General features: G+C 42.3%; 1 pseudogene; it reads right to left on the bottom strand.

The window, feature by feature from the left end:
• Nucleotides 1-23,611: 23,611 nt before the first annotated feature.
• On the bottom strand, nucleotides 23,612-115,591 carry LOC124593949 (annotated as a pseudogene).
• Between the last annotated feature and the right edge of the window lie 26,751 nt (nucleotides 115,592-142,342).

The following is a 142,342-nucleotide window of genomic DNA, read 5'->3' as shown; positions in this document are numbered from 1 at the left end:
TTAAATCAGTAAGTGGCTCGAAACAGCATATCCAGACACTCCGGGATGATGATGGCATTGAAACAGAGGATGACACGCGTAAAGCTGAAATATTAAACACCTTTTTCCAAAGCTGTTTCACAGAGGAAGACCGCACTGCAGTTCCTTCTCTAAATCCTCGCACAAACGAAAAAATGGCTGACATCGAAATAAGTGTCCAAGGAATAGAAAAGCAACTGGAATCACTCAATAGAGGAAAGTCCACTGGACCTGACGGGATACCAATTCGATTGTACACAGAGTACGCGAAAGAACTTGCCCCCCTTCTAACAGCCGTGTACCGCAAGTCTCTAGAGGAACGGAGGGTTCCAAATGATTGGAAAAGAGCACAAGTAGTCCCAGTCTTCAAGAAGGGTCGTCGAGCAGATGCGCAAAACTATAGACCTATATCTCTGACGTCGATCTGTTGTAGAATTTTAGAACATGTTTTTTGCTCGAGTATCATGTCGTTTTTGGAAACCCTGAATCTACTATGTAGGAATCAACATGGATTCCGGAAACAGCGATCGTGTGAGACCCAACTCGCTTTATTTGTTCATGAGACCCAGAAAATATTAGATACAGGCTCCCAGGTAGATGCTATTTTTCTTGACTTCCGGAAGGCGTTCGATACAGTTCCGCACTGTCGCCTGATAAGCAAAGTAAGAGCCTACGGAATATCAGACCAGCTGTGTGGCTGGATTGAAGAGTATTTAGCAAACAGAACACAGCATGTTGTTATCAATGGAGAGACGTCTACAGACGTTAAAGTAACCTTTGGCGTGCCACAGGGGAGTGTTATGGGACCATTGCTTTTCACAATATATATAAATGACCTAGTAGATAGTGTCGGAAGTTCCATGCGGCTTTTCGCGGATGATGCTGTAGTATACAGAGAAGTTGCAGCATTAGAAAATTGTAGCGAAATGCAGGAAGATCTGCAGCGGATAGACACTTGGTGCAGGGAGTGGCAACTGTCCCTTAACATAGACAAATGTAATGTATTGCGAATACATAGAAAGAAGGATCCTTTATTATATGATTATATGATAGCGGAACAAACGGTGGTAGCAGTTACTTCCGTAAAATATCTGGGAGTATGCGTGCGGAACGATTTGAAGTGGAATGATCGTATAAAATTAATTGTTGGTAAGGCGGGTACCAGGTTGAGATTCATTGGGAGAGTGCTTAGAAAATGTAGTCGATCAACAAAGGAGGTGGCTTACAAAACATTCGTTCGACCTATACTTGAGTATTGCTCATCAGTGTGGGATCCGTACCAGATCGGTTTGACGGAGGAGATAGAGAAGATCCAAAGAAGAGCGGCGCGTTTCGTCACAGGGTTATTTGGTAACCGTGATAGCGTTACGGAGATGTTTAATAAACTCAAGTGGCAGACTCTGCAAGAGAGGCGCTCTGCATCGCGGTGTAGATTGCTCGCCAGGTTTCGAGAGGGTGCGTTTCTGGATGAGGTATCGAATATAGTGCTTCCCCCTACTTATACCTCCCGAGGAGATCACGAATGTAAAATTAGAGAGATTAGAGCGCGCACGGAGGCTTTCAGACAGTCGTTCTTCCCGCGAACCATACGCGACTGGAACAGGAAAGGGAGGTAGTGACAGTGGCACGTAAAGTGCCCTCCGCCACACACCGTTGGGTGGCTTGCGGAGTATAAATGTAGATGTAGATGTAGATGTAGTCTGTCACCAAGATCAGCCACCCATAAATTCGAGATATGTACGACCTTAACACAATGAGGTTCCTTAATTCGTTTACCAGCCTTTCTGTCAGTCTTTCTGTCTGAAACATTTCTGCAATATTATAACTGGTCAGTATTTACACTTTTGTCACACTACTTCACGGCCAGAAATACATCAGTGCACATAAACTGGATTTCTCCTCTTTTCCGTTTGTCTTACAGATTTTTCATGTTGCGTTTGTCCCTGTAAACAGTACCATAAACAGTACCACATGTGGTCTTTCCGATGTTATGAAGCCTGAGGAACAGGCCTTTTCCTGAGTGCCAGTTATCGACGTAAACAGTGTTTCTCTGTTTCAGATACGATCTGATGAATGTTGACACTAATTCGCCGCTTTCCCCAAATTTTGAAAACCAATTTTCGTGGTTACACCCGTAAACACAATACAACCCAGAACTTAACCAGTCCGACAGTAGCACGATACAAATGTCTTTTTTCTAACCTACTTGTCCATGATTTCTTCCTCTGTGCAACCACGACAGCTTGCGACTTTCTCAGTCAAAAGCGAAGATGAAAACAGCAGCATAAATAAAGTCACAGCAGCAAACGCTCACGGGCCGAACGTTGTAAAGTTTCTGAGCTCTCAGGGTGTACGTACGACTGCTTGGGCACTCTACCTGACGCTGAAGGTCTCACGCTTTAACGGGTCCCAAGCATACAGAGACGTGAGCAGCATCTTGCTTATATTAACACCTATGTAGAATAAAGGCGTTGGCAAGTGGGGGCACGCAAACTTATATACAGCATCCGACAGAAGGAACAAAGGCACATTTAAACGCGTCCAGAGCTCTTGGTGACTATAGCAGCAGCACACAAAAACATGCATAGAGCAGTTAGAGGGTTAATGAAGCACAAACAATGGCAAAAACAGTGTTCCACTATCTTTAATAACGCTACTTAATTTACCACTCGTAGGCTCTAATTGTCATAAATCCTGCATTCTGCTTTTTCCTACCCACAGTTCTGGTTTACATGACCTGACTCCCCAGGGTTTCCACAAGTTATTTTTGGATAGCTCTTTCTTAAACATTTCTGATGTAAATAGTCTTTCATTTCTTTCTTTGCTGGAAACCTGCCCTCTTATTCACCCATCTAAACTTTTATTATTAGAACAACCTTCCTTTATGGCCTGCCTATCCCATCACGAATCCACGAATTCAGTAGCCTGAATTTGGTAGACTGCCTCATGTAATGGTGCTAGAGTTACAACGGTATTACATAATACTGCTCTTCGTCTACTACACAAGTAAAATATGACATATCACTATTCTTCACTGTACCAGAGATCCGAAGTTTCCACACACTTTTTAGTTCATTCTAAGTTCTTCACCACTGATTTCTGAGTTCCCTGTTCGTGGCGATTCTGATTATATGCTGACTCCTGCAGGGCTCTGTCTGGAATTATATGGCAGATTCTAGCCAAAAAGGCTCTGAAATATGATTCTCTGGTACAGCGTGTAGTACCTCATCAAACAAACCACTTTTACTTCATCATTCTTAACACATCCAAATCTCTCATTTCCCTAGCCCGCTCTCTCTTCTCGAATTCAACAGCAAAATACAGAAACCTAGCTATCTGGCCTGTCGAATTCAAGGACAAATCCGTATATTCACACAAATAATCCTGCAATGGATTTTAATTTTCGAAAATAGAGTTTCAGGGATAGCTCTCCAACCAAAACAACTTCGATCTATCTGATTGGGTTCATTACAAGATTAACTTATCTTCCTATTGTAAGTCTGAAACAGTCCACTTTGCAATAACTTTCTAAACAATGTTCCTGGCCTCCATCCACACCCACCAGGTAACGCACTGTATCCGCATAGTGGTTAAATGGACCTGTAACCTCTGTTCTTGATTTGGAGTACAACCCCCTTCTAATTCAGTCACGTCTAAAATTTTCTCAAAGGTGACAAAAATGCGGCAGTAGCCAAACTTTACAATTCTTGTCTCCCTAATTTATGGTCTGTATATTCTGGCATACTTGCCTAAATATATCTCGAGAGGTTTCTTTTGGTCCAGTCATCCTTCTTTGTAACCCATAAATGAGATCACTTCTGTGAATAAAAGCTGAATCCTTCACATCAATAGGCATTCTGAAAAATAAAAAGGCAGTATAGCAGCCAGTACTTAATTCAAACATGAAACAACGCAATCAAACACCTCTGCTATCCCTTCTATGTGGTACTACTGGACGTAGGATGCAAGCCTGGAACTTAGTGGCTGACTTTTACGAACTGAAATATTTGATATACTTATGTAGATAAAAATAACAAGTCAAAATTTTAGTCTTGAAGATTTACCTGCTACCAAGTAGCTAATGATTTAAACATCTTACACTTATCTCACTAATCGTTTTACTCATTGCTGAGTGTAGTGATCTCATTTCCTCATTCATTCTCACGTAGTTGAAATTTCAGACAGATGTCTCCATCCACAGCGATCTTCGGCCTTTCTCAATATGATGGGAAGAGGCAGGCTGGTAAAATCTTCTTCGCTTGATACAATAATCTGTTTGCTGCTCTCCCACGTAATCTTCTGCCCTCAAGTTTTCTCTGCTCTATGGTCTTCTCTAAATTATCCCTTTTACTTCTCAAGATGTGCCCAAGGAACTGAAGGTGTCTCTGGTCGACACTAGAAGATAATCTTCTTGTTGTGGTACAGAGATACGTACAAAGACTACTAACAATTCAACTGTGGGACTTGAGAATAGCTGTAAAAGCGGCAAGCTTAAGACCAGAGCTTAAAAACAATATTTTGAACAAAACTGCAAACCTAGTAAAGGAGAAAGGGATTAAATTTATAGTCTTTCAACTAAAAATTTAAGAAAATGTTTTCTCTTTATGAAAGATCTTTGATTGATCCAGGTTTGGAACCCAGACAATCTTGCTCAAACGTAGCTGGTAGAAACATCCACATTCGCTCTATTACACGTGCAAACTGTTAATATAATTCTTTGGTTAAACACATCATCATAATTCATACATATAGTGTACAACAAACGCAACCACTGCCCAAAAGTTTACCTGAAACAGGTTATATTATACACAAGACACAGGGACATGTTAGCAACATCAGTTTACGTGCATTTAGACAATCCTATATTGCAACATGTAATCCAATTACTATCGGCTAGTTAACCAATTTATATCAGCTTTTAGCGAAATACACATTTCATTCACTGTGATTAAGGTGGGATGCAAATCTAGCTTCCACCCACAGTAAAATACTGTATGTCCACCCTGTGTAACGCAAAATGAGCTACTACGTCTCGGCAGCAAGACTTATTGAGCTTCCTGGTTACAAGCATTCAGACAATCTTAGGCAACCAAACGATTGTGATTAAGGTGGAGCAGAATTAGCAAGAGCATGCCTTACAGTACCTGACCGAAGAACTCTGTTACTAGGAACATTTTACTTGCTGGTCACACAGCAACTTTCGCGTCCAACATGTCAGAATTCACATCCACAACCGTACACTCGAAACCGGCGAGACACCGATTCCAAAAGCCAAGTGTGCTCTCTGTCCGACAGAATAGGGCGCTACGTCAGTTGCAGCAAACCGTCGCGTTGTTCAGTCCACAATCAACAACCAACACTCAGCTTGTAAGGGGTCCGTAGGCCCTTACTATAAGTTTTGCGACAGCACAGGTCGACAGGACAAACAATCGATAGTGTGCGTCGGGTGGCGAGAGCGAGAGCGAGTGTTGAGACAGTAGGTTGGTACGCGCTGCGGGCCGAGCCGGGTGGAGGTCTGTTGCTGGAATGCAAGACCGTACCGACAAAGGGAGTGGCCATCGCCGTGGTTTAACCCCTTTGTGTTAGAAATATACGGGAAAGTGGAAAAGTATAATTAATAGAGTGATCAGTGATATTTTTGTGCCGATATTTGTAATTACGCGTCTACCGCGCCGGCATCATTTGGATTGCAGTGTTGGATTGCAGTGTTGGATTGCAGTGTTGGATACAGTGATTAAAATTTGCGTGTGACGATAATGAATGACAAAGAGGCCTGTGCTAAGATTAGCCGTTATTAACTCTGTAAGACGAAGGCAGTGGCTGTCTCCTTATTTTGGTGTTTTTGTGATGAATATAGGTCGTTGATTGATGAAGCTGTATTGTTGTTCTTCTTGCCACCAGACATTTTATTATTACAGCATTTGAGAAGGACCGAATGGAATGTAACATCTCCGTAGCAGTCCAATCCGATTGCCGGCCCCATTAGGTACACGGTCACATTAATTAATATCTGTTTTGGGCTGCTATCAGATCTCGATCGAGCGGGATAAGTCAGTAAGATCAAACCGGAGTGTTACACCCTCACAGCTAACACCCACTACATCACTCAGAGCCGCGAGCTATCACTGTTTCTACCATCTGGAGTAAATACCGTCTCTGCCCAATGATGTATCGAACTAGAGTGGCGCCAACCTTCTTACCACTACCAATAAACGTGCGATCCTTGGCACAAGTACTACAGCACGACGATCACTTTTACCGATTAAGAATGTATCTCATTCTTTGTACCTGATGAACGAACTCCTAAAAAATATCGAAATCAGAAAACAACACTGGACTTGTATGTGGTAGGAAGGCAGATAAAATGCCCGTCCATTCATCCAGATTTAGGTTTCCTATTTATTCCTTGAAACGCAGAAAGCGAATTCTGGCTTAATTGCAACAGCTTCCAGCGAACTATACGATTCGTTCACTGTGATTAAGGTGGGATGTAAATCTAGGGGCATGGAAGACCTCTTTCTCCGTATTGGATATATTTATTTAGGTAACGACGAAAAATCACAGTTGTAGCCCTGGAGATTTGCTTGGTGCCAAATAACTTATGGTTTAAACATTTACGATTATACTACAGAGATAATTTCAAGTCCATCAAAAAGTGCAAAGGCAAAGATGCCGACACTATTTAACTTCAGATGTTAAGGACAAATGTAAAAACACCAAGCTTATAACCAGAGTATTTTTAAAATAACAAAACTGTAAAATCAGTAAGGGAAGAAGGGACTAATTACTAGCACATCGTCTATAATTATCGCGTGATCGACGTTATTTTCAACTATCAACCTTTACTTCAAAAAATATAATAATTAGCCTTTTTTACACAGTTTTGTTTATATCAAGACTTTCACCCACTGCCAAATAGTGTAATGTATTCTTCCTCACTATGCCATTTTTCTTGACTGAATTTTCAACGGTGCAGCTTACTTCTGGTCTATAATTTGTGATTCTTTTATATCCATAGCACAAATAGTTTTAATTTAATTAGTGATCTACCGCAACTATCAGATTAGCAGTCACTTAAACGGAGATTAGATAAATATTATCTGAGATTGTGGTGTTTCGGACGTTGATTGTCCTAGAACGAGCAATACTGTTGTACCCACAGTGCCAGAACGTAGCCATACAGAACAGTCTTGAACAATTTTCCCTGAGATAGCCACGTCACTTCCTTTTAGTGTTTGTCCTGAAAAATGTTTCAATCTACACGTTCTTTGAGATATGTACCTACATCTAGTTGTGCATTTGACGGACTACTATAAGTACGTGGTCGAGAAAAGTTCTGTAGTTGTCTGTATTACTGTAGATGCTGTTTCATCGTCTCAGAACACTATTCTCTTGCACGGCTTGGAAGTTCCTGTTGATGTTTCGTCCGTGCTTCCGATTTAAATTTGGGTTTTTCGAATCGAGTCTTAAGCAAAAACGCAATGAATTTCTTTTTGTTTGCTCACACATATTTCGAGCACTCTGTGTGATTCTCTATGCGTCTCGATTTATTGCTGGGAAACATCATACAAGATCATGCTTGCTTTTCTATTTTAGGCCTACAGACTATAAAACTTGCATTTAATTTAATTTCTTTCTATTGATCACCTCAAATTACATTACTTCTGAAAATAGATTTTTACAGGTCGGCTAACTTTTAAACCTTTTTAATGTTTTGAATCACGTCACCTGCAAACTAGTCGTGAAGAAACTTGCTTACACTTGAAACAGTACCCCCCAGCAGTCCCCTCCGAACCCCCCCCCCTCCATTTTTCATAAATCTCTCTCTCTCTCTCTTTCTCTCTCTCTCTCTCTCTCTCTCTCTCTCTCTCTCTCTCTCACACACACACACACACACACACATTACACCACATAAATCCTCCATCAGCAGATATTTTAAATTAGCGTCGCCGGCCGCGGTGGCCGAGCAGTTCTAGACGCTGCAGTCCGGAACCGCGCGACTGCGTCGGTCGCGGGCTCGAATCCTGCCTCGGGCATGGATGTGTGTGATGTCCTTAGGTTACTTAGGTTTAAGTAGTTCTAAGTTCTAGGGGACTGATGACCTCAGATGTTAAGTCCCATTGTGCTCAGAGCCATTTTAACCATTTAAATTAGCGCCACAATGAACATAAACAAAATGACGAACAAGTGAATATTGAGATCAATATAGCGCCTCTCTGCGCATATACCGACACAACTGTTTGCTTAAATCCCGTTTTGCACAAAACAGTTGTAAAATGAAACGTGAAAGCGAAACATAAGAAAAATGTGTGTGAAACGGTGTATACAACCGCAATACAGGAAAAAAATCCACTAGAGATGCTTAACTGGATGGGTAAATGTATGTACAGTCATATACGCGATCATTGGTTTTGTTATTGTTGTGGTCTTCAGTCCAGAGACTGGTTTAACGCAGCTCTCCATGCTACTTTATCCTGTGCAAGCTTCATCACCTCCGAGTAACTACCCCAACCTAAATCCTTCTGAATCTGTTTAGTGCATTCATCTATTGACCTCCCTCAACGATTTTTACACTCCATGCTTCCCTCTAGTACTACATTGGTGATCCCTTGATGCCTCAGAATGTGTACTACCAACCGATCCCTTCGTTTAGTCAGGTTGTGCCACAGATTCCCCTTCTCCCCAAATCTATTCAGTACTTCCTCATTACTTACGTGATCTAACCATCTAATTTTCAGCATCCTTCTGTAGCACCATTGCTCGTCTATATTTTATATCTTCTCAACTTAGAAAATCATCAGTTATTTTGCTCCCCAAATAGCAGAACTCATGTACTATTTTAAGTGTCTCATTTCCTAATCTAAATCCCTTAGCATCACCAGATTCAATTAGCCTTCATTCCATTATCCTCGTTTTGCTTTTGTTGGTGTTCATCTTATATCCTCCATACTAAACATCATAAAATAGGAGACTACTTCTGATTCAACAAAGAGAACTATTTACAAAAAGAAGATGTACTAATGGGTCCATCCATCAGTGGCCTACTTGCAAACATATTTCTGAAGCACACTGAAAACAAAATACTGAATAAATGTATACATCCAAAACATACATGGTTACTTACTGATAGAATTATGTGGACAACATTTGTTTGGTAGATGAAACGAACGCCTGAATAAAATAACTATACAGTGACATAAACTAAGTTCGCACTAAAATACACTACTGGCCATTAAAATTGCTACACCACGAAGATGACGTGCTACAGACGCGAAATTTAACCGACAGGAAGAAGATGCTATGATATTCAAATGATTAGCTTTTAATAGCATTCACACAAGGTTGGCGCCGGTGGCGACACGTACAACGTGCTGACATGAGGAAAGTTTCCAACCGATTTCTCATACACAAACAGCAGTTGGCCGGCGCTGCCTGGTGAAACGTTGTTGTGATGCCTCGTGTAAGGAGGAGAAATGCGTACCATCACGTTTCCGACACTGATAAAAGTCTAATTGTAGCCTATCGCGATTGCGGTTTATCGTATCGCGACATTGCTGCTCGCGTTGGTCGAGATCCAATGACTGTTAGCAGAATAGGGAATCTGTGGGTTCAGGAGGGTAATACGGAACTCCGTGCTGGATCCCAACGGCCTCGTATCCCTAGCAGTGGAGATGACAGGCATCTTATCCGCATGGCTGTAACGGATTGTGCAGCCACATCACGATCCCTGAGTCAACAAATGTGGACGTTTGCAAGACAACAACCATCTACACGAACGGTTCGACGACGTTTGCAGCAGCATGGACTATCAGCTCGGAGAAAATGGCTGCGGTTACCCTTGGCGCAGCATCAGAGACAGGAGCGCCTGCGATGGTGTACTCAACGACGAACCTGGGTGCACGAATGGCAAAACGTCATTTTTTCAGATGAATCCAAGTTAGATTTACAGCATCATGATGGTCAGATACGTGTTTGGAGACATCACGGTGAACGCAAGTTGGAAGCGTGTATTCGTCGTCACCATACTGGCGTATCACCCGGCGTGATGGTATGGGGTGCCATTGCTTACACGTCTCGGTCACCTCTTGTTCGCAATGACGGCACTTTGAACCGTGGACGTTACATTTGAGATGTGTTACGACCCGTGGCTCTACCCTTCATTCGTTCCCTGCGAAACCCTACATTTCAGCAGGATAATGCACGACCGCATGTTGCAGGTCCTGTATGGGGCTTTCTGGATACATAAAATGTTCGGCTGCTGCCCTGGCCAGCACATTCTCCAGATCTCTCACCAACTGAAAACGTCTGGCCAGTGGTGGGCGAGCAACTGGTTCGTCACAATACGCCAGTCACTACTCTTGATGAACTGTGGTATCGTGTTGAAGCTGCATGGGCAGCTGTACCTGTACACGCCATCCAAGCTCTGTTTGACTCAATGCCCAGGCGTATCAAGGCCGTTATTACGGCCAGAGGTGGTTGTTCTGGGTACTGATTTCTCAGTATCTATGCACCCAAACTGCGTGCCAATATAATCACATGTCAGTTCTAGTATAATATATTTGTCCAATGAATACCCGTTTATCATCTGCATTTCTTCTGGGTGTAGCAATTAATGGCCAGTAGTGTAAAATTCACTATTAAGACAGAAACAGACACGAAATTTAATTTCCTAGGCGTCACCATACACAAAATCAACAAAAAACATAATTTTTGAATATTCAGGAAACCTACAGCCAGATGTACAACCATTACAGTCATGCAGTGACGTACAAACTTTCAAGTTTCAGACACATGTACGTCAGGCTTAACAGAACTGCACTGGACAAACTCAGTTATACATAGATACTATACACAATATACCAAACAGCCTGAAGGAATGTTTCCAATATATCTATAACAACCAAACTGAACAACAAAATAAATAATCAAATTAAAAAGAAGGAACCTTGAATAAATTATCAGCCACAACAAAGAGCCACGAACACCAATACATGGTAAACACAGAGAACACCGGGAACCAGCAACACGTTACAAATAACAGAGCGTGGCGCATACTAACGTACAGAACAGAAAACGTCCACAGGGTGAGGAATGTGCTGAAGAAAGAAGGACTAAATGTTTCATTCTGCACAAACAACAGAGTACAGAATAATCTAAACACTAAGAACGCCTCTGCAGACACATTTTGCGAAGTTGGAATTTGTCATTTAACCTTTAGTTCGTGCCAATCTGTCTACATAGGCCAAATTTTTAGTCATTTTAAAACTAGATCCAAAACCTCAGAGTCCTGAAAAGTGACTGTAGACGCTCCACTCTTGCAGATCATGTCATGCAAGAAACTCATGAGCCAAACAGCATTGAGGCTGACGTCAAGATCTTCAGAGAGAGCAATAGACTCTATAAGAAACTCACAATAGAAAATAACTGTCAATTACAAAAAGCAGTCGTACAAGGAAAGAACAGTCCTGAACGAAAATACAACACTGTGCAACAAAATACAATTTGTAGCTCTCAAAAAATTATGCAAAGACCCTTATCCAAATGGCACATAGTATTCGAACATCCTCAAACTTCCAAGAACATCTGATTCTCATTCTCCTCCCCCCTCCTTTCTTCTTAGTTTTCTTTCTCTCTGTTTGTCTGTCTCTCTCTCTCTCTCTCTCTCTCTCTCTCTCTCTCTCTCGCACACACACACACACACACGTGCACAAACACGCACACAAACACACACCGTGTGAGCATGTGTGCGGACACACGCAGGCACACAGAAACACACAAGTGGATTATCCACGCACATGCACATCGCATCAAGTAAGCTCTTCCCCAGCAGCCACACCACAACAGTTTTCACTTAACGTTCGGAACTATCGCTGCACCGAACATAAACAAAACGATGAACAAATGAGAACCGACAATAATACAGTGACTGTGAGTATGAAGTCTTCAGTTTTTGCTCAAGTCCCGTTTTGTGTAAAATACTTGTGAAACAAAAGATGGAAGGGATGGAAGGGAAATATAAAAAATTGTTTTGGAAAACATTGTTTACCATCGCAATATAAGAAAAGAACCACCAGAGATGAGCAACGGATTGGAAAATCTAAGTACAGAAAATGTAGGTACTGTGACATACGCGATCAGTTCTCACGAAGTACATCACATTTCAACACGATTACTTTGTACATGACAAACTTTGAAAAAGATAAAAAGTCATAAAATAAATGAAAGCCGACTTATAAAAAACCATTATCCCTATTAATGTAATTACAGGTGAGTAATCCAAACAAATTAAAAATTGTGTACGTATTATAGTTTTTGGAAACCAAAATTCTGATTCCACATGATACTTCTTATAGTATGTCTTCCGCCAAAGGTTGCAGTTATTATTTAATGTTAGACGGTTTGGAATTCTGGAATGCTGTTCTAATTTCCATACCTTTTTAGTGAGTTACCTTATACCTCGCAATGATTTCTATTGACAAGAAATTTCTCAAAGGATCTGATGTCATTTAATACTCGTAAAAATGTATATTTCCTTTGAAATTACTTCATTTTGTAGTTACATACATTAGCAATATAATAATAAACGGAAAGTTAGAAGAAAATAAATGTAATCAAAGTGCAGCGTGATGTATAAATATTTCTTTCACACGTTTGTAGACATTACATAGGTTTCATACCAATATATAAGCCACAGATCAAAAAAGTCACATGGTTTGATATGCTACATGCAAGTATCACATCTTACAGCATCTGAAGATATACATGAAACATGAAGTAATCAAGTAACATTTGCTTTGTCAGTCGGTGAAGACGATTCTTATGTACCCAACAGGTGGAAAGTTATGGTGGAAGTGATCGTAGTGATTGTTAGGATCGTGATGATCAACATGACAGTGATCATTATGGTCATGGTTATCATCATGACGGTGACTGTGGCGATCATCATGGTGATGATCATGGTGATCGTCATGATGGTGATCGTATTGATCATAGTGATGGTAGATGTGGACATCGTGGTGGTAGCCTTGGTGATCGTCGACCACCACAGGAGGGTCTTGAGGGGTCGGCCATGAAGTGGGGACTCCAGTTGTCATCATGACCTGCACTGCCAGCACAAAGGGGACACCAGCAACTTGTCAAATGAAAGGCACTTGTTGTAGTTTACACTGTGTGCTCTGAGAATATGGCAAATACTTGCAATATAACAAAGGATTTTCATCAGCTATCTAATTTCATGACTCCGCAATTTCCCTATTAATTATACTTCGTATGTCAAACAAGAACAACGAAATTCATTATTTGTTATTTGATATGGAGTAGACTAAAAATACTGGGCACATACATTGGTCAGTTTCTTCAAGAAGCTTGAGCTGTTTAATTTTTCAAGCAATGAACAGATAATTTTATGGATGGTTAGGTGCGGCTAACTTCACAAAATACTGGACAAAGAATATTCTTCATCAATTACATCCCAAGACAACGTTTCACACTTTATACTAACAAAGAGTAATTCTTAACGTGTACCATTATTTGAGCTGGCTTCATTCATATCTCCACCTTTTCTTATCCTGTGCTTTTCATCTCTTTCACTACGACGCTTATCGTCTTCTGTAGCGCAGTCTGACAATTTGCTCTTTGTCTGCGTGTACCATTTCCTCCCTTTACTGTCCTTTCCACTACCAACTTCACTGTTCCTGGAAGCCGCTGCAGATGCGCCACTAACCTGTCGCTTCAGGCAACTGTCTTCGATAGTATGTAAATTTAAGGAGGAGGGGGGAGGAAGGAAAGGAAATTGAAGGGACCAATGATATTAGCTGCATCAGGACTTTGCGCAGCATCAGCGGCGAAGAGTCAAAATGTGTACCGGATCAGTGTTTGAAGCCGGGATCTCTTGCTCACTAGGCAGTTACGTTAAACACTGCACCATGCACACACAGTGTTTATAGCAAATCCGCAGACTATTTCGGCACGCCTCTCACGGCGGACTCACATTCCCACCTAGCACTACCTACACCATGCCCCTGTGGATGTGCTCCATGCTCACTACTTCGAGATTCCTACAGGAGATCGCACGTAATCGTGCATCTGCACTGAATATGGTGGATTCATTACCTTCCTCCTTCAATTGACGTAATATGTACCACAGCTGCGTGGTGTCTGTTCTTTCGGATATGTCTTCCACGCATTCATATATGTCTTCCATAGATTTCCTTCGATATGTACACCTACGCTTATTACAATACGTCGTATCTGTGGTACTCTTATATTGAATATTTCTTTCTTCGCCTTTCGAATTCCGATTTTTTTCACTTCGACTATTCATTGTTTGCAGCCAGAGTGTATTATGCTCAAATTCATAGTTGTCAAGGAACATACGGAGCGCAGATGCAAAAGATTTCCGATAGTTCGACATTTTTGGTTTTGCGAAATGAACGCTGATGCGTTTAACTTTAAAACAGCTGATAACGTCATACGCACTGTCAGTCTGATTAAAATTATCTTGGATGTTAGAAATTTTGTTAATGAAACAATAAACAAACTATAGCACAGACTTTTCGACCATCTCTGCAGCGGTGCTCTGCAACACATCAGCAAGTAGTCACCTGAAGAGGCCGGCCGTGTGGCCGTGCGGTTAAAGGCGCTTCAGTCTGGAACCGCGTGACCGCTGCGGTCGCAGGTTCGAATCCTGCCTCGGACATGGATGTGTGTGATGTCCTTAGGTTAGGTAGGTTTAATTAGTTCTAAGTTCTAGGCGACTGATGACCTCAGAAGTTGAGTCGCATAGTGCTCAGAGCCATTTGAACCATTCACCTGAAGAGGACAGCAGGAAAGACAAACGAATTGTCACTAGTGTAGTTGCTTAGCGTTTCATGATGACTCGGCGTAGCACTCAAGTTATTTTATTCAAATGAAAACAGTCACTCGATGATAGAGCAAAGCCTCTGACACGTATCATAACAAACAAATTAAATTTTAGCTACCGATGTGTTGATCCACTTATCATTTAAGCAAATTTGCATGGAAGCAGCTTTTTAAAACATTATCATGAGTAATATCAAATATTTTACTTAACATAGGACGACCAATAGAATTGGTGCAGTGGTTATCACACTGGACTCAGATTCGCGAGGACGGCGGTTCAAATTCGCTTCGGGCCGTCAAGATTAGGTTTCCCGTGATTTCCCTAAATCGCTTAAGGAAAAGATTCCTCCCCCCCCCCCCTGGCCCCAGCGACCCCCCCCCCCCCCCATATTTCCGAAATCTGACCTTGTGCTCCGTCCCTAATGATTTCGTTGTCGACGGGACTTTAAGCCATAATCTCTCCTCCCTCCTCCTCAGGATAGTACGAAAAGCTATATTCTGAATGCACTCACCAGAAGCTTGTCCAAGTTGGTACCCTCAGCGTCTCTCAGGTGGCAGGAATGTGGAGATGAGGCCCTACGCTCTCTTATAGTCCGACCAGCTAAGTCGTGGGCAATCTGCGAACACTATCAGAGGGGCGGACGTGCGTCAGTCGGGTAATTGCTGCAAAGGACCGCCAGGCACCGGCTGCTCCAAGGCCACTCCCTCCTTCCCTCTGCCACGTTCAGCAATGTACTACGTCACTGGCCCTGCTCTGTTCGCACCATCCGACTTTTCCTCCAGTCAGCAATTACAGGTCACGGCAGCTCATGAAATTTCGGTATCTCGCATTTCTTCCAGGTAAACGATTTTACGCATCCACACTCACTCAGAGGCTCAAACGTATCCGACGTGCAGTCAATCACTCATTTACTATAGTAAAAAGTCACCTTTGTAGGGTTCAGTTCTATTTCCACAAGAAAATAAATTAGGTAAAACGTTTGCAGCTTTACTAATAACATCGTGGTCCATCATAAGACCATTGGGTTGGGTTTGGTGGTCTAGCAGTGAAGATCGTGCATGAAAACTGAAGGGTCGCAGAGGTACAACAGTGGTCATACTGCAGAGTTTGCATTGTGCTTTACGGCCCATTGTTAACCTTTCAGCTATGTGGACATCGCCGGAAACGACACGTGGTTCGGATTCCACATTGCACTGTAGACCCCCTTTCGCCTGTTGGATACTGGGGTGGGTGAGGGACACGCAAGCCGACCACAAGACTGAAAGATCTGCACCAGGCCAGTGACCCACACGAACTTATTGTTATTAGCAGACAATGGTGCTCGCCTATCGGTCTCGGTGAACTATACTTTGGAGCCCGCAGAGTAAAATATATCTTGTACTGACATGATTACGATAGTGATATACCAATTACGCTGTTCTTTATATGAGTTTTATTGCGTACATCACAAAGAGCTCACTTCGGCATATTCTCTAAACACATCAGTAGGTGATAGTCTTGGTGGGATAAGCTGTAACATATAACAGACTGGCTGAAACTTAAATGCAAAGGGCACACTAGAGCCAATGAAAACAACCCATCCACGTCACTCCAACATCTGCTGTCATAAAATCCATAAACGAAGCGCTGGAAATCCAAAAGTGAGCAATCATGAACATTCTTGAAGAAATAGTATCCACATACGCATAATAACCCTAAAAAAATGAACAAAAAAACCGACCTCAAGAATAAAAATATATTGAAAACTTTATTGATGTTATAAAGCAGGAAAACGAATAAAACAAAAAACGAGACACCAATAATAACACACATCTGTAGTAAGACCATGAACACCTTACAACAAGGGTATAACACCAAGAAAACATCACAACTCATAAACCATAACAAAACTAATACGTGAGAGATAAAAATTAAAAATAAAGCGCAATAATCTCCCCAAATGTCTAATGTAAACTGGTTCTTCCTCGGTGCCAGTGATGGCTGTGTGATGGTTAGGCCAGTTAATGATCTGCAACGAACCTGTGTGCTTACTCTAGGCCTGTACCTGGAGTTATGGTCAAGGATGCGATTTCGTATGACTGTGGGAACACTCTCGTGGTTATCCTACACACCTTCAAGTTTGTACGTCAGTCTGGTGATTCGAGCTGTTGTGCTAACATTCAAGAACAGCATCCTGTTTTCCAATAGGATAACGCTCTTCCATCTGTCGCTGTTGTAACCCAACATACTCTACAGGCCAATCTTGGGCCTCTCGATCACCAGATCTGTCTCCAATCCAGCACATATTGGACATCATCGGATGACAAGTTTCAGCTACAAATAGCATTAACTGTCTCTGTACTGACCAAACAAGTGCAACAGGCATGGAACACCATCCCACAATCAGACATCCTGCTCCTGTACAATACAATGCGTGCACGTTTGCATGTTTGCATTCAAAATTCTGGCGGCTGCACAGGTACAACGGTTATTAATGTACCAGCGTTTCACATTTGCAATGACCTGCCTTGCACTTACATTAACCTGTGATCTTCCAGTGTTTGATCACTTGAATATGTTACCTACAAAAATGTATTTCCGAAATTTCATTGATTTTTTACGGTATCGTTATTTCATTACAGCAGTAAAATATTTACCCGTTGTAGAGGCTAGAACATTATCAACAAAATCATGATTATTTGGGGAAATTAGAGCAAATTAAAATATTCGGCAGAACCCAGTCCTTTCGCTGCTTGCATAACTAAGGTACTTTGAGGCTAGCTCCAACAAAAGTGTGGTTGTTGTTGTTGTTACGTCATCACCATAGTCTTAATTATCTCCATCATCATAAACAACAACTGCTGTTTAACAATTCTGTAAGAAGAGCTCCCATTGATTTTACCCACACTCATCCTTATTACTCCAGCTCTTGCGTGTTTTCTACTTTAAGTGCCTAAGTGGGCACCTATTAGATATTTTCTTCCTCTTGGGTTCCAACGAAGAACGTCATTCGTCTATCTGGCAATCTGTAGCCCGCTTACATGCCCTACCAACCTCCATAATGTAATAATTATGTGTGCTGCATCTGCAAACATATTCTGAAAAATAGTAAACAATCTCTGTTGCAGGTACGTTAATACAACTAGAGCAATTTCCTCTGAAAACCAAAATTTTTCATGAGGCTCTTGTCAAGCAGCTCGAAAAATATATACAACAACATTTTGTGCTTTTCGTTTCTAACCTGGTCACACTACATACTGTTACATTCTCACGTTTTCAATAAGGTGTTTTAAACCCTTCTGAGTTGGTCTTTAAATCCAGTTCACATCACACAACATAGGAAAACCTGCATTTTTTAAGTTGGTGACTGTGCCGAATTGTTAATTACTGTAATATATGTGTCTAATTTCGCCTGAGGAGGAAATTAGCAAGTGAACATGTTTCCAAAAGTTCCCATTTTTTATGGTTTTTTTTATTCCAAAAAAGCTATGAGGGATAGCTATCTGCATTATATTTTTTCTAACGTCATTGGAGGTAAAACTACACTAAATTCCTAGGAATTACAATTACGAACAACTTAAATTGAATGAACACATAGAAAACTTAGTGGGGAAGTTGAACCAAAGACTGCGTTTTATTGACAGAACACTTATGAGATGCAACACATCTGCTAAACAGACTGCCTGCACTACCCTTCTCCATCCTCTTTTAGAATACTGCTGCGCGGTGTGGGATCCTGACCAGATAGGACTGACAGAGTACATCGAGAAAGTTCAAAAAAGGACAGCACGTGTTGTACTATCGAGAAATAAGGGAGAGAGTGTCACTGACATTATACAGGATTTTGTGTGGACGCCATTAAAACAAAGGCATTTTTTGTTGCGGCGGAATCTTCAGACGAAATTTCAATCACCAAGTTTCTCTTCCAAGCGTGAAAACGTTTTGTTGACGCCGACCTACACAGGGAGAAACAATCATCATAATAAAATAAGTAAAATCAGGGCTCGGACCGAAAGATAAAGGTGTTCGTTTTTCCGCAAGCTGTTTGAAAATGGAATAATAGAAAATTTTTGTGAAGGTGGTTCGATGAACCCTCTGCCATGGACTTAAGTGTAATTTGCGGAGTATCCAAGTAGATGTAGATGTAAATGAAAAGTAACACAAAACAGTTAGGGTGGGTGATAAATGGAATACTCACCCTAGATCCATTGTACATTTAAAAAATGTAAATATAGTGTGGCATTGTCGGCTGCGATATCCCACGGGGTGGGTGTAGCTTCCTTTAGGAGACGACGAACTACCTCCGTGCACATTGGCGCATCACCCAATAGCATGTGCACCCGGACATCGCATGTTGACGGTGACCGACATTGCGGTGTGGGAGTATGGACCACCAGTGCTGGTAACACGCTTATGTGAGGACTGCAGGTAGCTGCCATCCTTGCCCATCCCGGACAACAATATCGTTTCAATGCCGACGGTCCCATCACGACGCAGCAAATACAGGGTGGAGTAAAACTGTGTCACGAAATTTTAACCCTGGATAGCTGATGCCAGTAGGAACCAAAATTCATAATGTTGTGTAGGTCGACAACACACAATTTTTAAACTACGGAAACTTGGTGCCACGCTCTCCGAGTAGCCGCGACAACCATAGCGCTGTCCGTCAGCTGACGTACACCAACCAGATACCACATATAATCCAGTACGCTAAAATATTTTTGTTAGAAGGAAGTTGTAACCTCGGCAGTTATCATATCAGACTCAAATGCATATCAAAACCCACGCTGTACTTACACCTCAAGAAGCCTCTGTGTCTCTTGGCTGAATAACTGATACTCTTCACAATAATGAGACCGGTAGGTTGGCACTAGCCTGGCGCTTTTCAAAACGTTCCAACCCAGGGAAAATTTGTGCTGATGATGTACCTCAATTATACAATCATCAAGTAAATTTTAAAATCCCTGTCTCCAAGGTATAGTCACCAGTAACAAGGACTAATCTGAAAAGTGCGTAGTGTGATATTATGCCGATATGGTTTATACATTTTCATTAAATTAAAGAACAAGTTTACTGTTACCAGTCACTGTTTGTTTATCTACACGAAGTGTTTCAAAGGCTTAAACCTCCATCATCTGGTAGATCTACATTTGCTAGTATAACATTTGTGTGTGTGTGTGTGTGTGTGTGTGTGTGTTGCGCTACTATGTTTGGGAGGAACTTGTGGCACTGTCTAGTGTAGAAGCAAAACAGTTTTTCAGAACATGGTTTCGGGTTTCTTTTGACAAAAGTCTAAAGGTATATCTAACGGTAAAAATAAAATAAGTAAAATAGAGTGGCCACTGTAGATGACCGTTTTGTCGGAACACTGTCTTCAAATGCTTTATTTGACCCGACAGGCTTTCAGGATCAGATACCACATATGCTCTATCAACTAACGTACATAATGCATTACCGCATTTTGCAGGATAATAGCAGCTTGTGGCCTGCAGATATAGATCTGTATGCGTTAGCTTATGTGTCCCAAGGTTCTATCTGCTTTCCTTCGTACCAAAACATCAAGAAAAGGTAAAGTACCATCTTTTTCCGCTTCCATTGTGAAGTTTATATTCGGATGGAGCGAATTCAGATGCTGAAGAAGCGTAGGTAGAGTATGAAGTCCAAGTGGCCACACCAAAAATGTATCATCCACATACCGCAGAAAACAAGAGAGTCTGAGAGTGGCTGACTGTAGTGATATTTCTTAAGAGTCCTCTATAAAATAATTGGCCACCACGGAAGACATACGGCTTCGCATGACGACACCGTCCACTTGATTTAAAATATTGCTCATGAAATAAGAAGTATGTTGATGTAAGCACTTGTTTAAATAATGCTACTATGCCCTCCTCGAACTTGTTGCTAATGAGCTCCAGAGAGTCCTGCAATAAAGACACAACATCGAAACTTACTAAGAGATTCGACGATTGCAGTCTAAGAGTTTTCGGGGGACTCATGAAATCTTCAGAGTTTCGAGTATGATGGTAGAATTTGTGATGTCTGCTTTGTAGCTCACACTAACCAGCAAAAAAAACTCTATTGAATACACATCAAACTAAGTATATGAGGTACTACTACATGTTAAAAGACTATCGATAACCCTAACTTCTGACAAATACGATTAAAAATCAATACCCGCTAACTATAGGTCAAGAAGGGACATGGGAAAATTTAGCACTTAAAAATGTTTAACTGAAAAGTGGTTAAAGGTTCCCTGCTGGGTAGTCACTCAAAACATTTGTAGATTTAAAAACCATGAGCATATCCTGAAAATAAACACATAAAACTTACACGGTTAAGACAGATTCACGTTGATCAATAAATTATTGTGGAACTAGAACCTTCACATGTAAGTCAGACGGCTCAGATACAAGACAAGGCTCGAAGATGGAAAGTTCTTAACGTGGAGGTAGCGGTTTCCTCCGATCTTTGAAGTTGGTCTTCATTGCCTCCGGGCGTAACAAAGTCCATTGATGTACTCTGATGCTTCTACCATCTCGCTTGGTGATGGGCAACGACTCGTTGCTGCCAAACAGGATTGTGGCAGGGGCAAAATCCGCTAAAATGGCGCGAGACGTGTATCACTATCTTGCGGCACCCTTGTCCAGGCACTAGGGAGTACAGTGGTCCCTCCGCGGGGGTAGCGGATTACACTTAGTGACACTACTCAATGCTAGAAGAACACGTGGTGACAAGGGTAGGTGACAGCTCGCTACTCGGCTGCCCAAAGACAGCGAGTTGCAGTTATTTCTCTGTCAGAAGGAAGGAAAGAAAATAATAATATGTTTGACATAGTGTCAACTGTTGGGGTTGATTTAAATTGTTACATTATTCTTACAAACCAGTTTCTCCAAGATCGTTAGTAAATCTTTTTTGATTACCGGTTTCGACAGATATGTGATGCCACGTCAGATCTGAAACTTTAATAAACAGACATTCCAAGTCGAGGTGACTAATACATGTATGATTTCATTTAAATATATTACTAAAGCAATAGTATGTATCTTCTAACATAAAAAGCAGTTCATGATCTTAAATACTTGCAAGGTTCATAGTGATACTGCATCACATTACACTAAAAGGTAGGAAGGAATATCAGCATGTCAAACACAAAGTACCACAAATATTAAACACAAATCATGTTGTGCTAATGTCCTAGCGCACTCGTTCAGTTAACACCACAGTGGCTACTGAGCTAGAACGATATTTGCACAGATGAGTGTATATACAAAGGTTTACATTGCGGTATTCCACAATCGATATGCACTAACATAAAGTCCACACTATATGTGCCACAATAAAAATTCTTGCTCCATTACAGTCACATTAAAAATACTTTTGACGGATTTAGGTAATATTTTCAGATTACAAAATTTAGGAGAAATTATATGTTGGATATTCACAATGTCATCTTTCAAAATGTAAATTTACGGTAAAGAAATGAAATGATTTATGGCATTTCTGGCCGGGAGGCCCCATCTAGGGAATTTCAGCCACCGAGTGCAACACCCAGTCCACGAGGGGAGAAAATCTAGAACCCGGCTGGGAATCTAACCCGGACGCTGTGCATGGTGGTCAAGCAGGTAAACACTTTTTTTGTTGTTGCATTCTTTAATTAATTTTTTGGAATACATTTGCAAGATTATTTGATGTCATTGTCCAACAAAAACAAGTGGGTTACCGTCTAATATATGTAAATGTTCTCCAATATTGTGGTAGATAATCTCCAGAATGTATCACACTTACAAAAGCATATGTCAGAGGTTATATCATGTTGAAGAAGGGCAGGAATCCTTAAGCAATATATTCAAAAACTGATCTGATAGAAAAGCAATATAATGACATTTGCAAGTTGTTTATATAATTTCTCTCGTTTCGAACTTTTCCTTTGGTGGGAGACCTTAATGACAAGTTTTCTTGTAGAGCCCTTACAGTAGTGGCTAAAAGCTGAAGATAGTGTTTTCTGCAATCACAGTAAAACGATTTTGACGTGCTGGTTTGACATAAGAAAGCAATGATAGTATCACAGACACAATAAAATTATCTTTGTCACATGAGTGATAGTATTTTACACTGGAATATATGCTTAAAAACAAATAAACTGCTTCATAAGTACAGTATCAAATAACTACAAGTATGGTGGTGGTCTTAACCACATCACAGTTTAAGATTTTTAAGTCTTTATAATTTATGTGTGGTAAATTGTAATACTGACATAAGTTATCAGGTAAGGACAATAGATTCTTAGAAACCTATTTTAGCACAATCGTTCTTTGTGCAGAAAATGAATCACAACTAAACAGCATTTAAGGTATTGTTAAACTTTCGATTTTGAACAGTCCTCAGATCATGTTATTTACAAAGTTCACTGCTGGGCATAGAAAATGTATTGTCGTATATTCCAGCACACAGATGTGAGAGTGAAAATATCATACTGATTCTTAAAAAAAATGTATTTTCTATAGAACGTGTACACACAAGAGCCTTTCAGTGTATACCCCGATGAATACAGACACGACGGCAATGCTTTGCCTGTGAAAGTCCTGTAAATGACATTTCTGTCTTATGAAAGTTACTCAGGAGCAGTCATGGAAAAAGTTTGTCCTGAAGACTGAAAACAATTATATGAAAATAAATACATTAATAATAAAAAGCTTTGAGGTAAAAGGTGATGCTGCCAGCGGTGTTCTTGGCTAGATCCATTTTCAATTTTTATTGTAGTTCAACAATTCGATTTCTTTGTTTTTGTTCGAATGTTGGTAACTCTGCTGTATAATCACTTGTAGCCCACAAAAACAAATCTCACGTGTGTTCTGTACATTCTGCAATGAAGCTCCCAAATGGACGAACATCTCCATCGTTTGCTAGTTCTAAATATTCATTGTATTTCTGCCTGTCTTGATTTGGAATAATAACAGGTGGACAGCCAGCCTGCATTAGAATTGCATTCATTAACAACATAAATGTCCTCCCATTACCAGCAGAAAAAGGATGGATGTGAACAAGTTTGTAATGTGCTAATGCGGTAAAACGGATAGGATGCATATTAGCAGCTTGTTCTGAATTCAACCACTGTGCAAATTCTTCCATCAAAACTTGAATTTCATGCGGTTCTGGAGGTACGTGGCCACCAGCATATACTTGCGTCCGACAGAATGTCCCTGCTTCAACGGGATCCACAAAACCCATTACTGTGTGATGAATTTCCAATATATCGTTTACAGTTACTGTTCCAAGCCTATTAACAAGTGTGGCATTCATATATTTTAACGCAGCATCAAGTCCCCGAATTTAATTGTGTTCCATAATACTCTTTCCACCGATGGCCATTCTTGCTTCCACAATGGATCGAATTTATGGCAATGTCATTGTGTTCCCTTCAATGGCAACAGTGTGATATACATGCTGGAAATATGCTTCCTTTTAGCGCGGCGAAAAGTTGAATTAGAATCTGGAATTGTCGACAGTCGATCACGTTTTTCATCAATTCTTGCTAAAGTAAGTCGATCCATTTCTTCAACAATTCGAGCTGTTCGTTGTCTATTAACCAGTGCTCCTGGGTGGCTAGGTGATACAGTTAGTGCTCTGAAGTACAACTGATCAACCATTACATCATTTTGAGATTGTTCTAAAAATTCACCATAATGGTTTAAAATATCAGTATGCTTTGGAGTAAGAGCAACGGCACTATTTCTCACCTCTAAGGCAGGGTGTAAAGAACAGACAGCTTCTGAATCCAATCTTACTGCTTTGCATTTACTCTTAACGTCTTCAGATACATTAGATACTCTAAGAACTAATCCCAGAATTGTGCCATCAAAACGTGAATGAGGGCGTCGTCTGGAAAAGGCAAAAACGTTTTTTGCGGGGATTTAAATCCATGTTGACTGCAATGTTCTTTAAAGTATTCTGACAGCAAAGCAAAAAGCAACGTAAAAGCAAATTCTGACATGAATATGAAATACATGCAAAATTTATTCATGTCAGCGGAAAACAAACAAGATGACTCCTTAAAAAGAGATTTGTAAACTGTAACGCGCTGAATATAGGAATTCATTTTGCACTCTAAGCACTGAGAGCATTTGCTGAACGACAGTATATTAAAACATTGCAGTATTATCACTTGAAAACAGTTGGGACTGTTGGTCATGTGGCAGGCATCCCTCGTTTCTTTTCATAGCGAGCAACAGCTGTCAAAATCGATGCGAAATTACTCATCCTGCCACAACAACAACCACCTCTGGTACGTCGTGCTCTAAGAATATGCGGTGCAATGTTACCACTCAGTTAAGCAGGCGGGCAACGATAAAAATATTGTTCACACTATTCATCTACGCCCAGTATAGGGATCGACAGCAACTAACAAAAATAGAACACCATGGTTACTGTCTGCAAAACAATGCAGACCACAATTACTGGATCAAACATTTCTGAATACAAGATTTTGTGGAGCTCGTGGTATAATTCGATATGGCACGTGATGCCCACTCAAAATTATATTCATAATCCAAATCATTGACGTAGGATATGGCAATGAACACGACCCTTCTTACATAATCAATCTATAACAGAATGTTAGATCACATAAAAATAAACGTCACACCAAAGAAAATAAATACAGGAAATTATACAAGTAAATGATGTGGTGCTCGATGTCTACATACTAGAATGTCCATATCGTACAAGCTCAGTCACCATTATGGTGTGCGCTAAGACATCAGCACAACATTATTTGCTTTTTATATAAATGGTATTTTATGTCATACATGCTGATATTCCTTGCTATCTTTTACTGTGATATGCTGCAACATCACTCTGTGGCTTGCAATTTTTTTTGACTGGTTTGATGCGGCCCGCCACGAATTCCTTTCCTGTGCTAACCTCTTCATCTCAGAGTAGCACTTGCAACCTACGTCCTCAGTTATTTGCTTGACGTATTCCAATCTCTGTCTTCCTCTACAGTTTTTGCCCTCTACAGCTCTCTCTAGTACCATGGAAGTCATTCCCTCATGTCTTAGCAGATGTCCTATCATCCTGTCCCTTCTCCTTATGTGTTTTTCACATATTCCTTTCCTCTTCGATTCTGTGTAGAACCTCCTCATTCCTTACCTTATCAGTCCACCTAATTTTTAACATTCGTCTACAGCACCATATCTGAAATGCTTCGATTCTCTTCTGTTCCGGTTTTCCCACAGTCCATGTTTCACTACCATACAATGCTGTACTCCAGACGTACATCCTCAGAAATTTCTTCCTCAAATTAAGGCCGGTATTTGATATTAGTAGACTTCTCTTGGCCAGAAATGCCTTTTTTTGCCATAGCGAGTCTGCTTTTGATGTCCTCCTTGCTCCGTCCGTCATTGGTTATTTTACTGCCTAGGTAGCAGAATTCCTTAACTTCATTGACTTCGTGACCATCTATCCTGATGTTAAGTTTCTCGCTGTTCTCATTTCTACTTCTTCTCATTACATTCGTCTTTCTCCGATTTATTCTCAAACCATACTGTGTACTCATTAGACTGTTCATTCCATTCAGCAAATCATTTAATTCTTCTTCACTTTCACTCAGGATAGCAACGTCATCAGCGAATCGTATCATTGATATCCTTTCATCTTGTATTTTAATTCCACTCCTGAACCTTTCTTTTATTTCCATCATTGCTTCCTCGATGTACAGATTGAACAGTAGGGGCGAAAGGCTACAGCCTTGTCTTACACCCTTCTTAACACGAGCACTTCGTTCTTGATCGTCCACTCTTATTATTCCCTCTTGGTTGTTGTACATATTGTATATGACCCGTCTCTCCCTATAACTTACCTCTACTTTTTTCAGAATCTCGAACAGCTTGCACCATTTTATATTGTCGAACGCTTTTTCCAGGTCGACAAATCCTATGAAAGTGTCTTGATTTTACTTTAGCCTTGCTTCCATTATTAGCCGTAACGTCAGAATTGCCTCTCTCGTCCCTTTGCTTTTCCTGAAGCCAAACTGATCTTCACCTAGCGCATTCTCAATTTTCTTTTCCATTCTTCTGTATATTATTCTTGTAAGCAGCTTAGATGCATGAGCTGTTAAGCTGATTGTGCGATAATTCTCGCACTTGTCAGCTCTTGCCGTCTTCGGAATTGTGTGGATGATGCTTTTCCGAAAGTCAGATGGTATATCGCCAGACTCATATATTCTACACACCAACGTGAATAGTCGTTTTGTTGCCACTTCCCCCAATGATTTTAGAAATTCTGATGAAATGTTATCTATCCCTTCTGCCTTATTTGACCGTAAGTCCTCCAAAGCTCTTTTAAATTCCTATTCTAATACTGTATCCCCTATCTCTTCTAAATCGACCCCTGTTTCTTCTTCTATCACATCAGACAAATCTTCACCCTCATAGAGGCTTTCAATGTATTCTTTCCACCTATCTGCTCTCTCCTCTGCATTTAACAGTGGAATTCCCGTTGCACTCTTAATGTTCCCACCGTTGCTTTTAATGTCACCAAAGGTTGTTTTGACTCTCCTGTATGCTGAGTCTGTCCTTCCGACAATCATACCTTTTTCGATGTCTTCACATTTTTCCTGCAGCCATTTCGTCTTAGCTCCCCTGCACTTCCTATTCATTTCATTCCTCAGCGACTTGTATTTCTGTATTCCTGATTTTCCCGGAACATGTTTGTACTTCCTCCTTTCATCAATCAACTGAAGCACTTCTTCTGTTACCCATGGTTTCTTCGCAGCTGCCTTCTTTGTACCTATGTTTTCCTTCCCAACTTCTGTGATGGCCCTTTTTAGAGATGTCCATTCCTCCTCAACTGTACTGCCTACTGCGCTATTCCTTATTGCTGTATCTATAGCGTTAGAGAACTTCAAACGTATCTCGTCATTCCTTAGTACTTCCGTATCCCACTTCTTTGCGTATTGATTCTTCCTGACTAATGTCTTGAACTTCAGCCTACTCTTCATCACTACTATATTGTGATCTGAGTCTATATCTGCTCCTGGGTACGCCTTACAATCCAGTATCTGATTTCGGAGTCTTTGTCTGACCATGATGTAATCTAAATGAAATCTTCCCGTATCTCCCGGCCTTCTCCAAGTATACCTCCTCCTTTTGTGATTCTTGAACAAGGTATTCGCTATTACTAGCTGAAACTTGTTACAGAACTCAGTTAGTCTTTCTCCTCTTTCATTCCTTGTCCCAAGCCCATATTCTCCTGTAACCTTTTCTTCTACTCCTTCCCCTACAACTGCATTCCAGTCGCCCATGACTATTAGATTTTCGCCCCCCTTTACATACTGCATTACCCTTTCAATATCCTAATACACTTTCTCTATCTGTTCATCTTCAGCTTGCGACGTCGGCATGTATACCTGAACTATCGTTGTCGGTGTTGGTCTGCTGTCGATTCTGATTAGAACAACCCGGTCACTGAACTGTTCACAGTAACACACCCTCTGCCCTACCTTCCTATTCATAACGAACCCTACACCTGTTATACCATTTTCTGCTGCTGTTGATATTACCCGATACTCATCTGACCAGAAATCCTTGTCTTCCTTCCACTTTATATGTTACAAGGTACATACCAATGCTGCAGTAATATGTACGGTGTTTGAATGAGGTCGTATATGTATTAGCCACCTCGACTTGGAATGTTTGTTTATTAAACTTCCAGATCTGATGATCACAGCACAGCTCTGTCGAAGCAGGTGATCAAGAGAGAGATTTACAAGTGAACTTAGGGAACATGTTTTTTTAAGAACAATGTGAAATAATAATAATGGCTTCTTATCCAAGGGTTACATCAGAAAAAGGAGTGCTCGGACAGAAAAGTCTTGGTGCGTCCCCTTCGGAGAGGAAACGTGTGGTTGTGGTTCGCGGAAGATCATACACGTTACTGGAGGCACAGGCCCCAGAAATTTTCATTGTTACTAGCAGATCATGTGACCATCGCTCAGCTCCGCATTCACATAACATTTCGACAGATGCTGTTAGTGATGCTACCCACTCAGTCGGCGACTTGACGCTTGCCCGGTAGGACTGGGTGCGGGCTGTGCCCCACGCCGTGAGACATCCCTCCCATCCTCAGAGTACTGCTGCCGCCAGACCAAGCCTCTACACGCTGCTCGAGCCTCGTTGAAATAGACAGCGGCAGCTGCCAGCCACTTGGGCTAGCCTATGGGGACGTCGATTAATTACATGAGCTCAAAATGGAGAGTGGGGGAATGTCTCAAAATCTCACCAATTCTCAGTTTCATGGGATGTCTACGTCATACTCCGCAGGCTAGCTATTGGTGCGTGGCGGAGGGTACTTTCGGTACCACTATCTGATCCCTCCAACCCCGTTCCACTCGCAAATAGTGCGCGGGAAGAATGATTGTCGCCAATCGTCTGTATTGGCTCTAATTTCTCGAATTTTCTCCTCGTTGTCAACATGCGAGATGTATGTGGCGAGAAGTAATACGTTGTGTGACTCCTCCTGAAAAGTGCTGTCCCGAAATTTCAATAGTAAATCTCTCCGTGATGCACAACGCCCCTCTTGTAACGTCTGCCAGTGTAGTTCCTTCAGCTGCTCAGTACTCTCGCCAGCTAAACGATCCCGTGACGAAACGCGCCGCTCTTCATTGGACCTATCTCCTCTATCAGTCCTATTGGGGCAATGAAAATATAAAGTTAATTACAAACAAATTTAATGATTTAAAAATTAAATGGTAAAACTCACTTTAGGCGGAGGTGGAATCCCACCACATATCACCGAATATCACCAGTGGGAAAGGGGAGTCCATAACAAAATAAAATAGCATGTAATTAATGGACGTCCGCTAATTTAGCTCCACTATCATCCAGACTGCTGGCCCTACCGCTCGCCAGGGACGCGCTGCTGTGCGAGGTTAACCGCTCCGTTCCGTTGACCAGCCGCATCTGCAGTTGTGCCGGCCATCTTGGAGTGAGACATCAGCACATTGCTTGTGACAAAGAAAGTATTAACTACATTAACTTGATAACAGTGCATAAAGACATCAAGAATAAAAGCTATTACAAACATGTTAAATGATCCCCCAATTATTGATATAACAGGAGGTTACAAATTTACTCATCACATCAGAGACTCCATGTCGAACCCAATGTGAATAATTATTTGTAACTTTTAACCTTACGTACGCTTGCCCATGTCACGGCGCAGAGGGTGTAAAAGGAGAAACTTTGGGCATAGTTCTTAGACACATAACTCAGAGATTGCAGCTTTAGTTGGTTGTACGTCGTTAGAACCGGCCCCTCCAGGTACTGACACTTAATAATTCTGCTATAAAGTCATGGATATACCTTTATGCCCACATACTAACATGTTTGCACAAACCGAACTTATTTAGACCTACCGATACAGAAACCTCACGCTAACCGGCTTGCTTAAGGTACAAAAGGAAACCCAATTAGACTCCTGCAGGTGGCATCCTCATCACCTCCCAAGTCTGCTCGTAGCTCTAGACAAACAATTTTGTAACTGCACTAACTTGATAATAATACATAAAAAATCATGATCAAAAGTTTTACAATCTCATCACGTCATTTCCTGCTACAGATCTCGTAGCACGTCACGCACATCTAACAACAACCAGCGTTATACCAAATACATGGATCACATTCGACTGTGCTAATTGTTAATAACCCTTCAGTGGGGAAACGGTTACAAATACTTTATTTTGGGAACAAGCACGAAAAGTTAATAACGTTTTGACACACCTTCATTATACACCTTACCGTCCACCTACTTCTTTTTATTCTTATTCAATTATTGCATCATCAGTCGAATGAAATTTTGGAACATTAGTTATACCTTCTATTGACTCTACCTTTCCGTTCCTTGGAAATAGTACCAGACTTACATCCATCCTCTTTCCTCAGCAAGGTGGTCATCACATAACTATTTCAGAACAAAAGAAAAGAGCATATTACGTTAGTCAGATAGCTATATACCGCTCACTTGCGCTTCGTGTATGATTGCTGGATGCAACACGTGTCGATATGGTCTGTTCTGACACCTTGCTGGGAGTCCCCCATTACTCATCTCGCTTCTTACTGGTATCACTACAATAAAATTAAAAATGAAAAAGACATCGTGGTCCATTACATTGTGTCCTCATGTGTTGTCGACGTTGGCCGATAAATCCTTACAGTGGTCCCAAGGGCTCACTTAGCGGAGACAAAACTTCATCAAGCTCCTCTCCAACTCAACACATAAATTCTGCTACGCTGTGGACATCACGAGACAAAATCAAAGCAGCCACAATTCCGACGAGCCAACGAAGTCTATAATCTGGCCTTCAGCGGATAACAAACGCTCAGCTCTTACTCACTTTACCTAACGTATGCACAGGCTCGTCGCCTCCTCCAATGAATCCTTAATAATGCAATGAGAATCACATATAAAACAGTCCGCATCTTGTGCGCTTGTTAAGTATCTCAACTCAACTGTTTAATTAACACTGCATGAAAAAGACGACACCATCAACATACGTCTTATATCACTGGAGAATCGATCTCCGGGAAGACACTCCTCCCACACTTTTGGCAGACAACTCAAGCTGAAAACGACCATACACGACACTCATAATTCATCATTCTAGATGACCCACAGAATATACAGAATTTCTACCACATGGAACATCCAGACTTTACCAATAACTACGAACTTACTGTCAGGACGTTTCCCATACAGCAATAAATTTGACCAAAGTGACGTAATTAAGCTACAAAACCACACTTCCCATGCTAGTTGTCTCATTTGCTACACTTTTATTCAATGAACGGTTTAATATAGCTGATGTGATGTATACCACATGATGCCCATGACTTCAGCGATTCCACATCTGGCTCCTTATCGTGCACGACTCTCTGTACGCAGAGAGCTTCAAAATAGAGATAAAAAAACCTTGTTGCGCAATATGTTTTGCACAATATGAAACTTAAGAAGTACCTTCTCAGCAATTTCATAGCTTGGAACTTTTGCTTTCTTATCCACTCGTTGCTTTCCTTTATAGCCGGGCTCTGGATGGATATGAGAATTACTTCCTTGTGTCAAGAATGCTGATTGGATGGGAATTTTATCAAACCCGAGCTCTATCCTCTTACTCATTATTTTCTGGAAGTGGAGTAGGAAGGCATCCCACAACAAATAACGTTTGCCACAGGACAGAAGGCAAAAGGTATCCAGGTCATGCATAATTTTTTTTGCAGGGTTTTGAACTAGGAGGTTAGGGGTGGGTGGGAGGAAACTGGGAATCGAAATGAAACATTTTCATACTTTTTTATCATTGTCTTCTGCGTCAACAGGCGAAACTGCGCGCCGTTATATGAGATCAGTTTGTCAACTCACCCCACCTGTTGCAGAAATCCGTTCTGGAACATATTCGATGCCTTCTTCGCCGTACCCCTATGCTTCGGAAATAAGGTTAAGAATTTTGAAGTCAGCTCCGTGTGGAGTAGAACGTAACGGAAACCGATCCTCGACCTCGGTAACGGGCTAGGAGATCGATGCCCTCCTAGCTGACACATTCTCTTTAGCGGAATTGGAAACCGGGGCCTGATGCGAAGTCTCGGTTTCTTTTGTCTTCTGGCATAGTTTGCATTTCTAAAATACTTTCTGGGTAGTGCAGTCCATGTGATTAAAGTAACATGTGGATTGCAAGTTCGAAAATACTTACAAGGTGCGGAATGGACATGGACCAAATGAGCACACTAAATTAATCAACGAAATATTTCGGTACGTTTAGTAACCAGATTGAGTCTTCTACCATTTTCTGACGAAACAGAACTTCATCATGCAAGAGATGAAACAGTCTAACTACTGGCTGTTCACAGTTCCGTACTTTTAATTCACGAAGGGCCGGTTGCTTTTCCTGTTGTCTTGCTATGCCATCCAGTGATGCTGAAATATAGTTTTGGAAAGCTAGCCGTTTCATATAGAGCAGGCTTTAGCGCTTTTCCTCTAATTCTTCTTCTATCGTTTCATACAATCCAAGAGAAGAGCGAGACAACACGTCTGCTAAGATGTTAACTGAGCCCCTTGCATGCTAGGCTGTGAATATGAATTTTTGCAGTTTGCAACACTTTTCGCATAGTATCAATCCGATCAGTCGCAGAGCAACAAAACTCGTAAGAAATGCTATCAATAAGTGCGGTTCGTATTTTTTCACTATGTGTTAAAGATTTACACTCATAATTGACATAATAAATTTCCATATGTTTTTCAAGCTCCTGACACTTGCTCACTAATGTAATAGGAGAATTAATCTTTTCAAAAATTAGCGACGTTTGTTGATAATCCAACATTTTCACCATGACTGAAACTACATAATAAGAAAATACTAATAAACAGCAAAGCAGTCCAAAGTGCAATGATTGTCAATATAGTCTGTTACAAACCATAACTCATCAATAACCATCAAGGTTACCAAAACATGGAAGCAACATTGAAACTCAAGAAACATATAACTTATGAAATTTTATATTACAAAGGCGACTTACTTATTTGAAATTTATATTTCAATAGAATGCGCAGGTGACGGAGGATTCAGAAGAACTCTCAGTTTCCGTCAAACTTGCCGGATTCAAGATTATTCGAAACGAGTAAAAATCTATTACGTCGTAAAAAACATACTCAAAACATAAACGATTCATTTCAATGTCAAAAACAAAACTCTGTAATTTTGTATTTTCCAAATAATTAAACAGGACCAGAAAATCTTCATTGATAAGAAACATATAATAAAAATATAATTAGTCAAATTAATGTACTGTTTAGCAAACGAAATTGTACAGTCATATTCCTATAATTGAGCACCAATATTTAAATATTTAATTTATGTAAAAGACCCTTTAATATCTGTCCTGATTTTAACACCAATATGGGTATTGCTAAACACCTATGTATGAAATTAACATTGTAAGAGATCGTCTGATACTGGAAGTTTCAGGAGGACCTCAATTTTTCTGAGGCAGAACAACTTGTAAATGTGTATGTGCTAGAGGCTGGACATACATGAAAGCTACTCTGTAATTTTAAGTATTGTAGAACACTGGTGGAAATGATGCACTGTACACACCTGTCAGTCTGACTCCTCACAAAAACTGTAGTACTTTATGGACAGTAAAGCCAAGTGCTCTTCTCCCACACAAAAAGAAACGGAACCTCTGGAAACCCCACGTGATGGTAAGTGCTTTATACCCGGTAACTGAGTAGTTCTTTTCACATTTAGACAGAAAACAGGTTCCAAATGCAATTGATTTTCTCCCCATCTCTCCTTCCTCTTCAAATTCTTGATACATGATTATGCCCAGTCCACTTCGGGCTACCAGTAATCATTCAGAAGTCCCATGATAAATCGTAGCGTGCAAGGATGGAAACCCCCACAAGTGCTCTCATCAAAGCATCTTCATCCCTCACATGTTGCATTGTACTAGTGTCGACAACGTTTGCATATTAATAGATCTTCTTTAGAAATTCATGAGCCCGAGATAGCCATATAAGTGCTTTCCTGTTCGTGGTGTTTGGTACAGTCCTGTCGCCACTATTTTCAGTGGGTGGGCCGGCCGCTGTGGCCTAGCGGTTCTGGGCGCTTCAGTCCGGAACCGAGCTGCTGCTACAGTCGCTGGTTCGAATCCTGCCTCGGGCATGTATGTTTGTGATGTCCTTAGGTTAGTTAAGTTTAAGTAGTTCTAAGTCTAGGGTACTGATGATCTCAGATATTAAGTCCCATAGCGCTTAGAGCCATTTGAACCATTTCAATAGGTAAGGTGAAAATGCAAACCAAGTAATTAGGCGTCCCAAAAATAGGATTCAGTCATACCAAAATCAGAGTTTTTAAGAATACAGGGTAGTTTTCCGGCTCAATATTATGTAAATATCACTACCTATTTCTTTCAGGCACTGTTTATATTGTATGTGTTTTACAGACTTTTTGTTGATATCAGGTAGCGCAGCACAGTTTCTAAACAAATCAGAGGTATTTTGAATGTTTCTGAATCTGCTTAGAGTTATTAAAAAATTACAAAGAAATTGAAGCAATTTTACGGAGATCAAATTGTTACCAGATATGCATGACGTGATGGCTGGGGTTCTAGACCTATTATGTATATTACAAGGATAAAAAATATCAGATCTTACATTTTAATTTTTATAATTTTTTTCCTAATAAAAATGTTATTTTTTCTATAATTTAGTTGATTCTGCAATAAAGCTTAGGTCTACTACGTAAATATTGACTATTGCAAGTTACAGAAAAAAATTAGAGCAATGCTTTATAAACTTTAGGAAATATTTGTATCTGAATTCTGAAAAATACAACTTGCGAGAAATTGCGAATCAAGATATGAGTCCAATTAAACTGTGTCTCAGAACATTACTGGAGCACAGTCTTCATCCTTCAGCACTTCTTCATCTTCAAGCTTCCTCTTGGCATTCCTTTTAGTATTAATTTCTTCTCTGGCAAGTTGAAGAGCGTATCTCTCAGCTTAATGCACCCGTTGTCTGTCACACACAAGCAATTGATCGTTCATATTAGAGCCACATTGTATGCCTAAATTTCTCAGGACTTCTAACCTTCCTATCACTACATCACTGAAACATATCACTGCATCTATTACACCAACGTTTAATGTATTCGTGGGTATTCTTCCCCATATGTAATGGTTGAAACTTTAATTTGTATTCTGAGTGCCCCCATGGAGACATTTACTAAGCAAAACAGGGTCACATAGGTCTCTAAAAATTGGTTTTATTTCATTCATAACAGGCTCGGGAAGAGAATGCTTACGATGGTATATTTGACCACTTTCTTTAGCTTTTTGGTAACCACACCAAGAATCTGCTCCTTTAGGGCAAAGTGCGTGAACAGGGTGGTCACCTGTGGACAACTTATGAAAGTAGGTGGCCCATACAGCTTCTCTCACTGCCGTAACATCATTCAGAGGAGCAGATCGTCTAATGACCAGTCCATAATAACTCTGAAGAAGGTCTATTTCAGTTTCTGTCAATCTGCCTCGCCAGATGAGATTTTCCGTCAGACAGCAATTTTCCTTTCACTTCACTTCGTATCTTCCTCAACCTAGCACCCATCCTCTTTTGCAAATGTCCACAATACTCCAGTTTTGTTATCAAGGTATCACCATAAACATTCAACTCATTAATTTTATTGAAAGCTGTAGAGCCCCATCTCCTAGGTACTTCGCATGTCTAACGTTATAAATGGGCACCGACCTCTGGAACACCCACTCACCACAGAGACCACGCAGGCGCCCAGAACCGCCACTCAAACAGCTGACACACAAGCCAGTCCTCACCAGACGCCCACACACCAGCGGCCGTCAACACAACCAACAACTCACAGGCCGACACGTCCAACATATCCCAACATTCCGAATAATAATGGACACAATATTCCCCGGACTCACGACCACCGAAAGAGTCTTGAAGATTAAGGGGTGTGTCGCACAACTCTTCACGCAGTTCATGTCGGGCTCGGTGAACTGGACTAGCATCCAAGCCACTATCACGCCACTATTTACACCAATACATGAATAATACCCAACACCAGCCTCAAAACGGAGACACCAACACAAACTCACAGATCCTGTTTTGGAATGCCAACGGGATCGCAAACAAAAGAGCCGAAATGGTTGCGTTCATGGAGCGAAAGGGTATCCGAATCGCCTTAGTGGACAAAACCTGCTTACAACTCCCGAACAGCTAATCATTACAGACTACTGCTTTTATCGTACCGACCGATCGGATGGCAGGAGGTGAGGCCTTTCGCAAAGGTCCCAAGTTCCAATCTCGGTCCAGTACACAGTTTTAATCTGCCAGGAAGTTTCAAATTAGCGCACACTACGCTGCAGAGTGAAAATCTCATTCCGGTACATTGAGGAGTGAACCGTGATTTTACTTTCAAAACGTTTTCTTAAGAATTTACTTTATTTACTAGCGATTCATCAAGAACATTAACACATTTAATCAGACTATGTGAGCGTGGAAGTTGTTGCCAGTGGGTGGGTAACTGATGAAACAAATTAAATTTATTTCAAAAACTGAAATTTTATTCCTAAAAGCCCTTTTTTTAGAAACAGATTTAAAATTATAATGAGAAAGCACCCTTAAAATATCAGGTTACAATTTACTCAGAGGCAGAATAAGTTTTTTTTTTCAGTATGAGCTTTCGGGCTGAGAACCTTGCCGCTACTTTTTAACACGGCCATAGTCACGACCGCTCACAACAATCTCTGAAAGACTACACTGGTGCCAATCTGCAACACACCAAATTACTTTAAACTAAAAATTTTAACAACTCACACAAACACATAAACTATGCACCACGTAGGAGGGATGGAAATGGTACAAAGCACTCACATTAAAATTATTTGCCACTGAAAGTGCAACTGGTTTTTAAAAGAATTCTTACGGTGGAAGGGTGGCAACTTTCTATACTAAAATGACCATTTAAATAAAAACCCATGAAATGCAGTCTTACATACAATGTACAAACATGCTCTACATTACACATACACCGCCTCTCAAGATGATAGGCAAGATAAAAACATATTTCAGGAATTCGGCCTTTACACCTCAAGCAATAAATTCGTTAACACCGAATCCGACAAACATGACAGAGGCAGCTATTAACGTATGGCAGAGAGGCAGACAGGCAAACAAATGCGGACGAGAGACAGAGGAGCAAGGTGGGGACGAGAGACTGACCAAGAACACAAGTAGAATTTAAAAAGTAAATGAAACAACATATCACGAATCACTTAACTTTTAATAAACGGCGATGTCTGGTGAAGACCTGGCGCAGCACCCCCAAAACGCTCTCCCGAACCGTCCGCTGCCAGCTGCTTCAACAGACGCACGAAGGCGCGCCGATCTCCCGTTTCACGGCGTCGCAGCTCGCGCCGGCCAGGCCGATGTCGTGGGTTGACTCCTGTTGCTCTCGTGTCGGCCGGGAAGCCGCTACTCCTCGCTATACGGCGCGGGCCACTGGACTGACGTGGCGACCTCACATGCGCCGACGCTCAAGACGGACAAGTCATATTGTGTCCCAGTGCGCGACCGACCAACCGATCGATCCAACCGCCAATCCCCATTACCTGAACAAACTAGAGCAGACTGGCGAGCTAGCACATACTAGCACTCCGGACGACAGACAGACGCTGACTGCCCACACTGACCTGGCTGACCAACTGACCAGACTCGCCCCGACTGCACCGACTCAGACTGACAGACTGACCGATTAGGGAGCTCATAGCGCCCCTTAAATGCACGTGAACAGGCAACTTTTCCCCTTTCCCACCAGATGGAGACACCAAAGCTGCGATTGCCACAGCGGCGCCACCGCCAGAAACGGAAGGCGACTCCTTTACACTACTACAGCAAATTTTACCACGGCTCAAGGAGTTCTCCAGATTTCCTGGCTTCTCAGCGTCTGGTACTATAACGGTGTTTATGGAAATCGGGTCGAGCACTAAAATGATTGTACCATCTCACTTCTCCGTCAATCACAAAGGTTATTGTACAAAGAAGCAGCTGGTACAATGACACCTTGATGCAGCACTACTCGAATTTTGACACAAACTTTCCCTTTATAAGTCAGCGAAATGGGATATGGGCACTCAAAAAATTTCGTGCGCTCCCTCACAGCGAATTTATACTATTTCTCCATGTCTATCATACCATCGTCATGAATTGCGACCAGTTTCTCCTGATTTTTCCTTCTTATTTCACCTTCCGTTGAGGCCTGCCCATCTGATAGGTGTTCATCTCTTTTTTCATAATGTTTACGTGGTTCCACTTTCAGTTCTTCTCATTCGATAAACAGTTTTCAACAGTTTGTAGGAAGTTGTTCCTGAGGCACTATTTCCTCAAAAAGAATGTTGGTTCAAATGGCTCTGAGCACTATGCGACTTAACTGCTGAGGTCATCAGTCGCCTAGAACTTAGAACTAATTAAACCTAACTAACCTAAGGACATCACACACATCCATGCCCGAGGCAGGATTCGAACCTGCGACCGTAGCAGTCCCGCGGTTCCGGACTGCGCGCCTAGAACCACTAGACCACCGCGGCCGGCAAAAAGAATGTGTATTGGGACAAGTTTCCATAACACAAACTGTCTGCATCGTAAGTCCATAACTGGATCCAAGATCGGCGTTGCCTCCAGTTTTGATGCAACTAAAAGGTTCCAGTCCAGTCTGTTTTCCTGCCACAAAAACACAAGACAAACGTGTTGTTACAAATTCATGCCCACTCCTGCCAGTGCTTCACGAATTTTGGTCTCATGAAGGTTTAATGTCAGCCAATTACAGTCCTGCAAACTTTGAGGAAAACCAGATTGTGATATTGCTGAGAGCTGACTCTCACTGTCTAATATAGATTCCGGTCGTACACTTCCTACTATTACAGACATGATTGAATGAAAATTTTGCGTTATCATGTTCTCCTTTTCCTTAAATCTTCATACTAAATGACGTTAAGTGCGCTTCATCCATGGTTGGCATGGATTCCTCATCGATTCGCCATATTTCTGTGATGAGGGGCCAGCAACTGAGTTTGATTATGCTTCAGATTAGTCTCTTCCAGCCTGAACATATGGTTGTTGTTAGAGTGATACTGGTTCCAGCGCCATCTGTTCGGCTGGCACAGCCAATAATATCCCCTAGCGATAGTTTGAAAACGATTGTTTCTGCACTCATTATGAGATTGATGCAGTCCTGAAAAATTGCACGCTGGTTCGTATTGTCGATAACAACTGTAATCTCCTCTCTGCACGAATTCTGTCTATTGCAGGAAGTTCTTGAAAACTTCATTTTCTTCACCACATTGTCCAACAAAAATCTGTTTATAATTTGGAGGGCTTTCCTGATAACATAACCGAATAAAGCCTATATCGACTGGAGGGCACGTCCAGGTTCTGATTCTGTTGTAGCATAGATCATAAAAACTTCGCTGGGCTGAGTTCCAGATCCCTCGAAATTTTGACCTATGATAATCTCCACTTTCACTCTTTCTTGTACATTCCTCGACCAGTAGTTTCCGAGGAACGCATCCCAAAAATCCTTTATGATATCCACTGCAGTGTGATTGGAAACATTTACCCTCGTGTTTCTTATCACACAAGACTGCAGACAAACACTAACCGGTGCATTGACGACCAGGAAGGTGGAAAACACCGATCGTGGTGTTCGAACCAAGCCTTGGGATGCAAACTGTTTCCAATGTCCTTGAAGGGCTAACACTTTTGTACTGACAAGTAATGTTTTTTTAGTCAAATTGATGCAATTCAGATGTCATTGCTTGTACGGCTGTGCCCATGAATTGGCCACTATCAATCGTGACTGGAGGAACCTGATTTGTCATCTCTAGACTCCTGCACATTGTTTCTGATTTCAAATATGATGCTTCTGCTTAGTGTGAGCAATTATTAGTGCCTGTGGCATCACCACAACAAACTGACACTTCTCCTACCTTGGTCTCGAAACCACCATATGCCTCATCCAAACACTGTGCTTTCTTTCACAGTTGTTTGTCTAAATTTTCTTGTTGTTCTTTGAATGTGACAAGTGATTGACCTTCCAGTGCTTCTCATACTGGTACCAGACAAATTACTTCCAATACTTCATGCATAGTTCTTACCTGTTCCCTTATAATGATATGAATGACAAAGTAAAGATGTTCTATATGATCTATATCTTTCCAATTTCTGCTGACATTCATTGAATTTTATTCTCAAGTGTAGTTTCCAGTATTTCTATCTACTCGTACTTAATGTGACTTTCATGTGCATCTTGCCAACATTCCGTGTTTTTAATCTCTTGTTTGATCATCGGAATCTGCTGTAAAGTCTTAACCATTTTATTGACCTCAGTTGATAAGTACGACAGATCTGTGTGAATTTTTTTATCTCCCCCTCTTGTTTCCTTGGCCTAAATTCCTGCTTCATCCATTCTTCTCTTTAGCTGCTGAACTAACTTCTTAAGTAAATCAAGGATTCCAGTCTGTACATGATTTTGTTCTGCGGGTTCAGGTGAGGTTGGTATGAACGAAATTAAGTGAGCATTTCGTAAGGCTATAATGAACATTTCTGCAATGTTGCCCTCCTCGTAGTTCCTAACAGTTACTATCGCATCTATTAGATAAGGAATTACCACATTCTTACCTTCGTCAGCATTCCCCCTTCCTCCAGCTAATTCTAAACTGTTTACTGATTTTATTTAAATCACTCTGTTGCTTGGAAATTCCAGTTCGATGGGTAACTGCACCTGCACTCTGGCAACTGGCATCTCCTCTCTAACATGATCTGTTCTACTATGTTTTATCTAACCAATTATTTCGCTCAAGAGCCTTCTCCAATCCAGACTGACTTCATTCATCCATTGAACTGTGGATAACTGAAAGAAGAAGATTCTTGCCTCAGACAATATATTCTCACATGTCTACGTAACACAATATATATCAAGATACAATATACATAAAAATGATTCCCACCAAAAATTTTGCAACGTATGAACGCCGTACAGAGCACCAAAACAAACTGGCGCAACAAACCTGAATAACGAAAGGAAAAACATGGAATTAAATAAAGTACACAGTCCGCTAAAAATAGCTCCCCTCTTCGAAACGAAAGCCTTAATTCACAATCCAAAACCTCTCCATAATATTTTGAACAAAACCACGTAAGACTTTCGCCCAGATTCGGTTGTTCACTCATTCTCTAACAAATTCGAGACCAACTCCTCTTTAATTTGCGTATGGAGTGCTAAAGCAACCGCATAACCAAAATTATCACACATTCATCAAGACGACTGAATAAAAAGCACACAAAGTAAAATCGTAAGCTTGGCAAATTTAATACGGTAGTGCAAGAACTTGTCAAATGCGATCAGATGTAACTTGATGGTTGAATTGTAACAGAGTCCATCAGATCAATGCGTGATTGGATTTTACTGACTAAAGACCAACGTATTTATCGCAAGTTGAAACTTTTCTTACTAAGTTAGAAAAATACTTACTTGAAAGAAACTATATCTGTACCACTGCCAGTTTAGGCGTCAGAAAGTTACCTATTGGCAAGATCCTAGACAGGGTGGCCAATTTAATGCACGATGTGACTTTGTTATGGCTAAATACAAACAGCGTCATTGATTTGTATATAATGATCCGATTTGATACGCAGATATATTTAGTAAACTCATACATATTTAGTAAACTGCGCGGAGGAAATGGAAAGAAGAGTCCTGAGAAGTGAATCTGCCAGAAGCCAGGTGTGATGTGAACGCAACTACTAGCTCAACAGGTGCTCCTAGGTTACGCAAATTAGATTTAATGCCATTTCTATCACTCTGGATCACGTAAAAAGGCATATTAACCCCATGAGGTAAGTAATCTACTTGACAAACCAACTGCCGTGCATACTGGAACCACGTAAAATAGCTTTCTCATGTTAACAGGGGTTTCAGTCTATTGCGTACAGTTATAGCATCTTGCACAGGATTATGTATGTTACTTTATAAGTTACCGAATCAAAGAGTTTGATGTAGTAATCATAAGATTTATACATGAAACAACAATTTATATAGCTGTGATCTGAGCAAATGCATGTAGGAGGGTTTTTCGTATGCTTTGATCTTAAATTGGTGGACAGGTTAGCAAAGCCAGCTGAAAATTTGGTTATTATGACCCCATTGAGTCTGTAACTATTATTGCAACTGAAAGAGTTTATTTTAGGTGGAACGAGACTGAGAAAGATTTGCTTGACGAATTTTGTAAGGCACCTGTAGAAAGTAGAGTAAATGACTCTATTATAGCAATAAAAATTTTGGGTGCAGTACTGCACTGTCTTCTGGGCAATGACAGTCAAGCAAATGCGTTGTCCCAAGCTTTCTTTGAGTATATTCCTAACAAGAAGAAGTCAACTGTAACGATACGATCTGCTTTAAGAAACTGAAAAAATATCCAGGCTAGTAAAGCACAATGCTTTGATACCAATAGAAATGAGTGATGTAAATATCCATCATCCTTGTTTAAATAAGTTGGATTTAAGTGTGGCTATGTTACTTGGAAATCATTTCTTATCAAAGAATCAAGAAAATTTGATTTAAATGAGAGCCAAGTAATATGAGGGGTATATAATAAGCACTACAACACATTTTGTTTTATCGACCAATTTCTGTTGAAAAAATGCAGAATTTGTTGTGGAAGATCGAGCAATATTCCTGCGTCTGCCTCTATAGTTTCATGAAGTTCTGGTAGGTGGTGGCACTATATGCAGTCTTCAAAATGGCGTCTGTAACAGAGGTATGTTCCAAGCATGGAAATGTCATTGAATTTCTTTTGCCGGAAAACCAGAGCATCACACATATTCAGAAGCGCTTGCAGAATGTCTGCGTTCACCTGGCAGTGATCAAAAGTATGGTGAATCACTGTGCGAGACATCTGTCATCACAGCAACGAGGTCACTGAAACCTGTCTGGTCTCCCGTGTGCCGGCTGCCCCACAAAACTGTGACTCTTACTGTCTTGGAATATGTAGACACTTTCATTTGTTGTCAGTGACAGATCACAGTCAAACTGCTCATCTGGTCGTCTCTGGTGGTAGTGCTGACAGACTTGTCCAACAGTTTCATTTCCTCCTTCAAGGTGCAACGCTCAACTCTGAAATCAAACTGTTGGACTAGTCTGTTAGCAAGGTTAAGGAGCACCGTTTGGTGGCACAAAGAGTGCGGAATAATGTGACATATTGGAATCCTGAATAAAACCAACTAGCTTTCATTAAAAAAAGAAAAAAGTTGCATTACCTCTTGAACGCACCTCATGTGTAGTTAGCCAAACTTTGAAATAAATACTGTGTCTTTAGTTGAAAAGCATGTTGTTAATGATAATGAAATATGTAACTATCATTTAGTATAATAAAGCCTGCATGGAGTGGGCAGGTGGGTGATAATTGCTGGAAGACACTGAGTTCATGCATATACAGCAAGGACTGTCTAAATAAATTATAATTAACTGCCGCATGGCAGATCATCACCTGAGAATGGTCCGATCGATTTGGCTAACATTTTATTGTGTTCGTAATTGTCAGCAAAAGGTTTCTATGAAAGAAACTTTCTGAAAATTCCAGCGGGAAAGTACGAAATTTGGATTGTATTTTTGTATTAAAATCTCACGGAAAGAAATGTAACGGTCGGTTTGAATGTTCTGCTGTCCGATGTTCTCATAATATGGCGTTCAGTTTCACAGCTCTACTGTAGCATGTGCTCATAACAACAAATTGCGAGAAAGAATACAATTGAAAGTGATATTTCAGTGTGTTACCGTTGGTGATCATATCTTTGGTGCGCTGCAAAGATCTAATTGACGTCAGTTCGCGGTAATTTTGTGTGTTGCAGATATTCAATTGATATCACATTTCGTTTTAACAGTTTCCAGCAGTGAGGCGTTGAAATATCGATCGGCGTGCACCCAATGCTGACCAATCACATGATCGTCGAATCAATTTGACTGACGAAGAAGTTAGACAGCGTTTGGATGCAAATCCATTTAGAACTTATAAGCGCGATCAGTTATGTCTGCGGAACAATGAATTTCGATTCATTTCATTTTAGTAACTCAATCATCTTACTGAAATTGTTTCGTTTCAGTTCACACAAATTCAAGGAAAGATTCGTTTAGATGAGTGCCTTCTCGATCAACTGACTGAGTGACCGACTGACATAAAACACACCGTCTAAGCCATTGACGAGATGCACATGTTATACAGTAAAGACTTTCTGTTAAACCAGCTGCGAAACAGGAAATGCTAACGTATGCTATGAAAATGCGCAGTTTTTCTTTTCGCAGTCGTTTTTAACAGAAAACGGAAGAATTTTGTTTATGGCTAATTACTGTCCGTGGATTAAAACAATGTGAAATATTGTCATTGAAGCTACTGTCTTCATAGATCCAACACCTGGGAAGTTCTCTCTCATACCCTGTGCACTAATGATTCCAACCGATTTATCCATTCATTTGGACTTCTGTGCCCAACTAAGGTTCGCTTTGCAATAATATCAAATAATTTGAGAGAGAAGGGAGAGTACGAGATGGAAAGAGAAGTTGAAGAAAAGAAGAGGAAGGAGGATATGGACAGAAAGATGAGGGAAGAGGAGATGGATAGAGATAATGTGGGACACAGGGAGTGAGGGAAGGTGATGGACGAGATAGGTGGGATAATAGGGACAACGGGATGGGGGAGTAGGGAAGGGATGGAGAGAACGGGGCAGAAGGAGATTAGAATGTACATCCAATTCCCATACATACTCGTACTGAGCAATTGCGAAGTATTGCTGGGTTCGCTAGTTTACAATAATAGGTGTTAATGCGTCAGGATTGGCCAGAAGGGAAAAGTGGTAGGCACTCGTTGAGGTGAAGAATAAAAAACAGTTTAACCTGTGAAGTTTTAATGCCGTAAAGAAAGGCAGGCCTGGAGAAGCCACGGGGACTGAATGGGCAGCCGCCGAAGACAGCAGGAGAGGAGGGAGTCTGATCGGCCTGGAAGCTGCCAGCAGCAGAGAGCGAACGGCGTGTCCGCTCCCGGCAGCTGGCCGCGGTTCCGCCCCCACTTTACCTCCAAGCCTCCCTATTGGTCGGTAAGATCGTAAGACGTGTAGTTCGGTAGCGTTACCTCGTCACCAACACGTGAGTTTAGCTGCTGATGATTCAACACGCGTGTTTCAGGGTGGTTCTACCCGGATCTGGGCAACGTGACCGAGACGCTGCAGCTTACTGCCAGGCAGAAGGCTCTGACGAACATAAAGTGAAAAAATAAAAATCAAACGTTATATTAATAAACTCATTCAGTAACGTCCCCCCTACTTTACATAGGTAAGCCACATGAAAATGCTTACAGGCGGGAGTATGCAAAAAGTAAGAAGGAATTCTGACTCAGAAACACTACGGATTTGAAGAAAGTTGTAGACAGTGGTAATTAGTGTAAAGAATCGGCCACTCTTTGTCGAATACACAGTCTAGTGAACTGTGCAGTTCCGGCTGGATGAAATGTTATTACTTTCAAACAACATTCCTTCTTCTTCCGTTTCATATCAACACAATAATTTCCGGTCCTTAATAAGGAAAAATTTTATGTCTTCATGGTAGTAAATGAGACATTAGTAAGAGTCTTCTTAGCGTAATACTTATTCATCGATTAGGACGTACCTGATTTGTGGCATAACAACCACGAGAGAGAAGTTTACAATAGTACAATTAAGCTTTTCATAAAATACTGTAATTTCAAATAAGAGCAGAGATGATAGTAGGAAATATATGCTGTAATGCCTGAAAGTAATAGCAGATAGGGAAATATTTAAATATTTTGCATGTAACGTAGTGAAAGCTGAAGTTTCCTAAAATCTATTATAAAGGAATCTGCGCAAAGTTGTATTTTGAGCCCTGAGCACTATGGCTGATGTGGTCATCAGTCCCCTAGAACTTATAACTACTTAAACCTAACTAACCTAAGGACATCACACTCATCCATGACCGAGGCAGGATTCGAACCTGCGACCGTAGTGGTCACGCGGTTCCAGAGCGTAGCGCCTAGAACCGCACGGCCACTCCGGCCGGCATTTGTATTTTAAATTGCTTAATATGTTGTGTGTAGTGGGAAAACTCAGTAAGCATGTGTCATGTACAGGCAACCAAAGCGTTTTGCTATTACTTGAAATAGTTCTGAGGAAGTGGTACGATGCTCACGCCACAAATTTGTGTACACAGGTCAGCGGGATGACGCCGGGAAAAAGGAAAAGAGGACATTAGGTCGAGTCATTCACTGAAGAAAATGAGGTGTAGTGGGTTACGTAGGCTGTCGTAATCAGTGTAGGAGACGAAATGGAGAGCAGTTTTATTTTTGTTTCTCTCGTGTCTCAACAACTATTTTAAAAATATGCATACTTTGTGTAAGGAAAAGAGTGAAATTAAGCTGTAGGAACTGACAAAAACGGATAATAATAGGGGCAGATAAAATGGTTAAGAAACGCAGATTCTTAGGAAATGTAATTGTAGCCAAATAGTCACGACTTTTTAATGAACGTAACGAAAATGCAAAGTACACTGTCGCGCACGGAAAACCGGCCCCGAGGACAGACTGTTCCCCCGTTACTCAGGAATTGTTGCCCACCACGAGCAGATACAACAATAAATAGACAGTCATGTAGTAATTATATAATAAAGAAATAACAAATAAGCTAATGGAGGCGTGTGTATTTACTGAATTGATCTTTCACATTCAACTACTCTAGGTGCTGAAAATGACCTCCCTGTGCTACAACGCACATTTTCTCGAATATGACAGATCAAAATTTCATTGAGGATATAGTCCTTCAAGTCTTCTAACGTCATTGTCCCACAGATAAAAGTCATAACAGGTTAGGTCCGGCGAACCCGATGGCGATAATCCTCTGCTGACCGTCCTTTCTTCTTTGAAACCTACATTTTGGATGTTCACAAATTTTTAGACTTAGATCAATGTGAATGGGTGAAACAGTATCTGCTGCATTATATTTACGATTATGAACAAATTTATAGAACAGCAGCCACTGCCAATAATAACAATTATAATAATAGCTGTTATCATTATGTATAACAATTATATAATAATAATAAAAAAATAATAATAATTATTATTATTATTATAATTGCTATTATTTACACAAATTGTCTGACAAAAGGAAGACTATCTCTTGTAAAATTTTGTTATTTACTGCATAATTAGGTAGACTTTCGGGCATGAACGAAATAATGTGTAATGTTTCACTACTTTCGTCTCGTCAGCCAAATATTAATATCACTAAAGATTTATCAGAAGAGGTTGAAAATTGAGCCAACCAGCTGCAAATTTCCAACTGGTTGGTTGATTTTTCAGCCTCTTAGGATTTACACAGTTGCTCTTTCGCAGGCATGTTTAACATTTTGAAAGTTTTATTAACGAGTCTCATTTTCTGCAGCAGATAAACGGCATAATCTCTTATTATGAAATGTCCTAGTCTTCTGTATAGTCTGCACGAAAGTTAATACAGGGTGTTTCAAAATTAATATACCTGCTTCAATACGTTGTAGCATTTACAAGCTCCAAAGCCTACAGACTACTGTCTACTTACCAACTTTGGAAACAAAATTTTGGTGCATGACCATGAAGCTTTTCTGAATGCTGTCATATTTAGTGATAACCCGACATCTCATGTAAGTGCAAATGTGAACACACATAGTGTGTACGTCTAGGGGTCACCAAATCCCAACGAGATGGCACGGTTGAAAAGAGACTTCGCTAAATTAAATGTTCCTTGTGTCATACACCAGCGGAAAGTTTAAGAGCCTTTCTTTTTCTGCGCAGCAACTGTAACTGATGCTTCGTATCTCGATGCGTTAGAACCATGGTTCTTTCTTTATAATGGAAGAAGCTGAACAACAGAACTTTATTTGGCAGCAGGATAGTGTACCGTCTCTGGCATTACACACTACGCTTTTGGTTAAACGACGTTGGTTGCAAGGGGCGGGGTGACAGGGCTTGTTACGCATCGCCTCACCTGATCTGATGCCAAGCGATTTTTTACCTTTGTGATTCATAAAGGTTCATGTGTATCTACCTGCGCTGAAAGCTGGAGCACCTGACTTCAGAAACAGGACTGAAACAGTTTTTGCAACAATGGCCTCAGACACACCGATCAAGGTATGGGAAGAACTCGCTTATCAGCTCGATGTGTGCTGTGTGAAGAATAATGCTCACATTGAATAGTTGTAAGAAAAACTGTTTGAGTTGTTCTTTCATTTAATGTATTTTTGTAATAACGAACCTGAATGCAATAAATGCTACAAAGCCTTAAAACCAGTATGTTAATTTTGAAACACTCTGTATTAATACACGTTTCACTGCACTGTAGATACACATTAAACAGAGAAAACTATACTGCAACTTGACTGACATTGCCTATCTATAAAGAAAATCCATGTGTCAATTTTCCAGTCACGCAAATGTCTTGATGACTCTATGATTGAATTCTTTAGTGTCATTCACAAGGCTTTTCTCAACTGCAATCATTGCCAATGCCGGAAGACTGTTTTCTGTCGTTGTGTTTCTAAGAAGGATTTTATCCTTTTCACTGTTGGGAAACAACGTTCGGGTTCAACTGTTGTAAGAGCTCTTCTTCTAAGTATCTTCATTAGTTCACGTACCTGCGAAAATGCCTCTAGATCCAAGTTGTTGTCTAGTAGATGCTGCAGCACTGCAACAGCGCCATGTGCACATTGAAAGTCTTTTCTGCTGTAGAGTACTTCTAGCTCCGTTGTCATTTGCACCTTCCATAACCATGGGTAGTTTCAGTAGTAACGTCAAGTTCTCTCTCTCAGGAAAATTTATAGAAAATATAGAAAATGAGCTCACATCTAACAATTTAGATGCCACAAGGTGATTCGTGAGTGAAAATCTTTCATTCATGTGACTTATTATGGCGTCACAAACTTCCTTCGCATCTGCTACTTTATTTACTGATTTCCTTTCCTTCTCAGTTTGTTCTTTACAAGATGACGAAACTTCTTCAATGGCAGTATTTCTTACATGTAATTACATCTTCAAACTCCAAAAAATATTAACTAGTGGTTATTGCTTCAAGTTTCCGATGTTGTAGTTTCCTGAAGAGTATGTCTGCATGTGGCATGATTCTATGAAAAAATTCTAGCCAAAATAAGAACTCAGGGTCTTTCATACTGCAGAGGAGGCCTAAACTTCCTCGTCTGCTATCTTCTTCTGCAATATCGGAGAGGATAATGTCTTCTAAACACTCGATCATACTTTTCTTGTTCACTTTAACTGTGTTGACTGTCCGAATGTGAAACACCCATCTTTTAGCTGCTATCTGTGGTAGCCTAGGTTTCACAACTCTGTCTAGCGCACTTATTCTGTGTGACGACCGGGAGGAAAAAAAGTGGGAAGCCAGAGAGATGAGAAAAAGTATTCCAGCAGCTTTGTTTATAGGTGCAGCATTTTGTAGGACCAGATTAAATTGATAAGCATATCAGTGAACATAATAAGTCCTAGGATATACCTGCTTAACCCTTACCTGAACACTGTTAATGCCACTGCTCGTAACAGCAGCACCAGCATAGCATTGTGCGATAACCTTTTCCTTCTTTTCATGTTCATGCTTTTGCAATTCAGTATTTATCACCTTAAATAACGTTTCAGTATCCTGTGCGTCAGGGTTAAAAAAGCCCCAAAACTCTCCCCAACAGAGCCACGAAGTTCGTATCTATACACAATAACCAGTTGTCGCGTGGTAGACACACGTATTGTTTCGTCCGCCATTATAGCCAGTCAACGATCTTTTAAAATTTCTTGCATTATTATTTCTCTACATACACGTTGCATACAATCCGGCCTCGTGGGGTAGCCGCGTGGTGTGAGGTGCCTTGTCACGGTCCACGCCACTCCCCCCATTGGAGGTTCGAGTCCTCCCCCGGGCATGGGTGTATGTGTTGTCCTTAGCGTAAGTTAGTTGAAGTTAGGTTAAGTAGTGAGTAAGCCTAGGGATCGATGTCCTCAGCAGATTGTTCCCACAGGAGCTTAGAACAAATTTCCAAATGTTTACAAACAATCTGGAAGTTAACTTTGAACTGATTTGTATGCACCTTTAAACACAGTTGGTGTGTCTGAGTGTTTCTTCAATGAGCTATCAATCGCCCTTTTAAGTGTACAAGACGAGGAAACACTCCTGGGTTTTCTGAATCTTCCCTTTCATTGTGACCACTTAAAGCTAACTTGAATGCCCTGCAAAATTTAATGCAGTCTGGTAACCTGTGGATATGTCTATTCCTGTCGACCTGCTCGTTATGTTTACTCACAGACTTTCTGTATATGCTGAGTACTGATATTCACTTTACCAAACATTGAGAGTTCAATGTTAGCAGTTTTGTATAAGTAGTAGTTTTCTATTAGTCCACGAATTAACTTCTGGGCGGAAAATCAGACGTGGGAAAGAATACAGTCTCTGTCTTACGTTGCACCCACAGTACCACTTATGCTTATTGTACACTTCTTTGCTAAATGTTCGCTTGTAGTCACGTTTTTTTTTTTTATTTAGTCTCACTCTCAGTCAACAGATTTGGTTTGGGGGGGGGGCAAGTTCTTTTGCGGCTAACTTGCCCTGGTAATTTATTTTTCTGTTCGCTCTTAATATGGATTCAACGGAGTTCATCTTCACACTGCACACGAAAGCCGAATCACGTCACCCACACAGTACCCAATCAACTTCAAACACAAACTGTCATTTGTAAAAATTAAAAAATTATTACATTGACATAGTAACACCTTAATGTCTACCAGCACGGTCACTTTTTTTTCTTTATTGTATTTCGATTCCCCCCCCCCCCCCCCGAGGGATGCTGGGCTGGCAGCAGCGTAATACGTCGCTCTGTTGTCTACAGATAAAGTTAAAAAAACAGAATGAGGAGATTTAACAATAAAAAGAGGAGATAAAATGGTTACTGTTTAAAACTGGTACATGGCGAAAAAGACAGGCACAATTAAAAAACATGGTGACAGTCTGGTTTCTGTTAGCAACACTTTAAAAAGGGGGTCCACAACACTGATCACTCACAGAAAATGCTGCACTATACAGTACAAAAGCGTAGGGATAGGGGCCGGGAGGACCTGGACAGACGAAGGGGATAAAAAAGGGGGAGCTGATGGAGGGAGAGGGCACAGGAAAAAGATAGAGCAGGGCGGAAAGAAAAAAGGAGTGGGGAAGACAGTGGGGATAGAAAAATGAGAGAATGGAGTCAAGAAGTGGATAGGTGGACAAATTCAAGAAGGAAGGGGGAGAGGGAGCCCGGCAAAAGGACAGAGGGAGGGAGGGGGAGGTGAGGATCATAGTTGATAGGAGGGATAAATGGGAGGAGAGAGGGCATCATCTGGCAGGGGGACTTGATGGAAGCCACCTCAGGAAAGAAGATGAAGGGTGTAGAGGTGAAGTATAGGGTGGACACAAGAGTGAAGGCTCAGCAGTGGGCGGGGGTTGGAGAGAAGCAATCACGGGATGACGGGAATCAAGTCGGCGGGAGGTGTAGAGGATGTGGACATGTTGGAGGAAAAGGAGCAGGTTGGGGGGGAAAGGAATCAGGTCATAGAGGATCCGTGTGGGGGATGGGAGACGTATACGGAAGGCGAGGCAGAGTGCATGGCACTCAAGGATCTGGAGGGCTCATAGAATATGGGAGAGGGGGGAGGGTGGATATCCAGGTGACAGATTAAGGATTTGTAGGTGTGGAGGATGGTAGATGGGTTCAACCCCCATGTCTGGCCAGAGAGGAGTTTAAGGAACAGAGGCAGTTGTGAGCTTTGGATTGGATAGAGTGGAAATGAGGGATCTAGGTGAGGTGAAGGTCAATGGTGTGTGAGGGTGGGGGAGAGACGCACAGGACGAGTGCAGATGGTAAAGAAAATATCAAGGAGCCAGAAGGAGCGAGTGGTACGACCTACGATGTTTGCCTAGGTCTTCTAAGGACTGATTTTGAGCCACTGGTTACACCATGTGGCAAAAAGGTCAAGGTGATTCTAGAGAAGGCGTTGGGACCTTCGATGGGTAGGATCGAGGGCAGGAAGGCGGTGTGATTGGCATAAACAAGGTCACCTGACTACAGGTAAATGAAACTAACTAATCTCTCCTGTTAGGAATATAAAAGGATTACTGTATGATACAATCCAAAACTTAATACACTGTAACTCATTAACCAACCCACAAAATAGGTTCTTCTGTTAGTGTAAGACATACTGACGTCCGATTTAATTGTACTATATATTGAATGAATTAGCACATGTGACGAGTGTACTATCATCTAACGGGATATACGTCAGTTACTAAGTGAATGGAAATAAATGTTTGTCGCAGTGTGCCATCATCTAGTGGCATTGACATAATCTTGTAGTTGAGTGGTAATGCCTAGCCGTGGGCGCCAAGAACTGTGCGCGTTGTTTATCTACTCCATATGTAGTTGATCCATAAGGCAATTACATCATGCCAATCGCGCATGCACGGAAGCTCCTTAAAATGTACACAACTGAAGCTATGCTTGCGCCACCTGATCCCAAGTTACACGGAGTGAACAGGTGTAGGAATTTGGCATAGCGCAGTAGACGTAAGTGCCGTATGTTTCAGATTACTGCATCTGTATTGCGTTTAACGGCATTCGAAGAAAAATAGCCAATATATCTACGAGGTATCAAAAGTTTGGACGGCTGCTGTGCTCATACACAGCAGCCGTTGCTGGGTACTGCAATTAACCATCATCATAAAAGATGTTTAGTTTGAAAGAAATATTCTCTCTGTTGATTTCTATTACATTAAACTAACAATCGAGAAAAAGAATTTGGATTTCGAGTGTACTGTGTTTACCCTTAGCATTGTAAGAGAACGGAAACTAAGGCTACGAAATCTATGTCTCACGGATTATGGAGAAAGAGGCGAGTTAGGACACCAATCGAAGTGACTCCTCCCATATCCCTTGTATAGAAATACAATGGCGAGAAGAAAGCACATCCTAGTGACTTCCACCCTCTACCCAAAGTAATTGGTGATGACGGCGTTATTCACGCCATAGTGCCTACGATCTATAAAACTGACGAATGAGTACCAAGTTTTATGTGCGCAGTATGTATTGTTTCTTTTTTTTTTCAAGTACCTTAAATAATAAAGTGAAACTTTTTTGCAAAACCTGAGTGCAAAACATGATTAAATGAACAAGAAATCTAAAATTTTATCTCTTATTGATGTATATGTATGTACTAATAAGCTGATTTTTGTTTTGAAAGTGTTTATATTTGTAACTGTTTTGTATTTTTACTAATCATCGTCATCACCATAATCATCACCAGCCAATTCGATCACTTGCTGATAAACCTCTTTGAGTCGGCGTCCAATACAGAATCATTGCAGGTTCTACCACTTCTGCCGATCTTGAGCTACCTGTTGCCATTTTAATCCGGCTGTCTTTGTCAACTCCCTGTCCCATCTGTCTGGTGATCTGCCCTTTGGTCTTTTTTGGTAGACTAGGCTTGCTTTGACCAGCCGCCATCATTTCTTCGAGCGACAAGATCAGCTCGTTGCTGTTTCACGGTCTTCACTCTTTCCATAATGTCATTGACCTTTGTTGCCTGTCTGGTATCAACTGCTATATTTCTTTTTTTGTGCAGCCCAACATTGACCTTTCAGTTCCTATTTGGGCTAGTATTACTTTCCTGACAATGAACTCATTTAATGTCCACGTCTCACAGCCATAAATTATTACTGGAAGCATACATTGGTTAACAACTGTTTTCTTCAGCTCGGCCGACATCTTGGACTTCAAAACTGAAGAGTATCTTTCATAAACATCCCAGTGTAATTTAAAACGTCGAAATATTTCTGGTTTTAGGTTTCCTTTCATATTTAGTAGTTGACCCTTATAGACATATTCTGTGATTCTTTGCAGTTGCGCACTTCCAACAGATATATTTACCTCCAGTGTCCATCATGCTCTTGGTTTTATCATAGTTCATTTTCAGAGCAGACTCATGCAAGTTCACAGACCAGTATTTGGAGTTCTCCTACACTATTTGCCGATAGTACAATATCGTTAACGAATGGTAGGTTACTTAACCTCTTTCCCAGAATTTGGATTCCCTTCGTTCCCCAATCTAATTTAGACATTGCTTTCTCGAGAACTACTGAAAACAGTTTTCGAGACATACAGTGAGTTTGTTTTACACCTTTTCAATTGGAAATTCATGGTGTCTTCCACTACGTTCACAGACGCTGTGGATGTTTCTTAAATTTTCACAAGCTACGACATGGTCGCGAATTGAAAATGACCCGAAAGTAGAATTAATTTCCTTTATTTCACGTCCATGATCACAAATTTTTATGTCATCAGACTACAAATTTTGATATATAATAACCATCTTCAGATCTGTGTCATAAAAACATGTCCTAATATACTGGAGCCATAGTGGCATCGTCAAATGCTAAACAGAAAATCAACGCCAGCATCGTCAAACATATATAAATAAAAGTGTACACAAGGGTCATCTCGTCAGCAGCACTACTGTTCAACATGTTTTTATGAAACAGATCTGAAGACGCTGATTGTAGAACGAAACCGGTAGTCTGATGACATAAAAAGTTGTGACCTTAGAGGTGAAGTAATGGAATTTTTTTCGTGTTTGTTATATAAGACTTATGCAGGTATGTTCTATCCGTGAGTCTCAAACATCTTTGAATGACTGACAGTCGAACGCCTTTTGAAAATCTATGAAGGCAATGCAAAGAGGTAAAGATAGATGATATCCGTTTGTTCCACTAACTGTTTCACTTAGAGTGGAGATATTGTACTAAACCCTGAGTGGAATCCAGCTTGCTCAATGGACTGGGCCAGATCAATTGTAGCGCACAACCTGGTAGTGAAAATTCTAGTAAAATCTTTTTACAGTATGGACAGGAGGCTGATAGAGCGGAAGTTCTTTATAGCTTTATTTTTACCTTCCTTATTCAATAGGATTATTTCGGCTTTATTTCAATATATTGGTAATTTTCCACTATGCAAGCAGCTTGAAAACATTTTAGCTAAATGCTTTATAGAATCGTCATTCACCATCCTTAAACTATTGACTAAGAGTTCATCACTACCTGGAGTGGCTCCTTTTTACATCCTGTCTATAGCATGTTTGAGTTCTGAGGGAAGTATTTCTGGGATTTGGGAAGTAGAGATATACAATTCGTCTAGGATTAAGATATTATCATTGAATTTACTGTACAGGTTGCTATAAAAACTGTCAATATATTCGAGCATTTCTTTGTTGTTTGCAATTCGGCCTTAGTCTGTGTCTAAAAGTATTACCAGATTCTTCCCAGTCGTAAGTTTCCACATGTCCCTCTTAAAATTGACTATTTTCAAGAGCAGTTTTTAGCGTATCTTCTTAATAGTTTTTGATGTCATATTTCATGCCATTTCTCAGAGCCTTGCACATTCTGTGTATTCTGTCATATCTTTATTTCTACTTCGATTCTTCTACTCTGTTCAACCAATTTTATCGTTTTATTTGCAAGCCTCTTCGCTTGATTTTGAGATCTGCCCAAATCACCCATTCTTTAACTGTTATGATTAGTATCTTTGCTACTGCTTCTGCTTCATGTTCTTTTTTTTCTTTACTTCTTTCTTGAAGTTCCTCTTTCCTCTTACATCTTTTGTATTCAATTCAAATTTTGCTCTTATTAATCGATGATCACTGTTTGTATTGAACCTGTTCAGCCCAGAGACATCCTTAGCAGTTTGAGGCCTCTTCTTAAGAATGAAGTCTATTTCGTTTTACACATTGAAGTTATAAATCTTGAGACTAGGATGCTTCTTGAACATCGTTTTGATAAGAAGTGTTTCCATACATTCTACAGACCGAAACCCTTTCATGTCTGTCTTTTCTTTCATATATTCCACATTTGTCAATTACTGAATCTTCTTCCTGGTACGTTCCAACTCTGGCATTAAACTTACCACTCATACATCTACAAAAGCCGTCTTTATGTTTTTCATAGGTTTCTTTCAGGCACTCAAAGATGGATTCCATCTCCTCATCTGAGTGACTAGGAGTAGCTACATATGTTGGAAGTACATAGATTTTATGCGTTTATGATATTCTGAAGACCACACATGTAATTTTGCTTTACTAGTAAGTAGCAAAATTTTGTTAGTTGCAGATGTTCAGCGAGACACGAGGTTTGAGTAAGTACTTGCTTCAGATGTTCGATTTTGTTCTACAAATTTTGTCAGAAAATAAAATAGGGAAGTAATGTGGGGAAGCAAGCACTTATTGAAACGTTTAGTGGAGTATGAGTTATTGATTGTTTTTTCATCACTCGGCCAAGGTCAAGATGGCAGCGCCTAATACATGCCATGATAGAGCGAGCAAAGCGATTTCGCGACAGTCTTATGTGAGATTAAATATTGAAATATTGTTACAAAACTTCGCCAGATTATTTAGAACGAGCCCATTGTCAAAGGTTTCGAGTCTCAGCATGATATGACTATTAGTCTGTTCAAAATTCCCCATTTTAAGAAATTTTAAAAGTGAGTATTATAAGACACAGAAAATTGTACTTTTGGAATTAGATTCAGCTGGTTACAAATACCTTCTGTAGGAATGTTCATGAAACAAACTCTTTCACCTTTTCAATTATTCCACAGTTTCGAAATTTTAAATGCCTGTAATTTTAACATTAGAGAGTTCTACCTTTGAAATTAGTTTCAGTTTGTCATAAAAAGGTAAGATAGAAGTTTTCATGAAGCTACTCCCTTTGCTTTTGAAATATTAAGTGAAAATCAAGTTTCACACAAGAACTATTAAATCGAATTGGACTGACTTACCTCACTTAATAAGATACAGAGCTAAAGTGACAGCTCTACATTTGATCTAAGTAATAATGAAATTGTACCAATTTTGTACAGTATACACAGGTTATAGATTCACCTGGAAAAAGTTGAGATGGTTGTAGGTTTTCAACTAACAACAATATCGATAATTTTGTAGTAAAAAGTGGTGCTGGATTGGCGTGGCTGCCGACACTAGAAGCATGTTTAAGGCGAGTATTTCCTTTATTCGTCCGCGTCGCTGGTATATAAAGACAGTCGAGTCTGTACTTGGAAGGTATGCTATCGGCGTCAGTTAGAAGAACGTGCCGTCATTGTGTACGGGTCCTTTTATGCATACTACAAACATTTTAAGTTCTCCGGTGATCTACCTCAACTATAACATTAAGAAGCGCTTAACCGGAAAATTCAACAGGAACTTAAATTCGTTCTATGAGACTTCAGGCATCAGGCATTCTAGAACACCAAATATTATTGAACTCACATAGCATGATCTTTGCAACCAACACAACCTCGATGAATTTTCTCCGAGAAAGTCTTGTAACCGTCCCGTCAGTTTTTAACCTGAGAAATATGTATGTCATTTAACGTACGTTATACAGGACATCTTCCCATGTCGTTCGTAGGTCTATTTATACACCAGACAAACTACTTTAGGGTGTGCGATCGACCAGACTTGGTACACATATCCCTTACTGTCAGGTAACAATCGCTGTGACGGCAAGAACCAGCTGCGTACCACGATTCAGAAGATATGACGTCATAAACATATAAGAAGCTTGTAAAACTGTCACGTCATACATGACGTTTAAATGTATTAGTTCTGTGCTACTAACGATATTCACAATATATTTGACAGGCAGTATCTATATATGGCGCTAAATGTACCTACAAAAATATATCACGGCACCACACACAGTCAGGAGATATGACGTCATAAACAATAACTCCTTGAAAAACTGCTGCATCGACCATGACGTTTACATTCATTACCTCTTTTTTACTAATTCTGTTCTCAAAATATTTTGCAGAGAGTATTCAAATGTGCCGCTTTATGTACCCATAAAACGATATCATTGTGTGACATAAATATCAGGAGATATGACATCATGAACACTGAGATGTGTGGAAAATAGCTACAACATTCATGACACTTAAATTCATTATTTCTTTGCTACTGACTCTATTCGCAACATATTTCGCTGACAGTATCCTTATATGCCAGTGAATACACCAAGAAAACTATATATCGTTGTAAGACACATAGTTCAGCAGATATGCTGTCATAAGTACTGGGATACGTGAAAAAATTGCACAGTATGTGTGAAGTTGTATTATGTTTATTCTTCACTACAAAAACACTGCTACAGTGGAGTCAGCTTAAGGAAACCCGTAACAACTGGCAGCGCTTTAGACAGCTTTTAACTGCAAAACACAAACGACTGTAGGCGAAAATAATTGCAGTCTGTAGAGTTATGAAGAGCCGTCGACATAGAGAGGTTTACAACATCACGTTATAGACACGCGACGCAGCTGCGCGCGGCATACAGGAAATGTCTCGGAACATGATTCTTAATTTGGATACTGTGCTTCTACATTTTTATATTATGCGTATTTCTTTGTACGACTCTTTCGAGATTTCGGAGGTGTTTTCACGAGTACTTGGATTTGAAATTTTTTCGAGTCTTCACTGCAACCACAGTTCACTCTTTTGTTTTCATTTCTAATACAAAATTGGCAGAATGAAGACACGGACAATGCTGAGTTTGTCAGCTAGAGGAATAGGAAGGTAGGAGGAAAGGTAGAAGAAAACAAAAGTAATCGAAATGCAGTAAAAGATATAAAAATGTATTTCTAATGTCTGTAAATATCAAATGGGTTTCGTTACTACATGAAGCGCTTAGCAAGTGACACTTGTCATGGCAGCCGACGATATACACGAAACGTGAAGTAGATCGCAGCTAGCAACATTTACTGGGTCGGCCAGTGAAGACCATTCTTACAACCGATAATCATATGTAACCAACAGGTGGAATGCTGTGCTGGAAGTGATCGTCGTGATGGTTACGATCCTAATGATCGTCGTGATGGCTACGATCCTGATGATCGTCATGATGGTGATCGTGGTCATCAAAGTGTATGAGGACGCTTTGGCGATGGTCATGGTCGTCGTGGTCGGCAGTCAACACGGAGGGTCTTTAGGGGTTGGCCATGAAGTGGGGACTCCAGCTGTCATCATGAACTGCACTGCCAGCACAAAGGCGACACCAGCAGCCTGTCAAACAAAAGGCACGTGCTTTAGCTTACACCTAATATTCAGATTTGTTGCCTGCAGCATGCTGGATATTGGGGACGTACAAACACGGGAGAACACAATAACCTTCACATCATTTCCAACGTTATGGCTACACAGTTTTCTCATAGCGTACTATGCATATAGCAACACAGGGCAATAAAATGCATTACTTCTTGTATTATTCTGCGATTTCCACGTATGGCTCCAGGCAAAGCATTTTGCCTGGATGGTTCCTCTGAAAGGGTACGGCCGATTTCATTCCCCATCCTTGACACCATGCGAGACTGTGCTCCCTCTTTTATGGTCTTCCTTCCTTACATTTATCAAACAGTTTCCTCAGGGAGAGCGAGTGGTTTAATTTTCGAAGCAAAGAACAGTGGATATTCTGTACGAACTGAGAGAAGAGGCTATCCCCAGAAAAAAAGGGACACAGAATTCTTTTAATCATGATCTGTGAATTCATTTGCACCCCAGGGTAACACTTCGCGCTTCTCACCGAAAAGGAGTGTTTCCTAACATATACATTTTGTTTTTCAAGTCACTACCATTTCAACTGGTTTGATTTAATCCAACATCTTCGATAACCTGTATTAATATTCTGGCCTTTGCCTTCTTGCACTATTTTCTTCCTTTATTGTCTTTTGTTCTATTTATTCCACTACTTCTGTATGCCCCTGTAGATGTACCTCTAATCTGCCTTTTCAGGTAACTGTCCTATCCATCTCACTTCAAAAGAGTCGTTTAAGTTCGTAGGCATCCATGGTCAGCGTCAATTTGAGAAAATTATCTTGGGTTTTAGGACGCATCATTGTAAATCACTAGAAGAACTATGACTCCGACGTTTCGACCGTTTTCCCCGCGGTCCCATGCAGTACCTCAGCAGTTAGCCGCGCTGAAAAGCACTGCTGCAAAGACAACCAAAACGTCCGTGTTTCATGACGACGCGACCTAATACCCATTTTCTCTGTATGTCCATCTTCTCAGGGATGGTTGCGGGACTCGGCTGTTCGATAAAGGATGTCAAATTAAACAAGTTTCAGCCGTCTAGCTTCCAAACTTATTTTGTTTGGCTACCAGTTTCTGCGATTTACTACGCCTTCTTCAGACCCCTGACCGACGTGTAGGAAGATTCCACCTCTGTTCTGATCAAAACAGGGGCCAGCAATACTGCTATTAGTAGATTTCTGCTTGCTGTAGTGATACCTTCAATCATTACCTGCTTTGTTGAGTCGGCAGATGATGGTTGAAGGTATCGCTATAGCAAGCAGAAATCTACTAATACTAGTATTGCAGGCCCCTGTTTTGATCAGAACCGAGGTGGAATCTTCCTACACGTCGGTCAGGGGTCTGAAGAAGGCGTAGTAAATCGCAGAAACTGGTAGCCAAATAAAATAAGTTTGGGAAGTAGATGCCTGAAAGGTGTTTAATTTGACATCTTGTAGCACCTACATTATTTTATGAAAATAAATACGTCACTTGACGATGGAGCAAAACCTCTTAAACGGATCATAGATGAAAACCTTGGACCTACGCAAGTATGATTCGCGCCCTGAGAGTTCCGTACAAATTTAATTACGTGGATATATACCCGCAAGATATTGGTCCCGGGAATTCAAAGACCGTGTCATAATTCTACAGTAGTTCATCAGATTATCCCCAGCATACAAAAAGAACCGAGCAGTGGATTTCGCTTTATATATAAATCATGAGAGGATATCTCATAAAACATTTTTTACCTTACCAAAATATGATTACAACTTACATTTTACGTTTGATTGCAGTAATCTTTGTATATTATGGTTTTGATGGATGATGAATGCAATGTAAGTTCAAATGGCAAATATATTTTTTTGTGATATGTTTACAGTTTAACAAGCTTCAGATTTTTTACTTCTCTTTTCTCTTGTACCGTGAAACTTTGCTTCTTGCCATATTTCATGATTCTATGTCAGCCTGAAGTACCCTATAGGTAATGAGTGAAATTGCGAGTGTCAAAATACATGATAGAAATAGCCGTATCTTTCGACTACACTGACTTATAAGCTTACAATTTTATGCTGGCAAGGGACCATACAAGTCAATATGCGACATAAATCTGAATATGACACGTAAACTGTTCCAGAGAAAAAGGTCTTCAACGACAGACAGACGGATAAAAAATTACAAAAATATGTTTTTGTGTGATATAATTATGAATTAGCGATTTTCGGATGTTTTCCTTCAACTGTTTCGTGGAACCTTCTGTCTTGCCAAATTTCATGATTCTAAGTCAATGGGGAGTACCCTATTGGTTTTAATGAGTTTACGAGTCACAAAATGCGTGACATAAATGGCCCTATCCTTGAATTGCAATGACTTAGGAGATTGCAACTTTTACAACGCCAAGGGACCATAGGCCTTAACATCAGACATAAATTTGAAATTGATACGTTTACCCGTTCCCGAGGAAAAGAGTTCTAAACAGTCGGACAGAAAGACAGACAGACAGACAGACAGATAACAAAGCTATGCACGAAACCCTGCAAATAATCATTAATTTATGTTAATTCCTTTATAATTTAAGCATACTTGCGCGGAAGAACGTTATTAAAACATTATTTTCTTTAAAATCTATTATTTTATTTACGGTAACAGGAAAAGCTACATTGCGAATGCACTCACCAGAACCCTGTTCATGTTGGTACCCTCAGCGACTCTCAGGAGGCAGGATTGTTGACATGAGACCCTACGCCGCTCTTTTATAGTCCCATCAGCAAGATCGTGGCCAGTCCGAGGATATTTCCTGAGTAGCGGACGTGCGTCAATCAGGTAACTGCCGCCCGGGACCGCCAGGGACCGGGGGCTCCAAGGCCACTCCCTCCCTCCAACAAGTTCAGCCGTGCACTACGTCACTGGACGTGCTATTTTAGTGCCATCCTCCTCTTCCTCCAGTCTGCAATTATAGGTCGTGGCAGCTCGCAGAAATTAGTGGCTCACGTTTCTTCCTGGTAACAGCCTCCCCTTATCTATACTTACAAGTGAATTCGAACAACGAATCTCACGTGTGTTTAACTAACGATACACTACAGTAAAACATCAACACCCTAAGGTGCAGTTCTGTTTCCACAAGATAAAAAATTAGATGAATAATACACAACATATTACTCTTCACGACACAGTGACGACTGATTTGGTTGTCAGTCAAGGAATTGGTTGATGTGTAAGCTGTGTCGTCCGAACAAGACACAACCAGTGCAAAAGCACTACAGACGCAAAGATCCGAGCTGGTGCCACTGCCATACAGACTCGCCACTTGATCGAGTTCCACCAGCGCTAAGGACGTCGCGGAGGCTGAAGATATCGACTTCGCCTCGGCCAATTGCCGGCCGAGTACAGTCCGTCAATGGCCGGACGACAACGGACGGACAGAAGCCTACTCGGAAGATAGAAGAATAGCTCTCGACCACGTGGTTATAGACCATCGTCCAGTGCTGACGTAGACAAGGAACGTGGTTTAATGAACTCTTAAAAGTGAACAGACAGTTGTCGTAAATTGCATTTGCTATGTACTGTGAAGTTTATTTACCAGTATTTGCACTTAGCCATTGAGGACTCTTTTTGTGTCATACTACAAGCAGTGTTGCAGGCTTCATAATTCGACATGTCACAAAGATAAGTAAACCTTTTTAAGTCTTTTGTATGACTTTGTCACTAATTTGTTGGAGTGATATAGAGCCTTCGTTCTCCTATAGTGTTACCTGACCCTGGGGCATAGCTGTGCAATAGTAGCAGGGAGAAAGCCGTTTCACGAACTCACGAACTCGGCCTACCGTAACAACAGTGGCAACTCGGCCTCCACATCAATAGCGACCAGGCCTTTATTAACCTGGCGACGAGGGTTCACAAAAGCGTACATGTGTAGAATCCCTTTTCTGTTCGACGTCTGATCCCTGCTACCTTATTTTCGATATAAAAAAATTACCGGTTTTCATGGTATTTTCGTCATGGTCCCTTTTCAGGTGTTTTATTACACAATTTATTTCATTTTTATAGCTCTGTTCGTCTTGTCTGTTTTACTTAACATAAGAGAAATTGGTGCAACCAACGGCTGGAAATGAATTTTTTTCTTCCATTTTCATCGCTTGAAGCTGTGTAGGATTGACTCCGATTTTGTTTCTTTCTTTTTTGAGAATCCCGTTTCAGGTTCCAAAGAAGAAAAATAAATGTAAAGAAGTACAGAATAAAATAGACCAGTACATGTGAGAGCCAGCACAGTGTCAGACAGGGGGAGGTGGAGGTAGGGAGGAGGGGGCATAGATGCCAGGCCTCGGGTTTCAACTCTCCCCCACCTTGTCTCCATCCAGCTTGAAGCTGTGTGTCTGTTCTTTCCTGGCATTGCAAGAAAAAATGGAAAAAAAATACAGACGTTCGTGTCTAGAAACAGAATGTTCGCGGTATCGAATCAAAAAAAAGTAAGCAGGAGATCCCGGGATCGAATCCAGGTCCGGTATACACATTAACACACTAACACACACACACACACACACACACACACACACACACACACTTCCATTGTTGCAGGTGCGCTTTCACTCTTGCCTTAACTGAATGAGGTAGACTTACTATTCACATGTTCACCACATACTGAGGAGACATTAAGTGAAAGATAAATGCTGGTGTTTTATATTTATTCGAAACTATATAAAAACGGAATTAGACTCACAAGTCATTTCTCCTATAAATAATAAAATGCGCTCAAGAAGATAGCTGAAAAGCCACAGTAAAAGAAAAAAGAGAAACAAGGAGATTGTGGATAAAAGAATAAAGGCAAAAAGGGGCACGAAGAAATGTGTCTTTTCCAAACCAGAGCAAAAATTTCGCAGTGTGGTATATTTCCAAAGAGCCGTAATTCACCCGAAGAAAAAATATGCTCACCTAAAATCCTAACCCTGGTAATAAGGTATCTTGAACACAATAACCTCCTCCTTGCCAACCGGCACGAATTCCGAAAACATAGACCATGTGAAACCCAATTCGCACTTTAGTTACAGGACATAATTGATCAACACAGCTAGGTACTTTTTTTGTGTAGTAGACGCAGTAAGTTACCTTATATGGAATGGTGTAGAAGTGTTGTTGGGTGCGCCCCGTTGAAGTGACCCTTTCTGTTCATGTTGTATATTCATGATCTTGCAGACAGTACTAATTGTAACTTCATACATTTAGCAGACGATGCAGTTATCTACAATACTATACCGTCTCGAAAAGAAGGCCGTGCAAATATACAGATAGATCATGATAAGATTTCAAAGCAATGCCAAGACCGACAACTCTTTTTATATGTCGTGAAATTAAAAACTGTGCCCTACGCACAACGGAAAAACGTAGTACCCTACGACTATAAATATCACTGAGTCCCAGTTGCACTCGACAGCTCATAGAAATATCTGCGTGTAACAGTTTTTAGGAATGTGAAATGTAATGGCAGGCTCAGTCGTGGGTAAGGCAGATTTTAGACTTCGGTTAATTAGTAGAATGCTACAAAGGAGATTGGCTACAAGTCACTTGTGTGACCAATTCTAGAATATTACTCCAGTGTGTGGGACCCATACCAAATAGGACTAACAGAGGACATTAAACGTAAACAGAGAAGGGCAGCACGAATAGTCACAGGTTTGTCTGAAGCATGGGAGTGTGTCGTGAAGATGTTGAAAGAACTGAACTGATGGACTATTGAAGATGGAAGCAAAATATTGCTTGAAAACCTACTTAAAAAGCTTTTAGAACCAACTTTAACTGATGAGTCTAGGAATATATTACAATTTCTTATATTTCGCCCCCAATGGGAGTGTGAAAGCAAGATTAGACTAATTAATAAATCATTCTTCCTATAACCTACATGTGAATGGGATTGGATAAAGCCCTAATGGTTGGTACAATCGGATGTAAGCTCTGCCATGCACTCTGTGGTAATGGCAATGTCGTGTGGCTAGGGCCTCCCGTCGGGTAGACCGTTCGCCTGGTGCAGGTCTTCCGATTTGACGCCACTTCGGCGACCTGCGCGTCGATGGGGATGAAATGATGATGATTAGGACAACACAACACCCAGTCCCTGAGCGGAGAAAATTTCCGACCCAGCCGGGAATCGAACCCGGGCCCTTAGGATTGACAGTCTGTCACGCTGACCACTCAGCTACCAGGGCGGACACTCTGTGGTGATTTCCATAGCAGAGGTGTAATTTAAAAGATTTACCCCTACCCCTCTGATGCCCCAGCTTCCAAGATTGTTATTGTTATTTTGGAACCTAAGGGTTCACTTGCTCTAAGTTTGAAGGATATCATGAGAACAACTGCATCCGTATTTTATAACTCTGCTTACCAGAAAATCTGTACAACATTGTCTACCAGTTGGGCCTCTGAGGATCGTGTTATTTAAATTGTGATAAAGTAACAAAATCTGGCTACTTATGATGTAAATGACTTTGAGGTATAAATTCTTTTAAAATAATTTTAGTTATTTAAAGTTTGCATTTTAAAAACACAATTTTTATACTTTTACTGGTGACTTTTATTCTTATTGCAACTCTGCACAGGTCTACAGACAATAGCAGAATGTTCTGAGCGTTGAGGTATCTTCCTTCTGTACACAAAATGCACACACATCCTTTTCTTAGCTTTCGTTTTCATTGCCTTTCCTAGATCCGATGCTATTACGGAATTCATTGACTTCTTTACCTCTGCTAGTTGCTTTCCCAAACTGATGATGAAAGTCCGATGTATAATTTTTATTGGTATCCAGCATCACCGAAATTATGTACGCATTCGTTACATTTACATTGATCATGTTGAATAACGTCAAAATGACCGGTGCTTTGTTTTTCTCTTCACCCTGTAACATCACGTCTTCTGGTCCAAGGTGTCAATGCCGCCCATTGTTGTATATCGTTATAACTTCAGGCTTCTTTACCTAAGAGGCCATCATCACATCTGGTTGAAAACCAAATGGTATAGCTTATATTTCACGTCAATTAGATGAATAAAATCGGCGGGCAGTTTACCTTTGTTTTTCAGATAGTACCGACTACTGTCAGATTTTTTGGCAACAAATAATGAGCTAAATCAACGGATGTAAAAAAATAATCATTGGTGATATTACGTCCTCACTAAAAAAATAATCAAAGGCTTTTCAAGTTCAATCACCAGGGTTTTCACAACATTCTCTCCGAGTCACACGGCTCCGATTTCTTCCTCCTTCCCCAGATAAACTTCCATATTCCAGTAGTAGATTATCACACTGTCACAAACTGCCTACAGCTTTACTTTGTATCTACTAGGTTTTGATTGTATATATTGTCGAAATAGAGAGTAACCTGGGAATGTGACCAATGCATCCCTAAGGGCAACGTCCCACATCTCAAAAATTTCTTAGACTGGCTCCAATTTCTCACTTTACCTATGTTCAGGTCGGGCTGCTGCGTTGTCAAAGCACAATAACTGCAGAATAGCATGGAAGCTGTTGCAAGACATAATTTCTGTGAACGATGGTGAGCCATTTTCAAAACTCAAAAACTGACTGACGTCTTCATTTCTTGACTTGTAAACTCCAGTCAGGATTAGAACACTAACATTTTTTTTCATTTCATGCATGTCTTTAACCACCCTGTCCTCACATACGATTCGACCTTCCATGTTGATCCACATAAACACTTTGTCAGTGAGGGGTATACGAAAGATCAACATAAAGAAAGATTCTTCATTACCACAGTTTCTCGTCGAATAACTTGTAGGTGCCTGGTCTTCTTTCAATACATCCTTTTTACTCTGCCTACCATCAATTCCAGCTTGAGGAGCTATAGCCCATATTTTTTCAATTCCCATTAGGAGAAAATAATAAGTCATACTCAACAGAATTTGCATTAAATTGTTCTTCTTAAAGTTCGTAAAGGGATTCTTCATGATCATCATCTTTGTGTAGTTTTGAGTTTTCAGCAACATCTACTTCATTACCATCCTCACTGAAAGATTCACATTCAGTAGGTTGGTTTTCAGAGTCAGGAGACTGCTCCATGAATTCCCTTATCTGCTCATCTCATAGTCCTCTTCTCTGTAACATTTACAGTTTGTAGAAATGAAATAATGCACCAAAATAAACATGTGCTTATCGCAAGGAGAAAGAATAACAGTGCAGGACGACAATGGCAAATGACGTAACATGCGCAGCACAGACAGACATCTGGTTGTTGAAAAATTGCTTCTAACCGCACAGGTCTGCGAGGCCTGTACGGAAGGAAACATGCATCAACTAACACAAAGTCATAGGTACATTTTTGTAATTTTTCTAAAATGATTATTAACTTGACAAATTAGGAAAACTCATAAAATTTCGTTAAAATGACACAGATAGTTACTAAGAAAGAAGATATTAAACACCACAGACGAGCCTCTGAGGCCTGATGGTAGGTAAGTGATTAAGAAAAATGTGGGGAGAGCCCGTTCCATGAGCATCGCAAAGTTGATGAGCACTGCGCTGGCCATTGTGCCAGTCTTTGGTGGGATGGCTGAGAGCCGCTGCTAGGGCAACACATGTGGACAACGCCTCGACCGCCTGTGTGGTCTGGGGACTGCATCCACACAGTATATCACACCAAGTCCTGCTGCTCGAGTGTCTGAAATGAAGTGCAGACGGCCATCTCCCTCACCAACACACACACACACACACACACACACACACACACACACACACACAGACACACACACTAAATTAAAATTGTGGGAAATTAATAAATCCTAGATGGTGGTTCAGTTTTCCGCCACTAGTATGTTATCACAAAATTTTACGAAACTGAAAATCGTGTGAAGCTTAAAATGAACAGTGGCCCACAGATATGTCAGAATTTCAAAACCTGAAGATGCACACTACACCTCTGGATAGCACTTCTGCAATAGAAGGTTGCACAGCTACATTTTTACAATTCATTTCGAGAAACTTATGTGTAAGGTGGGTGGAATATATTAAACAGACCAACATCATTCATAACCAAGCACCAGTTTAGACAAAACATGTGAATTTATAGGTACAAGAAGTGTATACTCTAAAGCTGAGAAACAAATCCATTGCTAATTACACAGGGTGAAACTAAATTCCATATACAGACTCTGAGGGCAGGTGCTTCACGCCAAAACAAGATAAAAATGCTGGGTTCTAAAATAAATGCCTGAAGAACTATGAGAATTTTTTTTTTTTTTACTACAAGAGATGCTGTTTACAGTAGCGAAGATGAATAGGTTCTCATAGCTCTTAAGGCACGCATTTTAGTGCCCATGATTTCCAGACAGTTTTTTTTTGTTTTTTTTTTTTTTGTTTCGATGTAGAAACCTGTCCTCGAAGCCTTTAAGGGGGATTTAGTTACACCCTTCATACTTACAAGTTCAATCACAATCGCCAAAAACATTGAAAACTCAAACGACGGAAGGAAAACGGTATTTTACGAGAATAGTCCTTCGTAGTCCTCCTGCGCACAGTCTTTCGTGATGAGCAACTCTGCCATCATAGGAAAATGGCCAGAAGCACCCTGATGGATGCACGCTCAGCACAACAGCCCAGAGAGCCACCAACAGCGCAGTGACTAACGACTGCACACTGACAGCTCGTAAACACGTGCCAGATGTGTGCGTCGCACCGGGTGACAGGCGCCAACCGTGACTACACCTTGCAGCCGGCCACACACACACACACACACACACACACACACAGATCACTGTCCCACCAACAGGTGAAGGCATGACTCGCTTCTAGCAGCCCACTTAGCTTTGCAATTACACAAACTTCTGCCATAAGAAACTTTTACGACAATACATCATTGTTTGCAAGCAACGAAAATCCTTGGTAGGTTTTTTTGAAGTATGTGGCATCAATTTCTTAGGAGAAAAGAGATGTAGAATTACAAGACGTAACGACCAACAGAGCAGTTTCTGCATTCACTGCCGTATAAATATAATGTCCCAGGATTACAATCAAGACACTTGAACTAAGGAGAATGTCAAAGCAATTCAGGGGCTTGAGACATTCCACTCATGAAATATTGTTAAGAAAGGATAGAGAACATACATTTGTGACAGATAAGCAGGAAGATTTCCAGACGTGAACGACCATATCACGTAAGAAAGCCGTAGAAAGAAGACATCAGGATGCATACAGAATAACACAATCGTTTTCCACTCGCTAAAGTAGCCGTATTTGATGGTTTAATGTACTTTAGGCAAATTCTAACGGCACAGCGGTGTCAAACAAAGGTTGCGCTTTCAGGACGAGAGCTAAGACCACAGGCCAGAGCAAATTAATTTTTTTTACTGAAATACGAAAACATATGAAATTTTCTGCCACGAACGTGCAACTTACGTAAGCACACCGAAGCTAATAGAAATGAGTGTTCCAACAGAAGCACAAAGCTGTTCACCCATCACTCCATAAGAAAGGGAATAACTATCACTGATACATGCTACCCTCCACTATCAGACATATGATGTATTGAATGTATGTAGCTGCGATTTGGAGTGAGATGAAATAGATGCTTGAAGTGACACTTAGACGAACGCACCTAAGACCACCCTGACGCTTACTATGACCACACAGAGTTCAGAAAATGTATAGTTAGCACATCGAAAACCAAGGGAGAAAGTTTCGAGAGAAGTGCATGGAAACATCAGGATTAAGAAAGGCAGTACCCAAAACAACAGAAGAGAAAATGAATGTACACGCTATGGCGCATACAGACAGCAAATAAGACAAGTTTGCATCAAAATCTGTGAAATTCGTGCCAATATGGGCTTATATAAAAGATTCCTAGAAAAAAATGCTTGGGCTGAATAAGGAATAGTTGCACTGCTCTGCAGGATACCTACCTATAAGTGCATTGTAGACATAGGATCATCCCACAGGGTATCTAAATAATTTGTGACGATTTCACAGGTGTGTTTCCTTCAATAATAATGTTTATGTGGGAAGTCGTTTTGCAAACCCAAATTTGCGGCCATTCATAATACTGAGATTCTGCTGTTGTGACTTACACTGCATTCCACATGCCGGCGTAAGACTGTCAGCAGATCGAACATGAGGGGAGCAGTGCTATGAAGTATCCTTCAAGGTTTCCAGAGATTTCTGGTAACACATTCCTCTAAACTCCGGGTGAGGAGCTACCGTCCAACTATGTTCAAGAAGCGTTCCGGTCAGACGAATTTCGTGGCGAAGACGTCAATCTGACTGCTCCTCAGACCGCCACAGTTCTTGCCCATAAAGGCTGTCACTAGTCAGAGTCAGACTGATACCCTCGTAGTTTCTGAGCTCTTTGCAGTGCCCATCACCCGTCTCTCGCCTCAGATGGGTGGCATACAGCCGCCCAACCAGCAGCACAGCAATAACGTGCAGCCGTAATATTCCAAAGCACTAGCAATGTATACCAAACATGCGAAGCCTTGGTATTACTGGGGTAGCAGCTATCCTCGTGCTTGTGACATCATTTCTCACCCCCAAAGGCCACGCGACCGATGCCTATTGGTGACTGTGGAACATGGATGCAGTGGGTTGACCATGGGTTGCGCACTGGACGAGGGTGTAAACAGTTGCCGCTTTAGCTTGTTGGAATAATAAAATGTTTACATGCGCACCTTCTGTCCGACCACGCATGTCTTGTATTGTCGTACAGCTGACGGTGCAGCTGTGCCTCATCTGCCTCAGGTGAAAGAGGGCTACTTGCAGGCACCTGCGACTCAGGGTCTAGGAGGGCATTGGTTCACACCTCTAGGGCAGCACACTGCAGCAGAGAAAATATTGACGGACTTCTGGCAGTAGCCAACGCACAGTGGAATCTAGTTCGATGCGTGCTGACATCTCAGCCTGGCCGGGCGACCAGATTTTATACACGACAAAACAAGTCTTGTTGCAGTTGAGGTCACGTACTCAGTCTGTGTAGCGCCGTTGAAGAGTGTCAGAACGCTAGTTATTGTCCCCCTCCCTGAGTCATGAGTGTGGGGATGCTGGATCAGTAAATTAAAGCTTGCAGATATCACTAAGCGCTTGGATTTCTGCATCAGGCCCTGGCTGGTGTCTACACACGTACAAATTGAAACAGTTGGTCCTGTGCCACACTTGGTAAGGTGGTAGCAGTTGTCTCATATGTTGTTGTTGTGGTCTTCAGTCCTGAGACTGGTTTGATGCAGCTCTCCATGCTACTCTATCCTGTGCAAACTTCTTCATCTCCCAGTTCCTACTGCAACCTACATCCTTCTGAATCTGCTTAGTGTATTCATCTCTTGGTCTCCCTCTACGATTTTTACCCACCACGCTGCCCTCCAATGCTAAATTTGTGATCCCTTGATGCCTCAAAACATGTCCTACCAACCGATCCCTTCTTCTAGTCAAGTTGTGCCGCAAACTTCTCTTCTCCCCAATCCTATTCAATACCTCCTCATTAGTTACGTGATCTACCCACCTTATCTTCAGCATTCTTCTGTAGCACCACATTTCGAAAGCTTCTATTCTCTTCTTGTCCATACTAGTTATCGTCCATGTTTCACTTCCATACATGGCTACACTCCATAATAATACTTTCAAAAACGACTTCCTGACACTTAAATCTATACTCGATGTTAACAAATTTCTCTTCTTCAGAAACGATTTCCTTGCCATTGCCAGTCTACATTTTATATCCTCTCTACTTCGACCATCATCAGTTATTTTACTCCCTAAATAGCAAAACGCCTTTACTACTTTAAGTGTCTCATTTCGTAATCGAATTCCCTCAGCATCACCCGATTTCATTTGACTACATTCCATTATCCTCGTTTTGCTTTTGTTGATGTTCACCTTATATCCTCTTTTCAAGACACTGTCCATTCCGTTCAACTGCTCTTCCAAGTCCTTTGCTGTCTCTGACAGAATTACAATGTCATCGGCGAACCTCAAAGTTTTTACTTCTTCTCCATGAATTTTAATAGCTACTCCGAATTTTTCTTTTGTTTCCTTTACTGCTTGCTCAATATACAGATTGAATAACATCGGGGAGAGGCTACAACCCTGTCTCACTCCTTTCCCAACCACTGCTTCCCTTTCATGCCCCTCGACTCTTATAACTGCCATCTGGTTTCTGTACAAATTGTAAATAGCCTTTCGCTCCCTGTATTTTACCCCTGCCACCTTTAGAATGTGAAAGAGAGTATTCCAGTCAACATAGTCAAAAGCTTTCTCTAAGTCTACAAATGATAGAAACGTAGGTTTGCCTTTTCTTAATCTTTCTTCTAAGATAAGTCGTAAGGTTAGTATTGCCTCACGTGTTCCAACATTTCTACGGAATCCAAACTGATCTTCCCCGAGGTCCACTTCTACCAGTTTTTCCATTCGTCTGTAAAGAATTCGCGTTAGTATTTTGCAGCTGTGACTTATTAAACTGATAGTTAGGTAATTTTCACATCTGTCAACACCTGCTTCCTTTGGAATTGGAATTATTATATTCTTCTTGAAGTCTGTGGGTTTTTCGCCTGTCTCATACATCTTGCTCACTAGATGGTAGAGTTTTGTCAGGACTGGCTCTCCCAAGGCCGTCAGTAGTTCTAATGGAATGTTGTCTACTCCCGGGGCCTTGTTTCGACTCAGGTCTTTCAGTGCTCTGTCAAACTCTTCACGCGGTATCATATCTCCCATTTCATCTTCATCTACATCCTCTTCCATTTCCATAATATTGTCCTCAAGTACATCGCCCTTGTATAAACCCTCTATATACTCCTTCCACCTTTCTGCCTTCCCTTCTTTGCTTAGAACTGGGTTGTCATCTGAGCTCTTGATATTCATATAAGTGGTTCTCTTCTCTCCAAAGGTCTCTTTAATTTTCCTGTAGGCAGTATCTATCTTACCTCTAGTGAGACAAGCCTCTACATCCTTACATTTGTCCTCTAGCCATCCCTACTTAGCCATTTTGCACTTCCTGTCGATCTCATTTTTGAGACGTTTGTATTCCTTTTTGCCTGCTTCATTTACTGCATTTTTATATTTTCTCCTTTCATCAGTTAAATTCAATATTTCTTCTGTTACCCAAGGATTTCTATTAGCCCTCGTCTTTTTACCTACTTGATCGTCTGCTGCTTTCACTACTTCATCCCTCAGAGCTACCCATTCTTCTTCTACTGTATTTCTTTCCCCCATTCCTGCCAATTGTTCCCTTATGCTCTCCCTGAAACTCTGTACAACCTCTGGTTCTTTCAGTTTATCCAGGTCCCATCTCCATAAATTTCCACCTTTTTGCAGTTTCTTCAGTTTCAATCTGCAGTTCATAACCAAGAGATTGTGGTCAGAGTAGACAGAGTCATAACACATTCCCAACTAAGTGTAGTAATTGTATTAGTAGTGGTAGTAAAAATTCATTCCATGGATTCAAACATTGCATGACTGCATCTCTGTTTTGATAGATGGCACTATTGGTCTTTAACTATCACTGATGTTTTCTGTACATAGGCTCTGGTGTGTCTGGTAGTCGTATATGAGGAGAGATCTATTGAACAGTAGTAGCACAAGTGGAATGTGTAATGTAGCATTCTTTGACAGTAATCATAGCGCAGACTTCAAGAGTATCAGTACTTTCCCATTTGGAATTTGTCTAATATTAATACATGCAGTGCCAGAGCTTCTGGTAAGTCGAGTGCCACACAGTGCACTTAAATCTAAAGATTCATGCTTTACTGTGTGATTTTCATAGTACATAGAACTTATCCACCGGATTTGTGACGAACGCAACTTGGTTTGGAAAGGGAATAGTGAATTTTGTCTGCTGTAGACACATCTATAAGTGCAGAGCAGACACCGGATGTTTCTGTAGGATTTCTAAAGAATTTCTGATGAACATTGCTGTGGTCCCTTCAACAAGGTCACTATAGATTTATGTCCACATCAGTATGAATTTTGTCTCCTTTCATCTCTATGTAGATTCATCATACAACATATTACAACAAAATTGTTACAAATCACCCCACACATCGTTATGTTATAGTAAACTGTAGCAAATTACCCAGTGTTACAGTTCAGCTGAAACATATGGCTCAAAATTACTCATGTTACAGCAAAAACTGTAACACATTGCCCCATATTACAAAACAAAGTAACAAATAATTGCATCTCACACTGTCATTGTAACGAATGTCACATGTTATAATAGCAAAACTATAACAAATTACCAAATCAGTGATTACTGAGCAGACTCAACGAATTTTGTGTCAAAATTGGTTTGTATGGTACATATGTTGGAGTCTGAGTTATCGACTTCCATACAGCGTAGCACTTTAGAAAAGAAATGGAACTAAGTCGTTGAAAGCATCACAACCCTCATTTATTCCCTATTCGAAGGTCTACTCTTGCATGTTACTGGATTCTTTTCCATTAAAAAGTTCAACTGTTCGTGGGAAATTGTCTATGCTGCTCTTGTAACAACCTTGGTCTTCCAGTATTCTGAGCAAACATGGCCATAATTGCAATTAAATTGTGACGCAGCTCGCAACATTTTCTGTGGAGGGTAATTTCATTTTACTATCACAATAACATATGGTTTCAAAAACATCTGGTTTGACTTCACAAGCACACATCATTTCACTGCTGATGTGTTTACTGTGGCTTTAATTTAAGATGAACGACGCTCTGAAAGTTTATATGTACTCCTGTGGCACACACACACACACACACACACACAAACTTCCACAAGCACAGTGAAAACAATTCCTTGATGGTAGCGTTGCAGCTTGTCACTTCATAATGTCAATGTTAACTCCAAGATCACACATTCCCAACTGACATAATTCTTTTTTTTTTTATTTTCGCGTTGCAGTGTGGTTACCCTTCTAAAAAAAATGTGTGGTCGGCGTGGTACAGCTGGTTGTAGAAACTATTACTTCAGCTTTTGGCGCTATAGAAGACTGTGGGACCTGTGGTTTGAATCTATGCAATGAACCGACTACTACAATTCCTACAACTATGACTACACAGTCTGTGTTACGCTGGCAACCACATATACGTATCTATTAACTTCTTGGGTTTGTGTGTATATTATCATCTCCAGATTCCTCCGGTTCCGTTAGCACACCAGGAATTTCCAATTTGCAAGGCACAGTGACTCATTTAGTATTATTTCGTTAATTGCCTTACCCTGTGTGAGAAACCTCTATGCTAGAAAATTTGTCTCCACATCCCTGATGAGTGAACTTTGGTAGGTATTGTTGGTCTCCTTTAAATAGTGCTGCACCTTTAGACTGCTTACTACTTTTAAGGAATGAGACCAGAAGTAGCATGTCAAAGTGGTTTACTGCATCAGGTCCCTGGTGAGTGAATAACATGTTTAGACAAGTTCATCCCTGCAGAGGAAAATATATTTGTGTTGGAATAGCATCATAGATCACATTTTCATACTGTAGGAAGTGGGTCAGCTGTGAACAAAAAACAGAAAATCACAAAATAGTGTGCATGTTCCCACACATCGGAAACTGCTTTCTTGTACATGAATACTTGAGCAATGCACTACACACCATCAGCTAGTGTGGTATCAATGGTTGCACTTGGTAATGGGGTGGGTGACCATGGTGCGGCAGTCTATGAGGCAGCCTGGAGTCATCATGAATTCGGTCAGCAATGGGAAGGGGAAGACTGAGTGGCTGCAGTAGAGAGACTCACGTGACATTCTGCAGCTGACTTGGGAGACAATCTAATCTCTGTTGGTCCATTATGGACAGGGGACATCGGCTGGTTATTAACTGTCAATGTCAATGAAATGCACCAACAGCCGAGTAACATAAGAAGTTATTTTATTTTATTTTGAAGTTTACCAGTTTCAGCATTTCATTATGCCATCATTGTGTCAACTCCATCAAGTTTCCGAATGAAGCACTATTAGTGACTGAATTCACGACATCCAGTGATATATGGTTGTATATGACATTTTCGTTTATTTGGAGAGATGCATAAGGGGCATTAAGATGGCATAATGAAATGTTGAAACTGGTAGCCTTCAAAATAAGATAAAATACATCTTAAGTTACTTAGCTGTTGTTGAATTTCAGTGATATTGACAATCTAGAGTAAGGGTGAATGTAGTAATAAGGAAAAGAAAAAGCAAACTTTGGTGGAAACAGCATGGTAAGTTTCCTCATTGGAGATTGGAAAAGTGTGTGCTGCCGCTACGGTTCCAGCACTGAGGCTCAGTATACATCCATAAGCAAAACTTATGTAACTACTGTTTGTTAACAGCTGGAGGGATATTCCACCTTATGTAAGACACCATTTGATTTTTTCTCTTTACCCAAATGTTTTGGAATTTTTCTGATACCTTCAATGGGATTTTTTATTGTTCAGTCCGAAAATTACTGATATTTGACGCCTTGATATCACCCATGTGTACAGAGGCGATATCAAGGTGTCAAACGTTTTGCGTTATTTTTTCCTACACATGATTGATGACACATGTTACATAACAGAGACAAGAAATATTGCATTTTAATGCTATGACGAAAGTGATGCTTAGAGTTTAGAAAAAAATAGTGATATAGTTTTACAGATACTACAAATGACACCAACGAGTTAATTTGTGGTTGTAGATTTATAACTAGCATACACTTTTACAACCAGTCATTTGCAAACAATCGAACTGATTTCCTTCATCTGAAACCGAAAATCACTTTATTTACCGTGGCGTAAAAATACAGTATTTCGTGTCTCTATAGTGCAACACTTGTCATTAACTGTATACTGTACGTAAACCAACGCAAAAATGTCACCCCTAATTATAACTTCTTTAATGGTGCAAAAAACTTTAGGCTGAATTACAAATGTTACCATGGCATAATAATTTTCAGACTGAAGAAAAAGATATCATAAAAAGTGCTGAAGTATGGTAGGGTAAAGAAAAACCAAACAGATGGTGTCTTCTCTAAGATGGAGTATCTCTCTAGTCTTTTTCTTTTTTCTTGGCGAGCAAAATACGATTACATATTTGGTTAACTGAGCATCGAATACATTTTACTGCAATAGAACAAATGTTATTTTAGAGTTGTTTTACTTATAATATATGTTCTGAGTAGTTAACACTTTTGACTGCTTTGTATTCTTTGTTCTCCTGTTTTTTCATACATTTCACTTGTCTCGTTCTCAGCAGTTCGTTCAGCGTTGCAGGGGCTTTGTATATGTTGTGTTGTGGCCGAATTCTTCAATTAAAAATCTCTCTTCTTTTAATTTATACAACCAACGAACGACGGAACTTCTAGAATGAAAGTAGGCCGAGTGTCTTGGATTTGTGTATTGCTTCTCTCAAGTTGTTTCCAATGTAAAGTAAGGTGACTGACCGGTATTTGGAAGCAGTGTAGTGAGCCAAACACTAGTGATTCATGCCTCAAGGTGAAGGCTTGTTCGAAAAGAAACGGCCGAGGCTGCGAAGGAACGGCCAGTCCTGGGGGTCAGAGCCTTGTGGTCTGACAAGGTCAGTGAGTGCTGTGGTACAGGTTCGGAGAACCGCCGACGTCTCTGCCAGTGTTAACGTCTGCGTCATCGGGTGGCCGTTGGCCGTCAGAGCCCTGCCAGAAATAGCAGCGCTCGGCATGCAGCAGGTGCCTCGTGTGCCTCAACCTAGCTAGCTGTACGTCACAACACGGGGGTTCCCCTGTCTAGCGGCAGCGCTTTGCCCCGCTGTGACGTAACAGGGGCTGTAACAGAACGCCGCCACCTGTTCTGTGTCCGTGAGGCGACACACCGGCCTTCCTCCCACCTTGCTCGCTGTGGTGAATGTCAATGCCGCTGCGGGCGTCATTCAAGTAGCATTTCTTCGAAGGTGCGACACTGATTACTGTACAAAACCAAGTTCAGATTCGTTCTAAGACGCTGGTAAGAACGGCAGGAATGGAATGAGTATGCACATAGTATGAAAGAACCCATCGTCATGGTATGTGTGTGCATGGCTATTGTCGACCCGAACTCTTACGTTATGCTGCCACAAGATATGTCAATACTATCCAACTCAGGACCAGTGAAACAGCAATTCACTTTACATGTTCTCGTTTCAAAGGACACACGCAGACCAATGTAATAAATTGCTCCTATCTGATACTAATTCACATCCGAAGTTTTTTTTACATGCCCAGATACATGCACTACTTCCACGACTGAAACAGTTACACTTTTTAGACACACAGGGTGACTCCATGATTATGTCACAAACTCATAGATGGTGGAGAAGGTTAAATGTATTTCGAAACGACTGAGTCGAAATTTATAAGCGACAATAGTTCTGATATCTCTAACAGTAGATCTATTCTACTGCAAGCTCATTTCCTTCCATATTTCGGGAGGAGGTAGTAAGAAACAAGTACAGAAAAAAACTGTTAAACGGGGGATCCAAAATGCATACCTTATCAGCTACGAGCATTTGTTTAGTAGAAGGTTTTGTTTACAGCAGCAAAGATGAAGAAGTGCTCATAGCTCTCAAGGCTTGCACTTTGACGCCCATGTTTACTGGACACTTTCCTGTTATTTTGGCCCGTGTTACCACCTCCCAGAATATGAAGAGTAAAGAGTAACTGAGGTGTTTGACTTTTAATCGTTTTTCAATTTGCGGTTCCTATGACTGTATGTCATCGTCATCACCATAATCTTCATGAGGGTTTAGGCAGGTGGGTCTATCGGCTTCTTCAAACAAAATCGTTCTCCCACACGATCCTCCAAAATGTTCGGCATATCTTGTATTTTTTTTTCTTCTCTTTACCGAGTAACATGTAACCTGGCACAGATCTAAAAAATCTTCTGATGTCTGCCTCTATTTGTCGTATGTTTACACAGGAATGTCATCACATTGCAAAACTCGATTTTCATTGATTTTTGCATTGTTTCCCGCTATATCCTTTTAATTCCGCCACAAATGATATGAATTTCTTTTTTATTTCTCATTAATGTCCACTTCATTGCCGTAAAATACATTATGTCCTAAGAATTAGCTGTTTGTACGTACGTATGATTAAATGATTTGTAATTATTTTTGTCATTAATCCCACTGCTTTCCTTTCATGCGTAATTAGTATATCAATATCTTACGTACATACTCCGCAAGCCATCGTACGGCATGTGGCGGAGAGTACCCTACACCACTTCTAGTCATTTCGTTCTGCAGTCAGCTTCAGATGCCGGTTCTCTAAATTTTCTCAGTATAGTTCCTAAAAAAGAAACTTCAGTGAGTCAAATCTGATTTCCCAAAGCATCTCCGTAACACTTGCATCTTGTTCCAATCTACCGGTAATACGTCTAGCAGCCCGCGTCTGAACTGCTTCGATGTCTTTCTTTAATCCTATCTAATACGGATTCCAGACACTCGAGCTCTACTCACGAATAGGTCGCATTAGCGTCCTATTTGCGGTCTCCTTTACAGATGAACCACACTCTCCAAAAATTCTCGCAATAATCCGATGTCGACCATTCGCCTTCCCTCCCGCAGTTCTTATAGGCTCGTTCTATACGACGTGACTGTGTCAAGCACGACTGTACTAACAGTGTACCCGAACACAGACGATACGTTTTTTCTACTCACCCGCATTAACTTACATTTCTCTACGTTTAGAGCTGGCTGCCATTCATCACACCAGCTAGAAATTTTGCTGACGCAATGCGTCGTGTTAAACTAAATACTAGAATTGATCTGTTAATGATTCACGAAAGTGTGATGTTTACAGTTTCTTTTCTTTAGTCGATGCAACCCGCCACAAATTTCTCTGCTATGCCAAACTCTTCATCTCAGAGTATCACCTGCAACCTATGCCCTTAATTACACTCCTGGAAATTGAAATAAGAACACCGTGAATTCATTGTCCCAGGAAGGGGAAACTTTATTGACACATTCCTGGGGTCAGATACATCACATGATCACACTGACAGAACCACAGGCACATAGACACAGGCAACAGAGCATGCACAATGTCGGCACTAGTACAGTGTATACCCACCTTTCGCAACAATGCAGGCTGCTATTCTCCCATGGAGACGATCGTAGAGATGCTGGATGTAGTCCTGTGGAACGGCTTGCCATGCCATTTCCACCTGGCGCCTCAGTTGGACCAGCGTTCGTGCTGGACGTGCAGACCGCGTGAGACGACGCTTCATCCAGTCCCAAACATGCTCAATGGGGGACAGATCCGGAGATCTTGCTGGCCAGGGTAGTTGACTTACACCTTCTAGAGCACGTTGGGTGGCACAGGATACATGCGGACGTGCATTGTCCTGTTGGAACAGCAAGTTCCCTTGCCGGTCTAGGAATGGTAGAACGATGGGTTCGATGACGGTTTGGATGTACCGTGCACTATTCAGTGTCCCCTCGACGATCACCAGTGGTGTACGGCCAGTGTAGGAGATCGCTCCCCACACCATGATGCCGGGTGTTGGCCCTGTGTGCCTCGGTCGTATGCAGTCCTGATAGTGGTGCTCACCTGCACGGCGCCAAACACGCATACGACCATCATTGGCACCAAGGCAGAAGCGACTCTCATCGCTGAAGACGACACGTCTCCATTCGTCCCTCCATTCACGCCTGTCGCGACACCACTGGAGGCGGGCTGCACGATGTTGGGGCGTGAGCGGAAGACGGCCTAACGGTGTGCGGGACCGTAGCCCAGCTTCATGGAGACGGTTGCGAATGGTCCTCGCCGATATCCCAGGAGCAACAGTGTCCCTAATTTGCTGGGAAGTGGCGGTGCGGTCCCCTACGGCACTGCGTAGGATCCTACGGTCTTGGCGTGCATCCGTGCGTCGCTGCGGTCCGGTCCCAGGTCGACGGGCACGTGCACCTTCCGCCGACCACTGGCGACAACATCGATGTACTGTGGAGACCTCACGCCCCACGTGTTGAGCAATTCGGCGGTACGTCCACCCGGCCTCCCGCATGCCCACTATACGCCCTCGCTCAAAGTCCGTCAACTGCACATACGGTTCACGTCCACGCTGTCGTGGCATGCTACCAGTGTTAAAGACTGCGATGGAGCTCCGTATGCCACGGCAAACTGGCTGACACTGACGGCGGCGGTGCACAAATGCTGCGCAGCTAGCGCCATTCGACGGCCAACACCGCGGTTCCTGGTGTGTCCGCTGTGCCGTGCGTATGGTCATTGCTTGTACAGCCCTCTCGCAGTGTCCGGAGCAAGTATGGTGGGTCTGACACACCGGTGTCAATGTGTTCTTTTTTCCATTTCCAGGAGTGTATTTGCTGGGTGTGTTCCAATCTCTGTCTTCCTCTAGAGTTTGTGCCCTCTACAGCTCCCTCTAGCACCATGGAAGTGATTCCCTGACGTTTCTGACGTCTTAACAATTGTCCTATCATACTGTCCCTTCTCCTTGTCAGTTTTTTCCACATATTCCTTTCCTCTTCGATTGTGCGCAGAAGTTCCTCTTTCCTTACCTTACGAGTCCATCTAATTTTCAGCATTCATCTGTAGCATCAAATGCTTTGATCCTCTTCTGTTCCAGTTTTCCCACAGTCAATATTTCGCTACCATACAATGCTACTGCTCCAAACGTACATTCTCCAAAACTTCTTCCATAAATTAATGCCTATGCTAGTAGACTTATCTTCTCCAGGAATGCCCTTTATGCCATTGCTACTCTGTTTTTGATGTCCTCCTTGCTCCATCCGTCATTGGTTATTTTGCTGCTTGGATAGCAGTATTCCTTAACTTCATCGTCTTCATGGCCATTAATCCTGATGTTGTTTCTCGCTGTTCACATTTCTGCTACTTCTCATTACTTTCGTCTCTCTTCGATTTAGTCCCAATCCATACTCAGTAGTCACTAAATTTTCATTCCATTCAGCACATCTTGTAACTCATCTTCACTTTCACTCAGGATAGCAATGTCTCAACGAATCGTATCGTTGATATCCTTTACCTTGAATTTTAATGTCAGTCCTCAAGGTTTCTTTTATTCCCATCGTTGCTTCTTCGATCTCCAGATTGAAAAATAGGAACAAAAGACTACAGCCCTATCTTATCTCCTTTTTAATCCGAGAACTTCGTTCTTCGTCGTCCACTCGTATTACTCGTTCTTGGCTCCATTACTTATTGTATATTTCCCGTCTCTCCCTCTAGCTTGCCCCCATTTTTCTCAGAATTTCGAACATCTTGCATCATTGTATAATGTCGATTGCTTTTTTCAGGTCGACAAATCCTATGAACATGTCTTGATTTTTCTCTAGACTTGCTTCCATTATCAATCGCGCAGTCAGAATTTCCCCTCTGGTGCCTTAAACTTTTCTAACACGTCCTCAGTTTTCTTTTTCATTCTTCTGTATATTATTCCAGTAAGTAACTTTGAGCCGGCCGGTGTGGCCGAGCGGTTCTAGGCGCTTCAGTCTGGAACCGCGCGACCGCTACGGTCGCAGGTTAAAATCCTGCCTCGGGCATGGATGTGTGTGATGTCCTTAGGTTAGTTAGGTTTGAGTAGTTCTAAGTTCTAGGGGACTGATGACCTCAGATGTTAAGTCCCATAGTGCTCAGAGCCATTTGAACCAAGTAATTTTGATGCATGAGCTGTTAATCTGATAGTGCTATAATTCCCGCACTTGTCAGCTCCTGCAGTCTTCGGAATTTTTCCGAAAGTCGGATGATATGTCGTCAGACTCATGCATTCTACATATCAGTGTGAATAGTCGTTTTGTTACCACCTCTCCCATGATTTTAGAAATTCTGATGGAATGTTATCTACCCCTTCTGCCTTATTTGATCTTAAGTCTCCTGTTTCTTCTTCTATCATATCAGACAAATCTTCCCCCTCATAGAGGCCTTCAATGTACTTTTCCACCTACCGCTCTCTCCTCTGCATTTAACGGTGGAATTCCCGTTGCATTCTTAATGTTACCACCCTTACTTTTAATTTCACAGAAGGTCGTTTTCAGTTTCCTGTATGCTGAGTCTGTCTTTCCAACAGTCATTTCTTTTTCGATTCCTTCGCATTTTTCATGCATCCATTTCGTCTTAGGTTCCCTGTACTTCCTATTTCTTTCATTCCTCAGCGACTTGTACTTCTGTATTCTTGAATTTTCCTGGACATTTTTGTACTTCCTTCTTTCGTCGATCAACTGAAGTGTTTCTTCTGTTATCCATGGTTTTTTTCTTCACAGTTACCTTTTTTGTACCGATGATTTTCTTTCCAACTTCTGTGATTTGCCCTGTTTAGAATTGTCCATTCCTCTTCAGCTGTACTGCCTACTGTGTGTTCCTTATTGCTGTATCTATAGCCTTAGAGAACTTTTAAGAGTATCTGGTCATTTATTAATACTTCCGTATCCCACTTTTTTGTGCATTGATTCTCCCTGGCTAATCTCTTAAACTTCAACCTACTCTTCGTCACTACTAAATTGTTATCTGAGACCATATCTGCTTCTCGATTTTAAATCCAGTGTCTGATTTCGGAATCTTTGTCTTACCAGGTAATTTACCTGAAACCTTCTCGTATCACCCTGTCTTTTTCAAGTATACCTCCTCCTCTTCTGATTCTTGTACAGAGTATTCGCTATTACTACCTGAAATTTATTGCAGAACTCAATTAATATTTCGCCTCCCCCATTGTTTGTCCAAATCCCATATTCTCCTGCAAACGTTTCTTCTACTGCTTCCTCTACAACTGCATTCCAATCCCCCATGACTATTAGATTTTCATCTCACTTTACGTGCTGTACTATTCATCTGATATCCCCGTACACTTTCTCTGCCTCTTCATCTTCAGCTGAACCATCGTTGTCAGTGTTTTGCTGTCGATTCTGATAAGAAGAATCCTATCGGCAAACTGTTTACAGTAACACACTCTCTACCCTACCTTCCCATTCACGTCGAAGCCTACACCCGTTATACCATTTTCTGCTGGTGTTGATATTTCCTGATACTCATCTGATCAGAAATCCTTGTCTTCTTTCCATTTCACTTCACCGACCACTACTACGTCTAAATTGATCCTTTGCGTTTCCCTTTTCAGATTTTCTAGCTTTCCTACCTTTTTCAAGTTTCTGTCATTCCACGCTCCAACTCGTAGAACGTTATCCTTTTGTTGGTTTTTCAGTCTTTATCACATAGTCACCTCCGCCTTGGCAGTCCCCTCTCGGAGATCCGAATGGGGGACTATTCTGGAATCTTTCTCCAGTGGAGAGATAATCATGACACTTTCTCAGTTACAGGCCACAGGTCTTGCGGATACACGTTACGTGTCTTTAATGCAGTGGTGTTCTTTGCCTTCTGCATCCTTATACCGTTAATCATTGCTGATTCTTCCGCCTTTAGGGGCAGTGTTGTATCCCAAGGACAAGAGAGTGCCCTGAACCTCTGTCCGCTCCCCCGCCCTCTTTGACAAGGCCGTTGACAGAATGAGGGTCACTTCTTATGCCGGAAGTCTTCGGAGGCCAACGCTGATTATCAGAATTTAGGCGGTTGCTTCCGAACCCGGGATCTAGGACGTTTTGATTACTAGTCAAAGACGCTACGACTAGTCCACAGGTACCCTCTCTGTACAAATATTCAGCTCATGCAGCTTTTGCCCAGTGCCACAGCACAATAAATTTCTCCATTCTCAGATAGTTTTACTGTATAAATGCCGCTGCCGTTGAGCAGACTCATTGCTTGCTAATTTGCATGGGCGCTAGCGTAGCACGAGTATTATTATCAGTGTCAGCGCTCAACTTCTCTTAAAAAGAGGGTGGAAAGTTATTTCTTTACTCATGACACTCTGGAGTAGTGGTTAGGCAAAGTACTCTGCCACATGTCGAGCAAGTCGGCGACTTTACCCAGTCATGGATTAAAATGATACTTCAGTAAATAAATTTGACCTGCTGCTTCAATTAGAAACTGATGAGCCTCAAGCAGAGGTAGGTGTAGACAGGACACAACAAACTTTCAATAGGAAATTGAAAAAGAATGTAGGAAAGGCATCGAAAAGGAAGAAAGTTTTGTTGATAGGCAGATCTCATGCCAGAGGTGTAGGCCAACTTCTGCAGGAGGAATTAGGACCAGAATACCAGGTCACAAATTTTTTCATACCAAGTGCTAGTTTGGATCAGGTGACAGAGGATTTAGGTTCACTATGTAAAGGATTTACCAGGGAGGACACCGTGGTTATCGTGGGAGGGCCAGGGAACAGTATCGACAGAGAACCTGGGTACAGCATAGAGTGTGATCTGCTAAAGATTGCGTCGGCATCGAGACACACCAATGTTGAATTTGTATCTGTCCTGAGACGCCATGACCGGCCTCATTTAAACTCTTCTGTTGGGAGAGTTAATTTGGAGTTGGTACGGCTGCTTATGTTGGGTGTGGGGGCTCATATTGGTGTGGTTCCTATTGATTCTCTCAGTAGGTGGGACTATACCAGGCACGGCCTACATCTCAACAGGAAAGGGAAAGGTAAGCTGGCTGGGATAATAGTAGGAAATTTAAGGGGGGGGGGGGGGGGGGGGGAGCACTGCCATGAATGGCAAAATACCAGTGGTTATAGGTGTTGGAGCAGCACCTTTTTTAGGATAGGTAAGACAGAAAGATGTCAAGTTCTACGAGAGGTCAGGATTGAAACAAATCTTCAGTTTAGGAAAGAAATTAAACAGCACAATTCTAGCACATTGGATCACCAATCACAGCTGCCAATTATAAATTTTCACCAAACACCAGAAATTTTATCTCCACCAAGTTGTATCTCAGTCCTAGGTAATTGCATTGATGAATTAGTCACCCAACCCAGTTGACAAAATCTACCTCTCTGAACACCATGTGACCACTGCTTAGGAACTAGGTCTAAGCACAATGAGAAACTCAGACAGGAGAGTACTGCAAATGTTAGAATAAGGAAAGGTTCTCGAAAAAGTATAATTAAAAATAATGTAAGTAAATTTCATCAAAATATTGGGAGTTTAAAGAATAAAATAGATGAGCTTTTGGTTTCTTTAGAAGATTTAGAAGTTGAGGATGAAATAGATATACTATGCCTGTCTGAGCATCACATTGCTACTGATAAGGATAAGGTAAATGTAAGTGGGTATAAACTCTCTGCACATGTAATTAGAGAAAATATAGAGAAAGGAGGAGTGGCCATATATGTCAAAAGTTATCATTGTGCAAAAAGTATAGAAACAAAAAAGTTTTGTGTAGAGAAACATATAGAAGCATGTGCCTGTGAGCTTAAATTAAATATAGGCACATTTATAATTGTAACTGTATATACGTCCCCATCAGGAAATTTTCATGTATTTCTGAAAAATTTGGACACCTTGTTGTGCTATCTGTCAGCCAGGGGGAAGCAAATTATTATTTGTGGGGACATCAATGTAGATTCTCTGAAAGAGGGTAATAGGAAAAATGACCTTGAAGTATTACTCGATTCTTACAATTTGACACCCATTATTGATTTTCCTACTTCTGTGGTAAAGGATAGCAGCTCACTGATAGATAACTTCTTATAGACCAAGGTAAGTTTAACCAGATAAATGCTGAGCCTGTTGAGATTGGTCTTTCTGATCATGGTGCAGAGCTAGTTACAATATATGACATAGCTCCATTCAGCAGTACTAAACAGTCCTCCAAAGTAGTACGTTCAATCAACGATTTAACAATTGCAAATTTCAGGGAAAGCTTACAGCAGTTAGACTGGGATGAGGCGTACCGTGAACCTGATGCCAATTTAAAATATAATTTATTTCATGACACTTTTGTAAATGCATTTGAAAACTGCTTCCCCATGAAAATAGTTAAATATACTCATAAGAAACCATGTAATAAACCATGGCTTACTAAGGGTATAAAAATACCTTGTAACCAGAAAAGGAAAATGTACCTGACAGCAAGAAAGAGTAGTAACCCAGAAACTATCAAACATTATAAAAACTACTGTGCTATATTAAGAAAAGTTATTAAAAAATCCACAAGTATGTGTATCATGTCTGAAATCAGCAACTCTGATAATAAAATTAAAACAATTTGGAATATTATTAAAAGAGGAGCAGGTCAATCAAGAGCACAGGAAGACAGTATTACCATCAAATTGAATGAAAACTTTACGAACAAAAAGTCAGAAGTTGAAAATATTTTGAATAATAATTTTCTAAATGTTGTGGATATAGTAGCATCCAGGTGTTCATTAGAAGATGCTAGGTTGTTAATGGAAGAGGCCATACCTATGCAATTTGATACAATTGAAATCTCACCCACTTCTCCCTCTGAAATTAGGAAAATAATAAACTTGCTTAAAAGCAAAAACTCACATGGAAGTGATGGCATCTCCAGCAAAATGCTAAAAGCTTGTTCTTAACAAGTAATATTCTCAGCCACCTGTGTAATAGCTCTCTGGAACACGGCATTTTCCCTGATAGACTGAAATATTCTATTGTTATACCTTTGCATAAAAAAGGGGATAGATCTGATGTGAACAATTACAGTCCAATCCCCCTTCTAACAGCTTTATCCAAAAATTTTGAGAAAGTAATGTATTCAAGAGTAGCTTCACATATCTGTAAAAATGAAGTACTAACAAAATATCAGTTTGGTTTCCATGAAGGTTTTTCAACAGAAAATGCCATATATGCTTTCACCAATCAAATTTTGAATGATCTGAATAACCGAACACCACGCCTTGGGATTTTTTGTGATCTCTCAAAGGCTTTTGATTGTGTAAATCATGAAATTCTGCTAGACAAGCTCAAGTATTGTGGCATGAGTGGGACAGTGCACAAATGGTTTAATTTGTACCTAACTGGAAGAGTGCAGAAAGTTGAAATAAGCAGTTCTCATAATATGCAAAGATCAGCACATTCCTCAAACTGGGGAACTATCAAGATTGGGGTTCCATAAGGGTCGGTCTTGGGTCCTTTGTTGTTCTTAATATATATTAATGACTTGCCATTCTATATTCATGAAGAGGCAAAGTTAGTTCTCTTTGCTGATGATACAAGATAGTAATCACACCTGACAAAAAAGAATTAACTGATGAAATTGTCAATAATGTCTTTCAGAAAATTACTAAGTGGTTCCTTGTAAACGGACTCTCACTAAATTTTGATAAGACACAGTACATACAGTTCTGTACAGTAAATGGTATGACGCCATTAATAAATACAGACCTTAATCAGAAGCATATAGCTAAGGTAGAATGTTCAAAATTTTTAGGTGTGTCCATCGATGAGAGATTAAATTGGAAGAAACACATTGATGATCTGCTGAAATGTTTGAGTTCAGCTACTTATGCAATAATGGTCACTGCAAATTTTGGTGATAAACATCTTAATAAATTTGCTTACTACGCCTATTTTCACTCATTGCTTGCATATGGCATCATATTTTGGGGTAATTCATCACTGAGGAATAAAGTATTTATTGCACAAAAGTGTGTAATCAGAATAATAGCTGGAGTCCACCCAAGATCATCCTGCAGACATTTATTTAAGGATCTAGGGATATTCGCAGTAGCTTCTCAGTATATATACTCTATTATGAAATTTGTTATTAACAACCAAACCTAATTCAAAAGTAATAGCAGTGTGCATAACTACAATACTAGGAGAAAGGATGATCTTCACTATTCAAGGTTAAATCTAACTTTGCCACAGAAAGGGGTGAATTATACTGCCACTAAAGTCTTTGGTCAGTTACCAAATTGTATCAAAAGTCTGACAGATAAACAACAAGTATTTAAGAAGAAATTAAAAGAATTTCTGAATGACAACTCCTTCTACTCCATAGAGGAATTATTAGATATAAATTAGGAAAAAAAGAAAAAAACCAAACAAAAAAATTAAAAAGAAACAAAAAATAAAAAAGTTGTTATATTAACTTAATTATGTTGTTAAATTAACTTAATTATGTCATGTATTGGAAAATTTGACTCGTTCCACATCATTACGAAATATCGTATTCATGTTCCATGGAACTAGTATTAATCTAATCTAATCTTAGGGCTTCATACTTTTGGTCTTACACCTGAAATAAAGCTAGCTCGTGTCGCACAATCCTTACTAAGGTTTTTGGGAGGTGTGCATTGAGTGGGCTGTAAATGTTGCACCCAGAATTCTCCTCTCCCCCTTCCCGTCCAACATTCCCATCAGGGATCCTCTCGTTCCCACTCCCGTCTTCTGTGACTTGACTGATACGCAATAGGCTTCTACAGTGGGTCGCATCTCAAACATCTCTCCCTGCTCCTGAAGGTTGTGGATGAAAAGTATGAAAAATTAAAGATAAGTACGGGTTTTGACTTACTACTGGGGACAAGACCATTACAGATAAACGTACGTCAGGTGACATGTGGACTTCTCTCTGATATCTGTGTGTGTGTATCTCGAAGCAGTAACTGACCAAACCAAGTCGAGATAAGTGACAAGACATAGTGCACAATCACCTCAAACTCACACGCATAAGAGTCAAATTGTGAATCAAATATTTTGGATTGATTGACAAATTGTGATCCCCTGTATGAGGTGTATCACTGCTCAAACATTCAGTACCGAGGTGCTCTGTGTGCTAAGGATGTGTTTTCTTCATATGCAGCTTAATTTTTTATTTACATGTCCCAAATTGCGCTTTTCTCCACATTTCTTTCAGAAGTGTGTGAAATGGACGAGCTGCAGTCAAGTAATGCAGCAGGCTGAGATTGGGGCGGAGAGAGTGCCATTTTGGAATGTTTGGTGCGGAGTTCCATTTCCAGCACTCTTCTGATGACCAAGGGGAACCATCCATAAACCTTTTTTGGACTGGAGTATTGGAACTGCGTTAGTTTATTTCTGGGGAAATATTGTCCTTGGTGAGACCAAGATTATGGATGTCCATGGTCTCAGATATATATTAAAATTTTGTGTATGCATGGCTTCATGTTTCAGATGTACCGGACGACGCATAAATTTCTGCATAAACTGAAAGTTAAATGTCTGCGAGTATGAGTACAGAGCAACTTAAAGTGCAGTGAGTGGACGGAACTAAACATCTGAAGTATGTTTAAGAAGTGTTGTCCACCCTTAATGAAAGCCCTACCTCTCATAACCCTCGTCAGATCGATACTGGAGCACTGCTCCCCAGTATCAGACTCTCATCGGGTAGGTTATGTAAAAAAACTAGAAAGGATACAAAGAAGAGCAGTGTGTTACGTCACAGTTTCGTTTCTTAACCTCGAAAACGTTACAGAGATTGTCATCCTGCTGCTGTGACAGACACTACAGGAGGGGCTTTGTGCATCACGGTGTGGCTTAAATTTAAAATTCCGAGATGGTGCTGTCCAAGAACAGTCAGGTAACACTCGCAAATGAAAGGAGCGGTGGAAGCAACTCTCCGCTACACACTGTTATGTGCCATGTGCTGTAGACGTTTCTTATGCTCTCCTTATTATGTCAGTTTCTCTGTAGTGTTCAGTGAATGAAAATGGAGTTCTTATTCGTAGGCGGAACCCTAGTACTGGTGTAATTATGGGTCGCCCCGTGGGAGATAAAGTGTTTTTTTTTTTCCTTAAACAAATGGTGACAGTGCAGCCTTTGAAATATTGGTGCTTCTGAGAGCTAATGTCTTCTTAGCTATATCTCAGTGAACTGGGTTTGAAGGCAAGGGAGCTCCCAATGTTCTTCTATATACGATACTTATATCTAGATAATTATATTTATAATAATAATAAAACTGTAAAACCAACGCGTCTTTCAGTTTCTCCGTTTAAACATGCTAATCTCCAGAACTACAAGATAATTTTCATGGGGTTTCTCAATTACCTAGAGTGTAGATTTGGGCAATGTGTAGTCTTTATTTATTCCAAATCGGATCATGGAGAAAAAGATAATACAGCTGTAGTAGTTATTTCTGTTGGAACAGCACTGTCTGGCTAAGAACTATATTAGTGTAGTCTAATCGCTTTTAGCCATTCGTATGTGTTAATGACAATGGCTCGCTTGGTTACCTGCCTGTCGCTTTGCACAGGTAAGTATGTTTCATTTTTTCAGACAAATACTTGCGAGCTGAGAATGGGACAAAAGTGTTCCCAAATGGAAACATTTGGGAAAAAAAAAATTCTCTTTACAGCATGTTTCTTACAGCCAAGAGTTCTATCTATCCATCGCTCGCGCCTTGTCCTGCGGTGACGCAGGGTCGGCTATGTTTAAACGGAGTTGGCATGTTAATGTCAAGGGGTGGCCGGATGCCCTTCCTGCCGCCACCACGTACCCCCAGGACGGAATTAGTGTACCCCAGCTGTTTGCACCTAGTGTAAATTGTGAAATAGCGTGAATGTGTTCCAAATGTCTGCGAGTCGTGGAACTGAGACGGGACGTGGGGACGAGCCCGGTATTCACCTTGTAGGATGTGGAAAACCGCCTAAAAATCACAGCCAGGCTGGCCGGCACACCGGCCGTCAACGTTAATCCGCTGGGCGGATTCGATCCGGGGCTGGCGCGCCCATACGTGTCCAGGAAGCAGCGTGTTAGCGTTCTCGGCTACCCTGGTGGTTTCTTACAGCCAAGAGTAACTTACCGTAAATCTTGCTGGGAACCAGTGGATCAGAGCTGTTTTTAATTAATTTCTGGGAATGTGTCTCCCAGACCAACATGTAAAGGTCTTGTGACTGTGTATGAGCGTCTCTTAAGATGTGTAACAAAGTAACTTCAATACTTGCCTCATTGCCCCAACCTTGTGCTGTGCTCTGAATCACAAGAATTGCTAGTTCAAAGTTGATTCCATATCTGAGCCTCTTAAGCTAGCTATTAATTTCAGTTCCTACAGAACGTCAGATGTTCCAGGAAGGTCCTGTGTCAACGCAGAATTCGATGCCAAACGGGAATGACGCATGTGAAAGGATAGCCCTTCCCTGAAGGAAGGAGGTAGGGGGGAGGAGTGTAGATCGCTGCCTGGTACAGACAGCAAGTAGCCGCTGCTCTTGCGTCACAGCAACAATAAAAAACAGACACCACAGGAGCGGCCGGGTAACAGTTCCGGTGTTGTGACGCACAGCACGGCAGGCACGCAGGAGAGAACGCTGGTTTCCGGAAGCCTCGCGGGCCGCGGTGTCCTGATGACGCAGGAGTAAGTGTGGCTGTCGCACGCATCAGGGTGCAGTGAGTAGCCTCAGCGAGCCCTACGCCCCGACTCTAAAGCCGTCGGCACACGGACCGTGCATCCGAACGTTGAACGTTGAGCGTGCCCAGTTTCTGACGTCATAGCGTGGAATAGCACGCTCGGGAGTCTTTCCGAACGTGCAGAGCAATATCTGGCATGTCAGATATTCTGAGCGTGCGCCTGAGCGTTGACCAATGAGGTGGCACATCGCCACCTACGTCACACGCACGCCGTCTCTCTTCAGTACAGAATTGTGAGGCGCCATATTGGCATTCATTTCAAGTCTATATGTATATATACCGTTTCTGAGCACCAGAAAATTGAGAATCACTGGAAAACCCGTTCTTAACTGTGCGATCCGTTCCAATAAAATAATGAGAAACATCATATTCGTGGCGAACGAATTATTGTAACTTGCGTATTATGAGAGTAGGCTATTTGAGGGCAGCGACACGCTGAAGATCCACCCAAAACGCATCGTTCTTGGTACAATTTGTTAAAATTAAATTTCTATTAGTAATTATCTACGATTAAGGTTTCAGCATGCAATAAGATACTACCAGTAGAATAACAGATCTGTCGTTCGTTTAGCGTAATGAGTAGACTCGCCGACTTTTAGTGAGCTAATTGTCGGGGCGGTAGTTCGCGTCTAGACACTTCCAGATTTTCTTTCCTAACATTCGCGTTTTTATTAGGTTCTGATACTTTATTATTAGTTTAATATAAGTATAGACTATAATATTTGATGTTATGTAAATATAAGTTCACCTTTTTTTGGGGGGGTGACTGTTCGATTGACTTAATCCACTAGACAGCTTGCACTACTTATATAAAGATATTTTGCTCCTTTTTCTTTTACGCTTCGTAATTCACATGTTGCAAAGATTCTGCAAGTGAGTAGGAACAGTGATCAAGTAAGACTGACCTTGGGGTTTTACTAAAATGTGGGAATGATGAAATAATAAACATTATTTATTATTCTTATGTGGAGAAGTATTCCAAATTTGTACCGCACTGTTTGTAATGGAAGTTTTATAAGCCTGTGTCCTTATTGATTGGACATAGTACCGTCCTTTTCGTGGACGATGGAGGAAATGTGCGTTTTAATAGAGCTAACGTGGGAATTGAGTAAACAGTGTGATTTACGAGCTAGAAACATCCCTCAACTGCCGCTGGAGTGCGTTGCGATCGCGTATACCACGTTGGGGCCCACGTACCGTATGCACAAGTCGCATCGTTCCTGAGCGTTCAGCAGCACGTTGAACTTGGCACGCTCAACGTTAACGTTCGACAGCACGGTCCGTGTGCCGACGGCTTAAGATTCATTCATTCCCTCCTGGGGTTCCATAGGTACGATGAAAAAGCTAGTTAAGTCCGATGGTCTACCAGTGAAGCGCGTGTGTGGAAACCGAAATGTCGCGAGATTTTTCATTCTGTGTTCCTACCTAGCCTTCACTCTTAACAATTTAAACTCCCTATCGCACACCCTCGGATTTAATAGTAAGAGAGCCCACTGGGCAGCCCATCAAAGACTGCACACATTACAAGCATGAAAACAGGAAGAAGATGTACTGAACAGTGGGAAAAAAAAGCAAAATAGAACCGGTGAACGGTCCAAGCACAAGAAGTGCTACATAGAGGAGGGTGGAACAGTCCCGGCGTTGTGGTGAAGTGATCACGGCGTTGGACTGTAAAGTGGGCGAGCGGTGTTCAAGGCTCACTCGCGTTAATTTTTTACTGCAGTTCGATATATTCAAATTTGTTTCTGTGTCCTTTGCAACAGCGAGGTTTAAGGAAGGGACCTATAATGAAAGTTAACTCTGCACAACTACTCTATCAGCAGTGAAAGGGAGTGGCTTTCGAATGGGAACCGCAAACGTTTGATGGCAAGGCGACAAGTCAACCGAATCCTCCACCGAAAAATACGTGTAGTGTGTCATACACCGCTTTAGTGACAGTACGTGTGTCATATGATAGGAATCTCTTGTCGAACCTAATTTGTACGCCGGATGTGTGAGTGAGATATGCCTCCTTGCCCGATTTAGGTGCCCGTATGAATGTGAGTGTGACCACTCCCAAGGAAATGATGAAAAGGTAGTAGTTTGTCACAGAAGCTGCGACAAACGAACGCAACAATTACACAATCACACAGTTATTCTGTGCTCTGTCAGAACATATGTTTTTGATGTTTCTGAAGTTGCGTCCCGGCTTCTAAGCTTTGACTCCTGAATTCCTATGTTGTAATATAGGTCACAGTCGTTTATTTGTTCTCTTCATTTCTGTGAAACGTTTGTGTGGTATCTCGCGTGCTCTCACAATTCGTCACATCTACTTGCGACACTAATGTATTCTGACCACATCACTAATATTCTACAACCAATATATAGTATGACAACTCCAAGACCACAGAAAGAGAACAAACATCTCAGTGATTGGACGGGCAGTTCACAATACTGTGAAAAAAATATTAAAACAAATGACATGGACTTTTGAAACCAACTCGTGCAGTTTGCAGTCCATCGGCGTGAGCACTGAACCACGATTCCGTGGTTGGTCTACCTCACTCGATGTTGCACTTGAACTTGGACCGTTCACTGTTTCTATTTTGTCTTTTTTCGTAATTCAATACACCTTCTTCCTGTTTTCACGCTTAATGGGTGTCCAGTTTTTGGCGAGCTATCCACTGGCCCGGCTTACCTCTAAAACTGAGGGGGGGGGGGGGGGGGGGGGATGCGATGGGGAGGTTCCCTTGTCGTTCCACGTTAAACTATGGATTCCCTTTCCCCAGTTGGATAACGTAGTACGTGTTAGAGACACACAGAATCGCCGAAGTGGAGACCAACAGAAAGACTCGGATAGGCCAATGAGATACACGAAAGTGCTATTATTATTATAAAATTGGTGCATCGTCATGGATGTGGAACGAGTCCGAGATATACTGAGGCCTTGACTTGAGACCCTGTAATACAGGAGGATGTACAGTTCAAAATTAAAAATGTTCGTGTAAGCAAGTGCTGACTTAATCTCGTCATGTTGCGTAGAAAGTGTATTAAGTCAACAGTGCACCACGTGTGGGATTCTGAGGTAAAAAGAATGAAATTTAATTTCCTCTCCAACTCAAATTCATTAAACATGTACTAACATACCTGAATTAGAAACAGCCTTGGTTTCAGATTATTCTGTTATTAACAACACGTTCCACCTTCGTTGCGGTTTCTTCAGATTACCTTAAAATTTTTCTCTTACAATATATTAAATGTCATAATACGGCTGTGTGCCAGAGTGAAGCATGCGTCGAATCAGAAGAACCCGCAGAGACCTTAATAAAGTGGTAAGAGCAGGCTAGAATGGTGCAATAGTAGGACCACACTCGCAAAGAGGAGGACACATTTGTACGTAACACACGGCGCTCCACCAATAACAACAAAGCACACATACTGTAGGTTCACGTGTAAGTCGAAAAATGTCGTTTTCGAAAGATGCCCACTTCAGAACTTTAATATATTTCGTAAGAAGTCAGAATCTGCAAATATTGCCACGTGCACTGAATGAATGAGAGCGTGTGAGACTACTATTTTACAAGTCAACAGAAAAGCGTTTGGGGGGTGGATTTGAGGCATACTCTTAGTGTTGCTGCAAATCCTGTCAGTAATGTGGATCGAACACAACAGTCAAAGCGGAAAAATATATTATGTCAACGAGAAAACAAGCAGTACATATTTGCAACTGGTAGCCTGATACAGCGAGGGGCGTTCAGAAAGTAATGCATCACATTCTTTTTCCTGAAAGCAAGTTGGCTTTATTCGGGATTCCACCGCACCATATTATTCCCCAGTCTTTTGGTTTCAGAACCCTTTTTTCAGCACAATATGTGCGATGGCCTTACGCCAATTTACTAGGAGGGCCTGCATGCCCGCATGGTGCCACTGTCAGTGTGGAAGCCGTAGTGAACGTCTTGCTGCACCAACCATCTCCCCATCACCCACGTACTGCTTCCCACGGACTGTACCCTTCATTGGGCGAGACAGGTGGAAGTCTAAGAGTGCGAGATCAGGGCTGTAGAGTGAATGAGGAAGAACAGTCTAATAAAGTTTTGTAAGCTCCTCTCGGGCTCGCCGACTTGTATAAGCCTTGCGTTGTCGCGGAGAATGAGAAGTTTGTTTGAACTTTAGTGGCGACGAACACGCTAAAGTCGCTTCTTCAATTAACTGCCGTTAGCACAGCACACTTCCGAGCTGACCATTGTACCACGAGGGAGCACATCAAACAGAATAACGGCTTCAGAATCCATGAAGACAGTCACCATGACTGTAGGGTCCTTCTTCGGAGGACAGATGGTGTGGCATCACTGTATGGATTGCCGTTTTGTTTCCGATTCGAAGCGATGAAACCGCGTTTCATTGCCTGTGACAATGTCGTACACAAAATTATTACTACCAGCCCCGTAGAGCACTAGAAATTCTGCACAAATGGTCCTTTATTTATCTTTATAGTCTTCTGTTAGGCAGCGAAGAAGCCAGCAGGCACACACCTTACGGTAGACCAACTGTGGACGAGTGTGTCAGTACTACCAGGAGAGTAGTTGAGTTGCACAGCGAGGTGTTTGATTGTAATTCCTCGATCGCCTGGAATGAGTGTGTCCACACGTTCCAACATTGCATGAGTCACAGCATCGTGCTGCCGGCTGGCACGCGGGAGATCGGACAGGTTTGCGGGATCTGGCCATCGATGACAGACGCCTCGCCCAACAACTCACCGTACTTTTGTTCACTGCCAGGTCTCAGTAGACCTTCTACAAGCGCCTGTGAATATCAGCGATGTTGTGTTTTTCCACCAACAGAAACTCAGTGACAGCTCTGGTGCTTGGAATGCACATCCGGTGCAGACACCGGTTTGAAGGCTACAAATAGCGCCATCACCTATCGGGACTTCATGGATTTATACAGTGGCTGAAGCGGGCGTATTCCACGATGTCCCACAAAAAAATCTGCGTTTCCCCAGAAAAATGTGTTGCGTTAACTAAAGAACGCCTCTCAAATGTAACAGCTTGTTTTAAAAGTCTCCGAAATGGCTGCACCTCACCTCGTTGCACAATTCCGAGATGGTATGACGACCATGACGCTTGATGCTGGTATTTGACGATTCTACGTTGAAACTAATGTCTCCACGTATGTTATACATCCGTTCCAGGTAATGGTGCATCTCCAGTGCTGTCTCAGCTGTCGTCGGGTGCTTGATGTCATGAAAGTGTCCACTATTGGAAACACACGGCACTGACGCATTTATGGAATACATTTGTCTGAATAGTCATAGTACGTGGTACCCGCGAGGATTTCAGTTCATTAAGCTCGAACCTGGCTTGCATTTATATTCACTTTCTCAGTCAACTCAAAGCGATCTGCGTTGCGCCACGTGGGGGAGGTGTGTTGCCTTCCGAAACTGGGTTAAAACCGTCAGGAGACCCTCTGATTCCCGGAAATCTTCAGAACTGTCTGAAGTGCTCTTGTGGCTCAGAGGAACCTGAGTGGGGCAGGGACCGTAATGTCCTATCCCGTGGCCTTGACATGGCCCCGGCACTCAGTAACCCCCTTAGATGCGGTGAAGCTAACACGGGAAGGTCCGTCCATGCATGACGTTAAAAGGCTAGCCCTTATCTGGGTGTAATCCTCACTGAACCGCACTGGCCCACCGTGAATTATCAAAAGCTGTGGGTGAGACGTGGTCGGCCATGATCCCCCAGTACGTGTGGAGGCCCTCCAGGGAACGTAACTCGGGTTTGAGTGCCGCACCGTCTCGATGATGTCAAACTCCACAACATAAGACCCGGGCCATACCATCATTATCGTCACATCATCATTTTCATAACACCTCCGTGCTGTGGAATGGTGAGGGTTGTCGTTGTGTCAAGGAAGGACGTTAAACTCCCATCAACGGAGGACGTTAAATGCCCCCAACACAAGGCGAGAGCGAAGGGCGCGTGGCACAGGGAGAGCTGTGTCTGAGGGACTGGCCATCTGTGCCTCCCTCAATTAGCAGGGCACAGACCAGCAGGTGCTCTGCATGCCGGCGGCCTCGTTTGCCGGCGTGGGACCTCCGCGCGAGTCGGCAAGTGCGCTTCGCCGCGCCCGTGGGTAACTGGGGTGTGTACTGCCAAACCCAGGGGGTGGTGTTATCGCCTGGGCCAGGTATCTGGGTCCAGACCGTCGACCGACTGGGTGACCGCCCGCCACCTGAGTTGGAGTGGTTCCTAGGCCTTTAGGTGTGAGCTCGGGCAAGTAGGCGGTGAAGGACGAGAAGTGCATACACTTCTCCGGAGTGTGGGGTGCACTTGCCGGTGAACACTGGGTGAAATCGTCAGTGACGAGGCCACTGAAGCGGACCAGTACATTGGCAATGGTGTGCTGAACCCGGTGGCTCAGGGGTGCCCTTGACCTAGGGACGAGTTCGGTGGGTGAGCTGCATCTTAGTCCCCCCTCCCATGCCAGAGGAGCCGGTCCGGGCATAGAGACAGGCACCCAACCCCTTTTTTTTCGATTGTCAACCGTGGCCGAACCAGAGACAAGCGATTCGTGTGCGTCCACGAGAGCTTCGATGCTTTCTGCTCCATACCCATTGGGGTAAATGGAGGATATATACGTAAGCTTTAGCGAGAGACCAACAGGATTACTCAACTGTTGGAGTTCAACACGGAAAAATTAGCCAGACTGCTATACTAGCAATAAAAAATGAGCTCGCCTCCTGGGCGATTGCTCATGCAAGGCTTGAGGGGCGAGTCGTGGAACTACAACGTGAGAATTTCCAACTTAGAAGACAACCAACTAAGACATGCGCAGGTGTAGTAGCTCAGGCTGCCCCCAAAACCCAAACAACCAAAGACACAATAACGAATATGTCAAAAAACCGGACACGGCGGTCTTTTTAAGACTCCTGCCCGGCCAAGACACAAAGAAGGTACAGGAGATACTCACCATTATGGTAAACCCAATTAAAGAAAAAATAAAAGTAAATAAGGTGAAAGGAACTAAAAACGTTGTAGATGTAGCCACCAAAGAGGACAGAAACAAGATCTTAAACTACCAAAACCTGTGTAAGGCAGTCAGATGTGAACCTCCCAAAAAGAGAAACCCACTTGTAATCATGTACGATGTACCGGTTACAATGGATAACAATGAATTATGCGAAACAATTAAGAATCAAAACTTTGATGACATGACTGACGAGCAATTTAAAAATTGCCATCAAACTGAGATTCAGGACAGGCCCAAGAGACAGAAACACAGTACATCATGTAGCAGAAGTATTGGGATCCATGTGGAAAAAAACATCTATGGATAGGATATATGGATTCCATGCTATCAACGTGCGGGCCTATTTGGTGGTGCCTCGCTACCACAATTGTGGAGACCTTGATGATATCCACAAGTACTGTGACAGGAAGCTGGCTTGCTCCAGATGTGGGGCAGAAGAGCACATAAAAAAGAACTGTACAAAATCTGGAATTTGTATTCCATGTGTCAAGAGAGGTAAAAAGACCTGTAGCGCCTCAGGAAGGAACTGCCCAACCTACAGGATGTTGGAACAGAGATTGATCCAAGAACCGATTATGGCTGAAGCTGCAGTAGTGCGCAGGAAGCCAAAAAGGAAGTCTCTGAGGGAGAGGCGCAGGAATGCAGCTATGGCTGCCAAATTTAAGCAATTCCTGACCTTCGTTGAAGGAAGCAAAACAGGAAGAGTAGGAATGGTGGACGTGTGCGTCCAGACAGACCTGTGCGAATGGGAGGACGCCGCTTTCCCCTCCCCCTGGAACTCGAGATTGCCAGAAGATCGGGCACCAAAAGCTAGGCGTCCTGCAATAAGGGGCCAAATAACATCTGCAGAAACTAGCTCCACATCCGAAGAACCTCTTCAGGTAAACGCAGTTAGCAGCACGAATACCAAATCTATCTCTGATCAATCACTAGTATAACCCCTAGAGGTGGATCCCATCAGGATCTACCCAAACTTAGAACACGCTCTGCAACTGTCCCATCTGGAGGAGCCGGTTATCCTGACCACAGCATTAAGGCACATGGTGCGGGTAGGACATCAGTATGGACGTAAAGTCATCTTCTCGGCCATGGAGGCTGTCGATAGAATACAGTTAAAGACCATGAATCTCCCCACTGACTTTGGCTCCCTGCGTGACCTTGTCAAAAAGATTTTGCAGAGAAGGAATGAGAAATTTGATCTTGATGAGATCTACAATCAGGCTGTCTTAGCTAACGGTAGGATAGCTTATGACTGTAGAAAGACCTTTCCAGACTCATACGTTCACACATACTTTCCATGACCACCATAATACAGCTAGGACAACTCAATGCATACAATAGCCGACTAGTCATGCAGGAGCTCCGAAGGGTGTTGGAGGAGATGAGTCTCGACGTATGCTGTCTACAGGAGCCATACTCTCTTGCGGGTAACATAACTTTTGCTGCCGTTAATTGGCAAACAGTGTGTTTTGGAGACGACCCTATAGCCACCATCATAAATAAAGCCCTAAGAGTCACAGTGCTTGCGCACCTTTCAAACGAACATTTCATTGTTGTTGAAATCCAGACGCCTGTTGGAGCTATACATTTAGTAAACATGTATTTCCAATACGGTGACGAAATTGAAATGTACATAGACCAACTAGTACGAATAACAACAGCATTGAGAGGCCGAAAGATAGTGGTGGTGGCAGATGTTAACGCAAAGTCCCCCCCTGTGGCACAGTGGCACCCGGGATGGAAGAGAAGATGGAGGAAACAATAATGTCATTGCAGTACTTGGTTGCCAGTAGAGCAGGGAATCCTATACGGGCGGAGGAGGAGAAGGAACAAATATAGATACAACACTAGTCTCACCAAATTTTGCTGTTTACCTAAACAATTGGACAGTAAGAAACCAAGTCACGACAAGTGACCACAACCTAATCACTTTAGAGCTCACCGACAGGGAGTGCCACTGGGACATGGGGTGGGAATTTCAGCTGACTTACAACAAAACTGATTGGGAGCGCCTCGCAAGAGAGTTTGTCACCCCGACATGGCCAGATGGTGATGAAGACGTCGACAAGCACGCTGAAGACCAAGTTAGTGCCATCACAAAAGAGGTGAAGGCTGCAGTGCCAATCAGGAGGAGGGCCGTGGCGGCCTCCCCGTCACCATGGTCCACCAAACTAGGGCAGATGCGTCAGTCGGTCAGGAGGGCGAGAAGGTACTACCAGCGAAGTGTCGTCTGGGAAGAGAAACAGGGATGGTTACAAACTTACAGGGATGCTAAGGTACAGTTCCAAGGGGAGCTCAAAAGGGTTAGACTTCGAAGTTGGGAGAAATACGTTCAGAGCCAATTGGCTACAGATCCTTGGGGCATCCCATATAAAATAGTTAGAGAAACGATTAGGTCGCCCATGGTACTATCAACTGTCTGGGATGGGAATCAGATGAGGGGATCATGGCAGGATACTGCGGAGGTCCTTCTCCAGTCCCTGCTTGTGGATGATACGGAAGAGGAGGACACAGAAGAACAAGGCCTAATTAGGCAAGCTCTGCAAGAAGAGTACCAAAATAATACTGCGGTGTACCCTTGCTCGGAGAACGAGGTGGCGATGCACATTAAGTCACTCAAAAGAAGTAAAGCCCCAGGACCAGATGGCATCATAGCAGAGATGGTGCAATACCTCGTTCCTCAACTAGTAACACCTCTAGCAAGAATCTACAATGAGGCCCTAAGCCTCAGAAAGTTTCCCACCATCTGGAAACAGGCTAATGTGGTAATAATTAAAAAAGGTCACGATAAAGATCCAAAAGAGGTTAATTCATACAGACCTATATGTCTGTTGGACTTGCTGGGAAAATCGCTGGAGAGGTTGCTGGCTGACAGGCTGATGGCACACCCAGTGCTCTGTGGGATGAGCAGCAGGTAATTTGGTTTCAGGTCCGGGCGTTCTGCGTCTGACGCAATCGCCATGGCGGCCGAGGTCTGTGGGTCGTCCATACATAAGTACATAGTTGGCATCATGGTAGACATCAGTGGCGCCTTCGACAACCTGTGGTGGCCTTCGCTCTTCTCCCGCTTGCGAGAGAAGGAGTGTCCAGGGCCGCTATATGGATGTCTCAGGAGCTATTGTGTGGATAGGGAGGTCTGGCTATCATCCCCTAGCGGAAGAGTGGGCAAAAAGATAACGAAGGGGTGTCCACAGGGCTCTGTCCTGGGTCAACTCTTTTGGGATATCAATATGCAGCCTCTCCATGACAGCCTGGAGAACTGTGCAGATGTGCTAGAGGTGATAGCCTACACTGACGACCTCCTCCTGTTGGTTGGCGGCCGTAGCCGAGAGGAATTAGAACCGAAAGTAGATAGGACCATGGCATTACTATCACAGTGGTGCCACAGAACTAAACAGAAAGTCGCACCAAATAAATCTATCTACTTACTCTTAAAAGGCCAATTGGTCAGAAACCCTACAGCCAGGATGGATGGCACACCAGTAATACGTCGTCGGGAAGCAAGATACTTAGGAGTAGTACTAGACGAAAAATGGAGCTTCGCCTGGCACATTGAAGTCACAACACATAGGTCGCTAGGAGAACTAAATAACCTTATCACTATAGGCCATAGGCGATTTCATCTCCCGCCAAACCTCATCAAACTCTATCACAACACAATCCTTGTCTCCATTGTGGGCTACAGGTCCGGGGTCTGGGCTCACAGGCTCACGAGGGTCGTTCCTGCTATGGCCGTGAGGAGAGTGCAGCGGATCATGCTACTACGCTCAGTTGGGGGCATATCGTACATCACCAAGGGACCAGGGGGAGCATTATTGATACTCATGGGGCTGTGCTCCCTAGATGTAAAAATCAGGGAGCAGGCCACATGGTACTGGGTAAAAAAGGGGCAGATCGAAAAACCGGGGATATTATGAGGGTCAGAGTGGGGGATAAAATATCAACTAAGAGAAGGGGAATGGAACTCTGAAAAGAAATCTGGGATGGGGATGAGACAGGGAGAAGAACATACCAACTCTTATCAAACGTCCAAGAAAGATTGAGAATGAAGCATTTTCAGCTGAGCAAGGGACTGCTGCACTTCCTCACTGGGCATGGCCCGTCCCCAGCATATCTTTGCCGTTTCGGGAAAAGAGCGACACACTCGTGTGGCTGTGGTGCCGAAACAGGTACACCGGATCACGTGGTCTATGAGTGTCCCCTTTTCGACGGCGTTGCCGCTGAGTTAAAAAATTCACTGCCAAATACAGAAACTTTCCACCTAATTAGGGACACAATCACCTTCACTATCGTTGATAAATTGGCCAGCGAGGTATCCGCCAAGGTCCCTAGAGAATATCGTAGGGAGATTGAGTAGTGATAGAACCAAAATGTGACATCACACACCATCCCAATCCGCCAGGATACGTACTGGCCGACCGCCGTGACGATCGGGATCCCTCGCATCCAGGACTAGGGGGAGGGTGCGAACACACCGATCATAGACAAAGCACACTGATTACGACCTGCTAGATATAATTACCTGTAGGAAATAGATAGTAGGATATTTTTTAAAAGACCTGAAGCGATTTGCGTTAAGACTAGCCCAGTGCCAGGGGTACGCCCACTGGGATTAGCTCGGTAGGTACGGCCAAGAGATAGTAGGTTTATATCTTCTTACTGGCACACCTGTAACGCTGCAGGATGTAATTGTTAGTAGAGTAGGATAGAATAGATAGCATGGTATACTAACAATAGATCGAATAGATACCCATAGAACTAACTTCCTATCCTGTAGTTGATACTAATAACAGATAAATAGAGTTTTGGTAAATGCTGCTGGGAAATGTAACCTTGTATGTAACTTCGACCCACTAATGTCTTTAGGTGGTGGGTTATGTTGTATAATATTGGTTTTGATGACTAAAGATTTAAAAAAAAAACGGAGGGGTTCCACACGATGGAGATAGGTATACAAACTGACCTCCCCCGCTGCAGTTTCCGCCTCTGAAAGCCGGGGAACAAAGCCGACAACACACCAACAACGGCAAGGGCATCCTGTGGGTGTCGCAGTTTCTAAAGGTGAGCAAATAAATAAAGAACAACCGATTCAGGAAAATATAGTGACAAGCTCAAGTACAAACTCTACCACACAAGGCACTCCAATAGTTAGATTACCACCTGTCGACTCGGTAAGGGTGTACCCCAACTTAGAGTATAACATGCAACTATCGAGACTGGAGCAGCCAACTACCCTGACCACTGCCTTACAACATGTGGTCCGTGTAGGACATGAAGAGGGTAGGAAGGTAACCTTCTCGGTTATGGAGGCTGTTGACAGATTTCAGCTAAAATCAGTGAATCTCCCCACTGACTTCGGAGCCTTGCGAGACCTGCTAAAGAAAGTATTCGAAAAACGAGGTGAGAAATTCGATCTTGACGACATTTACCAACAATCAGTACTGGCAAACGGATGAATTGCGTTCGACTGGAGCAAGACTTGGCCGAATGACCGAATACGCACGTACTTTCCTCAATGACAAAAATAAATATTGGACAACTTAATACTCATAACAGCCGACTTGTGATGCAGGAGCTCCGAAGGGAAGTGGAGGAGAGGAGACTAGATGTACTCTGTCAACAGGAGGCGTACTCCCAAGCTGGGAAAATTGCATTTGCTCCCGCTACCTGGCAAATAGTCAGCAGAGGGGTAGACCCGAGGGCGGCAATCATAAACACGGACAAACTTTTGAGTGTCACCACACTCTCGCAGTTCACAACTAGTCACTGTAACGTCGTGGAGCTGCAATCCACAGTGGGAATTATCACTCTCATAAACATGTATTTTCAATACGGCGATAATATTGAACAGCATTTGGACCATCTAACGAGAGTAACCACGGCGTTACAGGAAAGAAAGGTTGTGATAACAGCTGACATCAACGCTAAATCCCCCCTGTGGTACAGTGGCACAAGAGATGCAAACGGTGAAAAAGTAGAAGAGTTTATTATGGCATCGCAACTTGTGGTGGCCAACAGGCCTGGCAACCCTCCTGCCTACGCAGCAGGAGGAGGACAAGGAACAAATATAGATGCCACTCTCGTAACACCAAACACAGCAAACATCATTCAGCACTGGAGGTTTATAGGAAACGCCACCACAAGTGACCAATGTGTAATAACTTTCACCTTAGGCGAAAGAGAGTGCCGCTGGACCATGGGCTGGGAGGTACTAATTGGGAACGCCTAGCGACGGAGTGCGACATTCCCCACTTACCGGAAGGTGACATGCATCAGGGCATAGACGTGGACGAGAGGGCGGAGTAACTGGTGAGTGCAGTGACCAGAGCGGTGAGGGCTGCTGTACAAACTAGGAGGAAGGCCATAGCGGCCTCTCCGTCACCATGGTCTGCCGAACTAGAACTGCGTCAATCTGTCAGAAGGCTGAGGAGGCACTACCAGCGCAGTGTCGTCTGGCAGGAACGACAAAGGTGGCAGTTGCAATATAGAGAGCCAAAGCGGAGGTTCCAAAAGGAACTGCGGGAGGTAAGGACGCGAAGTTGGGAACACTACGTGCTAAACCAGCTAGTCATGGACCCATGGGGGCTCCGCTATAAGCTGGTAAGAGAGAAAATCCGCTCTCCTGTGGAGTTATCGATAGTCAGGCACGGGGACAGGATGACGGAGTCTTGGCAGGAGACTGTGGAGGTCCTCCTCCGGTCCCTGCTGCCTGACGACAGTGTGGATGGGGAGGCTGAAGGGCAACGGCAAATGCGAAATGAAGACCAAGACACATACAATAATGAGACGGCTGTCTACCCCTTCTCTGCAGAGAAGGTGGCAGCCCACATAAGATCATTACAAAGAGGGAAAGCACTTGGGTCGGACGGCATTGTGGCGGAGGTGGTGCAGTTCCTGGCCCCCCAGCTGACTACGCCACTTACTCATCTCTACAATGAGTGCCTAAAGGCAAAGGAAGTTTCCGGAAATGGAAAACAGCAAATGTAATCATAATAAAGAAAGGACCTGATAAGGATCCTGCAGAAATAAAGTCATATAGGCCGATTTGCTTGTTAGATCTGTTTGGAAAAATACTGGAGAAATTGCTGCCTGACAGATTGGCAGCATACCGAGTGTTGTGCGGGATGAGCAGCAGGCAGTTCAGCTTCAGGCCTGGGCGGTCGGCATCTGATGCAATCGCCCTGGCGGCCGGGGTCTGTGGCTCGACCCCGCACAAGTACGTGGTTGACATCATGGTGGATATCCTTGGCGCCTTCGACAACCTGTGGTGGCCTTCGCTCTTCTCCTGCTTGCGGGAGAAAGAGTGTCCAGGGCCGCTATATGGTTGCCTGAGGAGCTATTGTAAGGATCGGGAGGTCTGGCTATCATCCCCTAGCGAAAGAGTAGGAAAAGCAATCGCTAAAGGATGCCCCAAGGATCCGTTTTAGGACCCCTCTTTTGGGACATCCACATGGAGCCGCTACTAGACAGTTTACAACAAAGCGAAGTGGTGCTAGAGGTGATAGCCTACGCGGATGACCTCCTCCTGTTGGTCGGTGGCCGCAACCGGGAAGACATAGAACCGAAAATGGAGAGAGCCATAGAGAAACTGAAATAATGGTGCCACATGACTAAAATGACAATCTCACCCAGCAAATCCACATACCTGCTGTTAAAAGGACATTAAATTAGAAATCCCATTGTCAGAATTAACGGCTCACCAGTTCTCAAGCGACGTGAGGCACGCTACCTAGGAGTCATCATTGATGAGAGGTGGAACATTGGGAAACACATTGATACCGTAACCCTGAGAGCTCTGCAGATATTAAACAATATCATCTCGATAGGACACAAAAGATTCCATCTCCCCCCCACCTTATCAAACTTTACCACAATAGCATCTTAACCTTCAGTAGTGGGTTACAGCTCGGGAGTCTGGGCGCACAGGCTCAAGAGGGTTGTGCCCGCCATGATAGTGAGAAGGGTCCAGACAAGTATGACACTGAGATCTGTGGGAGCCCTATTAGTCATAATGGGGCTCTGCCCACTGGACATCAAAATAAGGGAACAAGCGGCTTGGTACTGGGCAAAAAAGGGGAAATATGAGAAAATTGTAGACATCATGGGCGTGAGGGTGGAGGACAAAAGGGAAATAAGGAAAAGAGGGGAGGAATTTTGGCAGGGGTCTTGGGATGTAGAAGAAACTGGACGTAGAACTTTCCAATTCAGCTCTTGGACATGAAATACTTCGAGTCAACACGAGGACTGATCCATTTTCTCACTAGCCATGGACCCTACCCGACATACTTATGTCGATTTGGGAAGACGGCTACACCCGCGTGTGACTGTGTTGTGTCAGAGGGTACTCCCGACCATGTGTTTTGCGAGCGCCCCTCTTCAATGATGTTGCGACTACACATCGAGACAGACATCCAAACCATGACACATATCAACTGCTTAGACATGAAGACACTTTCCAGCTGCTAAATACATTGACTAACGAGGTATCACGGAAAGTTTTAACAGAATGCTTGAGGGACATGAACTAAATAACTGAGACAACCAACACCGATTGCGTCCAGAGCCCTATTCCCATACCGCCTGCGCGTGGACTGGCCGACTTTCCATCATAGTGCAAGATTAGGGGGAGTGGGGGTCAATGCTACCGATAAGGACATGCACCGGATATGACGTAGGATAAGTTAGTTTGTAGGACTTAATTTAGGAAAATTAAGTTAGCGAACTGCAGCGCTTAGTTCGATGAACAAGGTTATCAAAGTAGGTTTATATCTCACTGGCACACATGTGACGCTGCTGGCGATAGGGACTAGTTATAAGAAATAGATATAACTCGTAGGTGTTAGATATTAAATTCCCATTGTATGTAATACCAACTGTAGCTCACTTCAGAATTGCAATTAGCTACAACATAATTTCATCAGTTGTACAATTATTATAACCCACTAATCAGATAAGGAAGTGGGTTAAAATTGTATAATTACTGTGGTATGTAATAAAGAATTTAAAAGAAAAACGGAGGGGTTACCTGTCTATCAGAAGGGTAAGAGAGTGGACACAGAAAACTACAGACCAATATACATAGCATTGGTTTGCTGCAGTGTTCTTGAGCATATTCCAGATTCGAGTATAATCATATTCATTGACAAATGACAGTTTCTACCAACAAATCAACACGGGATGGAAAATGAAATCTTCACTCTGCAGTGGAGTGCGCGCTGATATGAAACTTAGTGGCACATTATAACTGTGTGGCGGACCGAGGCTCGAACTGGGGACCTTTGCCTTTTGCGTGCAAGTGCTCTACCATATGAGCTACCCAAGCACGACTCACGGCCTGTCCTCATAGCTTTACTACCGCCAGCATCTCGTCTCCTACTTTCCAAACATACAGAAGCTCTCCAGCGAACCTTGCAGAACTAGCACTCCTGAAAGAAAGGATATTGCGGAGACATGGTTTAGCCACAGCCTGGGATCCAGAGTGGCTTCAGAGAGCTCATTTAATGGCGTGATCATGGCTATCTCTCAGGAAAAGGAGGTAAAAGGAAGGATAGTCCCACAACCAGTAGCCCTTGCGAGTCGCGTCTTAATCAAGGTCGAGAAGAACTACACAGTGACGGAGCTGGAGGTACTCTTTGTTGTGTAGCGCTTTGCTAAATTTCGGTACTAAGTGTACGGGCGAGGGACAAAGTTGAACATTGACCACCGGGTCCTTCACTTCATGGGCTCTGCCAGGTTGATACGCAACTGCCTATGGGGGTGTTGTATTTCCAAGAGTTTAGGTTCAGGATTTTATACATTCCCGGATCACAGAATATAGTCGTGTATGTGTTATCACACAACCCAGGAGGGTTTGTGCGTGGATCGACTAAAAAGTGACAGAACTGGTTCAACGTCATGTGCATGAAGCATTTAACATCAGAAAGTTATGTAGAGAGAGCACTGAGCCATATGGACAAGGGGCAGGACAAGGATGAGAACTTCCGAGAGCACTGAGCCATATGGACAAGGAATAGGACAAGCTTTGCAAAAACAGACATAGTGTTTTATGGAATAACAGCAATCAGTGATTTTATAATGTTACTTAAAATCTTCAGATCTGATATTTCAGTTACAGGAGTAACCCGTCCAAATCCAGCAACTTCACCATTTGAAGATGGTTCTGAATGAACCGAAACCGGTCATATGAATAAAAAAATTTGCAATCAAGACGGATTTTAAGTAACAGAATAGGACAAGCATGAGAACTTCCGGGTCTCTGGAATGGATGTGTGTGATGTCCTTAGGTTAGTTAGGTTTAAGTAGTTCTAAGTCTAGGGGACTGATGACCTCAGATGTTAAGTGCCATAGTGCTTAGAGCCATTTGAACCTTTTTTTTTTTTTTTTTTTTGGTCAGTAGCGATCAGTGGCTGGTTTGTTCGGTATACCCACTTTGCCAAGGATACGTGCAAGTATTGTTGGAAGTTAAGAGAAACGTCAAAAAAAATGGCTCTGAGCACTATGGGACTCAACTGCTGTGGTCATCAGTCACCTAGAACTTAGAACTACTTAAACCTAACTAACCTAAGGACATCACACACATCCATGCCCGAGGCAGGATTCGAACCTGCGACCGTAGCAGTCGCACGGTTCCGGACTGCGCGCCTAGAACCGCGAGACCACCGCGGCCGGCAGAAACGTCATACTTCAAGAGCTTAAAATACGGGATAAAACGAGAACTTGCTATTTTCGTCAGAGAGCAAAGCGCTCAACAGGGAGCACTCAGGCACCACTGTTTCCTCTAGTGTCTATGAGGTTAAAAGTGTCAGGGGCAACAAACCTGCTGGGTCCTTTACCAACCACGGTAAATGGTTACAGGTACGTATTGGTGGCGACGGTATTGCATCGACGTATGTAACGTTTACTCAGTTAAGAAGAACGATAGGTAAAACAGCGGCACTTACTGGCCGAGGTATGTACAGTCAAGAGGGTAACATCCGATAACTGTACAGGTCGCGGAGGTTCGAGTCCTCCCTCGGGCATGGCTCTGTGTGTTTGTACTTAGGATAATTTAGGTTAAGTAGTGTGTAAGCTTAGGGACTGATGACCTTAGCAGTTAAGTCCCATAAGATTTCACACACATTTGAACATTTTTGAAAAGGTCGTGGCAATAGCGGAGACTTCTGATGAGGAGGAGAATTGTAACTGGTGTGTTTATCTCGTTGGCATCTGGCCTCAAGTCCCACCGAACGTATTATTAAGGATTTAGTGAAGTTCTGCAGGATTTATTGTCACAGGTAGCGCAGGAAGTGGGATTCCTAATTAAGCGACTTTCAGGACATTCTGAATGAAATGCCATACGGAGTAGCCGGATTGTGTCCAGTAGAAGTTTTAATAAATGAGTTAGCTCTTGATATAAAAAGTGAGTTAATTGATTTTCCACAATTCGGTAGGTTGAGACATAGAGAAATCGTAGAGAGGAGAATTAACGACGTCAAAAGGAAGGCCGAAGGGAGAGAATAGAAGTAGAAGGACCACATAAGGCCGTTGGGGACAAAACACTGATAACGACCCGCTGACTTTCGAAAAGGAGTTGTTGCCTTGCAGCATATTCTTTAATGATTATTCAGAATCTTACGGTGAGAAGGAGATAGCCCATCAGAATGAAGTATTGGTTGAGACTATAAGATTTTGCAAAACCAGTCATCCACCTTGTGTAAAGTATGAAGCGATGGATAGCGTAAAAGAGGTAGAAAGGAGATATAGTCGTTACTGGTTTATGTAATATGCAGAAAGGAACCTTGTATGCTAATCAGTCAACTCTGACCTACAAGCATAGCACGTTGATAATAAAGTGGATACAGAAAATTTGTTACCGTGCGGAAGTTACGTACCGACTCAGAGCACAGTCGAAGAATAGAGAAGCCAAAAGTAATTACGATGATGATGGGAACCTCTAACAGTATTAATTGCGCCTAGGGGGCGCCTGTGTATAATTGTATTGCACCAAGGGAGCGCCTTACTGAGTTTTGTGCCAGAGGAGCGCGTTGTGGTTAACGTCGGTAGGCGAGGACGCCAAGGTTATGTTTTAAGTTGCAGAATGGAGGGAGAAGAGAGACGCTGATTTTGAAGTGATAGTGATACACCTCGTAGTAGAATGGAGCTTTGTTAAAAGTGTCAGACATGGATTAGAAGAGACACGTTGTTAAAGGTTCAGCTAATAAGTGGCTAATTTGAAAGATATGGTACCACATACAGGGTATACCTACCAACACTTTATTAACATCTTGATTGGCATAATAGAATTAATTAGGCGTTCAATGTGTAATGTCGCTATGCTAAAAGTGATGTTTTTAACGTGTTTTATCGCTGATGACAGGAAAAAGCAAACATGATTGTAACTGATAGTAATAGTCTCCTGAATCACTGAGCAAACACAAAAGACATCATTTATCCCTTATTTGATGTTTATTGGCATGGCAAAAGCAGCAGTGAATTTGCGAACTAGTGTGTGTGTATTCCATTCAGTGAATGACATAGGATAAAGTGAGAACACGTTGAAACCTTCCCGTCTCCTTTATTTCTCTTTTGTTACGCAACCTTCCCTTCTACAATAACCTATGAAACCTTCCCTTAGGATTTCAATCTCTTGCTTAATAATAACAAATGAAATCTTCCCTTTGAAATTAATTATCTTTCTAATCTTCGCATACAAATTTAAGTGCTGCTTATTAAAAGTGATTTTCTGATTATTTCGACGAAACATGGAATGTCATCGTCGTGGCCCTCAGTCGTTACCTGCAATAACCCAAAACTGTTCCTTACCTTTTTTACTGTTGCTAGATCGCCATCTGACTGCTACATCGAACTGCGACATGAATATACTTACTCTGTTTTACTATACTCTATTACCTGCTGGTGGGCTGCCATAATAAGTGGCTGTATTTATTAACAAAGCAGACGTTATTCTTTAATAGCAAAGCTGACGTTATTCTTTAATTAATTTCACTGAAGTTACGTAATTCATAGTTAAACTTTTTCTTGATAACAATAAAACTTTGCAAAGTTTTACGTTGATGGTTTTTGGGATGGATTATAATCAGTAATGCAATATTGCTGTCAAACACTAATTATATTCTGAATGAAATGATTTTACAAACGTTCAAATGGGACTTGCTTTTTACAATAATCTTACAACTAGCATTGCGCAAACGTACCTTCAGTAGTCTTGAGTTTCTCAAAAAAATAATTCAACAATATTAGTTCCTCTTATGATAATAGTTAGCTGACGTCTCTGTACATCCGTTCATAATCTCTTGTAAATCATAGCTGGTGGCTGGCAGGCACACCGCTCCTCTCAACCTCTCGCTTCAGACGCGTTACCGACTCGCTTCACATCTTGCTTACTACTGACCTCCTACGAACGCTAAAGTGCGGTCTCTCCAGCCAACAATGCTTTCTGGTGCAAACAATCCCTGCTACCATTACAAAATGTATCCATACGCGATTCCTCCCGCCCTTTTTAAAATTATATCAAAGTGCGATCTCTCCCGCCAGCAATTCTTTGGTGCAGACATTCCCTGCTACCACAATTATTTCCAACATAACAAATAGTAACCATTCCTACTTAATCCTATTAATAAAATATAAACATCTTTCATAAATTGTGGTTTGACAATATACAATAGAAATTTACACGTCTTACAACATGACGGTGGTGGTCTAATGAACATCTCAGAAGTTTCCTTACCACTTCTTATCCTACCAGATACTTATGAATTCCTTTCATTGTTGTGAATGAGAGTGAAGGCAGAAAGTAACTGCAACATTATTATAGATTAGGTTAACTGTCTGTATTGTATCAAACTTTTCTTTCAGTAGTTGTTGTCGTTGTGGTCTTCAGTCCTGAGACTGGTTTGATGCAGCTCTCCATGCTACTCTATCCTGTGCAAGCTTCATCTCCCAGTACCTACTGCAGCCTACATCATTCTGAATCTGCTTATCGTATTCATCCCTTGGTCTCCCTCTACGATTTTTACCCTCCACACTGCCCTCCAACACTAATTTGGTGATCCCTCGATGTCTCAGAACATGTCCTACCAACCGATCCCTTCTTCTAGTCAAGTTGTGCCACAAGCTCCTCTTCTCCCCAATTCTATTCAATACCTACTCATTAGCTATGTGATCTACCCATCTAATCTTCAGCATTCTTCTGGAGCACCACATTTCGAAAGCTTCTATTCTCTTCTTGTCTAAACTATTTATCGTCCACTTTTCACTTCCATACATGACTACTCTCCACACAAATACTTTCAAAAACGACTTCCTGACATTTAAATCTATACTCGATGTTAACAAATTTTTCTTCTTCAGAAACGCTTTCCTTGCCATTGCCAGTCTAAATTTTATATCCTCTCTACTTCGACCATCATCAGTTATTTTGCTTCCCAAATAGCAAAACTCCTTTACTACTTTAAGTGTCTCATTTCCTAATCTAATTCCGTCAGCATCACCCGACTGAAATCGACTACATTCCATTATCCTCGTTTTGCTTTTGTTGATGTTCGTCTTATACCCTCCTTTCAAGACACTGTCCATTCCGTTCAGCTGCTCGTAGAGCATAGGATTTTTTGTACTCTATAACGTGTTAATTATTTGAACCACAATATCATGTTAAGCTCATTATCCGATTCCTTCAGTGGAAATTACGTACTGATTTGTATAGGACAATTTGTGGTACTATTTGTAGAATAGGCAATGTACTCCATTCATTTGCAAGGATATTAAGAGATATCTCTAGAGAAATATCGAATTACGTAAATTGAAGGAGGAGGAGAGGGAGAAAGGAAATGAAAGGGATTATTGATATCAGCTGCATCAGGAGTTTGTGCGGCATCAACGGCGACGAGTGAATATGTGCGCCGGACCAGGATTCGAACCCAAGATCTCTTGCTTACTGGGCAGTGGCGTTAACCACTGCACGATCCGGACAAAGTGTTTATCGCAACCACGAGCACTGCCTCGGCACGCCTCCCGGCCGACCCACCTTCCAATCTATTGCTACCTATCCACAGTCCTTGCCCATATCATCCATGCTCTTTACTTAGATGTTCCCGCAGGAGGACGGACGTAATCGTGCATCCACACTCAATGTAGTGGATCCATTGCCCATTGAGGCGAATCAGCTATATAAAAACGTGCCACCAACCATTCATATAAATATCGAATAATTTTAACCTCTGAGTGTTTCGTAGAGAGGGTAAATTAGCAATAACTACAGGATGCATGAAGAGATGCCACTAATGGAACATTTGCTTGTATGTAACCTGGTAAATGTTTCGAAGCAGCACCGAGATGGTGGAGATACGGAAGCCCTCGCCGGCAAGGCAGAGCGGTCGCTGGTCTTCCGTGGGCCGTAATGCTGACAATGCCACGTGACCGGCACGTCCGAGGTCGTGGGTGGGCTCAGCTATGAGTGTCGGTCAGAGCGGCAATTTGGCTCGACGGGTGAGCGGCAGGCTGGCCACGTCACGGGCACGACTCAGCTGGGTCGGGGCCAACGAGGCTGCGGGCGGTGACGTCAGAGTGGGCGTGCCATGACGTGTGCGGTCGGGGAGCTCACCTAGCCGGCGGCGCTGCCAGAAGGAGCAGCGTAGAGCTGAGGGCCGCTCCCACCCACCGCGCCGGCTGGCATACACACTGCGCTCTCGGGAGGGGCAGTGAGGCGGACAGGCATCCCCAATCACCGGGCCGATGGACTTAAACACTGCGCTGTCAACAGACCAGACGCTCTGCAACGCGCGAGCTACGCACCGTGCAAGGGCGACAGCATGACAGGCAGGGTACCCCGTCATGTTAGCGTAAACTTCTTGTCAAGAAGGACTCGCACCATTTTTTGCTTACGTCACTCTGACACTTAGAGTGCAGGAACATTCGCTTGTTTACGCCGGCCGGTGTGGCCGAGCGGTTCTAGGCGCTTCAGTCCGGAACCGCGCGTCCGCTACGGTTGCAGGTGCGAATCCTGCCTCAGGCATGGATGTGTGTGCTGTCCGTAGGTTAGTTAGGTTTAAGTAGTTCTAAGTTCTAGGGGACTGATGACCTCAGATGTTAAGTCCCAAAGATCTCAGAGTCTTTTTTTTTTTTTTTGTTTACATCATGAGCATAGTGTGCCGCTATAAAAAAAAGGGGCTGAGGGAGAACATATTCCCATACTGGTTGATGAACAGGGGATTCATTGGTGAACATTGTCGTGTCAGTTAGCCTGAACAAAAATTTGTTGATGACTCTAGTGGATGAATAACTTACTATCCACAGTTACTTACACTGCTAGGATAGTCAGCTGTGTGTCGGACAGTTTACTCTGCAGTGGAAATTTGCCTAATAACAGACGTGTAGTATAATAGTTTCTTGAAAAGTAGAAGGAAATTATGTACCTAGTGTGCACCAGTCATGATGGGCCCAAAGATAGTAGTCGTAATTCATGACGTTGTTATTAGTAATTGAACACCAAGGGAGTATGAGACATTGCAATTTGGATGCACTGCTGGAGCTCACATGTGTTTGATTCGTGCAGTAATGGACCCGAAACTTCGTGGCAATGAGTGCTGAACTGTATTATACATCGCGCAGGCGGATGCCAGATAGTAGGAGACAATCGACAAGACTGATGCGAGAATCTTGCACTTGTTGTTTCACTGGTAACGTCGAGACGGCGGATAGAAATGTGGACTAATTAACGAGGTTATCAGGCACACAGAAAGACAGTAACACAACGCGACTGTACCAGCGAGGTCGTCGAAGTTAGCTTACCTCAGAGTTAAGTTGGAAGAAAACCCTCCCCGTCTATGTCCCTAGGCAGTGACACCGATACTACGTTCCTGAGACGACTTGATATCTGTTAATATTTTATGAGTAAGATGTCTTAGCGATCAAAGTTGGGTGTGTGGAAACGGGTGCACATAACTGCTATGGTTTACGTATGATTCAGATAAATAGCCAACCTGTCAGACAGGATCCTTAATGATCTGTGTTCTGGCTATGCATGTCTCACTAGTGCTGATGTATTTTTACTCTACTGGAAGTTGTGTGTTATACAAGTTTTCACTGTGGTCATGTTTTGTGTTCATTTATGTATTACTTGTATTTTTTTGGTGTTGATAGTGTTTTGTTGTATAGATGTGTTTGTAACTCTTTTACACGAATTCTGTGTTTGTTGTCATTGTTGGACATGTCAGTCACGGAAATTATTTCGCATATTGTAGAAAACATTTTTTTTTTTTACATTATGAATTTAGCGGATTTTGAGGATGTTATCAGGATATTAGGTAATCTTATTTAGGGTGTTCATTTTTTTAGTACTGAGTCAAGAACTGTCATCTATTGGTTCCATGAAAGTTTGCACATTGTTTTAGGACTGCTTTTTCCCACACGATGCTTAGCATTTCACTAATAAGTATGTTTGACTTTCCTTGCAGAATTAACTTTGAAGTATAATACCACGATTTCATTAGATAAGGTTGAGAAGTCTAAAACATGTGTCTCATCCATTATAGGATTTGCATTGATCTATTACAATGTATGTAACTCCTGCGAGTCATTGATTTACTTGCTTTTATGATGTGAGATGTTAGGACTGACAGCTCCATCTACATCTACATCTACGTGATTACTCTGCTATTACCAATAAAGTGCTTGGCAGAGGATTTAATTACCATCTTCAAGCTGTCTCTCTACCGTTCCACTCTCGAATGTCGCGCGGGAAAAAACGAGCACTTAAATTTTCTTTGCGAGCCCTGATTTCTCTTCCACAGTTACTACAAGCTACTTAGGTAATTAAATACAGAAATAAAGATAGGATGGGCATGGCGTGGAGCTTAAAGACCTCCCTCACGTCATGTCAAGGTAAAGAAATGACTTGGACTGTCTTTGCACTGCAAAGGCAGTCAGTGTCCATTAGGCAGGGGTGATGAAGCGGTGCTGGGAGTACGCTTCATGAACGTAAAGCATGCTTAAGTTACATAAATCCTGGTTGAGGGACACCAGAAGCTGATTATCTGATTGCAGAACACGAGATTTTTTTCTTTATCTTGTCACCTCTTAAGTAAAACACCCAACTAAGAGTTTATTCTAAATAACTTTTGCATTGTATCGCTCTTCCTCATCCTCTCTGCACCTTTCCCAGTATGTATAAGGGCATGTGGTATGAATTTGATTGATTTTGGAAGGTGAAGGGCTGTTCCAAAGATGATGCAGTAGGCTTCTCAGAAGAGAAACTAGGAAAGCTAGAAACAGGGATTGCATGAGAGACCTCACAAAGATCGGTCCTAAGGAGTGCAGAGGACGGAGCTTGACCTTCAACCAGCAGGAACATTGTAGTTCGAACAATGGCCGTGGTATCCTACAGGATACGCTGGGGCACTGTCAGATGAGATATGCAGCTGTGGAGGCGCTCCGTCTGAATGACGGTAAGATGTGGTGAAAATGCGGTATATCGTCACTGACATGGTTCCTGCGTGTTACTTAAGTCTGTTGAGGCTACAAATGTAGGTAGTGGTGTAATCATGATAATTTTAATCGAACAGAGAGCTTTGTGGGTGTTAGCTGTAACGGGTTTGTTCTAAAATGAGCTATCATTTCCTCACACTATGTCGTGAAAGGTAGAGGCTAAAACTTTTTGATTTGGTCATAGGGTAGAAACATTAACCCCGTGGTATGATATTGTAGGACAAAATTAACTTTTACGAGTAGTTCTCTTTGTAACACTGATACATGTTGGTGCCACTTCCATGTGACACCCTCGGTGGGAGAAACGAAGTGTTATGCGACCAGAAAAAAATTGTTGTTGTTGTGGTCCTCAGTCCTGAGACTGGTTTGATGCAGCTCTCCATGCTACTTTATCCTGTGCAAGTTTCTTCACCTCCCAGTACCTACTGCAACCTACATCCTTTTGAATCTGCTTAGTGTATTCATCTCTTGGTCTCCCTCTACGATTTTTACCTTCCACGCTGCCCTCCAATACTAAATTGGTGATCCCTTGATGCCTCAGAACATGTCCTACCAACCGATCCCCTCTTCTAGTCAAGTTGTGCCACAAACTTCTCTTCTCCCCAATCCTATTCAATACCTCCTCATTAGTTATGTGACCTACCCATCTCATCTTCAGCATTCTTCTGTAGCACCACATTTCGAAAACTTATATTCTCATATTCTCTTCTTGTCCAAACTATTTATCGTCCATGTTTCACTTCCATACATGGCCACACTCCATACAAATACTTCAGAAACGACTTCCTGACACTTAAATCTATATTCGATGTTAACAAATCTCTCTTCTTCAGAAACGCTTTCCTTGCCATTGCAAGTCTACATTTTATATCCTCTCTACTTCGACTATCATCAGTTATTTTGCGCCCCAAACAGCAAAACTCCTTTACTACTTTAAGTGTCTCATTTCCTAATCTAATTCCCTCAGCATCACCTGACTTAATTCGACAACATTCCATTATCCTCGATTTGCTTCTGTTGATGTTCATCTTATATCCTCCTTTCAAAACACTATCCATTCCGTTCAACTGCTCTTCCAAGTCCTTTGCTGTCTCTGACAGAATTACAATGTCATCGGAAAACCTCAAAGTTTTTATTACTTCTTCATGGATTTTAATACCTACTCCGAATTTTTCTTTTGTTTCCTTCACTGCTTGCTCAATATAAAGACTGAATAACATTGGGGATAGGCTACAACCCTGTCTCACTCCCTTCCCAACCACTGCTTCCCTTTCATGTCCCTCAACTCTTATAACTGCCATCTGGTTTCTGTACAAATTGTAAATAGCCTGACGCTCCCTGTATTTTACCCCTGCCACCTTCAGAATTTGAAAGAGCGTATTCCAGTCAACATTGTCAAACGCTTTTTCTAAGTCTACAAATACTAGAAACATAGGTTTGCCTTTCCTTAATCTAGCTTCTAAGGTAAGTCCTAGGGTCAGTATTGCCTAACGTTTTCCAATATTTCTACGGAATCCAAACTGATCGTCCCCGAGGTCGGCTTCTACTAGTTTTTCCATTCGTCTGTAAAGAATTCGCGTTAGTATTTTGCAGCTGTGGCTTATTAAACTGATTGGTCGGTAATTTTTGACATCTGTCAACACCTGCTTTCTTTGGGATTGGAATTATTATATTCTTCTTGAAGTCTGAGGGTATTTCGCCTGTCTCATACATGTTGCTCACCAGATGGTAGAGTTTCGTCAGGACTGGCTCTCCCAAGGCTGTCAGTAGTTCTAATGGAATGTTGTCTACTCCCGGGGCTTTGTTTTGACTCAGGTCTTTCAGTGCTCTGTCAAACTCTTCACGCAGTATCGTATCGCAGTATCGTATCGCAGTATCGTATCTCCCATTTCATCTTCATCTACATCCTCTTCCATTTCCATAATATTGTCCTCAAGTACATCGCCCTTGTATAGACCCTCTATATACTACTTCCACCTTTCTGCTTTCCCTTCTTTGCTTAGAACTGGGTTTCCATTTGAGCTTTTGATATTCATACAAGTGGTTCTCTTTTCTCCAAAGGTCTCTTTAATCTTCCTGTAGGCAGTATCTATCTTACCCCTAGTGAGATAAGCCTCTACAACCTTACATTTGTCCTCCAGCCATCCCTGCTTAGCCATTTTGCACTTCCTGTCAATCTCATTTTTGAGACGTTTGTATTCCTTTTTGCCTGCTTCATTTACTGCATTTTTATATTTTCTCCTTTCATCAATTAAATTCAATATTTGTTCTGTTACCCAAGGATTTCTACTATCCCTTGTCTTTTTACCTACTTGATCCTCTGCTGCCTTCACTACTTCATCCCTCAAAGCTACCCATTCTTCTTCTACTGTATTTCTTTCCCCCATTCCTGTCAATTGTTCCGTTATGCTCTCCCTGAAACTCTGTATAACCTCTGGTTTAGTCAGTTTATCCAGGTCCCATCTCCTTAAATTCCCACCTTTTTGCAGTTTCTTCAGTTTTAATCTACGATTCAGAAAAAAGTGTCAAAATGTTTTCTGATGGTAACAGAAGTAGGATCGCTTTTTCTTTAATGATTTTTTCGAAATTTGATGGTTTTCTTCAGGGTCTTATGTTCGCGCCGAATGTACGCGCTGTCTGCTACAGCGCACATTCACACGTGGCGCATACACTGTGTGTACATATTCCGAATCAAAGGAGGTATGTTATACATAATTAACATTACTTTTATATTGATTTTGTGTGTGTTAATGGTAACGGTTTCGTTTTCGTACTACGGCCGCTTGGAGTACGTGAGTATGTCTGTGGCTTATACAGGGTGTTACAAAAAGGCACGGCCAAACTTTCAGGAAACATTCCTCACACACAAAGAAAGAAAATATGTTATGTGGACATGTGTCCGGAAACGCTTACTGTCCATGTTAGAGCTCATTTTATTACTTCTCTTCAAATCACATTAATCATGGAATGGAAATACACAGCAACAGAACGTACCAGCGTGACTTCAAACACTTTGTTACAGGAAATGTTCAAAATGTCCTCCGTTAGCGAGGATACATGCATCCTCCCTCCGTCGCATGGAATGCCTGATGCGCTGATGCAGCCCTGGAGAATGGCGTATTGTTTCACGGCCGTCCACAATACGAGCACGAAGAGTCTGTACATTTGGCACCGGGGCTGCGTAGACAAGAGCTTTCAAATACCCCCATAAATGAAAGTCAATAGGGTTGAGGTCAGGAGATCGTGGAGGCCATGGAATTGGTCCGCCTCTACGAATCCATCGGTCACCGAATCTGTTGCTGAGAAGCGTACGAACACTTCGATTGAAATGTGCAGGAGCTCCATCGTGCAAGATTCACATGTTGTGTCGTACTTGTAAAGGCACATGTTCAAGCAGCACAGGTAGAGTATCACGTATGAAATCATGGCGGTGAATCGAGGAAGTACAGTACATACTGACGAAACTAAAATGAGCTCTAACATGGAAATTAAGCGTTTCCGGGCACACGTCCACATAACATCTTTTCTTTATTTGTGTGTGAGGAATGTTTCCTGAAAGTTTGTCTGTACCTTTTTGTAACACCCTGTATATGGCAGGAAGATATTGGTGCAGTGTGTCATGTCTATTAAAGTGCAATTTATTGAATGTTAATTTTGTGAATATTAATATACAGTGTCTAGGTGTTTGAAACAGGCATGTGAGTCTTAATGATCTGTATAGTTCCTTTATCCCTTACGTTTCGCATGCAGTCCGATCTAATCTACAATAATCTGACTATGATAATGGACTTCAGCCGCTCTCGCTATTGCAATTGACTGGCATATTTGTTGAAATATTTTAAATATATAAAATACCTTTGACTATTCCTGCCTGCACGTATTTGAGTTAGGGGAGAGAGAAACGTATCACTTCATTCTCTCCACGATAGACGTCCAGATTATCACAATCAGCCAAAACTGATGGTTCAAATGGCTCTGAACACTATGGAACTTAACTGCTGAGCTCATCAGTCCCCTAGGACTTAGAGCTACTTAAACCTAACTAACCTAAGGACATCACATACATCCAAAACTGATGTTGACTGAACTTAATTAGTTAACGTCCTCTCTTGGCTCAACTCTCCAGCGCGGTTGAATACTGTGTGTGCTCACGTATTTCGGTATGTAGCTTCGCAGACCTGGCTCATGATGCTTTCACTTAAATTTGTATAGCAATGATACTTCGCGTACTGCTTCGCTGTATACTTCAGCATGTCGAGGCATGGGGATGTTATGCTCTAAACAGAGAGATCCTGCCGATCTCCCTATAGTGTGACCATTGATAGCGTAAGCGTGAGAAACCAGTTTAATCAGAAGTAATAACAAAGTATGAATTCAGTCGAGAGCATGTTCAAATACGCAATAAATTTTCAATTACGTTCAAATATGTGTTGTAACTGCAGATAGTCACTTCTCCAATCCCAGTTACTCGATGATTAACTTCATTTCAGAGTTAGAAATGTGTAGGAGCTTCACTGTAGCAATCTGAAGTGATTCTAAATTAAATATTCATTCCCCCCTTGACAATTCAATAGACACCTGTTGTCACACATGAGTAAAGCAAGCAGTTACCGCCCATATTACTGACCGCGTTGGTTTTGGGTGCGTGTCGTGTTATCCGTTGCCATTAAATAAAATTAGGGACGTTGTAATTAATCACACAACAGAAAGAAATTTTCAAGTGCACGTAACCTTACCACTCAGTAGGGGGGGGGGGGGGGGGGGGGGGAAGAAAAAATTGTAATACAGAGCGTCAGTATTACATGACCTCAGTTCAATCAAGCACTCTGTCTTCAGGCCATAAGTGGCCCATCGGGGCCATCCGACCGCCGCGTCATCCTCAGCTGAGGATGTGAACAGGAGGGGCGTGTGGTCAGCACACCGCTCTTCCTGTCGTTATGACGGTTTTCTTTGAGCGGAGCCGCTACTATTCGGTGTAGTAGCTCCTCAGTTGGCATCAAGAGGCTGAGTACACCCCGAAAAATGGCAACAGCGCATGGCGGCCCGGATGATCACCCATCCAAGTGACGGCCACGCCCGACAGCGCTTAACTTCGGTAATCTGGCGGGAACAGGTGTATCCACTGCGGCAAGGCCGTTGCCCAGTTCAATCAAGGCACTGTCTTAATTGCTCATGTATAATGGCGTAAAACATAAAAAAACAGCTAAATAAACAGGAGCACATGGTAACCGTGCAAGTCGACAGGACGAGCAGTGAAACATCGGCGATTACAAAGCTGGTTTAGAGGGACATCAGTTACTTGCGACGACTCCCATGTGTCAGTCGCAAGCCCCCGACAGCCAGGTGTCTCCAGTAGGAAGTACAGCTCTTCCTTGCAAGGCCGCCTTGTCCATCGTTCGTGTTTCGAGGAAGAATTTCTGCAGGTCACATACAAGCACGTAGCGGACCTATTTGTGTAAAAAGCCATTGCTTCCCAGCCACACACTACCTGTTGGACTTTGGCACTGATGTCAGTATGATATCCCGATGAGGTAATCGCACTCCATAATGAAACTCATTGATTTGTCTCAAAGTTGCATGAAAATATATAGTCTGCGAGAAAGTAAAATGCACGTATCATAGTCCAAAAGAGGCGAATATGTCCTGGGCGAAGTTAGGGATGTAAAAGATTTCACTGGCAGCTTCAGTGAAGTTTAATTGCCAGCCGCTGGTGGCCGAGCGGTTCTAGGCGCTTCAGCCTGGAACCGCGCGACCGCTACGGTCGCAGGTTCGAATCCTGCCTCTGGCATGGATGTGTGTGATGTCCTTAGGTTAGTTAGGTTTCAGTAGTTTTAAGTATTAAGGGACTGATGACCTGAGATATTAAGTCCCATAGTGCTCAGAGCCATTTTTGAAGTTCAATTAAAAATATCTCGACATATTCGCGCTTTTCTATTTTAGTATTACTATCCAAGACATGTAATATAATCTATCATGTCAAGTAAAGTTACATGATACACGATGTCATGTAGTGTATCATGACACATGCCATCTCGTCATCCGGCATGGCATTTGCCATGTCGTTCAATATCACTCAGTGTGTCATTAGACTTTAGGGTGCATCCATCCCTACTCTGGGATACTTCCATTATAGATGCACCCTACTCTTGCATACTTCCTGTTGTATATGCATCTTGATCTCCAGAAGCAAATAAATTTGTGTCTGTTTGTTCTTCATGGGTTGGGTTTGTGGGAGGAATGATCCTCTTGGTAAAAGTATCAATCTCCTCCCCCCGGCCCAGAAATCAAATGAATGTTTTATCGTCTCAGGAACATATCTATACCCAGAAATTTCATTGACACAGAAAAACTTTTTTTGCTGTTACACACATGCTCTTCAGCCGTAGTATGTTACATATTTCCAGAATAAAATTTTCACTCTGTAGCGGAGTGTGCACTGGTATGAAACTTCGTGGCAGATTAAAAATGTGTGCCAGGCAGATGGAAGAGCACTTGCCCGCGAATGGCAAAGGCCCCGAGTTCGAGTCTCCGTCCGGCACATAGTTTAAATCTGCCAGGAAGTTTATTGTTACATATTGTTTACTGTGATTGGCGAATCTTCTGGATTTTGGCCACAGGATCAGGGGCTGTAACCTAAAATTGTAAGACGCAGGTGTGCCAAAATCTTGCAGCTAAGAGATCTCACTGCGCTGGGGAAGTAGGGTAACGCGTAAAACAACGCGTATGTGTCAACTTTGCCCAGAACACATTCGCCTTTTTCGTGCTATGATAGGAGCATTTTTCGTTCTGTACCCAACATTTACTCTACCATAATTTTGACATTAGACCGCCATAGGTTGTAACCCATGTCTAATTTTGTTGAATCGGGTGACGACTGCTCTTGTATGGTTGTTTTTTTTTCTTCTTCATTGTGTTTCGGCCCTCTAGGGTTACCTGCCTCCCATGGTTGATCCTGTCCAGTACACACTACTATATCCTCAGAGCACAAAAGTTTCGAAACAAGTCAAGGTCGAATGCCTGAGGGAGGCTTTTTTATTTATTTTTATCTTTCATATTGTTTATTTTTTATTATTTCGTTTTTGTTGCTTAAATTTTAAAATTTTTTATTCTTTATTTTTTTAACTTTTTCGTTTTGTATTCACGTACGCGCAAACATAAAAAACAAACATAAATACATAATACAGTGCACAAAATAACAGCAAACATAAAATACCGAACGTAACGTTAAACACTGCGAGAAGTTGACGATAATAATTTTTGTAAATATTTTATACTACGAAGATAAATTCACGATACGACTATACTACATAGATAAACGTACTTAAAAGCTCCCTGTAACACAAGCTGAATGATTCGTGCAACAAATACTAAACTACTGCGTAGAATATATCTTACTATTATCATTTATCTTAAAATTACAGTCATTATTTATTTAAAGTTTGCAATAATAAAAAAATGAAAATTAAGGAACTGCCGCTAGAAAAACTCACGTGAATAGTTTTGGCGCAAAATACTGCAATATCCAATCCGAATTAACTGTGATGCGATTGACTGTAATAAGCAGAACTGGGAAACAATTCGTGCACGACAAAATAGCATCAGCTTTTCAAAGCCGGCCGTTGCGGCCGAGCGGTTCTAGGCGCTTTAGTCTGGAACCTCGCGACCGCTACGGTCGCAGGTTCGAATCCTGCCTTGGGCATGGATGTGTGTGATGTCCTTAGGTTAGTTAGGTTTAATTAGTTCTAAGTTCTAGGGGACTGATGACCTCAGATGTTGTGTCCCATAGTGCCCATAGCCATTTTTTGAACTTTTCAAACCTGTACGAAAATTGACGAACTTTTCGGTTGTTTTCCTGAAAATAAAATTTGTACAAATATCAACTATGTTGTAGCCAAAAAAGCGCGGATGGAAAGTGTTGCCGCATCCTCCCTTCAGCCGGGACATGAGTCTACCAGACTTCGACTTGTTCCCGAAATTGGAAAAACCTTTCTCTATAAGAGCTTTATACCACCGTTAACGGTGCTATTCGACAGATGAACAGAAGTGGTGCCCTGGATGGAAGAACAGAGCTCCGGAGACGTTGGGATTCAGTCACAGAGAAGCTGGCAGGCTATATTGAAGGACTGTAAAAAAATATTGAAAGAAAGGAAACGTATACATAAAAAATTATTGTGCCTTAAAATAAGAATGCAGTTTTTACGTGTTTTATTTGCTTACAACCTTTTCCGCCCCCCTCATTTGACGTAATAACGAATTTTAAGTGCTACATGTAGTTGTATTTTAAACTGCTGTCTTTCGACAAAGGGTTAAGATTATTGAATGGAAAAATTTTATTTTGGCTTTATGCATTTTTCAACCTTCTTTCAAGTTTCTACCGCTTTCTACAAGTTTAAAATACAGAATGATGCGCTTCAAAGGCTGTCCAGAAAAACGTGTTTGTGTACGTATAATCCAAGCACAGTAATAATTTTTCTGTTGGTTAAAATTTATCTTACCTCAAGGTCCGATACACCGCTAGACCAAACTGGAACTATCAGTCTCGCCCCAATACGGAGTTCTCTAAGGGTGACTGTATTTGTACGTAAAATCCGAACGAGAGTGACTGTTAAGTACCGAAACCGCCCCCCACCCCCGTCGCCCTCCCCCTCAACACCGATTTTACGCGCGTCCTTTTCGCACACATTTGTTACGGTGCATCCGGGTCGTAACTATTCTTCAGAGATCTATGAACATTATATATACAGGATTGTTCATAATTCCCGGCAGCGATTCAAAAGAAGACTGCGTGAAAACTCCATTAAACACAGAAAAATGAGACACGTCAGTGGACACAGCGCCTCTCCAAGTTTCCATTCGTAGTACGCGCCATGGCGTAGTTCCACTATGGGGACAGTCGTGTCAAAATATTTTCATAAGTCAACCACTCCGTATTGTCGTATCGTATTAGTTTGCGCCTGCAAGCAGGCAACCCAGTGAGCAGATTTCCAAAGGTGGCTGCTGCCGCAGCTACCTGGCCGATTTGCGTCAGCGACTACAATGAACTGTATGCACATACTGACGTTGCCACGCCACACAAAATTGGAAAGACGCTCTATCCGCTGATGTGTGTCTGTTATCTATACGTCTTGTAGTTTTCATGGTCATGTTCTGAGACCCCAAAGGTACTTATAAATAATCCTGCGCACATCAGATTTGTACTACACCTATGTGTAGATGGTAACTCAGCATTTCACATATAAAAGTTTGGTCGAGGTTGCATGTAACCATTTTCAGACCGTTTCTCTACCGTTCGATACTCGAATATCAAGTGAGAAAATCTAAAACCAACTGTGCTTTAATACTTGCCACCGCAAATGATTTATTAAAACTGTAACCCTCTCTCCCCTATTCCGTTATAATACAAAACGAACTGCACCTCATACATCTTTTCCAATGTGTTTCAGCAATTCTATCTGGTAACGCTTGTTGGAAATGTGATTGCCGCCTTTCAAAAAATTGATATTTTACATATAAATGGTTATATTGAAAATAAAGTCTTTGAATCTAAAGTACGCCTACTTAAAAAGCAATGCGACTTTTATGTATCCTTTCCTAATAACTGAAAACCCTCATGAGAAGATATTTGCAGTGCCTAATTGAAAACCATCCACACAAGAACCTTACATCCCTTTAAATAATTTTCCCACCATGTCAATGAAATCGTGTTGTTGAAACAATATTTGTGATAAAAATAAATTAAGATATAAGTAATGATGAACATACGTTTCCTCATCTAATCTATACTAACAATATACTAAATCTGAAACATCGTCGTTTCGGTCTGTTTGCCTCTGAAGCCAAAACGACTAGACAAACTTCCATCGAGTTTCCGAAGGTAACTTAAGCATAGTTTGGGGCACAGAACAGGCTTTAGTTTCTCAAATGGGATCACGAAAACAAAGATTTTGTTACAGACATTTTAATAAAACTTTCTCGTCTATCTGTCTGTTTGAACACGCTAATCTCCAAAATTACTAGACGAACTGGTTTTCGCAGGTAACTTGAGTATAGCTTTGGGTACCGTATAGGTTTCATTTAAACAAAATCTGATTACGAAAGGAAAGATATCCACATATATTTTAAAATTATATCATGTATGAATGTATGTATGTGCATATGTTCCACATCTCCTCCGAAACCATTAGACCGATTTCAATCACACTAGGTACACACATTACTTCCTGTCTGGAACGAATCGCTGTGGTGGTAAGAAGCATCCTCCCATAAAAGTGATGGGGGTGGAGGCGAGAAAGAAGTGTAGACCACGAAGCATGAATACCCAGATTTACTCATCCAGTATGTGAGAACAAGAGCACTTAGTGCCTTGCAACAAACATTACACAAAATTTAACATGTTTACAAAATATTTTCTTATGATGTGCCCCAACAAATGATGAAACGATAAAAGTTTGTCGCTTATTACATTTTCGCTGTTCATTTTAGCATCACGTATGACGTTTAAATTAATTAAATCTTTACTACTAAAAGTATTTGCAACGTATTTTGCATACAGTGTCTGCATTTATTACTGAACGTTGTATCATTAACTGCAAAGTTATATCATTGTACGACACTTGGTACACGATATATGTCGTGAACACTGAAGTACGTGAAAACTACTGCATCATGCGTCAAGTTTAAATTTATTAATTTTCGCGATGTATAATTCCGCTCAAATTGTACTTCACATACCCTTTGTTTGGATGAAATCGTACACACCACCCGGATTTCAGCATGTAAATCTCAGGCCCTATGCAAATCAAGAAAAACTAAGAGGGAGTCCTTATAAAATGTTCACGGATCTAAGGGCCTTTTTAACGTTCATTAATTTTATGAAGAATGGGCGTACATAGATGAGATTTACATCTGAAATCCGGGTGGTGTGTACGAATTTATATAAATATAGTATCTGGCAAGTACCACCGGATAGACGCTATGAACGTCATGAACATGGCATTTTGCTGTATGCTTCTTATTATTGACAGTCGCATATAATAGGGTAGGTATAACCTTCTGAAGAAGGGCACTAATTGCCTGAAACTGGTAGAGAAATTAAATTTCTTTTATGCAGTTGGTTGCCTGTTATTACCTTATATATGACTGCAGTTGCTGAGGATGGATAAAACATTAAATAAAAATATTATTATTATTTTAAGAATATTTTGTGAATTAGGGAAAAATATTTATTCTTTGGCTTTTAAACTTCATCATATTCATTGGGAAAATGCTTTTATTGGATAATATTTGCTATATGATACAATTATAAATAATGAATATAACGCTATACGACCTTGAATGTGTTTAATCCATACTTCCATTCTACCTCAGTAGCACGATGCATGCTCGGCAGCAATGGTGCGCATGCATACGCATCGTGTGTTGGGACACCTTGGGGTGGGAGAGAGCAGGGAGCACACGTCACGATTTATGCTTAACCAAAGAGAACAGACACGTCAGGGCATCTGACGTTATTGCATGTAATGCAGCTTACTTAACATCACCACTCAACATAACAGAGCCACTGATTTGTGAGTACAACCACAGCTACTTGAACACAAATGTGTGAAAATTCTGACAACATTATGCTTTTTTCCACCCATAAATAGTGCTACTTCTTCTATTACCAATCAAATGGTTCAAATGGCTCTGAGCACTATAGGACTTAACTTCTGAGGTCATCAGTCCCCTAGAACTTAGAACTACTTAAACCTGACTGACCTAAGGACATCACATACATCCATGCCCGAGGCAGGATTCGAACCTGCGACCGTAGTGGTCGCGCGGTTCCAGACTGTAGCGCCTAGAACCGCTCTGCCATTCCGGCCGGCCTTCTATTACAAACAGTGTCAGCAACAAGTTTGTTTGCGTGGCCATCCTCCATAGCAAGCACAGAAATATTTGTTTTGTAAATAAAAACCCCCTTTTCTTGCTGCACTGTAAGTTATTTTTGATCCCACTAAAGATGCCTTAGAGTAAAAAGGAAAGGCGACACACGTCTGGGAGAAATAAATTAAAGTGCAGCAAGAAAATGTGGTTTTTATTTACAAAATAAAGTTGTCAGCAAGTTAGCATTTTTTCGCATGTAGCGTTCATAGTCTCTTCAGTAATTACACAAAGCATGTATTTTGTTTCTGTGTAATTCTTCGGTTGGCAGTTAGTACGGATACCATACATTGCTCTATCTAGGAGGCAAAATATATAAGAATACAATAATAACGCTCAAAACATATCAGAGATGGATAATTATACGTGTTCTGTGGCAAGTCAATTTCGGCTGTATTTGATGAAAAAGAGTCCTGCTGCCTCTATACAGCCGTTTGATTCGTTTCTCGTTCACAGAACACATATATTTTACTTTCATTTTCCACTGAATACTGTGCACAATCCGAGAACGGGACGGTTTAAATCATGCAGCGTGAAACACATACTTAATACAACAAAATACCTTTGTTTATAACGGGTGAGTCGCGTGGGCTCAGACATCAAAACACACTCCTGGAAATTGAAATAAGAACACCGTGAATTCATTGTCCCAGGAAGGGGAAACTTTATTGACACATTCCTGGGGTCAGATACATCACATGATCACACTGACAGAACCACAGGCACATAGACACAGGCAACAGAGCATGCACAATGTCGGCACTAGTACAGTGTATATCCACCTTTCGCAGCAATGCAGGCTGCTATTCTCCCATGGAGACGATCGTAGAGATGCTGGATGTAGTCCTGTGGAACGGCTTGCCATGCCATTTCCACCTGGCGCCTCAGTTGGACCAGCGTTCGTGCTGGACGTGCAGACCGTTTGAGACGACGCTCAATCCAGTCCCAAACATGCTCAATGGGGGACAGATCCGGAGATCTTGCTGGCTAGGGTAGTTGTCTTACACCTTCTAGAGCACGTTGGGTGGCACGGGATACATGCGGACGTGCATTGTCCTGTTGGAACAGCAAGTTCCCTTGCCGGTCTAGGAATGGTAGAACGATGGGTTCGATGACGGTTTGGATGTACCGTGCACTATTCAGTGTCCCCTCGACGATCACCAGTGGTGTACGGCCAGTGTAGGAGATCGCTCCCCACACCATGATGCCGGGTGTTGGCCCTGTGTGCCTCGGTCGTATGCAGTCCTGATTGTGGCGCTCACCTGCACGGCGCCAAACACGCATACCACCATCATTGGCACCAAGGCAGAAGCGACTCTCATCGCTGAAGACGACACGTCTCCATTCGTCCCTCCATTCACGCCTGTCGCGACACCACTGGAGGCGGGCTGCACGATGTTGGGGCGTGAGCGGAAGACGGCCTAACGGTGTGCGGGACCGTAGCCCAGCTTCATGGAGACGGTTGCGAATGGTCTTCGCCGATACCCCAGGAGCAACAGTGTCCCTAATTTGCTGGGAAGTGGCGGTGCGGTCCCCTACGGCACTGCGTAGGATCCTACGGTCTTGGCATGCATCCGTGCGTCGCTGCGGTCCGGTCCCAGGTCGACGGGCACGTGCACCTTCCGCCGACCACTGGCGACAACATCGATGTACTGTGGAGACCTCACGCCCCACGTGTTGAGCAATTCGGCGGTACGTCCACCCGGCCTCCCGCATGCCCACTATACGCCCTCGCTCAAAGTCCGTCAACTGCACATACGGTTCACGTCCACGCTGTCGCGGCATGCTACCAGTGTTAAAGACTGCGATGGAGCTCCGTATGCCACGGCAAACTGGCTGACACTGACGGCGGCGGTGCACAAATGCTGCGCAGCTAGCGCCATTCGACGGCCAACACCGCGGTTCCTGGTGTGTCCGCTGTGCCGTGCGTGTGATCATTGCTTGTACAGCCCTCTCGCAGTGTCCGGAGCAAGTATGGTGGGTCTGACACACCGGTGTCAATGTGTTCTTTTTTCCATTTCCAGGAGTGTATTTCGAAACGTACACATTCATGAGCAAATAAGGAAGGCCAAAACGGCATGAAAAATAGTTACCTAGAAAATGACAAGAGAATCTTTTCTTAGGGTATGTGGACTTTATGTACATGAACTTACAGGGATGTTCATTAAGTGGAACTGGGAGTATAATTTATTTGTTCGTAGTAGATATATTGCTGAGACTGAGGTTAATTTATTACATAGACATTGCCTTAGTTACTAAATTGCTGTATGGAGGGATACTGTAATGAAATCTAAATGATTAGGGTGAAGTGGAGAAATGATGTGAGCCGGCCGGTGTGGCCGAGCGGTTCTAGGCGCTTCAGTCTGGTACCGCGCGACCGCTACGGTCGCAGGTTCGAATCCTGCCTCGCGCATGGATGTGTGTGATGTCCTTAGGTTAGTTAGGTTTAAGTAGTTCTAAGTTCTAGGGCACTGATGACCTCGGCTGTTAAGTCCCATAGTGCTCAGAGCCATTTGAGAAATGATGTGACATATTCAGTTATCTGTTAGCTGTGGTTGAAAAGTCCTAGTGCTGTGGACTTTAGCTTGACAATAGTATGTCTCAGCATTAATTAACTAAATATTCTCCTGCTATTAAATGCCACTATGCAGTATATGACTGCTAGCTGCTTGAGCGAGGAAAGTACTGAAAGCATATTGGTAGTGTGGATAGTTCTCAAGGAATTACTGCAATACGAAATAAAAGAAATGCAATCGTATCACTTAATATACGTCGGTGCTTTAGACAATCACTAAACCATAATTGACAGACAAAGGAATTAAAGACATATGTTGCCAGTGGGCACTGACGTATATCAATGGCGTAAGTTGAAAATTTGTGCCAGACTGGTATTCGAAATCTCGTCTCCTAGTTGCTATGCAGATGTGCTGACCACTATACCATCCGAACATAATTGTCACCACAACTGCATACTTCCCGTCATACTCAAATTCTCAAATCACACACTAACGATTTAGGGCCCCTCTCAGCAGACTCCTTAGTCTCAGCATGTAGCCGATTCTCGTAAGAGGTCGAGCTTGTTGTGTATCTGTACTGAAGAGATCATTGGCCATCATCACCATAATTATATAAGTGGTGCCCGTTCTTTCGGACATGTCCAAAACAACATACACCATAACTAACAGTTGTGTATGGAAGATGATTATTAAATGTACATAATTTTATATGCTCCCTGACAAGGTGATAGAATGGAGGAAGGTTAACTGCGGTTTCGTGGGGCTGTTACGAAGAAAAGTAATTAAATAAATTGGTAACGTTAAATAGAAAGACAGGCATGTTGGCGAAACATTATTTGAAGAGTTTAATCGGATTAAAGGAATGCTGTTGTATGCGTAAAGTAACCCGTGTGAAGTGGCTACAGGAGGTTGGAAAATTTTCTCTTTAATGAACCTATTGTTATGAAGCACACTGAAGAGCCTAAGAAACTGATACAGCTGCCTAATATCGTGTAGGGCCCTCTGCGAGCACGCAGTAGTGCCGCAACACGATGTGGCATCAACTCAACTAATGTCTGAGTAGTGCTGGGGGGGAACTGACACCATGAATCCTGCAGGGATGTCCATAAATCCGTAAGAGTACGAGGGGGTGGAGATCTCTTCTGAACCCCACAGTGCAAGGCATCTCAGATAATAACGTTTATTTCTGGGGAGTTTGGTGGCCATCGGAATTGTTTAAATTCAGAAGCGTGTTCCTGGAGCCATTATGTAGCAATTCTGGACGTATGGGGTGTGGCATTGTCCTGCTGGAATTTCCCAAGTCCGTCGGAATGCACAATGGACATGAATGGATGCAGGTGATCAGACAGGATGCTTAAGTACGTGTCACTTGTCAGAATCGTACCTACACGTTTCAGGGATCCAACTGCACACGCCCCACACTATTACAGAGCCTCCACCAGCTTCAACAGTCCCCTCTTGACATGCAGGGTCCATCGATTCAGGAGGTTGTCTCCATGACCATACACGTCCATCCGCTCGATACAGTTTGAAACGAAACTCGTCCGATCAGCCCAATATGTTCCCTGTCATCAACAGTCCAATGTCGCTGTTGACAGGCCCAGGTGAGGCTCAAATGGCTCTGAGCACTATGGGACTTAACATCTGAAGTCAGAAGTCCCATAGAACTTAGAACTACTGAAACCTAACTAACCTAAGTACATCACACACAGCCATGCCCGAGGCAGGATTCGAACCTGCGACCGTAGCAGTTGCGCGGTTCCGTACTGAAGCGCCTAGAACCGCTCGGCCACACCGGCCGGCCCAGGTGAGGCGTAAAGCTTTGTGTCGTGCAGTCATCCAGGGTATAAGAGTGGGCCTTCGACTCCGAAAGCCCATATCGATGCTGTTTCGTTGAATGGTTCGCACGCTGACACTTTTTGATGGCCCAACATTGAAATCTATAGTAATTTGCGGAACGGTTGCACTTCTGTCACGTTGAACGATTCTCTTCAGTTGTCGCTGGTCCCGTTCTTGCAGGATCTTTTTCCAGCTGCAGCGGTGTCGGAGATTTGATGTTTTACCGGATTCCTGATATTCACGGTACACTCGTGAAATACTCATACGGGAAACACTTCATCGCTACCTCGGAGATGCTGCATCCCATTGCTCGTCTGCTGACTATAAGACCACGTTCAAACTCAGTTACATCTTGATAACCTGGTAGTGTAGCAGCAGTAACCTGTCTAACAACTGCGCCAGACACATGTTGTCTTATTTAAGAGTTACCGACTGCAGCGCCGTATTCTGCCTGTTCATGTATCTCTGTATTTTAATAAGCATGCCTGCACCAGTTTCTTTGGCGTTTCAGTGTATGATGAAGATGGTACGTGTTATATGTATACAAATGTGGCAAGACAGTTTATGTGAATTCGTCCTGTATCATCGTGGTAGGAATGACAGGAAAGAAGAGGCATGAAAAAAGCCCAAATAATTAAGTTGTACTTCATTCAGACAAAAGTAGCATATTTAATAATATAATAAATGATGATAATAGGCTATATATAATATAAAGGGTATATTTTGAGAATGTATCATAAAGGATCAAAAGTAAAGTGGCCAAATTAATAATTTTTATGTTCAGAAAGGAATATAATGTTTATGCTTAGAGTATAAAGGAAAGATTACTCCGTTTTAAATAGAACTGAAGAATAACTATAGATTCGTATTCTGATGAGTCAAAATTATGACACCGTCGTTCCATAAGACAAGTAAAAATAGCTATTTGCTAAATATTATTTGAAAGATAATTTATTAATGTAACGAGAAATTATCAATGTTGTTGATCCCCATGGAGAGCAATGGTATCGACTCAGCTGTACTGGGGTGACATTTCGTCTAAGCGCCGAGGGATTTGATGGTCCGGCTATATTGGCCGTCTTTAGTTCTAAGACTGAATGTTCACGCGAAACTGACATGTTGAAATGGGAATTTATAAGAGTAGCTGAGAAGGAGCAGTCATTGTCTGAAACCGGGCGGATGGGAAGGGGTGGCGGAGTGGTTATTCTTGTATTAATGGGAGTTGTAAACAGCTACATAAATATTAGTGTAAAGTTGTGGGTCGACGCTGCACCTAAGCGTTAGTAAACACATAATGAGAAGCTGGTCAGAAACAGCTGGCCGCCAATGGCCACGCGGAGATTAGCGGCCACCAAACGTTTGGCTCTTTTCTGTATGAGATATGGCAAAATACAGTGGCGTGCATTTTAAATGTTATTGCAAGTGATGCTCTGGTTTCTGTTTTGGAATATAGTGAGAACTTATCATTGAATTTTAGTGTGGATTGATCAGAGGTATTCTTGGACGGAGAATAATCGGTGAACTTTCGTGACGCTTCCTTTATCCTGAGGGAGGGAAAATCTTACACCAGACTTGCGAAATTCAAGTTCGGCCTCAACAATCTCTGTGTAGGCAGATGTAGTAAGGCATGGCAGCAATACTATCGAGAGATAGTGGAAAATTACAGGGACAGTTACATAGTCGTGTGGAGTTCACCTACGCCGATGATTGGATGACTGGAACTAAGCGTGCCCCGGTTCCTTACGGGCCAGCTGGTTGATAAAACAGTTAGTGCGCGGAGGAATAGGGACGCTACTACAACGTAAACAAAGCGAGTACCTGTATACGTAGCCTGAAAACTGATTCTTTCCTCAACTTTTCGATGAAAATCGTACTGTACTGGACATTAAAGTATCTAACCAACTAGTTATCGTCTAAGAGATACATGAGGAGACGGAATGAATGAATTTCTTACTTTTCATGAACTTTTCTAGAGTTCTCAGTTAACACTCCGAACGTTCTTTCACATTGATCATGAGAACTTTTGCTCACGTGCATCAGATAGGAAGCCTCTTTTGCTAATGGCTCCTCACGTTTTCGTCCCAGAGCGCTGTTTCTCTCTGATCTGAGTGACCACAAGCTTATCTCGTTCATCTCTGGCCCTCAGCAGAGATCAGCGGACACAAGGGATCTCGAGACGACCACTTTCCCTAATTAGTCGGCACGGGAGCTTCCTTTGATCTGGTTAGCTGTAGCCCTGCAGTAGGTCGCCGTCAAAGCTATAGAACGTGAAGGCCAGCTCGCCAGAGCAAGAATTCTGCGTTCAGCGCTAGAGCCTCTACCACAAGCGTAGGCAGAAACGTACTTTCAAAATTATTTTTTCATTCTTTCCATCAAACCTTCGCCAAGTGTTTATCAAGTTTCCGAAAACTAATCAGTGTAGTAATGTGCTTCCTTGAATTTCTAAAATGTTTAATAAATGTCCCAGATGTGCCCCTTGCGTGATGTCTGGTCGCGGCCTCTAGGATAGAATCGTGATTACCGTTTGCTCCGCATAATCCCCTTCCTGGCCACCTCACTGCTGTCGGGCCAGAGAATCTTAAGAAAGTAAAGATTTGTTGTAGACAAAAATAATAACACTTATTCATACTTTCATCATTTTGTACAATGGACTGGATGAATCATTTTAAAAATAGTAATACAGTAGCCGACCATAACTTCTGTCTTAATTACATACAAACGCAGTGAAAATTGTTAGTTTTATACGGACAAAAGTCACAGACGTAACTGCACTTAAAATTTTTTTGCTCTTCGCCAAGCTCACTTCAGCAGCTTCTTGTACACCAAAGTGCGTGAAAAGATCAAAACTGAGAAGCAGACGCGGAAGCATCTTTACGTGCACGGCACAGTAAACGTCACGATACGTATCCTTCCAAAATGTTACAGGACTATATATTAAACATTTATTTATTTATTTATTTAGCGTATGGCTAATACAGACATATCATGAAATTACATATACATATGTACATATTGACACACAAGAAACTTAAGTTTGTCTTTACAACTGAATATCCAGTCCTTCAATCCAGCGCACTGCATCTGGAGATTGCTAGCAGGAAGTCCTCTTTGGCGCCGTGATAGGCTCGAATCCTGCATTCTCTGACAATGTGGTGAACAGTCTGGTATGGAGCCCCGCAGTCACAAGCTGGATCAGGCAGCTTCTTCCACTCAAAGAGAGCATCCCTGCATCGCCCATGGCTGGTACGGATTCTGTTGAGAGTAGACCACGTCGTGCGTGGTATGTCGAATCCACTTGGAAGTTTAGCACCTGAGAAGATGTTATGCAGGTGCATTCTTCAAGAGGTTTGAAATTCTTAGCAACCATGTCAGCAGCATCGCACAGAGTTGGATGACGTGATTTCAGTCTCTTGCGATTTAAAAGTGGCAGGTCGCTATGCACGGGTAGGTTAGAATTCCTGGAGATCTTGTGGAATTCTCTCATAAGGGCAGTACATCTGCGTAGATCAGGAGGCATTATACCGGTTAACAGTGGAAGCCAATAAACTGGAGTAGATCTGATTGTGCCAGATATTATGCGCATATATATTAAACAATTAATATACATAACAATCGATGTATTCCTTACAGCTATAATAGCTATTTTATGTTCCAATATTTGGCAACGATTCCCCAAAAATACATAAAGTTTCAATACTCCTTATTTCTACACTCAATGCACTGAAGATTATTTTAGATTTACGTAGTACAAATTAATGTGTTATTAGATTTTGGTCATTGCAAGAAGAAAGTGGTAAAAACTGTATGAACCATCTTCCAGCATTTGTCAGAAAGTATCTTGCAGGTACAGCATTACATCAAGCGAAATGTTACACAATGGTACATGAAGAAAATTCTATTCTCATACAAAACTGCATTTACCTTTTACTAAATGGCCATCAACAAAAGCACTAGATTCTCTTTACGTTGTTATAAGTTGTTATGTTGCACAGCAACCCTGTTCCTGGTGCAGTAATAAATTTTCGAAGCTATTGCCCGACACAGATGATAAAAGGATAATGTCCAACTCGGACACTTTGTCACAATCGCAATCTAGAGCATTCGAAGAGCGCTAGTACTGTAAAAGTCCGGGATCGCCCATAACTCATTTCCACACAATGAGCACAGCAAAGGCAAAGAGCGCAAACTGCGCAATATGACGGCACCCAGAACATCGTTCTGGAAACACACTAATACAGAGTAACAACATGCAACAGTCGAGCTCCACTGCTAGAAAGGATACTAGTACTGAAGAGAAATGCAGAGGTATGGAAAACTGCCCGTAAATTAGACGTTACAGTACAGACAGGACTGATGACAGTCTTGTTTAAATAAGGGAAAATGGTCGCCTAATATGCTGCAGTGAGGTACTGTCTGGCTTTGAATGTCCCTGTCTCAGACATACGAAGTAAGTGTCTGCCTGCCTGCCCATATGCTCTGTGTGCTGAGGCAGCACTGAGACTTCACCTTCATGACAGTTAATATCCAGAAGATTCTCAGACACAAGTTCAACCATGCATCCATCCCAAAGTGCACTGTCGTTCATCAAATCCATAGAGGCACTTCTGCATGCAATCCTCATACACTTCCACTACCGCTCGCCATGAAACCTCGTTCTCAGACTGTGTGCTTAACAGTCTGCAGGCTGCCTCACTGTCAGGCTGCGTGGCTGACATGCTACAGGCTTCCTTATTGTCAGCCAGTGTGTCAGACCTGCTGTGGGGACTACCTCACTGTCAGGCAGTGTGATTAACCTCCTGCAGGCCGACTCATTGTCAGCCAGAGTGACATACCAGCTGTGGAGGTTGCCTCACTGTCAAGGTGTGGCTGATGTACTGCAGGCTGCCTCGTTGTCAGCCAGTGTGCCTATCCAGTTACAGAGGTCCCTCGCTGTCAGGCAGCGTGGCTGACATGCTACAGGCTTCCTCATTGTCAGATAGTGTGCCTGTCCAGCTACGGAGCTGACTCACTGTCAGCCAACGTGGCTGATGTGCTGTATGGTGTCTCATTGTCAGCCAGTGTGCCTGGCTTGCTGTGGAGGCTACCTCACTGCCACACAGTGTGGATAACCTGCTGGCAGCTGCCTCATTGTCAGCCAGTGCGCCTGACCTGCTGCAGAGGCTGCCTAACTGTCAGGCATTGTGGCTGACATGCTTTGGGGGCTGCCTCAATGTCAGGCTGTGTGGCTGAACTGCAGCAAGGATGCCTCATGGTCAGTCAAAGTTGCCTGTACAGCTACTGAGCAGCCTCTCAGTTAGGCAGTGTGGCTGACTTGCTGTGCAGGCTGCCTCACTGTGAGGCTGTGTGGCTGAACTGCTGTAAGGCTGCTTCATCACCTGCTGATCAGCAATCCTCATACACTTCCACTACTGCTCGCCATGAAACCTCGTTCTCAGACTGTGTGCTTAACAGTCTGCAGGCTGCCTCACTATCAGGCTGCGTGGCTGACATGCTACAGGCTGTGTGGCTTAACCACTGCAAGGCAGCAAAAGTGCCTGTCCAGCTATGGAGCTGCTTCTCTGTCAGGCAGTATGACTGGCATGCTGCTGGGGCTGCCTCACTGTCAGGCTGTGTGGCTGACTTGCTGTAAGGCTGCCTCATTGTCAGCCGAAGTGCGTGCCCAGCTGTGGAGCTGCTTCATTGTCATACTGTGTGGCTGAACTGCCACTAGGCTGCCTCATTGTCACCCACATGCCTATCCAGCTACTGAGCTGCCTCACCGTGAGGCAGTATGGCTGACATGTTCCGTGGGGTGACTCACTGTCAGGCTGTGTGGCTGAAGTGCTGCCAGTCTGCCTCATTGTCACTCTCAAGTGGTGTGCCTGATGTACTGTAGGGGCTGTCCCAGTGTCGGTCAGTGTGCTTGATGTGCTGCAGGCTTCCTCACATTCAGCCAGTTTGCCTGACCTGCTGCAGGGGAGCCTCACTGTCTGGCTGGTTGGCTGAACTGCTGCAATGCTAACTCATTGTCAGCCAGAGAGCTTGTATAGGCCTCACTGTCTGGTAGTGTGGCTGATGTCCTGAGGGATTTGCTCACCATCACGCTGTGAGTCTGTCTCATTTTCAGTCAAAGAGCTTCACCAGCAACGAAGCTTCTGCACTGTTGGGCAGTAAGGCTGATGTCCTGTGGTGGCTGATCTCTGTCTGCCTGTGCTCCTGAATTGCTGCAAAGCTGCCTCATTGTCAGCCAGAGTGCCTGTCCAGCTACAGAGCTGCCTCACTGTCAGTCAGTGTGGCTGACGTGCTGCAGGGGCTGTCTCACTGTCAGGCTGTCTCTTTGTTAGCGAGAGAGCCTGTACAGTTACACATCTGCCTCACTGTCAGGCTGTGTCGCTGAACTGCTGCCAAACAGATCCATTGTCAGCTAAGTGTCTTTGCAACTACAGAGCTGCTTTAATGGCAGGCGGTGTGGCAGACATGCTGTGAGGGGCTGCATTACTGTCAGGCCGTGTGGACGAAGTGCTTTGAGACTATTTCATCGTCAGCAAAAGTGCCTGTCCAGCTATAGAGCTGCCTCACTGTCAAGCAGTGTGGTGGACATACAATGGCTGCTGCCTCACCGTCAGGGTGTATGGCTGATGTCCTACAGGCTGCCTCATTGTCAGCCAGATTGCCTGTCCAGCTATGCATCTGCCTCACTGTCAGGCAGGGTGACTGACATGCTGAGTGGGCTGTCTCACTGGCAGACTGCTGGCAGATGTGCTACAGGTTGTTTCACTGTCAGCAGAGAGCCTGTCCAATTACAGATCTGCCTCACTGTCAGGCTGTGTGTCTGAACTCCTGCAAGGCTGCCTCATTGTCAGGCTGTGTAACTGAACTGCTGCACAGCCTCCTCACTGTCAGCCTAGATCTTGTCCAGCTACGGAGCTGCCACACTGCCAGGCAGTGTGATTGACGTGCTGAAGGGGCTGCCTCAGTGTTGGGCTGTGTAGCTGATGTGCAGCAGGCCACCTCATTGTGAGCCAGTGTGGCTATACAGCTACAGATCTGTCTCACTGTCAGGCGGTTCTCCAGACCTGCTGCAGGGGCTGCCACACTGTCAGGCTGTGTGGTTGAACTGCTGCAAGGATGCCTCATTATCAGCCAGAGTGCATGTCCAGCTACAGACCTGTCTCATTGTTAGGCAGAGTGGCTGACATGCTGAGAGGCTGCCACCACTATCAGGCTGTGTGGCTGACCTGCTGCAAGGCCGTTCCATTGTCAGTGAAAGTGCCTTTCCAGCTATAGAGCTGCATTTGTCAGCAAATCTGACTGATGTGAGATGGGGACAGCCTCACTGTCTGGATGGTTGGCTGAACTGCTGCAATGTTGCCACAGTGTCAGCCAAAAAGCTTGTCCAGCTACAGAACTGCCTCACTGTGAGGCACTGAGAGAGCTTGAAAGGTGGCTTTCATTTGTGACATTCATTTCGCAGATTATTCTGCATGTTTGAAGTAAATAGTCTTATTATGTGGATTAGAAAGAGAGATACGTGATGGTTAAACACATGTCTGATATGTAGGTGTAAGCAAAATAAATTTGCCAGTGGAGGTGAGGAGTGGTCGGGCGCAGCCGGGGAGGCGAAGGTTGGCGAGCGCCGGAAGAGCATTGTGCAGGGGCCGGGGTCCCAGGCGATGAGGCTAGTGACCGCCAAACATCAAAAACGAACACCGCCGGGTGGCAGGTGAGAGACAGAGGGGAAATGTAGAGCAGACAGAGAGTCCAACGTACGCGCTGGCGCCGCCCGGTCGCGCGCTGTTTTAGCCGCAAATGGGGTGAGCTCTGATTGGGCAGTTCATGAGAAAG

The sequence above is a fragment of the Schistocerca americana genome, chromosome 2 (genome assembly GCF_021461395.2).
Source record: "Schistocerca americana isolate TAMUIC-IGC-003095 chromosome 2, iqSchAmer2.1, whole genome shotgun sequence".
Lineage (NCBI taxonomy): Eukaryota > Metazoa > Arthropoda > Insecta > Orthoptera > Acrididae > Schistocerca > Schistocerca americana.
Note: the sequence above shows the minus strand (reverse complement) of the source record. Positions and strands in the feature narration are given on the sequence as shown.